The sequence below is a fragment of the Muntiacus reevesi genome, chromosome 18 (genome assembly GCF_963930625.1).
Source record: "Muntiacus reevesi chromosome 18, mMunRee1.1, whole genome shotgun sequence".
Lineage (NCBI taxonomy): Eukaryota > Metazoa > Chordata > Mammalia > Artiodactyla > Cervidae > Muntiacus > Muntiacus reevesi.
The window spans coordinates 24,887,218-25,002,319 of NC_089266.1; the positions used below are offsets into that span (position 1 = coordinate 24,887,218).

Consider the following 115,102-nt stretch of genomic DNA (forward strand, 5'->3'; position numbering starts at 1 on the left):
CCTCTTCCCTGCAGCCTGCCCTGCTCTCACCTGCCATATCTTATTGGACCAGAGGGGGAGGAGAGGATAGGCCTGTCTTCTACCAGAGGGGGGCAGCCTCCTGTCTTCTACCAGAGGAGGCTGCCAGGAGGTGAGATGTGGGGCCTGGCCTGGGACCCGCCACTCAGCCCCACAGCCAGGAAGCCTGGGGAAGCCGGAGCTAAGACTTCTTCAACAGGGTTTCTTTGAGATTCTCCACCTCCTCTACCCCTTCCCAATCTTCACAGGGACGGTGGGCTCTGGAGAGGTGGAGCAGGATCCCTTATCCTGAGAGGCCGAGGACCTGGTCCTCTGCTCCTCAGGAGCCTTTGTAGTCGGGGAGTTCCACTGGGCGATCCCAGCCCCTCCCCACCCTCTAATGGACCTCCTCATAGAAGCCCCATTTCACTTTTGTTTTATCTACCTCTTAGCAAGACAATAGAGATAAATTAGGTAGTGGCAACTCCACTTGCTTAGATTAGGGGGGGAAAAAGATTTCTTTTTCCAAAGGAAAAAAAAAATATTACCTTAAAAATACTTTCCAAAAAATTAAAAAAAAAAAAAAAAAGCCAAAAAAAAAAAGTTCTTAAGAGGGAGACATTTTCCAGTGACTGCTGGATTGTTTAAATTCCCTAAACTTTTCTCTTTTTTTTTCCCCCACAAATAAGTTTCACTCTTCGGCAATTTTCTCCACCTGGTCTGAGATAATGTGCTATTCTAACAGGTACAGCTTTCGCAGTCTGCCCCCCTGGCTTGCCCCACCCTGCACCTCATTCCTGTCGGTGAGTTCCTATCTGTGCTCTCCCTGTTGCTTCTCAGCCCAGTGACTTCACTCAGCCCCACGGAATGAAGGCTTTGTGTGTGTGGCGGTGCTGAAGTCTGGACTCACCATTTCAACCTGTGGAGGTTGGGGGGGGGGGGCGGGGGGCACTTGTAACCCTTTTGTGTCAAATTTCTATAACCTACTGCAGTGTAAAGGTGTTCAAAATGAATTTCAGCAGATAATGAGTTAGCAGAAGGAATAAACATTCTCTACCACCACTTGAATCCTCCCCTTACTCCAACATGTTGATCCTGATCCCAGGAACCAGAATAAGAGAGTCCCTTCTGAGGCAAAGTGAATTGCGTTCAGTCCTGAGACATCACTTAGGAAAGTGGAAAATTATTTTTATGGATGCAAAACTTGGTGGGGACTGGAGGGGGGACTTGTGCCTGTGATTGTGTGACCCTGTTCTGTAACTGTGGCCACTTTGGAAGTTGTACTTTGCTGGGGATCGGCCAACCGTCACCACCAAATTTTGATTGTACCCTTTCTCCCACCCTTTAATCTGCTCTGTGCTTGGTCTGGGAAGATGGGGCGGCTGGCTCAGACTTTTGGAGTTTGTTCTTTTGCTGGATGAGCACTCCAGTTTTCTTTCCCATGAAAGTTGTTTCTGCTACAAATCACTTGATTCCGCTGTTTCAATTTCAAAATAAAAGGAAACTTATATTGAAAACTGTGAGAGAGTCTATGTCTCAGGGAGGGTTTGGGGGATCTGGTTGCTGAGATGGTCAGACTTCTGGGGTTGGAGCCTTGGTCTCCAGGGACCAGAGCCACTCAGGTTCAAAGTAGGCATTTTTCTTATATTTACAGGATAGTAAAAGAAGAGTGGCTTTTAAATGGTGCCTTGTTCTTAATTCCCTTGGCATATTGGTATAAGGCCTTCACTATTAAAAATGTCGGGTAATGTCTGCAAAGGAATTACAGCTGCTCTTCCTGATACCTACTGTAAGAAAAATGATGCCAATGGCCTTGATGGGGGAGCGTTCCTGGAAGGGAGCTCGGTCACCATCTACTGTGACCTTGCCCTCTCTTTTTTTCCTTTTTCAAGACTAGATGAGTGGAGGGACAGCCTTGTGCAAGACAACCTGGACCCTGACTTGGCTCTCCTGATTCTTGGTCCTGCCTTTTCCTTAAACAACTCCCCATTTAAAGCGTCATTCCAGGTTATCTTGGGCTTAAGGTAAAGAATCTGCCTGCAGTGCAGGAGACTGGGGTTCCATCCCTGGGTTGGAAAGATCCCTTGGAGAAGGGAATGGCTACTCATTCCAGTATTCTTGGCTGGAGAATACCATGGACTGAGGAGCTTGGTCGGCAACAGTCCACAGGGTCTCAAAGAGTCAGACATTACTGAGCGACTCAGCATGCACACAGGTTATCTTTTGAGTGGACAGATGTGGCTACCCTTAGAAGTCGGGTAGAATGAACACATTAAGAACTGTCCCTCCCACTGATGTAAACAGCCCCAGATACTGGGCACATCAGTGAGACCTTGACTTCCACAGGGGACAGTGGGAAATATTTATTAAGTACACTGACACCACACCTACCCTTGTCCCCTGCGCAGTGACTCTGGATGGGATGGGATAAGGTCGTTGGACTAGTTTTAGTATTGCTGTTATAGTGCTTTCCCAAATAATTGGGTAGATGTTGGGGCATGATCCTCAAGCCTTAGGGGAAGCTTTATATAGCAGTGAGTGACTGAAAGTCGCTAAGTTGTGTCCGACTCTTTGTGACCCCATGGACTGTACAGTCCATGGAATTCTCCAGGACATGGAATTCTCCAGGCCAGACTACTGGAGTGGGTAGCCTATCCCTTCTCCAGGGGATCTTCCTGACCCAGGATTTGAACCGGAGTCTCCTGCATTACAGGCGGATTCTTTGCCAACTGAGCTATGAGGGAAGCCCAAGCAGAGTAGTATTTATTTGTTCCCTGACTTGTTTCAGGAATAATTAAGGCAGGAAAGGGAAAAAGAAAAAACAGCTTTAGGGAATTCCCTGGCAGTTGAGTGGTTAGGACTTAATGCTTTCACTGCCTGGGCCCAGGTTCAATCCTTGGTTGTGGAACAAAGATTCTATAAGCCACATATAGCACAGTCCGCCCCCCCCCCCAAAAAAAAAAGAATAATTAAGGTGGTTTAACGTGGGAATGAAACCCTGTGGATATTTCCTAATGGTGGCTAATATTTGTTGTGATAAATATTGTGCTTGTTAAGGCATTAAAGTCTATATGAGGTATTATTTATTTAACCCTGACAATAATCCATGGGAAATAGATGGGGAAATGGTGTAAGCAGTGTCAGACTTTATTTTTTTGGGTTCCAAAATCACTGCAGATGGTGATTGCAGCCGTGAAATTAAGATGCTTACTCATTGGAAGGAAAGTTATGACCAACCTAGATAGCATATTAAAAAGCAGAGACATTACTTTGCCAACAAAGGTCCGTCTAGTACAGGCTATGGTTTTTCCAGTGGTCATGTATAGATGTGAGAATTGGACTGTGAGGAAAGCTGAGCACTGAAGAATTGTTGCTTTTGAACTTGTTGCTCTTGAGAGTCTCTTGGACTGCAAGGAGATCCAACCAGTCCATCCTAAAGGAGATCAGTCCTGGGTGTTCATTGGAAGGACTGATGCTGAAGCTGAAACTCCAATACTTTGGCCACCTCATGTGAAGAGTTGACTGATTGGAAAAGACCCTGATGCTGGGAGGGATTGGGGGCAGGAGGAGAAGGGGACGACAGAGGATGAGATGGCTGAATGGCATCACTGACTCGATGAACATGAGTTTGAGTAAACTCTGGGAGTTGGTGATGGACAGGGAGGCCTGGTGTGCTGTGATTCATGGGGTCACAAAGAGTTGGACACGACTGAGCGACTGAACTGAACTGACAACAATCCTAAAGTAAATGTTATTCCTTTCTTACAAATGAAGCAGTTGAAGTTTAGAGAGGTTATTAGAGTCACATAGACATTTTATTCGGGAAACTATCTTTCATAAGGCTCACTGGCACCTCTGCAAGAGAAGTCTTCATTGGTGAATATGAGACAAGATGAAAGTTTTACTGGAAAGCCTTTTTCTTCTTTTCACCATCCATGTAAGTAAGAAACTATACATTTCTTTCTGTCTTTTCTGGTCAGATCAGTCAGACCTTGGCCTCGCCCTGCTTTGTCATGGATACCTGAGTGTGACAAATTTGGTGCCCAGCGTGGGGCTCATAAAGTGCCCTTGAAAGAAGACTGGAGGGGGGTGGGAGGGAGGTTCAGGAGGAAGGGGCCATATGTATACTTACGGCTGACTCACGTTGTATGGCAGAAAGCAACAATACATTGTAAGGCAGTTACCTTCCAATTAAAAAAAAAGACTGGAGTATGTGTGGGCCAGAATCGAGAATAATATATCTGCCCCAAGATCTGGTAATTCAGTGGTGGGCAAGAGCGTAGAGGTCCTTCTATGCAAGGGCTGCATGCCTCATGGGACAGGACTTCCAGGGATCAGATAGCTATTGCCACTTGATACAACATTGGAGGTCAGGCAGCTAGAGGTAGGATTGGTGCTTTCAGGTGTTAAAAGTGAGTTTGAGGCTGAATTAATGGCTACTTAAAAGCCAAAGTAAGTGCAAAGCTGCTTACTGGTGCAAGTCGTTCACTCAGCTTTCAACTACTGCCGTACCTGTGTTTCCATGAGAAAGCACCTACTAGAGTTTGGGCAAAAAGCGAAGAGAGGAAAAAAAAAAAAAGTAGCTTTGCAGGTGAAGGGTCCAACCCATTCGTTGTATAAATGTGTAGTTGGTATTGAAATGTGTCACCTGTTTGAATTGTGACTGCATGAAATATTAGAAAATTCCTCTGGTGTCCAAAATTTTCATTCTGTATTGATGTCTTGTGTGGCAAGTTAAATGTCTCCTTCTGAGTGGCCTTGGATGCCTGCCAGTGGTGGCAACCACAACCCATGAGCCTCATTGAGATGCAGACATGCTTACCAAGTCAAGCGTCTTAAAACAATGATTTTCTCTGTCAAGAAAAATCTGTTTTTTTTTTTTTTAAGTGAAGCAAGAAACTCCATGTTCCTAATTCTAAACTTGTAACTCTTATCAAAAGTTGGTCAAAGTTGGCCTATTCACAGAGGTGGGGTAGTTGCTCTGGGTCTTCATTGCTGCATGCAAGGTTTTCTCTAGTCACAGTGTATAAGCTTCTTATTATGGAGCTCTAATGGTGTGATCACTCACCTAGAGTGATCACAGACATCCTGGAGTGTGAAGTCAAGTGGGCCTTAGGAAGCATCACTACAAATGGAAGCTAGTGGAGGTGATGGAATTCCAGCTGAAGTATTTCAAATCCTTTGCTGTTAAAGTACTCACTATGTCAGCAAATATGGAACACTCAGCAATGGACACAGGACTGGAAAAGGTCAGTTTTCATTCCAATCCCAAAGAAAGGCATTGCCAAAGAATATTCAAACTAGCACACAATTACACTCATCTCACACGCTAGCAAAGTAGTGCTCAAAATTCTCAAAATAGGTCTTCAACAGTATGTGAACCGAGAAGTTCCAGATTTTCAAGCTGGATTTAGAAAAGGCAGAGGAACCGGAGATCAAATTGCCACCATCCGTTGGATCATAGAAAATGTAAGACAATTCCAGAAAAGCATCTACTTCTGTTTCATTGACTACACTAAAGCCTTTGACTGTGTGGATGGATCACAACGAGCTGTGGAATATTCTTCAAGAGATGGGAATACCAGACCATCTTACCTGCCTCCTGAAAAATCTGTATGCAGGTCAAGAAGCAACAGTTAGAACTGGACATGGAACAATGGAACGTGGAACAACAATTTGGTTCCAAATTGGGAAAGGAGTTCGTCAAGGCTGTATACTGTCACATTGCTTATTTAACTTATATGCAGAGTACATCATGTGAAACACTGAACTGGATGAAGCATGAGCTGGAATCAAGATTGCAGGGAGAAATATAAATAACCTCAGACATGCAGATGACACCACCGTTATGGCAGAAAGTGAAGAGGAACTAAAGAGCCTCTTGATGAAAGAGGAGAGGGAAAAAGCTGGGTTAAAACTCAACATTCAAAAAACGAAGATCATGGCATCTGATCCCATCACTTCATGGCAAATAGATGGGGAAACAATGGAAACAGTGACAGACTTTCTTTTCTTGGGCTCCAAACTCACTGCAGATGGTGATTGCAGCCATGAAATTAAAAGATGCTTGCTCCTTAGAAGAAAAGCTATGACCAACCTAGATAGCATATTAAAAAACAGAGACATTATTTTGCCAACAAAAGTCCTCTAGTCAAAGCAATGGTTTTTCCAGTAGTCATGTATGGATGTGAGAGGTGAACCATGAAGAAAGCTGAGCATTAAAGAATTGATGCTCTTGAACTGTGGTGTTGGAGAAGACTCTTGAAAGTCCCTTGGACTGCAAGGAGATCCAACTAGTCCATCCTAAAGGAAATCAGTCCTGAATGTTCATTGGAAGGACTGATGCTGAAGCTGAAGTTCCAACACTTTGGCCACCTGATGGGAAGAACTGACTCATTGGAAAAGACCCTGATGCTGGGAAAGATTGAAGACAGGAGGAGAAGGGGACAACAGAGAATGTGATGGCATCACCGACTCGATGGACACGAGTTTGAGCAAGCTCTGGGAGTTGGTGATGGACAGGGAAGCCTGGCGTGCTGCAGTCCATGGGGTCGCAAAGAGTCAGACACAACTGAGTGATCTGACTGCTGACTGAGGGCATGTAGGCTTCAGTAGTTGCAGCTCCCGGTTTCTAGAGGATAGTCTGGGTAGTTGGGGCACATGGGCTTAGTTTCCCTGCAGCGTGTGGAATCTTCCTGGACCAGGGATCCAACTTGTGTCCCGTGCTTTTGCAGGTGAATTCATAACCACTGGTACACCAGAGAAGTCCTGGCCTATTCATCTTGCTGTAAACGAGGCCATATTAGTTTCCTTGGATAACTGTAACAAGTTACCCCAGAACTGACAGCTTAAAAGAAGTCAGATCAGGCTGTCACCAGGTCTGTTTCTTCCAGAGGCCCTTAGGGACATCTATCTCATGTCCCTCTTCCAGCTTCTCGTGGTTAATAGCAATCATTGACCCTCCTTGGCTTGAAGACAGATCCCTCCAATTTCTGCCAGCATGGTCTTCTCTGTGTCTTGTTTTTGTGCCTCATAAAGATAATCTTCCCTGGATTTAGGGACCCCCCCTCATCTAGGATGATCTCATGATCCTCTTCAAAGATACTTATTTAAGTTAAGATCACATTCTAAGGTTTGGGGTCGGCATATCTTTTGTAGGGACATGATGCAACTGACTATAGAAGCCATACCACTTGGGGCTTGGGCCCATCTTGTCACTGTAGCCAGTGACAGGCTGGCTACATGGAATTTTTTAATCCTTCTTCCCCTGGAGGTTGACAAGACCACAATGCCCTTTTGGAAAAAGGCAGCTATGGATCAGGATTCTCAGATGGTGGCACCCTGGTTACTGAAGCATTTGGTGACAGGAGAAAAGTGGCACTTGACTGTTGCCCGTGGTTAGAGGATCCTATAACACTAAGAAAAATATAGTATGGTTGCTCTTCACCCGTCTGCTCCCTGGGGAAGCAAAACTGCTTCCTCCCACCTATAGGGGTGACCTGATATAAAATACTCCCTGGTGGTCAGGTGCAGTCGGTTTTGCAGAACTGTCCTGTGGTCTGCTCTTACAGAGTGGGAAAAGAGGAACATGAGGTTTGGACAAAAGCCCAGTGTCTTAGCTGGGGCTGCTATAACAGTTAAACACCATAGATTGTGTGCCTTGTAAACCACAGAAATTTTCTGTGGCTGGGAAGTCCAAGATCAAGTTGCCTACACATTTTGTGTCTGGTGAGGACTTGCTTTCTGGTTCGTAGATGGATGTCTTCCACTGTGTCCTCCTGTCAGAAGAGATGAAAGAATCTCTTTTATAGTGATCCTAATTGCACTCATGAGGACTTCTTTCCATGACCTAATCACTGCCCAAAGACTCCTCCTCCAAATACATCACTTGGGAATTAAGTTTCAATATATGGATTTTGGGGGGACACAAACATTCAATCTATAGCCCCCAGTGAAACTAGAGGGATTGGCGCTTTAGCTATAGTGAAGAAGGAAGCTATACCAGTTGTGTTGGATGAGAAAAAGTAGAAAACATTTGGTTGTCTAATAACTGTTGTGGAAGCCTGCCTGGCTGATGTTGTGAACACGGAGGGAGGACTTGGATGAACATGGAGTGGTTTAGTGCAGTTAGTGGGTCTTTACCTCCACGATGAAACAGTGGCGAGCTTACCTTGTCTAGTAAGCATCCATGAGTAATAGAAGGGGAACCTATGCATTTCCTTAAGGTAACTGTAATTATATGGAAACCATGAGTACCCAGGTGATGAGATAGTCACTAAGGGTCTGACTGGCTTGTTCAGTTGGCACCAATTATTAGGGACAATTAAGTCCAGAAAACTCTTTAACAACTGGGCAGCCAGCTCCCCAGAATAGAGGCCTGACACAGGGCAAAGTAAATGCCCTTCAGACTAAGGAGAAAAACGGGTTGAAGATTCAGACTCTAGGACAATGTGGACATAGCATTTACGCCAGGGAGACAGGAGATTGATGACTTGCCCATGAGGGAAATCCTCACTCAGGCCAGTAGAAGGCCACATAAAGATCTGAACTGTGGCAGGTGAAGATGCCAAGCCAGCTGTGCTGTTTACTGTGGACAAATAGGAGGGCCAGGAGCGCTGGGAGACCCTGCTGAGGTCTGCGCTGTGCTTACCGGTGCAGTCTGGTGCCTTCACACCGTCTGTCTGCCCAGACGTCACCCCTTCAAGAACAAATAAGACTAGGGCAGAAGCCAAGTTCCTCTCTTCCCTAAGGAGGGCTGACCGTGCTGGTCAAGGTATGCTGGGGACTTGATGGCAACCAAGGTCACCAAATCTTTTCAGTCCTTTTGGGCACAGAAGTACAAGTCTATGATGCCAGGAAATACCCAGGGACATGGCTGGAAAACTACTGCCATTGAATTTAGGACAGACTCTCAGCTTGGACGGTGGACTACTGTAACTCGATGAGTGGGCCCTTTGGGACAATACACACTGGAGTGGTTGTCACTGATACTGCTTCTGACCACAAAGGAGGTTCCCAATGAGGAAATGCCACAGCTGGAAAAATGGTAGTGGAACAAGTCGGCAGTCTTGTTCCCAACAGGCTTCCCAGCCCGCTCTTATGACTGAACTAGCACAGGATGCTGGGGGGTGGGGGGTGGGGGGCAGGGAAGGACAGGATGTCACTAGACCAAGAAGCTAATGGAGGCAGAGATGTTTTAAAAGTGTTATCACCGTATAATAACCCTATGTGGCCAGTGAAAAAGTCATTGGTAACTGATGTCTTCCTGTGGATCCCTACAAACTGAATGTGGCCTAATGCCCTGTTGTGCAGACTGGAGCAGCTTCATACACTGTGGAGACCTCACTAACCCTGGCTCCAGCATCTCTCTGCATTCAGATGATCAGAGACGATTTGCCTTCATGTGACCTAGATTAGAATGTGTTACTAGGCTGCTGCAAGGCAACGTAATCTCTCCCATAACTTGTTCCTGGTGGGTCGACCGAGACCTGAAGAGGCTGACGTCTCACCAGCAGGGTCCGGCAGGGTCCGGTACCATTACCTGGAGACATTATTCTGACAGTAAGGGCTAAGGCAGCATACTGACTGCCTTAGGTAAGATGGTTCAGTTTCTGAGTGAACAGGGATGGAATATTAACCTCAGCATGAATTGGGACCAGTAACCTAACCAAAGTTCTTGGAAACTTATGGCCTGAACTGTGTCCCCTTAAAATTCATCTATCAAAACCCTAACTCCCAGAATTCCCTGGCAGTTCAGTGATTAGGATTCTGTGCTTTCATTGCTGGAGGCCAGGTACAATCCCCGGTCAGAACACTAAGATCCTGCAAGCCATGGGGTGCAGCCAAAACAAAACAAAACAAAAAACCCTAAGCCCTAGTACTCAGAATTAGATTGTGATTGGAGAGAGGGGCTTTAAAGAGGTGGTTAAGTTAAAATGAGGCTGTTAGAGTAGATACTAATCCAGTCTGTCTGGTATCCTTATAAGAGGAGAAATTTTTAGAAAACCAACAAGGACCTACTGTATAACATGGGGAACTCTGCTCCATAGTCTGTAATAACCTAAATGAGGAAAAGAATATATACAAATAAAACTTAAGTTATATATACATATATATAACTTAGTCACTTTGTTGTACATAAGAAACTAACACAGCATTGTAAATCAACTATAGTTCAATATAAAATAAAAACTTCAAAAAAAAAGTAAAAAAAAAAATAGAAGAGGAAATTTGGACACATAGAAATACCAGGAAAGTGCAACACAGGCCATATGGGGACACAATGAGAAGGTGGCCATCTGCATGCCAAGGACAGAGGCCTCAGAAGAAACCAAACTGACTGACACCTGATCTTGGACTTTTAGCCTCTAGAACTGCGGGAAAATAAATTTCTGTTGTTTAAGCCACCCAGTGTATGGTATTTTGTTGTCCATCCCTAGAAAATGGTTTCAGACTGCATGGGCAAAAGAATTGTGCACAGTGGTCAGAGTGCAGGCTGTGGTGCTTATCCTGAAAAGACTCCCCCAAATGGACCTTGAGATCTATTTATTAACACATGGGACTGACAGTGTGGTCTAATGCCTGGCCAGAGGCGACTGGATCATCAAGTCTCAGGCTCTGTGGGGATGAACATTATGGCAGCAAATTGTACAAGACCCACACCTCCTGTTCACAACCCAGGTAGAAAGAGACCGTCCAAAGATAAACATCAGTGGCATCAGTAAGTTGATCTACACTGCCCAGGTGAAGACTACAACTCCATGATTACACTGTCGCACAGGGTGTGGTCATCCATATACAGTTCAGAACTGGGCCTTAAATCTAGGCTTAATGATTCCAGCCTAGGAGGGTAAGGAAGCCTGGAAAATGTGCCCAGACTGCCAGCTTCATAGTGAAGTAGCAAAGGGAACTTTAGAGTGTACAGTTAGGGCTACCAGACCAGCCTGCCCCTAGCAAGTAGACTGTGTTGGCCCCTACTGTCTCTTGGGGGCGCTGCAGGGCAATGACTACAAGAGACAAGTGTTCTTTATTGCTGCTGTAATAAATTGCAACATGTTTAGAAGCTTGAGTCAGCAGACAGTTACTATCTTAGATTTGTAGTTTGGAAATTCAAAATAGGTCTTGCTGGGCTAACATCAAGGTGTTGACTGGACTGCATTCCTTCCTGGAGGCTCCAAAGGAGAACCCTTTTCCCTCCCTTGTCTAGTTTCTAGAGGTTGCTCCCACTCTTGACTCCTAGCCTCTTCCATCTTTAAAGCCAGCAGTGGCCGATCCAGTCTTTCTCACACACATTATTCTGATGCTGACCCTCCAGCCTCCCTCTTTCACTTACAAGAATCTTTGCAATTATATTGGGGCCACCTGGAAAGTCCAGGATAATCTCCCCATTTCAAACCATGTGCATGTGTGCTCAGTTGTGTCTGACTGTTTGCAGCCTCATTGACTGTAGCCTGCCAGGCTTCTCTGTCCATGGAATTTCCAGGCAAGAGTACTGGAATGGGTTGCCATTTCTTTCTCTAGGGTATCTACCCGACCCGTGGATCGAACCCACATCATCTCAAACTAAGCAACCTTAATTCCACCTGCAACTCTAATTCCTCTTCCCAGGTATCATATGTTCACAGTTTCCACATACAATTAGGGTGTGGGTACCTTTGGGGGTCCATGAATATGTTCTTGGGAGTAGCACAGGAGATGGGTGCTATCATACTATCCAAGGACTCTTAGATGAACTGGGTCATGTCTTTGGATTTCCTGAGCGCATGCAATCAGAGAGTGGCATTGCCTTTGCAGCAAAAAGTACCCAGCAGTGGGAAACCCTTGGAACATTCGCTGGATCTTTCATGCCCTGTATCATCCCCAGGCAGCAGGTGCCATCGACCTCTAGTATGGACTCAAAAGAAAAACTGGAAAAGACAACTAACCAGACAACTGATGTTCAGCTTCCACCAAAGCACACTTAAGAAAGGCAATTTGGTCTCTGAATATGGTAATTTTCTAGAAGGTGCCTCCCATTTAAATAAATTGCTTAATTACAAGATTGGGGATGAAGGGAAGAGATCTAGAATGGCTGTAAGAGATCCAAACCACATGATGAAGCCTTCTCACTTCACCTTTTTCCTTTCCCCATCTATACCTAGGAGACTGGACCACTGGAATTTGAGAGTGACAAAAAAGGTCCGGGGAGGGAGCTTGGCAACACCAACCCGGTGATTCTTTTGCCCCCTGCCCTCACCCCTACCCATGCTTGCTGGATTTGGGCAGTTATGGACACTGAATGAAGATAATGGTCAAGAATACAAATGACAACTCTGTGATCTGTGCAACTGGTCCTGGCATATATCACAGTGCATGACGCTCACACAGTAGGTAGGATGGGACAAAGTGTATAAGAAAGAAACTGCTGAGCCACCTAGGGATGAAGTTGAGTGTGTGATGCAGGCAAGACATGGGGAGGACCGGACAAAGGGTGGAATGATCCCTGCAGAGGCTGGTCATACAATCACATGGATGTGGAAGGAGAGGAAGAACCTGGGTTGGTAAGAGAAACAAACTTAGACCTGAAGAGGCCAGCAAATGAGGTTCAGTCAGGCAGTACAAGGCAGAGCTGTAAGCCCCGGGACAGGAACCCGTGAGGCTGGGTAGGCCTCCCAATTATTTATAATTGGGTCTTGCTGCTCTCTCGGTAAGGAGAGAGAAGGCCCCTAAGTGTGCAGATTCTACCTCCCATCTTTCTATCTGGTAGCCTAACCCATGCAGGTGTGTGATTCCAGGAGGTGCAGTATTTATCCCAAGTTGAACTCTGTCTTTCCTCTCTTGACCAATGTGGACAGCCCTACCTCTGCCCCACTCTGAAGGGAGATGGCAGGGTGAGGAGAGCCTGGGAATAGTGTCCCAAGTGTTCAGCAGGGACAGGGTGGATGAGGCAGGGAGCTGTGAGCAGATGTTCCTGCAGGAGGCTGGGAAGAACAAGGAAGCGGTAATGTTTGCAGCGGCAATGGTTTCCAGGGCAGAGATGGATCTATGAAGTCACTGAGGGCAAAGTCAACCTGAGTTTGGTCAGTCAGTTCAGTCGCTCAGTCATGTCCAACTCTTTCCAACCTCATGGACAGCAGCACGGCAGGCCTCCCTGTCCATCACCAACTCCCGGAGCTTGCTCAAACTCATGTCCATCAAGTTGGTGCTGCCATCCAGGAAGAGAAAATCAGGTGATATTTTCCTTATTTGGGGGCAGTTGAGTCGGGGGGACAAGACAGGCTAGAAAACTGGTCAAAGCTGGAAACCTAATCCAGAGAAGGGAGGAAAGAGAAGGGACTCGGAATGAGTGCAATAGTGTTTTCACTCTCCAGGAATAAGGAACAAGGACTCAGAGGGTCCTTGGTTTCTGGACATAGTCTGGAGACGAAATCATACACTAAAATGCAAATACCTATCTTATGTCTCTTCCCTGCTGAGATGGCTTTTGTGGCTGGTTTGCGAATTGTTTGAAGTCAAAAATTAACCATCTCAAGGCATGGCTTGGAAGGAGGGTCCAGAAACTGTCCAAGCAGCTGTCTTCTAGGCCCCTCTCTCCTGCGAGAGTGTCTGCAAACTCCCCTGGGACAAAACCAACCGTGCTGAGGGGGAAGAGCCCCTGCACCTCTGCACTTCGTTTCTTTCACTTCACAAAGTTTTACAGTTCAGAAGTCTTGTGGTTCAGACTGAAGAGTAGAAACTTCCCAGGGAGAGCCAGAGCTGGTGCGACACCCCACACCAACCCCAGGGGAAGAACTAAGATACCCTGGCACTGAGGGCTGAGGGCGGAGCCCATAGTGTTTACTCATTAGCACTGGGCATGGCCCTGAGGAGATTACTGAGTTTAGAGTAATTATCTCTGTCACCAGCCCCATTTTTCTTTTTCTTTTTTTTTTTTCATGTCCCAAAGCCAGGAACTACCTTCTTTTTCTTTCTTAAAGAAAATATATTTACTTATTTATTTTTGGCTATGCTGGGTCTTCGTTGCTACGTGGGCTCTCTCCAGTTGCAGCAACCCTGGGCTACTCTCTACGTGGCAGTGGGTTCTCATGGCAGAGTCTTCTCTTGTTGTGGAACTTGGGCTCTGGGGTGGGCTCAGAAGTTGAGGCACGTGGGCTTAGTTGCCCTGCCATGTGTGGGATCTTAGTTCCCAGACTAGGGATCCAACCTGTAGCCTTAGCACTGTCAGGCGGATTCTTTTTTTTTTTCTTTCTTATTTTTTTTAAATTTATTTTTTTAATATATTGTAGTGTTTTTTGCCATACATTGACATGAATCAGCCATGAATTTATATGTGTTCCCCTTCCCGATCCCCGCTCCCTGGCAGGTGGATTCTTAACCACTGGACCACTGGGTAAGTCCCCAGGAACTTACCTTCTTGATTAGCCTAGAAGAAATCAGCACCTGTGTAATTATCCTCCACCTGGACTCCCAGAGTCAAAATCAGCTCTACTTTCCTGTAGGCTCAGCCTTGACCTTGGCTCCTTCAGACCACAGTTCTTTCCTGCTATGCACTAACCCTGGGTTTGCAATCACTCATGCTCTTCTCAGGCAGAGTGCCGGAAGCATATGGACCTAACCTCAAACTCAGGAAAAGAGCTGTTTACTCATCTGCAAGACAGGGCTATTAATACTTAAGTTTCAGGGTTGCTTTGATAATGAAGAAAGCAAACTACTTTGCTTGGCTCAAGAGGGAGGGATCACATGTATAATGATGGCTTACTCATGTTGTTGTATGGCAGAAACCAGCACAACATTGTAAACCAATTATCCTTCAATTAAAAAATAAAAAAGAAAGCAAACTACCATATTTAATCAGTGCCAAGATAACATCAATTGTATTAATAAGATGTAGGATTAACCACCATGAAAGGAAAGTGCCCTCATTGCTTCTCTTTTTTGGTACCAATATAGTCCCATGTGCTGAGTCACTAAGTCATGTCCAACTCTTTGCAACCGCATGGACTGTAGCCTGCCACGCTCCTCTGTCCATGGGATTTTGCGGGCAAGAATACTGGAGTGGATTGCCATTTCCTTCTCCAGGGGATCTTCGAGATCCAGGGATCAAACTCACATCCCCTGCATTGGCAGGTGGATTCTTTACCACTGAGCCACCTGGGAAGCATATATCCATATAATTCCATAACATAAAATTCACCCATTTAAGTATTTCTGTGGTCAGAAATTCTGTTTGTATATTCATACAGTTGAGCATCTATTACCAGAATCTAATTTTAGAATGTTTTCCTCTCTCCCTCTAAAGAAACCACATTAAAAGTCACATCCTCCAGTCCCTGGCCACCACTAGTTTACTTCCTATCTGCATAGATTTGCCTATTTTGGATATTTCATAAAAATGGAATCATATAATATGCGGTCTTTATGACTGGTTTCTTTCACTTAACAAAATGTTTTCAAGTTTCATTCATGTTGTAGATTATTGCACTGTATGGACATGCCACATTTTGTTTATTAATAAGTTGATGGATGTTTGGGTTGTTTCTACTTGGTTATTATGAATAAGGCTGCTATAAATATTCCTGTGCTAGTTTTTATGCAATACTTCTTTCTTTGAGTATGTACCTATGAATAGAATTGCTGGGTTATGGTAACCTTCTTTTCTTTTTTTTTTTTTTAATGGTAACTTTCTATGTTTAACTTTTTGAGGAAGTGCCAAACTATTTTCTAAAGTAGCTGTATTGTTTTATTCTCCCACTAGTAATGTATGAGGCTTCCAATTTTTTTCACACCCTCAGCAATACTTGTTATTTTTGCCTGTCTTTTTGGTTATAGTCACCCTTGTTGTTGTTCAGTCACCATCATGTTTGATTCGTCGATCCCATGAACTGCAGCGTGCCAGGCCTCCCTGCCTTTCACTATCTCCGAGTTTGCTCTAATTCATGCCCAGTGAGTCAGTGATGCCATCCAACTATCACATCCTCTGTCACTCCCTTCTTCTCCTGCCCTCAATCTTTCACAGCATCAGCGTCTTTTCCAGTGAGTCGGCTCTTTGCATCAGGTGGCTAAAGTATTGGAGCCTCAGCTTCAGCATCAGTCCTTCCAGTAAATATTCAGGCTTGATTTCCTTTAGGATTGACTGGTTTGATCTACTTGTTGTCCAAGGAACTCCCAAGACTCCTCTCCCACCCCCCTATTCGAAAGCATTAATTTTTCGGCACTCAGGCTTCTTTATGTTCAACTCTCACATCCGTACATGATTACTGGAAAAACCATTGCCACTCTAGTGGATGTGAAGTGGTATCTCAGTGTGGTTTTGGTTTGTATTTCTGTGATGGCTGATGTTGAACATTTTGTCATCGCTTCTTTTCACTTAGAAATTTTATTTTGGGACTTCTCTAGTGGTCCAGTGACTAAGGCTCCTCTCTCCCAAGGTAAGGGACCAGGTTCCATCCCTGGTTGGGGAACTAGATCCTCCGTGCAAACTAAGAGTCCACATGCTGCAACTAAAGTACTCACATACAGCAAAGAATTGAAAGATTTGAGTGCCGCAAATAAGTTCGGGCACAGTCAAATAAAAACGAAACAATTCTCCCCAAAACCCTTCAGTGTTCTCTTTTTTTAAAAGAAATTTTATTTTATTAAAAGAATCTTTTGACATTAGACATTTTAAAAAATCATATTACTCTTATGCACACGTAAGAGTGAAAATATGCAGCTTTTCACTTAATGCTTTTAGCAGCTGCTTATAATCACTGCCTAGTTTCTTTATTTTATTAGCTATTTTCTAATTCTAAAATTCCTTCTTTGTTAACTGGAATATTTATGTCATTAAAAACTTTTCCCTCATCAATCATTTGCTTGCTCCTAGGAGCACTGCTACCCTGGTGGCTCAGAGGTTAAAGTGCCTGCTTGCAATTTGAGAGACCTGGGTTCAATCCCTGGGTTGGGAAGCTTTCCTGGAGAAGGAAATGGCAACCCACTCCAGTATTCTTGCCTGGAGAATCCCATGGATGGAGGAGCCTTGTGGGCTACAGTCCATGGGGTCCCAAAGAGTTGGACATGACTGGGTGACTTCACTTTCACTTTTTCAGGAACACTGCATACAGGAAAGACAGGATAAATGTTTGAAAGTTCCACCTCTGTTTACCTGTTTTCTGAATAACAACTTGGTTTCTAAGCATTCTCCGAAGCCAAAGTTTTTTTTCCTAAGAATTATGAATTCATGAATTTTACCATAATTGATATGTTTCAACTCATTGCTTCTGGTATTCCTTTTGCTGCTGGTTCAGTGAGGAGGTAGGAACCATATCAGTTATTTGAAAAGATATAATTTAATGTAATTGCTATTAAGAGTTGTTTTCATGCACTCTTACATTCACTACAGTATTATTTATAATAGCCAAGACATGGAAACAACCTAAGTGCCGATCAGTGGATGAAAGGATAGAGAAAATGTCACACACACAAACACACACACACACACACACACACACACACACACAAAGGGATATTATTCGGCCATCAAAAAGAAGGAAATCTTGCCATTTGTGACAACACGGATGGACATTGAGAGCATTATGCTAAGTGAAGTAAGACATAGAAAGGCAAATACAAATGATCTCACTTATATATAGAATCTTTAAAAAGCCAAAAAACAAAGAAACAAAAAACAAATTCGTAGATTCCGATTGGTGGTTGCCAGGTGGGGGATGGGCGGTGGTCAAAATAGGTGAAAGGAGTCAAAAGGTACAAACTTCCAGTTATAAAATGAATAAGTCATGGGGATGTAATGTACAGCATAGTGACTATGGTTAATAATATTGTATCACATACTTGAAAGTTGCTAAGAGTAAATTTTAAAGGTTCTGTGATTGTGTATGGTAACAGATATTAACTAGACTTATTGTGATCATTTTGCAATATATGTAAACACTGAATTGTGTTGCACATCTGAAACTAATATATCAACTATTATGTCAACACCTCATCTTGCTATATGTCAATTATACCTCAAATATGGAAAGAAAAGAATTGTAAACTAGGTTAGCTAGGGGTACAGTGGTTAAGGAGGTAACTCAAAGTGTAAAAAGAGGACTCTTGGGTATCATGGAGTGAGAAATTGTGTGAAGTAGCTACAAATAAAATGAAGACATTGCTTCAACTGACCATTTTAGCTGCAGCTTATTTATTTATTTATTTTAATATTTATGTACTTGGCTGCATTGGGTCTTAGTTGCAGCACTCGGGATCTTTAGTCATGGCTGGCAGGATCTTTTAGGTGCAGTGTGCAAATCCTTAGTTGTGGCATGTGGGAGCTAGTTCCCTGACTAGGGGTCAAACCCAAGCCCCCTGCATTGGGAGTGCAGAGTCTTAGTCATTGGACCACCATGGAGTTCCTAGTTGCAGGTTACTTATTTCCTTCTTCTCGTGTTCAGTAATTTTTTATTATGTAGTATTACATATGGTTTTGGCAAGCAGTTAGATTACCAATGGAGAAGGAAATGGCAGCCCACTCCAGTGTTCTTGCCTGGAGAATCCCAGGGACGGGGGAGCCTGGTGGGCTGCCGTCTATGGGGTCGCACAGAGTCGGACACGACTGAAGCGACTTAGCAGCAGCAGGAGCAGCAGTAAATTACCAACAGGCAACCTTAATAAGGCTTCTCTTGTAGCTCAACTGGTAAAGAATCTGCCTGCAGTGTAGGAGACCCGGTTTGATCCCTGAGTTGGGAAGATCCCCTGGAGAAGGGAACAGCTACCCACTCCAGTATTCTGGCCTGGAGAATCCCATGGACAGAGGAGCCTGGTAGGCTACAGTCCATGGGGTCTCAGAAGAGTCTGACATGACTGAACAACTCTCACTTTCACCCCTGTCTGGTTGATGTTTGGTTTTAGGCTTTATTAGAGTGAGTTTGGGCTTCCCAGGTGGCGCTAGTGGTAAAGAATCCACTTGCAAATGCAGGAGATACAAAAAACATGGGTTGGATCTCTGGGTTGGGATGATCCCCTTGGAGGAGGGCAAGGCAACCCAATCCAGTATTATTGCCTGGAGAATCCCATGGACAAGAATAGGACAAAGTATCCTGGTGGTCTACCATCTATAATGTCTCAAAGAGTCAGGCACAACTGAAGTGACTTAGCATGCATGCAGAGTGAGTTTAACTTTTTTACTTTATCCCTAGAATGTGTGTAGGTTTACTTCTAGGACATGGTTTGTCTGGGATTTCAAATTGTTCTCAGAACAGCTAAGATTGTTTGGCAAACTTTTTTCATTCTGAATGGGGAAATTTCGGCTGACCATAAGAAACCATATCTAAGAAGCATAAGGATAAAATTAGATTTTATGGGAAATTTTGCTGCCTTCAACTGGCCCTTCTAGAGAGAAATTTTATTTTCCAATTATATATTTCACTTTTCATTTCTCAGGGCTGGATTTTCTTCCTCAAACTTTGTGTAAGAATAGAAACAGCAGACAGAGCAGGCAGAGTTTGGGAGTTGAGTGTGCTAAAATTTCTGGAAGAAAGTGGGCCAGGATGTAGTCTACGGCAGAAGTTTTGAACCGTTTATATTTGAAAAAGCAGATGTTAGGAGAGTGGAAGAAGAAATGAAACAAGTAGAATGAAACAAGTAGGACAACAAAAGCTGTTTTCCCCTTTACTTCCTTTTTAATAAAAAAAACTGGATGAGTTGGTAGATTGTTCTAGGTATAAAGCATGTGCATCAGGCCTCCTGAGATCTATTCTCACTGTCTGCACTCTCATTAGGGACATTTATTTCAGCCATGTCTCTTAATTATTTATTTTATTAGGGAAGGCCTATGCATAATAAGACTTTTAAACCTTCACCCTAAGCAGTATCTTTACCTACTTCCTCTTCCTTTTAAATTCTTTATCAGAAGCACTTGCATGTAAGGGACAGCAAATTTGCAAAATCATGATTTGGAAGTCTCACTCATCCTCTTCCTGTTTTGTGGTGGAGATGCTGTGAGAAAGCAGTGGACTGGTTAATCTATAAGCAGAGAGCCTCACACTCTGGAATCCCTGAGAACCAGCTGCGTGCCTCACTCTCAGGGGCTCCGTTTTCTGTCTGGTCTCTGGGGGCTTTGAACAGACCGTCAAAGCACCTTGGAAGAGCGCTTGTCGGTGGTGGGGGTCCTGGAGTCCACAGTTCTCCTCCCCTAGGGAGGTGGTCCATTGAGTAGACACCTTCTGGTGCCCATGGGCTGTTTCCTACCCGAGGACAGTGATGTTCAGGAGCACTTTGGGCAGCTGAGGATTCTGGGCTGTGAACTCAGTTTGGACATGGAAGTGGAAGGGTGTTCTGCTGTCACCTTGTCTCTAGCTGCTAGAGCCATTCCTGGCCTCTTCTTCCAGTCGCCATGGCGGCTCTGCAGCAGCCCTGTCGAAGCAATTACAGTGCCTCATCTTGCTCTCACTCTCTCAATTAGACGCATCTGACCTTCGGGAAATTCACAGAAGCGGTGGAAGCCAAACAGGTGGCTCAGCAGGAAGAGGATGCAGCAATCACACACAATCAGATGATTAAAAGGCTCATGAGACTCAGCAAAATATACTTGAAACAACAAAGGGTACAATACAGTAGAAGAAAGAGAACTCAACCAAACATCAAAGAGGTCCAAGACACAGCTCTTTTTGCAGTCACCTAGGACAGGCTTTAGGGGGGATTCACAAACAGAAAAATAGATAACAAAAAAACCGCAGTGCTACGAACTGCTTCAATATCCTTGCCTCGAGAACCCCATGAACAGTATGAAAAGGCAAAACAGCATGACACAGAAGATGAGCCCCCCAGGTTGGCAGGTATCCAATATGCTACTGGAGAAGAGTGGAGAAACAGCTCCAGAGAGAATGAAGTGGCTGAGTCAAAGAAGAAACGACACTCAGTTGTGGATGTGGCTGGTGGTGAAAGTAAAGTCCTGAATATTCATTGGAAGGACTGCTGCAGAAGATGAAGCGCCAGTGTTTTGGCCACCTGATGTGAAGAGCTGACTCATTGGAAAGGACCCTGATGCTGGGGAAGGTTGAAGGCAGGAAGAGAAGCGAGCGACACAGGATGAGATGATTAGATGGCATTGCTGACTCAGAGGACATGAGTTAGAGCAAACTCTGAGAGATAGTGAATGACAGGGAAGCCTGAGTCAGACAAACTTAGTGACTGCACAGCAAGAACGATGGGAGAATTGTGTCCTCTCAAAATTCATGCACTGAACCCGGAGTGTAATGGTATTGGAGGTGAGTCCTTGGGGAGGTAATTAGCTTTAGATGAGTTCATGAGGACGGGGACCCTAAAGAATGAATTAGTGCTCTTACAAGAAGATACACAAGACTCCCCTGGCTGTCCAGGGAAGTGGTTAAGAATAGGAGCTTCCACTGCAGGAGGGATGGGTTTGATCCCTGGTTGGGAAACTAAGATCTCACATCACATGCCATGGGATGAGGGAAAAAAAAAAAAAGATACATAAGAGAACTTCTAGTCTCTCTCTCCTCCCTATGAGCACATAGCAAAAACGTGGCAGTCTGCAGGCCAGGCAGAAAGCTCTCACCAGAGCCTGACCATGCTGGTACCCTGATCCCAGATTTCCAGCCTCCGGAACAATGAGAAAAGAACTTCCTTTTGGTTAAACCATCCATTTTATGTTATTTTGTCACAGTGGCCCCAGCTGACTAACACATACAATCCAGTTGTTCCAGAACAAGGAAATGCAGGGCAAACTAGTTCAGCCTTCAGCTGAGTGGGAATAGCTCATCTAATTTCATTCCAAAACCTTCCACTATGTATCTCTTCATGTGGCTGGTCCTGATTTATATCCTTTATAATAAAACTGTATAGTAAGTATAACGTTTCCTGAGTTCTATGAGTCATTCCAGCAAATTATTGAATATGAAGGGGATGACACCTCCTGAATTTGTAGCCAGTTAGTCAGAAGTTTAGGTGGTCTGGACACCCCTAAACTTGGCATGTGAAGTAAGGGCAGTTGGGGGAGATTGTGCTCTTAAACCTGTAGTGTCTGTGCTAACTCTGAGTAGTTAGTGTCAGAACTGGATTGCAGTATTGCAGCGAGTCTGTATTTAAGAAAATGATAGATATACAGATTTAATAGTCATTGGCATGGGGTAGGTATCTAATGTCACGGTCCGAGTGAAATTTCCTAGGGATACTGTATAGTTGGGAGAAAGGACTCTCAGAAATGACCTTGGATTACTCCAACATTTTGAGTTTGAGCAGAGAGAGAGTCAGTAAAAGAGACTGGAAAGAAGCTGTCAGGATGTAGGAGGGAAACCTGAAAGATGTAGTAGGGTGGAAACCAAAAGAAGAATGGGTACCTAGAAAGAGGGAGTGGCCAACTGTGCTCACAGTTCCCAAGAAGACAAATAGTTTGAGTGTAGAGATGGGACCATCATAGCACCATGACGTTCTCAGTGGAGTGTTTACCACCTTAGCAGCCTTCTTGTTAAGATCTACCTCACTATTCACAAGGTCCTTCCTTTCTTATTCTTCTCCTTGGTCACTTTGGAAGCAGGCATTAAAAATATGCCCTCTGTGCTCACTTCGGCAGCACACATACTAAAAATATGCCCTCTGTGTTGGTGGAGAAGATTTGTTAATCTTCCTCTTGTCTTCAGTGTCAACTAAAATAATAATAATAATGCAGGAACTTCAAATAAGCAAAGAATTATTTTATTTATTTGGGATCTTAAGAATTGCAACCGGAGAGGCACAGATTTGAGTAACCCCAAAAGAAAGTTCCAAGCCACTGGGTTGTTACCTGGTAAGAATTGTGATGGACTCTGATGCAAATTGGAAAATATTTGTCCTCAAGGAATCACAAGTTATTTTAGGGTAAGGGCCTGATAATTATCTTGAGCTTCTGGCAGATGTTCAGGATGACTTCATCAGGTCAAAAGGTTAGATTCCATCCAGGCTGAGACGTGCATATGTCACACTTCCCTAGTGGCTTCCTGGCTCCATTGTGGAGAGTGCTCTTAGCAGTACAGAGTCCATTTTGATTTCCTTTCACAGTAGAAACTTCGGGGCATCAGAATCTTTTTACATCTCCTGTCTCTTTCAGGCCAAGTTGGGGGCACCTTGCCAACAATTCTACCACAAATGAATGTTTCCTATGTATTTTATTTCAGACAACTTCTTGGGCTAAAAGCCATGCAAACATGCTCTCTCTTTGTATCAAATATTTAAGATAAGACATATCAGGCTTCTGTTGGTTTGTAGTTAATCATTCCAGGAACACTTTTGTCTAGCTGAATGAATTTATAGGCACTGCCTTAATCTTCTCAAAGGTCTTTTGGGTGTGGTGATAGCCACACCCTTGATTTTTCTTTGGCCTAAAGCCCTGTGGTAGATTGTAATAATGGCCACAAATTGCTACATTCACACCTCTTTCATCATGACTGCCAATCTTTCCATCAAAACATAGATCCTATTTTTCAACCTTTTAATCTAGGTTGGGCCAGGTGGTTGGTTTGTGCAATGGTACATTAGCAAAAGTGATGAAAGCAGAGGCTTTTGAAGGGTCTGCCCTCTCACCGAACTTCCAAATGATAAAGAATAGCTTGGCTGGATGGTCTGGAAGGAGAAAATTTTGAAAGACTAGAGAGAGGAGGTCTAGAGATACGTGTGAACGGACATGGGAGTGGGCATCAATGTGCATATATTTATGTTTTCCATCAGTATCCCTAAAAGGGCATCCATCTCAGAGGTGCTCAACAACCAGGTGGATATGATAACTCATTCCATGGATGTCAACCAGCCTCTCCTCCACCCTCCAGCCCCGCCCAGTGCATGCCAATATGCCCATGAGCAGTGTAGCTATAATGGCAAGTGACGCTTAGCATGGCCCTGTGCGTGGCTCCCAACTTCAAGGCTGGTCTACCTTCTGCTGCTGTCTTTGAGTGTCTGACTGGTCAGCAGCAGAAACAAGGCTCTGCTGTCTCCCATTTCTAGGAGACCAACTTGCCACTCAGAGGCAGGTTGATTACAGCAGACACTGTCTGCTGTGGAAGGTCCTAACTAGGATCAATGTAAATAGCTGGCATGGGGTTGTTTTCCCTGCCTAGCCACCTTAGTGCTTGCTCAGTGGGCCCAGGTACAAAGCAGCCATAGTGGAGACATATTCTTCCCTTCCCAAGGGTGAATTGGCTCCTGCCGCCTGAGTGCCCAACCTGCCAAAGCAGACTATACTAACCTCCCCCAATTCCCTGGGAATCAGCTGGCCACCTAGAGGCAAGGTGGATGGACTTCATTCAACCCTTCCCCATAATGGAGGGCAGTGCTTTGTCCACATGGGGGTAAGATACATTTAGGTACAAATTTGCCTGCTTGCCCTCAGCACTCCTGCCAGAACCCCCTGCATAGAATGCATCATCCATTACCATGATGCCTTTCATAAAATGTGGAATGGCAATCAGGGGACACTTTTTGTGGTGAAGCAAGTATGATAATCTTTTTTTTTTTTTTTGGTGGGAACCAACATTCTCCGGTTGATGGTTGTTGAGCAATGAGTTGTAATTTTGGAGTTCTTGCAGGAGAAGACAAGTGCACGTCCTTCTACTCCATCATCTTGTCTGTTGGGAAATTGGGAAAGGAGTACATCAAGGCTGTATACTGTCACCCTGCTTATTTAACTTATATGCAGAGTAAATCATGTGAAATAACAGGTTGGATGAAGCACAAGCTGGAATCAAGACGGCTGGGAGAAATAGCAATAACCTCAGATATGCAAATAACACCACCCTTATGGCAGAAAGTGAAGAAGAACTAAAGAGTCTGTTGATGAAAGTGAAAGAGGAGAGTGAAAAAGTTGGCTTAAAACTCAACATTCAGAAAACTAAGATCATGGCATCTGGTCCCATCACTTCATGGCAGATAGATGGGGAAACAATGGAAACAGTGAGAGAATTTATATTTCGGGGCTCCAAAATCACTGCAGATGGTGACTGCAGTCATGAAATTAAAAGATGCTTGTCCCTTGGAAGGAAAGTTATGACCAACCTAGACAGCATATTAAAAAGCAAAGACGTTACTTTGCCAACAAAGGTCCATCTAGTCAAGGCTATGCTTTTTCCAGTAGTCATGTATGGATGTGAGAGTTGGACTACCAAGAAAGCTTGAGTGCTGAAGAATTGATGCTTTTGAACTGTAGTGTTGGAGAAGACTCTTAAGAGTCCCTTGGACTACAAGGAGATCCAACCAGTCAATCCTAAAGGAAATCAGTCCTGAATATTCATTGGAAGGACTGATGCTAAAGCTGAAACTCCAATACTTTGGCCACCTGGTGTGAAGAACCGACTCATTGGGAAAGACCTTGATGCTGGGAAAGATTGAAGACAGGAGGAGAAGGGGACGACAGAGAATGAGATGGTTGGATGGCATCACTGACTCAATGGACATGAGTTTGAGCAAGCTCCGGGAATTGGTGATGGACAGGGAAGCCTGGCGTGCTGCAGTCCATGGGGTCACAAAGAATTGGACATGACTGAGTGACTGAACGGACTAAGTATGACAATGAGCTCATGCTCACAGAATCCCTGGTCTTAACAAGTGGCCCTGTCACAGAAGCAATGACTTAACAGGACAGTAGAAAGGTTTGCTGAAGATGCAGTCACACACTAGCTGGGAGACAACACTTTTGCCTTTGGGGTTCTGTCCTGCACACAGTACATGGGCCCAACTGTGAGGCTGAGGCAAGAATATAAGTAGAGGCAGACGTATTTTAAGTTACAAATGAGGTTAATAGTCAAATATAATATGTTCTGCCTCCCTACCTTAACAAACACACCTTCATAATGAATTAGAAACTCAATTTTTTAGTGCATTGATTCTTTTTCCTCTATTTAGTACTATTTTTATTGAAATATGGTTAACATATAGCATTATATTAGTTTAAGGTATATAACATGGCAATTTGATATAAAGTTATTGCAAAGTATTGACTATATTGCTTGTGTTGTACATTACAGCACTAATATACTATTGGTGGGAATGTAAACTGGTACAGCTACCACTGGAAAACAGTATAGAAGTTCCTCAAAAAGGTTAAAAATAGGACGATCATATGATATAGCAGTTTCACCCCTGGGAAGTGGAAGAAGAAAGTGAAAGCAAACAAACAAACAAAAAAGAAAGTGAAAGCATCTCCACTCAAAGAAAGCAGAAACATTAATTCAAAAAGACATACGCATCCATATGTTAATTGTAGCATTATTTACAGCAGTCTAAATATGAAAGCAACCTAAGTACCTATCAACAGATGAATGGATAAAGAAGATGTGGTATATACATACAATGGAATTGTTGTTCAGTCACTAAGTTGTGTCTGATTCTTTGGGTCCCCATGGACTGTACCACGCCAGGCTCCTCTGTCCTCCACTGTCTCATGGAGTTTGCTCAGATTCATGTCCATTGAGTCCATGATGCTCTCCAACCATCTCATCCTCTGCTGCTCCATTCTCCTCCTCCTTTTGCTGTCAATCTTTCCCAGCATCAGAGTGTTTTCCAGTGAGTCGGCTCTTCACATCAGGTGGTCAAAGTATTGGAGCTTCAGCTTCAGCAACAGTTCTTCCAATGAATATTCAGAACTGATTTCCTTTAGGATTGACTGGTTGGATCTCCTTGCAATCCAAGGGACTCTCAAGAGTCTTCTCCAGCACCACAATTCAAAAGCATCAATTCTTCAGCAACTCAGCCTTCTCTATGGTCCAACTCTCACATCCATACATGACTACTGAAAAAACCATAGCTCTGACTATACAGTCCTTTGTCAACAAAGTGATGTCTCTGTTTTTAAATACGCTATCTAGGTTTGTCATAGCTTTCCTTCCAAGGAACAAGCATCTTTTAATTTCATGGCTGCACTCACCATCTGCAGTGATTTTGGAGCCCTGAAAATTAAAGTCTCTCACTGTTTCCATTGTTTCCCCATCTATTTGCCATGAAGTGATGGGACCGGATGCCATGATCTTAGTTTTCTGAATGTTGAGTTTTAAGCCAGTTTTTCACCCTCCTTTCCCACCCTTATCAAGAGACTCTTTAGTTCTTCTTCACTTTCTGCCATTAGGGTGTTATCATCTGCATGTCTGAGGTTGTTGATATTTCTCCTAGCAATCTTGATTCCAGCTTCTGATTCATCCAGTCTATCATTTCACATGATGTACTCTGCATATAAGTTAAATAAGCAGGGTGACCATATGCAGCCTTGTCGTACTGTTTTCCCAATTTTGAACCAGTCAGTTGTTTCATGTATGCTTATGTACATGGACATATATGCACATACACATATACTTAAAACCAAAAGGTAGAGAATACACGTTCTTTTTTTTTAATGTCACACACACAAAATGGATGCTTTATTGTACCCTCAAAAATCTCCAAAAGTCAGTATCTTATAGGCCACATTCTCTAACCACAGTGCAGTGCAGTTAGAATTATACACATACATACACAAGCCAGAAAATCTTATTAATTTGGAAACTGACACATACTTCTAAATGGTGCATGCCTTAAAGAGGAAATCTCAATGGAAATCTCTAAATATTTAGAAATGAACTATGGTGCAGTTCTGGTTTTTATCAGTAAGCTGAACTAACTGTGGAGGGAAGATACCATGAAATGGAAAGACTGTGAAAGAATCTAGGGGTTGGGGAGTGGGTGGAAGATATAGTAGTTTCAGCTCAAGGCTCGCTACTGTGGGTATATAAACTCACACCTATGGTGACTCAGAGCTTGTCCAGATGTCCTCAGAATAAAATCAGGGCAGCACAGGAAAGTGAAGGGCTAAGGAAAACAGGTCAAACAACCCGGATAGTTACTTCTCTCCCCAAGCCTCCAGGAGACTGGTTCAACTTGTAATTCAGTGAAGTCATGACTGTGCATTTCAGTGAGGGCATTCCTCCTTGTTCACTAGGACCTTCACATACCCAAAGGTCATGGGGGATGGGAAAAGGACTATTCAAGCAAATTATTATGTGTAATAGAGGGTTACTTCATCTGTGAAGCATGTTTCTCCAATCCATGCTTCCAGGCTAAGGGGAAGAAAATAGTATATACTGGCCACAGGTTTAAAGCATATGCTCATTAGACAGAGGCAAAAGGGGGCCCTGACTTGGGCCAAAAACTTCAGAGGCCCTGCTGTTTCTCCTGTGAGGGGTGTAGGGTCCTCATGAGAGGAGGAGTCTGGGCCAAGGGGATGTATTAACCCAGAGCCCACACATACCCAAGCCACTCTCTAGGTGCCCAGGACCCTGGAATTCCATGCCCACTTCCAGAATCTGCACAGCCTATCCCCCAGGCCTGTGTCACCAGTGTCACCAGTGTCAGCATATACATCCCTAGGCTTATGGAGTGGCCGAGAGTTAGCTCTTTGCAGAGTGAGCGGATAGCACGTGAGATGTGAAGGCTTGGTTCAGGCAAATTTATGGAAATCTAAGGAAAGATGAAGGAACTGGTTGGAAAGGGAAGGGGCTAGACCATGGGGTCAACTGGGAGCTGGCTTGCCTTGCAACACAGAGATCTCAAAACTCTAAGTTCAACGTTGAGTTTCCTCTGCTAGTTTGTACCTCTTAATCCTCTTTACCTATTTTCCCCTCCCCCATCCCTCTCCCTGTAGAAACCACTACTTTGTCTCAGTATCTGTGTCTGCTTTTGTTATAATAATATTTGTTTGTTTTGCTTTTTAGATTCAACATATATGTGAAAACATATAGTATTTCTCTTGCTCCATCTAATACCCACCAGGTCCATCCATGTTGTTGCAAATGGCAAGATTTCATTCATTTTTATCATTAGTATTTCAATGTATTACCATACAACTGGGCTCATTTCACATGCTAGTAAGGTTATACTCAAAATTCTTCAAACTAGGCTTTAGCAATAGGTGAACTGAGAACTTCCTGATGTACAAGCTGGGTTTAGAAAAGGCATAGGAACCAGAGATCAAATTGTCAACATTTGTTAGATCGTGGAGAAAGCAAGGGAATTCGAGAAAAGCATCTACTTCTGCTTCATTGACTACGCTAAATCCTATGACTGTGTGGATCACAACAAACTGTGGAAAATTCATAAAGAGATGGGGATACCAGACCAGCTTACCTGTCTCCTGAGAAAGCTGTATGTAGGTCAAGAAGCAACAGTTAGAACCAGACATGGAACTGACTGGTTCAAAATTGGGAAAGGAGTCCGTCATGGCTGTATATTGTCACCCTGCTTATTTAACTTATATGCAGAGTACATCATGTGAAATGATAGACTGGATGAATCAGAAGCTGGAATCAAGATTGCTAGGAGAAATATCAACAACCTCAGACATGCAGATGATAACACCCTAATACCAGAAAGTGAAGAGCACCTAAAGAGTCTCTTGATGAGGGTGGAAAAGGAGGCTGAAAAGCTGGCCTAAAACTCAACATTCAGAAAACTAAGATCATGGCATCCAGTCCCATCACTCTATGGCAAATAGAAGGGGAAAAGCGGAAGCAGTGACAGATTTTCTTTTCCTGGGCTCCAAAATTACTGCGGGTGGTGACTTCAGCCATGAAATTAAAAGATACTTGTTATTTGGAAGGAAAACTATGACAAACCTAGACAGAGTATTTAAAAACAGAGACATCACTTTGTTGACAAAGGACTGTATAGTCAGAGCTATGGTTTTTCCAGTATGTATGGATGTGAGAGTTGGACCATAGAGAAGGCTGAGTTGCTGAAGAATTGATGCTTTTGAATTGTGGTGCTGGAGAAGACTCTTGAGAGTCCCTTGGATTGCAAGGAGATCCAACCAGTCAATCCTAAAGGAAATCAGTTCTGAATATTCATTGGAAGGACTGTTGCTGAAGCTGAAGCTCCAATACTTTGACCTCCTGATGTGAAGTGCCGACTCACTGGAAAACACTCTGATGCTGAGAAAGATTGAAAGCAAAAGGAGAAGGAGAAGGGAGCAGCAGAGGATGAGATGGTTGGATAGCATCATGGACTCAATAGACATGATCTGAGCAAACTCCATGAGACAGTGGAGGACAGAGGAGCCTGGTGTGCTACAGTCCATGGGGACCCAAAGAGTCAGACACGACTTAGCAGCTGAACAGCAACATAACTGATTTACTTTGATGTTCAGCAGAAACGAACACAACATTGTAAATCATCTATACTCCAGTAAAAATAGAGAAAGAAACACTTGTTCTGAATCAGGTTTACATTAATTTGTCACCTGGGAGTTTCCACAGGTAAGCAGTACAAACTAGTCAGTGACAGCTATTAATCAAAGAAATTTACATAGTTGGTTTTATAGAAAAAGGATGAGATTCAATAAAGGGCTCAAATTCAAGCCCTGCCTTGAACTAAAAGTAGATATCTTCCATTAGGGGAATTAGGGTAGGCTCCTCTTCTTGGGTGTTGCATGCATATCCAAGTTCAAATGGCAGTCTTCTCTGGGTGTGATAGGAACTTCGGGGTGCTTTCCAATATCCATTCCACCCCTTTTTTCTTCATAGTAGAACCTCAGTTGTAGTCATGGTGTCAATAAGTTGGGCTGAAAAAAAAACTCCACATTTTCCAGCCTATCTTAAAGTTAGGAATGGTCATGTGACACAACTCTGGTCAATAAGATGTCAGTGGAAGACACTGGCTTATTACGGGAGGCAAACTCCACTGGTAGTTTCCGCTTTGTATACTTGGTCTTTTCTTCCCCACTCCCAGGAATATGGAATTGATGACTCCAAACTTAGCAGACATTATGTGAGCAGAAGGATGAAGACTCACCCTAGGAATAGCAGAGTGGGCACCAGAGGAATCTGAGTTCCTGGTGATATAAAGCCATCATTCCAATTATGGATTACCTTTCTCTGGATTTCTTATTATACAAGGTAAATAAAACTTTTATTTTGTTCAAGCCACACTTTTTGAGAGTCTCTATTTCTTGCAGAAGATTTCAATTCCCAACAGATTCAATGTATTTCCTGCCTGCTTCCTGGTATATGGACAGCTTGACTGGGGCTCCAGCAGCTTTCTTGTAAGTGATTGACTGCCAGAAGGGGCTTAAAATCTTGAGGATATGTGTGTAAGCTAAGAAAAAGTGTATAAAGCACTGAATAATTGGATAGCTGAGCCCTGGTTTGGTAATCGCTTACAGATAAAGGGGTATGGTCAGCAGTGCCCAGAACTCTTCCTATGCTTAGATTGGAAGACTAAGGCAAAGCTCCCCTCTGTCTTACTACCCCTGTTTGGTATTTCCACTGCTCCCTTAAAGAATCTGCCTGCAATGCAGGAGACCTGGGTTTGATCCCTGGGTTAGGAAGATCCCCTGGAGAAGGGCTTGGCAACCCACTCCAGCATTCTTGCCTGGAGAAACCCCATGAACAGAGATGCCTGGCAGGCTACAGTTCATGGGGTTGCAAAGAGTTGGACATGACTGAGCAACTAAGAACACACACACACACACACACACACACACACACACACACACACACACACACACACACACACACACTACTCCCAGGCCTGGGACCGCCACAAGGTACGCAACTAGACTCTATGGTAACCTGAGGCTTACACGATGCCATCTGGTTGAGTGAGGCAGCTTTGTAAAGTGCTCATAAAAACTGCAAACAATCTCCACCCACTCCTCACTTGGCCATTTGGGTCTCCATGGGCCTTCTGAGTTAACTGCAGGATGATGCAAATAAGCTGCTTTCCCAAGAATTACAGGTGGAAAATATCATCAGTTGTCTTTTGGAGTGGGAAGTCATTCTGTTCCTCGGCACAACTCTGGACAAGTTGAGAGCCTGTGGGGACACACAGAGCAACGAGTGCATGGTTCCAAGCATGGACAAAAGCCTGCTATGAAGCTTTGGTGGTAATCGTGACTGGTTCACCTAGTGCCATGTTCTCTGTATTTGCTCTAGAAAGAGAACGCTGGTTCCAGGTGATAAAAAACAGTATACCTAAAATATCTCTGCCCTTGCTCTCTGTCTGAGCTTGTGCATAGGACAGAACAGAGAACTTAAGTGAATCTCAGCTCTAAGAAATCAAGATATTTCCTTAACATGAAACCAAGATATTTCCTTAAAGTGTGTGGGTGATACAAGCAGAACATGGAGTCACTGATATGTGAAGAGTTAAGGATTTATGAATGATGTGGGTATTTAATAAACTTTCCAAATCTAGGCAATGGCCTGAAATTCGTGGGCATGATGGCATAAAGACTCTGTGGTCCCATAATATACCTGGAGGTGGGAGGGAGCTGTGGGGACTTGCTGAAGCGTCAGTTACAGTGAGTAATAGAGCCAAACAAAAGAGGGCACGGGGGTAACCCATCATAAGATTTGTGCAGCTTCTTACTACAGCTGGGGCATTATTATTGAGTTGTGTGTCAGGAAGAAGAGGAAAACACTGATATTGATGTGCGCTCATGGTCTCTAACACAAGGATTATACCCCAAGTTGGTTTTTAAATTCATCCAGCCAAGGCAGTCCACTTCAGAGCTGGACACTTCAAGTTCATGCCTAGAAAGGGTACCTGGAGTCAACTCAATTCTCCCTCACATTTTTTCATGGATGTGCCACACAGATTAGAGAAAGATCATTAAGAAACTACACTAGCTTGGCATTACAAATATAGAATAATATAGAAATAAAAAATTATAGATGACTTAGCTATGAAATATGACTAAAACTACTGCTGCTGATGTAACTTTAGGGCCAGTGTCAAAGAGATACATAACTCAGAATATAATAGAAATTGTTGGAAGGCATTTTAGAATTTAATAAAGAGCATTTTACTGTTTTTGGAAGTACCGGAAACTCTGTTAATATTTATGGCCATAAGCATTGAACATTAGGAATCTAAGATCATAAATCCCAACCAAAAAAAAAAGTGGATACCCATTCATACAAAATTGAAACAAAATTTTGTTACTTTAAGTTCCATGGCAGTTCCTGGACCAAAAAGCTTTGATAATATTTGAAGACCTCCCACAAGGTCCAAACTGACAGATCCCATCCCAAATTTTGACATGGAAATATGAGATCCTCACAAAAATTCCAAGAGCTGACATGTTGTCTACCTAGAACCTTTCATTCTTCTTTCACTTCAAAGACATAGAAAGAAGAGAAATGGAAGAAGTCTTAAGACAGCCTCTGGTGAACAGCTTTGATTTCTAGATTGACCAATTTGAGGCCCATGACTTTTTTGTGGGGAAGGCACAGCATTATCAAGCTGCAACTGCTGTAGCAGTGCTGTGTAACAAACAGCCCCAAACCCAGTGGCATGCAGCAGTGCATATTAGCCATCACACTCATGCTTATAGGTTGGTGGGTCACCTGGAAATGCTCTTCTCATGTATGTCTCATTTTTCTGGAACCAGGGCATTTCCCCCCCCCCCCCATAGTAATGGTAGCGGCACAGACGAAATGCAAAGTCACATTACAAAAGGCATAAGGAAGGGTGAATAATTGGTAATGATAATGCAATCTACTATATATGGATGTTCATCAGCAGTTGAAAAAAGGAGGTGTAAATAACTCAATTCTCTAGACTTAGAATTGTGAGGACACTGCTGGGAGATTGAGAAAGCTGAAAGCTGAAAAGCATACATTAGGCTTAGCAACATGAAGGCCACTGGTGATATTAACAAAAGTCAATTTTGTGATATTGGGGAATGGAATCCACAATGGGGAGATTGAGGCATGTGTGGCAGGTGAAAAATGGTGGTAATGAGTATAGACAACATTTCAGAGATCTAGCTGTGAAGGGAGGAAGAAGACTAGAAGCTGAAGAACAATCTGAGGAGGATTCTTCTTTTTTAATAAAAGAGGCACAAACATGTTAAACGTTGCCTATAAGGGTACAGTAGAGAGGGAGAAATTGGAGATATAAAAGGTAGAGGAGGTGATTGATAGGGCAAGGCCTGGAAAAGGGGGCATGGAGGGACCTGGGAAACAGGGGAGATTTGCATTAGAGGGAGGAGGAAGGACACCACCAGCTCCCACGCCTGACTCATAATGAACTTAGAGAAGAAACTGACTCCCCCATCTTTTCCACAGCTGGTGTAGTATGCTCTGAGTTCCTTTTCCTGCCATGGAGCATCAGTATTTTGGATCTGTGTGCCCCTCTGGATATTTAGTCCCATACATTTCCCCAGAATCAGCTCAGTCGTCACTAGATTCCCTCAACATTGCTGCTGTGAAAGCAAGCACCACCAGTTCTAGCCTTGAATCAGAAGGTCCAGAATTGTTTGGAGTCTGTACTGGTTGACTTCTTTGTGTCAGCATGACTAAGCCATGAGTTGCCCAGATATTTGGTTAAAGCATTATTCTGCATGTGTCTGTGGAGGTGTTTCTGTACAAGATTAACATCTGAGTCAGTAGGTTGAGAAAAACAGATTGCCCTCCCCAATGTAGGTGGGCCTCATCTGATCTGTTGAAGTCCAGAATAGAACAAAAAGGCTGAGTGAGAGAGAATTCTCTCTCTGACGATCTCCACACTTGGGGAATCCTTTTTCTTGGTCTTTCAGACTCAGTCACTGACCGGAACTATTCCATCAGCCCTCTTGGATCTCCAGCTTGCTGATTACAGATCTTGGGACATCCTAGTCTCCATAATCACACAATCCAGTCCCTCAAAATAAATCTATTTAGATATAGATATATAGATACCCTAGAGGTCTTTTGGTTTTGTTTCTCTGGAGAACTCTGACTAATACAAAATCCTTGGAACATCCCCTCTTAGGAAAAAGGCTTGGCCTGGGGCTGGGAAGAAACTTAGGGGGAGGATGCTGGGGTCTCTGGTACAAGAGTAATGTAAGTGGGGGAGCACCTGCTCCACTCTCCCCATTAGAGGAGCTGCTGGTTTAGTCTTTCCACCATGAAGACAATACTTGTAGGAACAGTGGAGGAGCATGAGTCTGGGACCTCTGTGACACTGGTGAGTCATTGAAAATTCTGAGAAGCAGGCTCTCCTGGCTTCTGGCAAAGAGATGACCAATGGCCTTGCTTCTTAAGCCCTTTTAGCCAGGTGTTATCTGAGGCTGAAAAAAAAGTCACAGTCTTAATCTTGATATGACCCTGGAGTTTGCCCCGCTGTTAGATTCACATCCTTACACCCTTTACTCCACACTAGATGTGGAGTAAAGGACAAAGAGGCACTTATAAGACTCCACAGTGATCACTGGGGCTGTCAGCATCAGCAGGGTGGAGGTGACAGAAACCTAATCCAAGATGCAAGAGATCCAATTCCGACTGAAGCGCCAGCCGTGCCCTTACCTGCGTGTCTTTGAGAAGGTCAGGTCACCTCTCTGGGTCTCAATTTCTACTCTCTTCTTTTGCCCCATCTTGTCCCTGTGATAGGTAGAGACTCTTCAATTCTCTGTCTTCTTCTACCAATACCCAGAATCAGGCTAAGGAAGAATATTATTTTGCAAGTGATTCAAAGATAAGCACATTCAGTCACTCAGTTGTGTCAGACTCTTTGCTACCCCATGGACTGCAGCCCGCCAGGCTTCTCTGTCCATGGGGATTCTCCAGGCAAGAATACTGGAGTGGGTTGCCATGCCCTCCTCCAGGGTATCTTCCCAACCCAGGGATCGAACCCAGGTCTCCTCCACTGCAAGTGGATTCTTTACCATCTGAGCCACCAGGGAAGCCCTCAAAGGTAACAGGTGTAGTTCATATGTTGTTGTTGGTGGTGTAGCTAGTCTACCAGATGACAGGCCCAGTTCACCACTTTGTTTGGGGCTTATGCTGCTCCCATGCCTGGGTCTGCTACCAGGTACCCAATAAACCCTGTGATTTTACAGGTAACCAAAGGCTTATGCAGTTTCACCCGGTTGAGTGAAGCACCTTTGTAAAGTGCTCATAAAAAACTGCAAACAAGCTCTACCCACTCTGGCCTGGCCATTTGGGTCTCCATGGGGCCTCTGAGTTAACTACAGGACTGATACAAATAAGCAGTTTTTCCAGGGGAGTCCAATTACAGGTGGATATCCTTTGGAGTGGGAGGTACTTCAGGTATCCCTCTTCCTACCTCATGCCCCTCAGCCTAAGTTGGTAACAATTTCTTGCTGCTGCCAACTGCCCAAGGATTTTACCATCTCCTTTTGATTTCCTTAACCCTACCCACATCTCTGTAAACAGTTCTCCCGTCAAACCCTTTGGACTGAGGCAACAGTGAAGCTGACATGGACTGATGCATGTGATTGTTTAAGGAAGTTTAAATAATTTTTATTTATTTATTTTTGACTGAGGAGCAGATTCCCCTGGCTTCTGGCAAAGAGATAACCAACGGCCTTACTTCTGGTCTTGTTGCTGCACGGGTAGGGTGGGGTGGCTTTCTCTAATTGTGGCAAGCAAGGGCTACTCTCTAGTTGCACTGCATGAACTTCTCACTGTGGTGGCTTTTCTTGTTGCAGAGCACAGGGTCTAGAGCGTGCAAGCTTCAGTAGTTGAGGCACCTGGGCTCTAGAGCGTGGGCTCTGTAGTTGTTGCACATGGGCTTAGTTGCCCCTTAGCATAAGGAAGTTTAAATATTAATCAGAGTTTTTCTTAAAGCTTAGGATTCAAATATACTGAATTTATTAATAAAAAATATCTTAGATGACTTTCGTTGCAATACTGCTGTGTAAAAGCCATCCCAGCAATGCTTACAAGCATTTATTCTCATGCTTGTGGGTCCAGAGATAAACTAGATTTCAGCAGACCTAGACTGGGCTCAGCAAGCTTTAGACTGCTTGCCAGCTGGGCTTGGCTCCTGGCCATGGGTTCAGTTTGAATCCCATTCCTGGGTTTTCTTCTGGAGTCAAGGCTGAAAGGCCACCCACTACCTGGGGGATGTTCTTCTAAGGAGAGCTTGCTGGAACTAGGGAGAAAAAGGCAATCCATGCATATTTCAACCTCTGTTAACATCCCCCAGGCTAAAGCAAATGTTTTGGCTGAACCCAAGTTTCAGCTTGCCTCACCTTGTGGCCATGGCAAGCATGTGATGTAAAACTCTAGTATAGGGGAGTAAAGTATTGGAACCCATAATTCATTTCACCACAAAAACTAAGATTTGTTCCTTGAATATGGAGCTTGCACTTGTGATTCCAGTAAATTCAATATTAACTTGTAAGTCAGAAAGAGAAAGACAAATACCATATGATATCACTTACATGTGCAAACTAAAATATGACACAAATGAATTTATCTGTGAAACAGAAACAGAATCAGAGAATAGACAGGTAGCTGCCAAGGGGGAAGAGGGTGGGAGAGGGTTGGATTGGGAGTCTGAGATTAGCAGATGCAAACTGGTATATATGGATATGTCAAGTTGCCTTCCCCCATGACTCAAAAACAATTGTAAGCTTTCCTGGATCTAACTGGGTTCGTAGAATCTGGATACCCAACTATGGCCTAATCACCCAGCCATTATATGAAAGCTTAAAGAGATGGTGTGATTCAATCCCATTGATGTGGGGATCTCCTCAAAAGGAGACAGAGACTACACTAAAACAATCCTTAACCCAAGCACTTGCCTTAAGGTTGCCAGACCCAGAAAAAGCATTCCAATTATATGTCCATGAAAAGGAAGGAATAGCCTTGGGAGTGTTAACTCAAAGGTTGAGACCTGTGCCCCAGTCAGTAAGTTACTTATCCAACAGGCTTGACCCAACTGCCCGAGGCTAGCCTTCCTGCCTTCGAAAATTTGCAGCTATTGCAGTCCGGATAGAAGATGCTTTAAGACTTTCTCTTGAGGACAAACTATTTTTACCAGTCACCAAGTGAAACAACTCCTGAATGGGAGAGGCCATTTATGGATGTCTGATCAAAGAATCCTCAGATATCAAGTCTGATCAAAGAATCCGCAAAAAATCCAGGCCTGACTGTATTCCCTTGTGAGCTTCTTAACCCAGCTACCCTCCTGCCTACACCAGAGGGCTCTTTCTCCTTTCACTCTTGCTTAGAAACTTTGGAACACTGGACAAAACCCGAAGAGGGATTGTCAGAGGATCCTTTGACCAATCCTGAGGAAATCTGGTACACTGATGGGAGCAGCTTTGTCTTAGATGGAAAAAGGAGAGCAGGATATGCAGTAGTCTCTAACTTCAAGACAGTAGTGTCTAAACCTTTACCACCAGGTACTTCAGCCCAATTAGCTGAGCTCATAACCATGACTTGAGCTTTACAGCTGGGAAAAGGAAAAAGAGTAGCCATTTACACTGACTCCAAGTATGCCTTTCTGGTAGTACACACACATGCTGCTATTTGGAAAGAAAGAGGCCACTTGACCGCCCGAGAGTTCCCAATTAAGTATGGTGATCAAATCCTTAGGCTCTTGGAGGCAGTCCATTTGCCTGCTGAGGTTTCAGTCTCTCACTGTAAAAGACAGCAAAAAGGGAGCATGGAAGTGGCATGAGGGAATCAGGCAGCTAAGAGAGCAACATTACAGAACAACGACCTAATAGGGTTACCACCCTAGTTCTGCAGACTAATTTGCCAGAAACTCCTTCATACATTGAAGGTGAGACTCTTAAAGCTAAGAGTGAGGGCTTTCAAGAAGATCACATGGGGAGGTTCCAAAAGGAGGGACTCCTTTTTCTGCCTGGGAACCACCAATGGAAGTTGGTTAGCTCCTTACATGCCACCACTCATTTAGGTGACAAGGACCTCCAAAGATTACTAGAAAGTTCCTTCAGAGGAACAGGCCTCCAAACGACTATAAGGCAAGTGGTCTCCTCTTCTCTCACTTGCCAATTAAACAACCCCAAGGAGCTTGAAGACCCCAGCTGGCCCAGCCCATCTAACAGAATGGGACCTATCCAGGAGAGGACTGGCAGTTGAACTTCACCCAGATGCCAGTTTCTCAAGGGTATAAATACCTACCCTTGATAGATACACAGAATGGACTGAAGGTTTTCCCACCCGAACTGAGAAGGTCAAGGAGGTGGTAAAAAAAACTGCTCCATGAAATCATTCCAAGATTTGGCCTGCCCAGGTCACTACAAAGTGATAATGAGACATCATTTACTTCTAAAGTCACCCACGGGGTCTCTAAAGCATTGGGCATTACTTATTAGCTCATTGTGGCTGGAGGCCTCAGTCTTCAGAAAAAGTAGAAAGAACCAACCAAATCTTAAAATCAGAGATAAAAAAGATAACCAAGGAGCTCTCCCTTTGGTGCAAGGAGGCTTCAACAATAGCTCTCCTCCACACTGTATTGCCCCTAAGGAACAGGTCAGCCTTAGCCATTATGAGATGCTATATAGGAGACCTTTTGTTTATGTCAATGACCTCTTCCTAGATCCAGAGGCTCAGAACCTCTGATTTTACACCAGGGCCATTGGGCAATTCCAAGAAGAAATATGTTTATGGGGTGTCAACAAGGATCCAAAAGAGTCTAAAGGGCCACCACTATATGCTCCAGGGACTCAAGTCCTAATTAAGGTCTGGAAAGACAGGTCCCCAAAGGTTCAACTCCAGCTCACATGTAATACTTTCTAACCCCACAGCAGTCAAGGTGCCAGGGCCTGACTCCTGGATTCACTACTCATGAGTCAAGCTGTGGAAGAAAGCAGATGAGGACACTCAACATACCTGTGAACCCCTGGGAGATCTCAGATGCCTACCCAGGACTACAGATAACTACACACACCATATGATCTCACTAATATCTAGAATCTAAAAAATAAAACAAACAGGCAAGGAAAACAAAAACAGATTCATAGATACAGAGAACAAATGGGTAATTGCCAGAGGGGAGAGTTTCGGGGGTGTGTGTGAAATAGGTGAACAGAAAATCTCCAGTTATAAATAAATAAGCCAGGGAATGTAATATACAGCAAAAGGAATGTGGTCACTAACACTGTAATATCCTTGTATGCAGGACAGATAATTTCTACACTTACTGCGGTGAGCATTTCATAATGTATGCAGATATCAAATCACTATGAAGTAGTGTACCTGAAACTAACATAATACTGTACATCAACTACATTTCAACTGGGAAAAAGAAATCATTTGACTTCTCCCCTGAGCACCCTTCCTCTTGGCTGACTCACTGGACCAGGAAGCAGAGTTGGTTTAATCAACCTTCCAAGAACACTTTTCAGGAGGCTTAGATATGGCACCAGGATCTTATGGCTGCATCCCAGACCCAAATAGATAAGAGCTCGATTGTCAAAGAGAAAGAGTTTGTGTATATAACCGTGTCAATTTTCTGTACAACAGTGATTATCACAAGATTATAAATCACCCACATTTCACTAAAAAAAAAAAAAAAAAAAAAGTTTGGCCTTTGGCCCAGTGACACCAGTGACGGTGGTGTGTAGATTGGGCACTGGAAGTGGCTGGAATAACCAAGCACAGAGGAGGTCCAAATGACTTAAGAACTTGCTAATTTATCAAAGTGACTGCCAGAAATGGGCCTACAGATAGGGAGAAGTGGAGGCCTTGTCATGGTGGTAAAATAGCAACCCCGGCCACCATGAGAAAGCCTTGTGTCATCCTGGAGAGGCTACCCTCAGGCTAGCCCACACAGCATGGAGTAAGATGTGCTCAGACCTGGTCACCCCTCAGGGCGCCAGGTAGACTGGAGGGGCTCTTTCTCCATCTCTCAGGGCAGCAGCAAACACTGCTTGGCTCTGGGTTGAGACACCCAAGGGACCACAGCCAGACTTTGCCACGGGGAACTGGTGTTTAAGCCCCTGGCTAAATTAAGCTGAAAAAGAGCAAACATCCTTACTTAGGTAACTTTCCCTTCCTGCCAACCGCAGAGAATGCACGCTGGAGCCAAAATCACAGGTCACAATGTTACTGAACAGAAGTTCTTGTGTCCAGTGCACAATGAGGCCAAACTGAGACTTTGGAGTTTGGAGAAAAAAGACATTTATTTCAGGGCCAAGCAAGGAGAAAGAGCAGCTCGTGCTCAAAGACCCTGAACTTCTCAAAGGCGTTCAGGAAAAAGTTTTTATAGGGAAAATTTAGAGTGAAGGCTGCAGAGTTTGTGACTTACTTCTGATTGGCTGGTGGTGAGGTAACAGGTTGGTGTTACAGGAATTGAGAGGCTGGGACTTGGGACCTGGGACCCTTTGCTGCAGGGCTTGCACCTGGGCAAATGTCTCAAGCAACAAAATACAAAGAAACTAAATTATAAGAAAATAAAACTATGGAGAAGGAAATGGCAACCCACTCCAGTACTCTTGCCTAGAAAATTCCATGGATGGAGGAGCCTGGTGGGCTACAGTCCATGGGGTTGCAAAGAGTCAGACGCGACTGAGTGACTTTTCACTTTCACTCTCACTTCCTAAATACAATTGGTGGTTCTGATTATTGCACTTAAAACTGGGATATTGGACTATATTTTCAGTATTCTGTTAAAGTACTGTGTAGATAAAATGACATTAAAAAATATTGTTACCAAAAAAAAAAATAAAATAAAATAAAACTAACATCATGCATGCTTGGGTGAGGTTATGGACAACAAGATACAAAAAGACAAAAAAAAAGGCAAACCAAAAAACCCAACTGCCACTTCTGAAGAACTGGAAACAAAAGTAGGGTAATGTGCATGCCCTGCACTCAACACTGCCAAAGGGGTGGGCAAACTGTCTAAGCCATCCCTCAGGCTTGACCCCCTAGACACACCCCTACCCTCGCCCCAAATAAGGAACCAGGTCGTTCCTTATATATAAGGAGCAAGGTAACTTGTTACTTGTTTTCGATTCTCCCCTACTGCAGCAGGGGCCCCAATAAAGCCTTGCCTGAATTTCTTGTCTGATCTTTTATCAATTTCTATTGATAGGAGAAGGTCAAGAACCCTGAAGGACATCAGAATCTTGGGTTCACTCTGAGGTTACCACCTTCACTTGTTCAGTTCAGTTCAGTTCAGTTGCTCAGCTATTGTAGCCACGGGTTCCGGGAAACAAACTCACTCAGAAGGACAATGCAGATAGTGGAGTGCAGTTTATTATACTGGCGGGCCCAAGTCTGAGTCTCCTCTTAGCCAAAGACCTCGACCAGCATTTGTGAAAATCTTTTATACCCCATGTGTACGTGTCCAAACCCACCAGCCCAAATTCCTTAATATTCACATAAACAAACGAAGGGTAAATACAATCACAATAACCCCATTATTCATGTGTTATGTGTTCAAACAGTTAATAATCAATAAGCCCATGGTTACATTCAAACCAGCTAATAAATGATAAGAGAAACCCAAGTAAGACGGTAGGTATTGCCAGAGGGCATCAGAGGACAGACCCACTGAAACCACAATCACAGAAAACTAGCCAATCTGATCACATGGACCACAGCCTTGTCTAACTCAATGAAACTATGAGCCATGCCGTGTGGGGCCACCCAAGATGGATGGGTCATGGTGGAGAGGTCTGGCAGAATGTGGTCCACTGGAGAAGGGAATGGCAAACCACTTCAGTATTCTTGCCTTGAGAACCCCATGAACGGTATGAAAAGGCAAAATGATAGGATACTGAAAGAGGAACTCCCCAGGTCGGTAGGTGCCCAATATGCTACTGGAGATCAGTGGAGAAATAACTCCAGAAAGAATGAAGGGATGGAGCCAAAACAAAAACAATACCCAGCTGTGGATGTGACTGGTGATAGAAGCAAGGTCCAATGCTGTAAAGAGCAATATTGCATAGGAACCTGGAATGTTAGGTCCATGAATCAAGGCAAATTGGAAGTGGTCAAACAGGAGATAGCAAGAGTGAATGTCGACATTCTTGGAATCAGCAAACTAAAATGGAATGGGTGAATTTAACTCAGATGACCACTATATCTACCACTGCAGGCAGGAATCCCTTAGAAGAAATGGAGTAGCCATCATGGTCAACAAAAGAGTCTGAAATGCAGTACTTGAATGCAATCTCAAAAATGACAGAATGATCTCTGTTCGTTTCCAAGGCAAACCATTCAATATCACGGTAATCCAAGCCTATGCCCCAACCCTAACACTGAAGAAGCTGCAGTTGAACGGTTCTATGAAGACCTAAAAGACCTTTTAGAACTAACACCCCAAAAAGATGTCCTTTTCATTATAGGGGACTGAAATGCAAAAGTAGGAAGTCAAGAAACACCTGGAGTAACAGGGAAATTTGGCCTTGGAGTACAGAATGAAGCAGGGCAAACGCTAATAGAGTTTTGCCAAGAGAACGCACTGGTCATAGCAAACACCCTCTTTCAACAACACAAGAGAAGACTCTATACATGGACATCACCAGATGGTCAACACCGAAATCAGGCTGATTATATTCTTTGCAGCCAAAGATGGAGAAGCTCGATACAGTCAGCAAAAACAAAACGGGGAGCTGACTGTGGCTCACATCATGAACTCTTTATTGCCAAATTCAGACTTAAATTGAAGAAAGTAGGGAAAACCACTAGACCATTCAGGTATGACCTAAATCATATCCCTTATGACTATATAGTGGAAGTGAGAAATAGATTTAAGGGACTAGATCTGATAGAGTGCCTGATGAACTATGGACAGAGGTTCGTGACACTGTACAGGAGACAGGGATCAAGACCATCCCCATGGAAAAGAAATGCAAAAAGGCAAAATAGTTGTCTGAGGAGGCCTTACAAATAGCTGTGAAAACAAGAAAAGCAAAAAGCAAAGGAGAAAGGGAAAGATATTCCCCTTTGAATGCAGAGTTCCAATGAATAGCCAGGAGAGATAAGAAAGCCTTCCTCAGCAATCAATGCAAAGAAATAGAGGAAAACAACAGAATGGGAAAGACTAGAGATCTCTTCAAGAAAATTAGAGATACCAAGGGAACATTTCATGCAAAGATGGGTTCAATAAAGGACAGAAATGGTATGGACCTAACAGAAGCAGAAGATATTAAGAAGAGGTGGCAAGAATACATAGAAGAACTGTACAAAAAAGATCTTCACAACCCAGATAATCACGATGGTGTGATCACTCACCTAGAGCCAGACATCCTGGAATGTGAAGTCAAATGGGCCTTAGAAAGCATCACTATTAACAAAACTAGTGGAGGTGATGGAATTCCAGTTGAGCTATTTCAAATCCTGAAAGATGATGCTGTGAAAGTGCTGCACTCAATATGTCAGCAAATTTGGAAAACTCAGCAGTGGCCACAGGACTGGGAAAGGTCAGTTTTCATTCCAATCCCTAAGAAAGGCAATCCCAAAGAATGCTCAAACTACCACACAATTGCACTCATCTCACATGCTAGTAAAGTAATGCTCAAAATTCTCCAAGCCAGGCTTCAGCAATATGTGAACCGAGAACTTCCAGATGTTCAGGTTGGTTTTAGAAAAGGCAGAGGAACCAGAAATCAAATTGCCAATATCCACTGGATCATCGAAAAAGCAAGAAAGTTCCAGAAAAACATCTATTTCTGCTCTATTGACTATGCCAAAGTCTTTGACTGTGTGGATCACAATAAACTGTGGAAAATTCTGAAAGAGATTGACATACCAGACCACCTGACCTGCCTCTTGAGAAACCTATATGCAGGTCAGGAAGCACAGTTAGAACTGGACATGGAACAACAGACTGGTTCCAAATAGGAAAAGGAGTACATCAAGGCTGTATACTGTCACCCTGCTTATTTAACTTATATGCAGAGTACATCATGAGAAACGCTGGGCTGGAGGAAGCACAAGCTGGAATTAAGATTGCCGGGAGAAATATCAATAACCTCAGATATGCAGATGACACCACCCTTATGGCAGAGAGTGAAGAGGAACTAAAGAGCCTCTTGATGAAAGTGAAAGGGGAGAGTGAAAAAGTTGGCTTAAAGCTCAGCATTCAGAAAACTAAGATCATGGCATCTGGTCCCATCACCTCATGGGAAATAGATGGGGAGACAGTGGAAACAGTGTCAGACTTTATTTTGGGGGGCTCCAAAATCACTGCAGATGGTGACTGCAGCCATGAAATTAAAAGACGCTTACTCCTTGGAAGGAAAGTTATGACCAACCTAGACAGCATGTTAAAAAGCAGAGACATTACTTTGCCAACACAGGTCCGTCTAGTCAAGGCTATGGTTTTTCCAGTGGTCATGTATGGATGTGAGAGTTGGACTGTGAAGAAAGCTGAGCGCCAAAGAATTGATGCTTTTGAACTGTGGTGTTGAAGACTCTTGAGAGTCCCTTGAACTGCAAGGAGATCCTACCAATCCATCCTAACAGAGATCAGTCCTGGTGTTCATTGGAAGGACTGATGCTGAAGCTGAAACTCCAATACTTTGGCCGCCTCATGCGAAGAGTTGACTCATTGGAAAAGACCCTGATGCTGGGAGGGATTGGGGGCAGTAGAAGGGGACGACAGAGGATGAGATGGCTGGATGGCATCACCGACTCGATGGATATGAGTTTGAGTAAACTCTGGGAGTTGGTGATGGACAAGGAAGCCTGGCGTGCTGAGATTCATGGGGTCGCAAAGAGTCGGACACTACTGAGCGACTGAACTGAATAACCGATAAGCCTGTGGTTACATTCCGATAGATACAGAAAAAATTTATGACCTGTCCGGAGGCGGGGGTGATTAGAGTATGTTTTCTCTTAGGCGATGAGTAACCTGGATATGATCTTCAACCTTCCCCGGTCCAGAGGGGTCTTATCCTTCTGTTGTAGTTTCCACAGGCAGTAAGCACAGAGTCCACTGGAGGCGGCCGAGCACAATCGGTGTGAACAGGCCTCAGAGGGAGTCCAAGCCCTGTGAATTCCTTCTTCACAGCGACCCCATGGACTGTAGCACGCCAGGCCTCCCTGTCCATCACCAACTCCCGGAGTTTACTCAAACCCATGTCCATCGAGTCGGTGATACCATCCAACCATCTCATCCTCTGTCATCCCCTTCTCCTCCTGTCTTCAATCTTTCCCAGCATCAGGGTCTTTTCAAATGAGTCAGTTCTTCCCATCAGGTGGCCAAAGTATTGGAGTTTCAGCTTCAGCATCAGTCCTTCCAATGAACGTTCAGGACTGATTTCCTTTAGGAAGGACTGGTTGGATTTCCTTGCAGTCCAAGGGACTCTCAAGAGTCTTCTCCAACACCACAGTTCAAAAGCATCAATTCTTTGGTGCTCAGCTTTCCTTCTTTCTTTCTTTTTTTAAAGTCTTTATTGAATTTGTTACAATATTGCTTCTTCTTTATGTTTTGGTTTTTTGACTGTGAGGCATGTGGGATCTTAGTTCCCTGACCAGGGATCGAACTCACGTCCCCTGGACTGGGAGGTGAGCTCTTAATAACTGGACCGCCTGGGAAGTCCCTCAGCTTTCTTTATAGTTCAACTCTCACATCCATATATGACTATAGGAAAAACCATAACCTTTACTAGATGGACCTTTGTTGGCAAAGTAATGTCTCTGCTTTTTAATATGCTGTTTAGTTGGTCAGAACTTTTCTTTCAAGGAGTGAGTGTCCTTTTATTTCATGGCTGCCATCACCATCTGCACCTTCACTTGGGTGGGGGCCTTTGTTCCGGTAGAACTCAATGGTAGTTATTATGTACATTCCCTGAGGAGGAACCAGGACCTTGCTCATCCAGCACTATAGTTTCTTGATTGTTCCTCCTTTGTTTTTGCATTCCCTATTTCCTTGTTTGAATCTGTCCTTTGGTACTAAGGGAAGATCAAGAGGCTGAAGACTTTATTCTACAAATAAGAAACAAGGGACCTGATGAACTATACTCCAATAAAATAAAATAATTAAAAATTAAAAAGAAAAGAAAGAAATGGGGGACCCAAAAAGGCTTTTGTGCTCAGGAGAATTCCACAGGGTCCTGCTCAGTTTCCACACCACTTCTGTGAGGCAAGAGTCACGCAAAATAAACCTGGTCCCCTCTCCAAGTCGGGCTTCTCTGGTGGCTTAGGTGGTAAAGAATCTGCCTGTAATGCAGGAGACCTGGGTTCGATCCCTAGGTTGGGAAGATCCCCTGGAGAAGGAAATGGCAACCCACTCCAGTATTCTTGCCTGGATAATTTCATGGACAGAGGAGCCCGGCAGACTATAGTCCATGGGCTCGCAAAAAGCCGGACATGACTCAGCAACTAACACTTTCATGTCTAAGTCAGAAGAGCTCCCTTCTTAGACAGAACTAGGGGGCAGGTGCGGTACAGTGCATTGACCTTAGAGATACAACTCCAGGGTGCAAGTCTTCACTCAGACGCTGGCAACACGAGTTTGAACAAGTCGTGAAATCTCTCCCAGGCTGAGTCTTCACAACTGCAAAGCGGTACATTATGAGAGCTGAGTAGAATTACGGAGTACAATGTATGTGAAAGCCCCCGGTAAACAATGGGGTGTTTTTACTCCATGTACCTGCACGTGTTACAATGTCTTGCTGATTACACTTGTCCAGGAAATCACGGCATCCGGTTTACAGCTATTTCTGCTAAGGGGAATCACACTGGCTGAAACCACCCACTCTAGCCACGCACCATAGTAACAATGTGCAAGTTATTTTAAGATAGTCCTAGAAAGGAGCGGGGAACTAATGAGCCCCCACCAACCAGAAGAGTTCCACAGAGGTCAAAAGGGGACACTACGTGCCCTACCACCTCCCAGAATCCTTCTCTCCGGCAGCCATCTTGGCTGAGCAATGCCTGCGCCAATAGGAAGGACTCTGAGTCAGAATGATTGGCCAAAGACAACCGGAAACTCACCCCCTTACCAAAAACCAAGACTGCAAGCTGAGCGACTGTGAGTTGAGCTGTCAGGCAGAGCGTATCTTTTGGGTTCCTTATCCTACTGCTCTCCGCCTGGGCGCCCCTTCCCAGTAAAATCTCTTGCTTTGTCAGCATGTACTGTCGCCTCTGACAATTCATTTCCGAGTGTTAGACAAGAACCCATTTTCGGGCCCTGGAAGGAGCCCCCTTCCTGCAACGTTGGTAGGAAAGTTATCTGCAAGAGCCACTCCAGAACTCCCTTCAGCAGGGTTTCTCTTTTTTGCTGGCTGCTGAGAAACTCTGAGCTGACTTTGGGACTCAGCTACACCAAGGCTGTAGATCTCTCTGGTAGTAGATCTCTTCCCAAACTTTTTGGGTTTCACTGATTGTCTGGGTTTGTTTGATTTTATGTCTGTCTTAAATTCCTTTTTGGAACTTATATGGACAGGAAATAGGTCATTTTGCAATGGCATTATTAATGCCATTGTTTGGTCTAGTTTAAAACAAGGTTATGTTCGTGATTTAAATACTGGATCTTACTAAAATACAATACAGTCACACTTGAGGTGAACCACAGGGAGCCTTTCAGCACCGCACCTGGCTGAAATGGGATGGGCAAATGCTAATTTCACCTGAAATCCACCAGACTCTTCCAGACACAGGCACTAAGTGGCTGTACAAGAGTGTGAGAGGGACTTGACCAACTGCCGCTTTCCTCCCCCGATCTTTCGCCAGAACAGTTCCGGTGGAGCGGGGGTGTGGAGTGCGGACCGCGGTGGAGGTGGGGCAAGACAGATTTCCGCGAACTCAAGTGTGAACTTCGCGGGAGGTTGTGAGGCTCGCGGACGAGTGGATGGCTACCGTTTCAACAGGGCGGAAAATGAGAGGCCGCGGGTCGTAGGGAGGCTAGAGACGGCCGCGGGGATTTTATTCTTTCTGGTGGAGAGGCAGCTCCGTTTACCCACCAAGAAGAAGTGTCACAGAGATTGGGAGAGACGCGATGCAAGGATGGGCTCCGGCAGCCCGGGGCAGGTGATCTTGGCAGGAGAAGGGAAGTGCGAGTGCCATGGGAAAAAACGTTGAGTCCACGCGGTTCTCCACGGAGAGGCTTTTTCTTTTCTTTTTTTTTTTAAATCGACTCGGGCCAACAAGATGAAGTCTGGCCGGCTTGGGGGCTCCGCGTCCAAGGGACGGGCTTCCGAGTCACCCAGACTCCGTTCAAATCCCAGCTCTTCCACTCAGCTGATCACCCTACTTTGCCTCAGCTTCCCCGTCCTAAAAGTGGGGCTAATAACTGCACTGGTCTCTTAGGGCTGTTGTGACGAATAAATGGTACCACGTAAATAAAGCGTTTGTGCCTAGTATGTATCATAGGCAGGGACTAGGTCATTACTGTCATCTCGGGAATTCCTTGGTGGTCCAGTGGTTAGGCGGAGAAGGCAATGGCATTCCACTCCAGTATTGTTTTGCCTGGAAAATCCCATGGACAGAGCAGCCTGGTAGGCTTCAGTCCATGGGGTCGCTAAGAGTTGGGCACGACTGAGCGACTTCACTTTCACTTTTCACTTTCGTTCACTGGAGAAGGAAATGGCAGCCCACTCCAGTGTTCTTGCCTGGAGAATCCCAGGGACGGGGGAGCCTGGTGGGCTGCCGTCTATGGGGTCGCACAGAGTCGGACACGACTGAAGCGACTTAGCAGCAGCAGCAGCAGCCAGTGGTTAGGACTTTGGAGCTTCCGTTGAAAAAGACATAGAGTTCCATCCCTGATCGGGGATCTAAGATCCTAAAAGGTTCAACTGTCTCCCAAAGACCACTAAGATGCTGGGACGCCCTGGCGCCAAGCTGTGCTCTGGACAAGACCCGAGAGATGGGCGGGGGTTGTGGTTAAGTGGGCGGGTTCGACCCAAGCTCTCGCGGCTTCCTCTACCCCGGGTTGGTGCCTAGGGCTGGACAATCGGCTGGGAGGCTTCCCGGCTCCACCAGCCCAGGGCGTCCGAGGCGGCGGGATTCGTGATGACTTCGTTCTGGTGAGTGTCTCTGGAGCAGAGGTCAGTCTTGGCCAACCTGACGCGCCTTCGTGGAGCGGCCAAGTGCCGGGTCCGCGGACGCCAGGGTCTTGGAAGCGGGCAGCCGGTCTCTAAATTAAGTCCACTCCGCCCTCTACCTAGGTGGGGCTGCTAGGAGACAGTGCCTGGGGACGCCGATGAGAACCCTTGCTTGTTCTCGACCGCTGCGCTCCGGGAAACACTGGTTTTAGAGGTGGAAATGGAAAATTTGACATGGAGGTTGCTTCTCGAGCCTGGAGTGCGTAGCACGGTGTTGCCGAGCGTACGTGGCGGCCTGGAACCCGGAGGCTCTGAACAGGGCTGGAGGTGTGGGTCCCCGGGGTGTGGGACCCCGGCGCGGCAACCGCCGGCTCTGGGCAGTCGGAAACTGCCGCTGCGTCCCTTACGCAGCTTCAGAAGACAGCCTGGGGTTTTGAAAAGTCGGTTCTCAGGTCCAGGCGACAGTCTCGAGGCAGTAGTAAATGTTTGTTTTGTGGTTCTGGAACTAAATCCTCTAAGGACGAGCGTAATAATTAACAGGGGAAAAATAGACTTGGAGGGCTCATTTAGTTTTTATAAACCTGGAAGAAGGATCAGAAATACAATTTGTGCCTTTTTATCCCCAAAGTTTACTTTCTTTGTATTTTTCTAAACTAAAACGATCATTTAATGCTAACAAGGAAGGCGTCTCCCAGCGATGCAAAAACGTGTTGGTGGGATGATGTTTTATGGGCATTAACATGAAGCGCAGTTTGTAAGGGCTTCCCTGGTGGCTCGGATGGTAAAGGATCCGCTTGCAATGCGGGAGACCCAGGTTCGATCTCTGGGTGTGGAAAATTCCCTGGAGAAGGGAATGGCTACCCACTCCAGTATTCTTGCCTGGGGAATCCCATGGACAGAGGAGCCTTGTCCATGGGGGTCACAAGAAGTCGGACACAACTGAGTGACTAACACTTTCACTTTCACTTTTGTGGCTGAGCGAGGGAAGGAGGTAGCCCTTTCGTCGCAGAAAGACCTCTCCCCTGCCTTAGCCAGAGACTTCCCTCATCCCACATTCCTTGGTGAGTGAGAAAGAACCCAGCCCCCAGGCTCCCAACTAGTGCCAAGGAATTTAAAGCTGGCAAGTCCTCAACAAACTTGACTTTCCGTTCACATACGGACCTCTGAATTGTGAACAAAAGGTCTGGGTTTTGCCTGATATTTTTGCTATGTTTATATCTCTGTGATAGTAAGGCTGCTGACTCGTGTGGCCTTGGGGAACTAAAGTTTCTTAAGAAAAAACTTTCCTTTAACCTTTTTTTTTGCCTTTTTAGTTTTCTTTTTATTAAAAAAAAATACCTGACTCTGAAATAGATATTTCTGATTTTTGTCCCTCTGTGATAGGATAGTTCACTCCAACACACCCTACCTACCCAAGAAACAATCACTATAGTAGCATGCAGTAAGTAAAACTCAGAAAATGTTGGTCGGTAAATTCCTTTCATCCACTGTGGAGCACTTATTTGTTATGAATAGGCCCTGCTCTAGATTGTACCACTAGAGTTCACCTCAGCACTCTTTGAAGTATCATGTCCAAGCTACAGCTGTGGAAATGGAGAATAAAGGTTGTCTAATGGCTACATTGAAAGGAGCAGGTTGGAATCTAACTCTGAGGATAGTAAGTACTTTTTTGATTGTGTGGGACATTTTATTCATAGCATTTCATTCCACAAAAGTTTGATAATCCTACTATGTGAGAGGCGTTATACCAGGTATGGGGAATACAACTGTCCTGACCTCTTGGAGAAGTTATGACTCTAGCATATTTGACATCATCAGTTGATCATTTTTTAATACCCTTCTCTACAGGACAGAATTATCTTCAGTAATAATATATTATACCAATGATAATTACTATTGTCTTGCCTTCTTTTCATTTGCATACAATTAAAAATAAACTGCAATCTTTAAAGATATTCTAATTGGGTAAAATAGTTTATATATGAATTAATTCATAATTGGTAAATTCATACCAAACAAAATATACTTGGCAGTTTGCACTGTTTTTACTATTTTAAATTTTAAACACAAATGAAAAGCTCAAGTGGTCACCACTAAAGATAGAAGTAACCAGATGTTTGGTTGCGTCTTTAAAATCATTGTGCTATTAGTGTCTATTTTACGTCTGTTGCTTAAATGAAGAAATGGGCTTGAGTAATTCTCAATACTTATTCTGATTGCATGTTTACTCCTGAAAGGAATCTATGTAGCTGAGCCAGGTATGTGTTGGGAACCAGCTGTGCCTGTGAGTTCTTCAGATTAACTTGCATATAGAATATAACTTTTATTAAAGGATAAGTAATGTGCTAATTTGAAGCTCATCTGTATTATTATTGTATTAAAATTTTTATTGAGATATAGTTGATGTACAATGAGTTTCAAGTGTGCACCATTTAGTTGTTCAGTTCCTCAGCGGTGTCTGACTCTTTCCCACCCCAGGGACGCAGCACGCCAGGCTTCCCTGTCCTTCACCACCTCCCAGAGTTTGCTGGACTCATGTCCATTGAGTCGGTGATGCCATCCAACCATCTCATCCTCTGTCATCTGCTTCTGCTCCTGCCTTCAATCTTCCCCAGTATCAGGGTCTTTTCTGTAGTGACTGATGGATTTTTAAGGTTATATTCCACTTATATTTATTATAAAATACTGGCTATATTCCCTGTATTGTACTATGCTAATGCTGCTGCTGCTAAGTCACTTCAGTCGTGTCTGACTCTGTGCGACCCCATAGACGGCAGCCCACCAGGCTCCTCCATCCCTGGGATTCTCCAGGCAAGAATACTGGAGTGGGTTGCCATTTCCTTCTCCAGTATTGTACTGTAAGTCCTTGTAAAAGCTCATCTATATTATCAAGAACCATAGTAGTTGCTTAGAACTTAGATTAGCAGTTCTCGGTCTTTTTGGTCTCAGGACCCTTTTAACTCTTAGAAATTATTGAGGACCCCAGAGAACTTTTGTTTAGGTGGATTGTTTCTATCACCACATTAAAAATTAAAGCTGTGAAAAATCTAAAAATACATAAAGTCACTAAAAATAATAATCATAAACCTATCCAGTGGAAACATAGCACATTTTAATGGAATTACTGTGATGAGTTGAAGACTCTACTGGGGTTGATGGCTGGATCCACTTGCTAGCTCACTCGAGTACCTGTTGGCTGGGGACTTTAGTTCCTCTCCACGTGGCTCTGCATGGGCAACTCACAGCATAGCAGTGGGCTTTTCCAGAGCAGATCCTCTGAGAATGTGTCACCAAGGTGATAGTCACAGAGCCTTTTATTAGCAGTATCAGAAGTGATCTATGTTGTTTTCATATTGGCCACCCAGACTCGTGTGGAAAGGGGCTTCTTCCACTCTGTGCTGTTATTGGCCAGGGTGGAAAGGGCTACACAAAGGTGTGACTACTTGGAGCTGAGACCATCCAAGGGCCACCCCGGAGACTGGCTGCCACGGGACTTTGGCATTTATTTCCGTGAATGAGACTGGCTGTGATTTTTTTCTTTTAAAAAAATTTTTTAATGTTTGTTTTTATTTATTAGGCTGCTCTGGGCCTTAGTTGTGACATTAGAGCTCTTAGTTGTGGCGTGTGGAATCTCATTCCCCCACCAGGGATCAGACTTGGGTCTCCTGCATTGGGAGCTTAGAGTGTTAGCCACGGGACCACCAGGAAAGTCCCTCTTTCTTTCTTATATCTTTGTAAGGTTTTGGTGAAATGTTTATGCTGTTTCGTAAGTTGTAGTTTTTTTCCTATTCTTTGAAAGAATAGGAAATCAACTGAAAATGAAAATTTGGCTTATAGAATTATTCAGAGTTTTCTGTTTTCCCTTGTGTCAGTTTTTTAAAGCTGTATTCTTCTCTAAAAACTTGCTTATTTCCTCTAAGTTTTCAAGTTTAGTGTCACAAAATTACTCATTTATATTCTCTTATTACTTCCTTAATAGCCTTAAGTTTCAAGTGATGCTCCCGACATTCCTGACTTTGGTGATTTGTGCCTGCTCTTGTTTTTATCTTAATTCCTTTCAATGAGCTTATTACTTTTTTTTTTTTTTTTTTTTTTTTATTTTTATTTTTATTTTTTTTATTTATTTATTTTTTTTAATATTATTTTATTAGTTGGAGGCCAATCACTTTACAACATTTCAGTGGGTTTTGTCATACATTGACATGAATCAGCCATATAGTTACACGTATTCCCCATCCCGATCCCCCCTCCCACCTCCCTCCCCACCCGACTCCTCAGGGTCCTCCCAGTGCACCAGGCCCGAGCACCTGACTCATGTATCCCACCTGGGCTGGTGGTCCGTTTCACCATAGATAATATACATGCTGTTCTTTCAAAACATCCCACCCTCACGTTCTCCCCCAGAGTTCAAAAGTCTGTTCTGTATTTCTGTGTCTCTTTTTCTGTTTTGCATATAGGGTTATCGCCACCATCTATCTAAATTCCGTATATATGTGTTAGTATACTGTAATGTTCTTTATCTTTCTGACTTACTTCACTCTGTTCACTACAGAGCTTATTACTTTTATAAGAGCTTCCCTGGTGGCTCAGATGGTAAAGAATCCACCTGCAGTGCAGGAAACCCAGGTTCGATCCAGGGAAGATCCCCTGGAGAAGGGAATGGCAACACACTCCACTATTCTTGCCTGGAGAATCCCATGGACAGAGGAGTCTGGTGGGCTACAGTCCATGGGGGTCACAAAGAGTAGAACTAACACTTCCCCTTTCACTTTTAAAGTAAAACAGCTTTTGGCTTCTATGATTCTTTAAAGTATATGTTTCCTATTTCATTATTTTCTGCTCTCATACTTATTATTTTCTTCTTCTACTTTATTTTGAGCCTAATTTACTGATCCTTTTCTAATTTCTGAGGTAGATGCTTGACTTCCTGACTCTCAGATTTTCTTCTTTTCTAATAGAGATATTCAAAGCCATAAATTTCTTTGTGAGTATTGCTTTTTAGCTGCTTTCCAGTGGTGTTGACTTGTGGTATTTTCACTGTCATGTAATTCAAACAAATGTTAATTTCCATCGTGATTTTTTTTCTTTGATCCATGGTTATTTAGAAGTGCATTTCTGAATTTTTAAAAGCAAGGATTTTCTAGTTATCTTTTTGTTATTCACTGCCAACTTAATTGCATTAGGATTGGAAAATATACTCTATATTACTGAAATTCTTTGAAATTTTGGACACTTGTTTTATGACTGAGCATATTTTCAGTTTTTGTAAATGTTCTGTGTATGTTTGGAATAAATTCATGTTCTGCAGTCATTACATGTAAGGCTTTATATAGTCCATTTATATTAAGTTTGCTGATTGTCTGCTTCAAATCATCTAAACGCTTATTAATTTTTTGATTGCTTTGTTGATCAGGTTAAAATCTCTCTCACCATGATTGTTAATATGTCTGTTTCTCCTTGTAATTCTTTCAGTATTTTGCCTCATATATTTTAAGGGTATGTTATTAGAATAAAGAATTGTTATCTCTTTCTGTGAGCTGAGTATTTTATAGCTTGAGGTATTCCTCTGTTTGTGGTTTTGCTTGATATCTCTATATTAATATCAAATGAAGTAGACTTCACTTGATATTAATTGAGTCAACTTTAATATTAATATAGAGATAGCAACTTTATCTTGGTTACATTTAGTATATTTATCTTCCTTTTTACTCAACATTTCTATATCATTTTGTTTTGATGTATCTCTTGCAAACCACATATATTTGGGTTTCTTTTTTCCATCTATTCTGATTACCTTATGTTTTAATTGGAACATTTAATCAATTTGTATAATTATTGGATGAGATGGTTAGATAGCATCTCTGATTCAATGAACATGAATTTGAGCAAACTTGGGGAGTAGTGGAGGACAGAGAAACCTGGAATGGTGCAGTCCATGGGGGTCACAAAGAGTTGAACCGATTTAGTGACTGAATAGTAACAATTATTGATATAGTTGGTTTAAATCTAACATCTCAGTGAGTGCTTTCTATTTGTTCTGCCTGGTCTATATTCTTCTTTTCTCTACACTTTTGGAATTGATTTTTTTCTTCTATTATCCCATTTTCCTGTCTATTAGCTTTACTATTTATATTTTATTTCTGCAGTAGTTATACTATAGATTATAAGGTTCTTGACCTATCAAAGTCTAAAATGTTGTTTTTAAAAATTATTTAATTCTTATTTTATTTATTTTCATTTTTTGGCTGTGCCACGTGGTATGTGGGATCTTAGTTCCCTAACCAGTGATCAAATTCATGCTGCCTGAATTGGAAGAGCAGAGTCTTAACTGCTGGACCACCGGGGAAGTCCTTACTTGGTTTTTTAAATCTTCTTCCCAGGGAAATGTAAAGACCTTGGAACACGTTTAGTCTGTTTATTCCTTTCCTGACTTACGTGTCATTACTTTACCCTTTTTTGGTTCTGTTGTGTTTTATGATTTTTTTATTGTTTCTTACTGTTACTAAACAAAGCAGTATTATTTTATATAGTCAGTAGTCATCTAGACTCATCCACTTTACAGTTTTATTTCTCTTCTTTATTTCTTTATGGTCTTCCTTCTGGAGTAATCTAGTAGTTATTTTCGTACAAGTATGCTGGTGATCAGTTCCCTCAAATGTTGCTTGTCTAGAAACACCTTTCTGGGCACCTTCATTTTTGAATAGTCCTGGTGATAGTAAAGATATTTCAGTATCTCTGGCTTCTCATATATTCTGTTGGAAAATTAACTAGCAACTTCTTTTAAAGGTAATCTTTTATGACTACTTTTAAGATTATCTTCTTGTATTTTATTTGTTTTTTGAAAAGCACTTGTTTAACTTTATGCATCTCCCACCACGTGGCTTCAAGCTACCACGACAAAAGCCCCACCCACACCTTAAATCTCCTCTGCTCTTCTACTGAAGAATGTGGTCTTCACGACAGGCTGCTTTGGGAACTTCCCCTTCCCCAGAACTTCCGATTAGCTCAATCGCACCGCACCCATGCTAGGATTCACCCCAGCCTTGTTCTTGGCAGCGTTGACCTGTGTCTCCTCACTGACTGAGACCCACGCTTTATCAAGGTTGACAGTTGGGCAGAAGCTCTGGTTCCTCTTTAAGTAGTAATGCCTCACCAATTTTGCGTGACTGGGGAGAGAAGGCAACCATTTTCATTACTTCACTATGATTAGAAAGCTATGTTTATCCTCTTCACAGTCCATCTGCCCCATTACAGTGTAAGTTGTTCACTCGTGCAAAAGAGTGACATAGCAGGGTCTCCACTTGTCAAATAAAACAAATCTTTAAAAAGCCACCAAATCGATCAAGTGGAAAAGACTAGTTTTTTCATGGAAACCGAGTCAGTCACTGAGAAGGTCAGAGGCAGTGCCAAGACTAGAATTCAAGTCCCTTGATAGCTTCTACGCTGTTACTCCTGTAACAGGTCCCCTAAACCAAACCTCCCCCTAATTTGTGGGCATGCATGGTCAGCCTGATGCCTGTCACTAGCTTGCTGACTGACTTATGTCGTGAGGGCCACAGCCAGTGACTAAGGTCAGCAGTTACTTTTGGAGGACTCCACTGCACTCAGGCAGTAGCTGATACCCAAACGTGACTCTAGCCCTGAATCTCCTTGTGTTTTAATTTTTACTATAATGCTTTTTGGTGTGCATTTATTTTTAATGTTCTTCCTTGTGGCTTAAATAGAACTTCACAAAAGCTCCTTCATTAGTTTTGGAAATTTTCAGTCATTTTTCTTCAAGTATTCCTCTGCCCCAGTCCCTCTTCTCTAGTACTTGAATATTCACTCAAATATCCTCTGTGTCTTTGATTCTTTTAGTAATTTGAGATATTTTGTTCCTCTGTTATCCATTTTGGCAGTTATTTTATTTTTTTTATTGAAATATAGTTGATTTACAATGTTTCAGCAAAGTGATTCAGTTATACATATACATACATAAAGAAGTAGAGCTGGAAAACCAATAAGGTAGACAAGTGAAGTGAAAGTTGCTCAGTCATGACCGACTCTTTGCAACCCCATGGACTATACAGTTCATGGAATTCTCTAGGTCAGCATACTGGAGTTGGGTAGCCTTTCCTTTTTCCAGGAGATCTTCTCAACCTAGGAATTGAACCCAGGTCTCCTGCATTGCAGGCAGATTCTTTACCAACTGAGCTATCAGAGAAAGCCCAAGGTAGATAAACTGGTATGCTACGAATGTCATAGCAGAGCTCTGTGAGAATGTTTGGAGGTAGTAGGTGCAGATTAGGTTAAAAATGGTAGCTTGGATATTAGGTTATGAAGGGCCTGTAATGGGCTTCCCAGTTGGCTCTAGTGGTAAAGAACACACCTGCTAATGCAGAAGACACAGGAGATGCGGTTCAATCCCTGGGTTGGGAAGATCCCCTGGAGCGAGAAATGGCAATCACTCCAGTATTCTTGCCTGGAGAATCTCATGGACAGAGGAGCCTGGAGGGCTATAGTCCATGGGGTTGCAAAGAGTTGGACACGACTGAAGCAGCTTAGCACTAGCACTAGCATACATATATATCTATTCTTTTTCAGATTCTTTTCCATTATAGGCTATTACAAGATACTGAATATAGTTCCTTGTGCTATACAGTAAATCCTTGTTGTTAACCTATTTTATATATAACAGTGTGTATCTATTAATCCCAGTTCCTAATTTATCTGTCCCCCTCCTTGGCAGTTATAGTCTGACCTATCTTCCAGTCTTGTCAAATTCCCTGTTAAATTCATCCACTTAAGTTTTCAGTGCTGTTATTTTTTTATTTCTAATTTCTGTGTCTTTTTATATTCTCCAATTTTATGTTTGGGAAGCAAAAGACAAAGGAGAAAGGGAAAGATATACCCAAGTGAATGCAGAGTTCCAGAGAACAGCAAAGAGATAAGAAAACATTCTTAAGTGAACGGTGCAAAGAAATAGAGAAAAACAATAGAATGGAAAAGACTGGAGCTATCTTTGAGAAAATTGGAGATAACAAGGGAACATTTCATGCAAAGATGGGCACAATAAAGGACAGAAACAACAAGGACCTAACAGAAGCAGAAGCGATTAAGAAGAGGTGGTAAGGATACACAGAAGCACTATACAAAAAGGTCTTAATGACCTGGATAATCATGATGGTCTGGTCACTCCCTAGAGCCAGACATCCTGGAGTGTGATGTCAAGTGGGCCTTAGAGAGCATTACTGTGAACAAAGCTAATGGAGGTGATGGAATTCCAGCTGAGCTATTTCAAATCCTAAAAGATGATGCTGTGAAAGTGCTGCACTCAATATGTCAGAAGATTTGGAAAACTCAGCAGTGGCCACAAGACTGGAAAAGGTCAGTTTTCATTCCAATCCCAAAGAAAGGCAATACCAAAGAATGTTCAGACTACCACACAGTTGCACTCATTTTACACGCTAGCAAGATAATGCTCAAAATCCTTCAAGCTAGGCTTCAGCAGTACGTGAACTGAGAACTTCCGGATGTACAAGCTGGGGTTAGAAAAGGCAAAGGAGGGACTTCCCTGGTGGTCCAGCGGCTAAGACTCTGTGCTCCCAATGCAGGAGGCCAGGGTTCAATCCCTGGTGGTCTGGTCACGTGATCCCACATGCTTCTGCGAAGGGCTGGGAACAGCCAAATAAATAAATAAAATAAATAAATATTGGAAAAAAAAGAAAAAAAAAGGCAAAGGAACTAAAGACCAATTGCAAACACCTGTTGGATCATAGAATAAAGGGGAATTAAAAAAATATATATACTTCTGCTTTATTGACTACCCTAAATTCTTTGACTGTGTGAATCACAACAAACTGTGAAAAGTTCTTAAAGAGATGGGAATACCAGGCCACATTACCTGCCTCCTGAGAAACCTGTATGCTGCTCAAGAAGCAACAGTTAGAACCATCCATGGAAGAGCGGACTGGTTCAAAATTGGGAAAAGAGTACATCAAGACAATATATTGTCATTGTGCTTATTTAACTTATATGTAGAGTACATCATGCAAAATGCTGGGCTGGGTGAAGCACAAGCTAGAATTAAGATTGCTGGGGGAAATAATCAAAATGTCAGATATGCAGATGATATCACTCTAACAGCAGAAAGTGAAGAGGAACTAAAGAGCCCCTTGATGGGGGTGAAAGAGAAAAGTGAAAAAGTTGGCTTAAAATTCAACATTCAGAAAACTAATATCATGGCACCTGGTTCTATCACTTCATGCAAATAGATGGGGGGGAAAAGTGGAAGCAGTGACAGATTTTATTTTCTTGGGCTCCAGAATCACTTCGGACTGTGACTGCAGTCATGAATCTAAAAGACACCTGCTCATTGGAAGAAAAACTGTGACCAACCTAGACAGCATTTTGAAAAGCAGAGACATCACTTTACCGACAAAGGTTCATATAGTCAAAGCTATTGTTACTGAAATGGCAAGTCCATATGCCTGATGCACAGTGAGGCCCATCAATATTCAACATTAGAGTTTGGAATAGAGAAAGATTTGTTACAGATTCATACAAGGAGATGAGTGGCTGATGCCCTAAGAACCCCAAAGTTACTGAAAGCTTTCAGCAAGTCCCTTTAAAAGCAAAAGGTGAGGGATGGGCATGGTTAGTTGTTGCAGACTTCGTGTCCGATCCTTTGTTCTTGAGGTCTGGTCATGGTCAGGTAGCCATGTTCCTGTAAATCTCTACCAGATAAATGTTATTCTCTATCCTGACAAGAAAGGGCAAAGTCCCAAGGCACAACTTTCACCCCAAAGCCCCAGTCCTGGCTAAGAGGAGGCAGATCTCAGCTGGCAGCTCTTTCAGGGCCAGGTTCCCACATCCTGCGCAGCTGTCATCCCTGAGGGAGCCAGGCATCCAACCCAACTGGCCCTCCGTTTGCTCAGGCCACCCACATGGGGAGACCAGGGGTCTCAGACTGCAACTCACACAGATGGCCACTGCTGTTAGGTTGCAGAGACAGAGATGGGGGGAGGTTCACTGCTGCCTCAAGGGCTGAGCCAAGGCTAGTGGAAGGGGCCTTAGTGAGAGCTCTGGAGCCCTACAGGACGTAGTCCCCAGTGTTCCCTGGGCTGTCCAGCTCACCTTCTGGCCCAAGTCTGGGTAAGCTGGCGGGCCTCCAGGAGAAGGCCTGAATCTGCCTCTTATGTCACTCTCCACCAGATGGCCACCATCGCCACCGCCTGTTGACTCAGTCACCTCCCCAGTGGTCCCTCATTGACAGGTACCAGTGGGCGGGGCACACTGCGGCCCTGACCAATAGCCGAGCAAGACAACTAATGGTCACTCATTGATGGTTGGTTGCTTGTGGGCAGGGCCCACTGAGGCTCGGAGCAATGGCTGAGCAAGCCCTGATGCCTAGTAACAGGGGACAGAGTAATTAGGCACAGCAATGACCACCTGCTAAGGGTTGTGCTCTTCCTGCTCTGTTACAGGAACATCAAGAGCTTCTAAACTCAGGGAGAGAAAGCCCTGACATCCCTGTAGAAGAAAAGGCTAGAGCAGGGCTTCTTCAGTTGTGGGCCATAGACTCCTGAGGGCCCCAGTGACCTCCTCAGGGAGTCTGTAAGGTCAGAACTATTTCATGATAGTATTAAGATGCTAGTTGCCTTTTTCACTCTGCTGACTTTGACACTGATGATGCAGGGGCAATGATGGAAAACTGCTGCTGGTACCTTCACTTGAACTGGTGGGAGTTGCGTTCTTCCCACACACTCAGGGGAAACTTCAGAATATCCTTGATGAAATGGTTAAATCAATTGATTTTTTTTTTTTTTAATACCAATTTTGGACTTCCCTGGAAGTCCAGTGGTTAAGGCTTTGTAGTTCCATTGCAGGGGGCGAGGGTTCAGTCCCTGGTGGGGGAATGAAGAAAAAACATGTGGCATGAAGAAAAAGCAAACAATTTTAAATATATCTTTTGATGAACAGTAAAACGTTCCTACTACAGACTGAAGTGCAGTTATTGCCTCAAGAAAAAGTGCTTGTGCAATTTGAGCAGGAAGCTGAACTAACTGCTTTTTTTCTTATAACCGCTTTTTAAAAATTTATTTTTTAATTGAAGGATAATTGCTTTACAGAATTTTGTTGTTTTCTGCCAAATATCAATATGAATCAGCCACAGGTATATATATGTCCTCTCCCTATTGAGCCTCCCTCCCCATCCCACCCTCTAAGTTGTTACAGAGCCCCTGTTTGAGTTCCGAATATACAGCAAATTCCCATTGCTTCTCTGTTTTACATATGGTAATGTCAGTTTCCATGTTACACTCTCTATATATCTCATCCACTCCCTCCTCCCCATCCCCGCCATGTCCATAAGTCTGTTCTCTCTTTCTCCATTGCTGCCCTTCTAATAAATTCATCAGTACCTTTTTTCTAGATTCCACATATATGTGTTAGTATACAATATTTATCTTTCTCTTTCTGACGTACTTCACTCTATAAATAGGCTCTAGGTTCATCCACCTCATTAGAACTGACTCTAATGCATTCCTTTTTATGGCTGAGGAATATTCCATTGCATATATGTACCATAGCTTCTTTATCCATTCATCTGTTGATGGACATCTATGTTGCTTCCATGTTCTAGCTGTTGTAAATAACGTTGCAATGAACATTGGGGTACATTGTCTTTTTCAGTTTTGGTTTCCTCAGGGTATGTGCCTAGTGGTGGTGGAATTGCTGGGTCAAATGGTGGTTTTATTCCTAGATTTTTAAAGTAACCTCCACACCGTCTTCCATGGTGGCTGTATCAGTTTACATTCCCACCAACAGCGCAAGAGAATTCCCTTTTCTCCACATCCTCTCCCTCATTTATTGTTTGTAGACTTTTTGATTATAACTGTTCTGACTGATGTGAGGTGATATCTCATTGTAGTTTTGATTTGCATTTCTCTAATAATGAGCAACGTTGAGCATCTTTTCATGTGTTTGTTAGCCATCTGTATGTCTTTGGAGAAATGTCTCTTTGGTCTTTTCCCCACTTTTTGATTGGGTTGTTTGTTTTTCTGGTATTGACTTGTATGGCCTGCTTGTATATTTTGAAAATTAATCCCTTGTCAGTTGTTTCATTTGCTGTTATTTTCTCCCATTCTGAGAGTTGTCTTCACCTTGTTTATACTTTCCTTTGCTGTGCAAAAGCTTTTAAGTTTAATTAGGTCCCACTTGTTTATTTTTGGTTTTACTTCCACTACTCTAGGAGGTAGATCATAGAGGATCTTGCTTTATGTCATCAAGTTGAACTAGCTGCTTTTTAATTGAAATATTTTTTGTTTAAAGAATGAATAAAAATGAAGAATAAGCTGGTTATTCAGACTTCTGTTTTTGATAGATATCTTTTTAAAAAAATGAACCAAGTGATCTTGTCCATTTGAAGAAAACAACTGGTAGTATTTGTTACCAATCATAAAACTCAAGCTTTCCAAAAAATTAGAACTTTGTAAAACTTATTTCTACTGCAATGAGTTTGAGAGTCTTATTATTTAGAGACCTTTCTGATGAGACTGGTGTCGATATTAATGAATGAATTCTCTGTATTGCATTAAAAATGCATTTGGGGGATCAGCATAGCTCAGTGAACCAGTATTTTCCATATGAATGATGCATGGTGTTATAAAATCAAGTGTAGGTAAAAGATCCATTCAAAGTCCAAATCATACCAATGAAAAAAGTTCATTGATATAATTTCAGATTCCATGTTGCTGCTAACCTTTTAACTACGACTTCTTGATTTTTGGCATGGTATCAAAGATGAATATCCACAATTATCTTTGTTCCACTTGTATATCTGTGTGGGGCTATATTTTCCTCACAAGTTTCAACCAAACAACGTAACAGATTGAACGCAGAAACAATATAAGGGTTCATTTTTATCTATTAAACTAAATATTACAGAGATAGGCAAAAATGTAAAATGATGCCATTTTCTCACTAATTTTTGTTTGGAAAAATGTAATTATTTTTAATAAAAACATGTTATTTGTGTTAGCTTTTAATGGGCTTATTATGTTATTTCTAAATTAATACATACTTTTAAAAACTCCTCAAATTTAATTTCCAAAATGGTAAATATTGACAGATATAATCCACAAAAACAAAAGCCCTTTGGGAGTCCTCAGTAATTTTTAAGATTATAAAGAGGTCCAAGGACTTCCCTGACAGTACAGTGGTTAAGATTTTGCCCTTCAGTGCAGGGCGTGTGATCCCTGGTGGAGGCTTTAAGATCCCACATGCTTCAGGGCTTAAAAACCCAAAACATAAAGCAGAAGAAATATTGTAACAAATTCAATAAAAACTTTAAAAATGGTTCACATCAAAAACAATTTTTTTAAAGAATAGAGATCATGAGCCCCAGAATACGCAGAACCAGTGATCTGGACAGTCATCAAATGCCTACTAACATTCCGCAAAAGAGAGATGCTGTGCCTAGCCTCTCTGATGGAGGGGCGCACACCATCACCTATGAAGGGATTTTCTCAGAAATCAAACCTGGATCTGATCAAGCCTCTTGATCTAACTACAAATTTATAGAAATTTCAGGGAACAAAGGAACTTAGCCGGGTAGGGGGGCGGGGTGGGGGGGGCTGGAAATCAGCACAGTCCAGATGTGGAAAATCCAAATAATGTAGGATAAACACCATGGTTCCTTAAACAAGTAAGTTGCTAGGAAGAGATACAGAGGAATCTATATATTAAAAGGAACTGATGAAATATATCAACCAATGTGTGGATCTTATTTAGATTCTGCTTTGATTCTATTTTTCATTGGAGTATAATTGATTTACAGTATCATCAGTTTCTGTGTACAGCAACGTGAATCAGCTCCATGTATACACGTACCCCTCCTTCTTCAGCCTGACCCCCCATCCCACCACACCCCCACTCCACCCCTCTAGCTTGTCACAGAGCGCCAAGCTGAACTCCCTGTGCTATATACCCACTAGCTATTTTTTTTATGCATGGTTGTCTCTACATGTCAAATGCTACTGTCTCAGTTTGTCCCACCCTCTTCTTCCGCTCTGTATCCACAAGTCTGTTTTCTATGTCTGAGTCTCTTCCTGCCCTGCGAATAAGTTCATCAGTACCATTTTTCTAGGTTCCATATATATGCCTTAATATACGATGTTTGTTTTTCTCTTTCCTACTTACTTCAGTCTGTACAAAAAAGAAAAAAGACAGAAGGGAACTCTGCACATTTGATGGTAATAAAGACTGATTGTTAGGTTTTTAGCTGATAATGGTGTCTGTGTGTGTGTGTAAGAACCTTTATCTGAATCCCCCAAGCTTTAAGCAAAGAAGCAGAACTTTAATGAGGATTGCACAATAAGAAATTTATTATAGGAATTAACACAGTTTTGGGACGAGTTCCAAAAAAAAATTAGAGAAAAGTCACCAATCATCATAGGTGAATGAGCTGGACCTGGGAAGAATTCAGAAACATCTGTTTTCTGGAGTACAGCCACAAAGAGATTTGCTGGAAAAGTATATGAAAGGTTGTTTGTTCCTCATGGTTACCACTACTGTGAGTTCTCAGAAAAAGTTCTTGTAGTGAACTTGAGGTAGTTGGTCACCAGGGCCAGCTGTTGGGAAGGAGGGCTGGACACAGAGTTGAGGGAAAGAGGACCAAGTGGATGGAACTTGCCAGCGTCTGCCCTGCCTCTGAATCTCATGCAAACCTCTGTGGTCATCCCTAACCTGGCATTACACAGGGAAGGGAATTCCAGCTTGGTTCATCTGAGTACAAAACTGCCCCATTACCCTTCAAAAATAGAATATTTACTGATGAAATGATGTGATGTCAAGATTTTCTTCAAAATGATTTGAGAAGTGAGGGAATAGGTGAAGAAACAGATTTTGTCCAGGAGTAGAAGGTAGGTAATAGGTATAGTAAAATTCATGTTATTGCTTTTTTAATTTTTTGTATGTATTTGGGATTTTTTTCTATAATTAAAAAGTTTTTTTTAAGTACCCTGATCACCCCTTGCATTTTTCCCTTGGAGTATCGTTAACTTTATGGGTTTTATTTTATTTAATATGTTGTAGTTAATTATAGTTATTGTTCTTGTTGATGTATCAACTATCTCAAATATGGCTGGTAGAAGACCCTTTAAACTGGCTCCTCTTTCTTGGATATAGCTGTAGTCTTCTTAGGTAGCCCCCTTCCCTTCTGGCGTCACAGGATATTCTAGACTTGCTTTGAATTTTCCTTACCCAAAGCCAGAATCAGCTATTTCTGCAAGGGGCTCTGATTTTCTTTAGAGGGGAATGCTATGTGTAAACCAAGATCCAGATGTTACATGTGCTCATAATTATTAGTGTGGTATCATTTCTTCCAGGTTCTTCCCTTTAAAAAAAAATTTATTGGAGCATGGTTGATTTACTATGTGTCAGTTTCTAGTGTGCAGCGGCGTGATTCAGTTATACATATTTTTATATATACTTTTTCATATTTTTTTCCATTATGGGTTGTCACAAGATATGGACTAGAGTTCCCAGTGTTGTAGGGTAGGACCTTGTTGTTTATCCATTCTAATAGTGTATATCTGTTAATCCCAGACTCCCAGTTCTTCCCTCCCTTACCCTCCCTCCCTTGGCAACCACGTCTGTTCTCTGTGCCTGTTTCTGTTTTGTAGATATGTTCATTTGTGTTGTATTTTAGACTATACATATAAGTGATATAATACGGTGTTTGTCTTTCTCTTTTTGACTTTGCTTAATATGATAATCTCTATAACGTGTCGTTGCTCAGTCATGTCTGACTCTTTGCAACCCCAAGGACTGTAGCCTCCGAGGCTCCTCCATCTATGGGATTTTCCAGGCAAGAGTACTAGAGTGGGTTGCCATTTCCTTCTCCAGGAGATCTTCCCGACCCAGGGATTGAACCCGGGTCTCCTGCATTGCAGGGAGACGCTTTACCCTCTAAGCCACCAGGGAAGCCCTATGATAATCTCTAGGTCCATCCAATTTGCTGCAAATGGCATTATTTTCTTTTCATGGCTGAGTAATATTTCGTTGTATAAAGGTGTACCAGACCTTTATCCATTCATGGACAGTTAGGTTGCTTCCATGTCTTGGCTGTTGTAAATAATGCTATTGTGAACACAGGGGTGCATATATATTTTTGAATTATAGTTTTGTGTAGATAAATGCCCAGGAGTGGGATTGCTGGATCATATGGTAGCTATATTTTTAGTTTCTCTCTCTTTTTTCACTTTTGACTGTACTGGGTCTTTGTTGCAGCATGTGGGCTTTCTCTAGTTGTGTCGTGCAGGCTCAGGAGTTGTGTTGCATGGGCTTAGTTAAGCCCAGCACTATGTGGGATCTTAATTCCCCGACCAGGGATCAAACTGAGTCCGCTGCATTGGAAACTGGGTTCTTTTTTTTTTTTTTTTTTTTTTGGAAACTGGGTTCTTAACCACCGGATCACTAGGGAAGTCCCTATTTTTAGTTTCTTAAGGAACCTCCATACAGTTCTGTCTAGTAACTGCACCAATTTACATTCCCGCCAACAGTGTAGGAGGGTTCCCTTTTCTCTACACCCTCTCCAACATTTAGTATTTGTAGACTTTTTAGTGATGGCCCCTCTGACTGGTGTGAGGTGTTATCTCATTGCAGTTTTGATTTGCATTTCTCTAATAATTAGCATTGGTGAGCATCTTTTCATGTGCCTCTTGGCCATCTGTATGTCTTTTGCAGAAACGTCTGTTTAGCTCTTCTGCCCATTTTTTGATTGTTCTTTTTTGTTTGTTTTGCTTTTTTGTTGTCTTGGTTTTGTTGTTGTTATTGAATTGTATGAGCTGTTTTTATATTTTGGAAATTAAGCTCTTGTAGGTCACATGATTTGCAAATATTTCTCCTAGTCTGTAGGTTGTCTTTCTGTTTTGTTTATGGTTTCCTTTGTTGTGCAAAAGCTTGTAAGTTTGATTAGGTTCCGTTTGTTTACTTTTGTTTTTATTTCTGTTGCCTTTGGAGGCTGTTTTAGGTCCTTTCTTAAATAAGGGATGTTTAATAAATTAAGAATGGATGTTGGGGGCCTTCCCTGGTTGTCCAGAGGGTGTGACTCCATGCTTCCAGTGCAGGGGGCCCTGGTCAGGGAACTAGATCCCACATGCTGCAACTAAGAGTCCACATGCTATAACTAAGCTTGCATGTTGCAACTAAATATTCTGTGTGCAACTAAGACCCAGTACAGCAAAATAAATAAATAAATTTAAAAAAAAGAACGGAGGGAGTTCAAGAGGGAGAGGACATATGTATACCTATAGCTGATTCATGTTGATGTTTGGCAGAAACCAACAAAATTCTGTAAATCAATTATCCTTCAGTGAAAAAGTAAATAAATTTTAAAAGAGAATGGATAATTTTATTAAATGATTTTAAAATCATCTGTCAATAAAGTCATATTGGGAGTTCTCCTGACCTGAATTTCCACTTGGTGAAATTTATTAATAAATTGTATAATTATTGGAAGGCGAAGATATTGAATAATATCCTCCTAACTGAGAAGGAACTTTGAGACCCAAAACCAAAGCAGGCAACTACATGAAGAGCAATTATGAAGTTTATTGTGGGTGACTTACACATGGGCAGGAGCTGGCAGACGATCCAGAGGCATTCAAAGATGCAGAAAAGGGCACAGGGGATTTAAAAGACCAAAGCTGAAAATAAAATCTGACTACTAGGGAGAATCTCATCCATGTTGATGGGAAAGGGATGTTTTTCACTCCCTTTGTGTGTGGGGGGGGGAGTGCGGTTCTCATGACCATTAACCATTCACATCAGCAAAAGGCAGTCTTCCAGTTTTCATGTCAGATGAAGGCCAGGGGAAAAGTTAATAGGAAACTCCCCTGGCTTAAGCACACTTCTTGTGAGTAGGCTAGAGCTCAGTCTTGCCGAAAGGGAAACAGGTAATAGTTTAAGGAGAAAAAATTATATGGAATACCATAAAAGTCATTTACCCAGAGAATTTTTTCTCCTCATTTTTGTTTTGTTTTTATTCAATGACACACAGTTTCATTTCCTGCTAGCCGAAGGAAAAGAAACAAACCCTCAAAAAGGGCAAGACTACATCCCCCTATTCTTCCTGATTTGTTTCCTTCTGTTAGGTTGAAAATTGTGTAATGGACTTATGACATTGTTATTCTTTAAAAAAAAAAGAAAAGAGAGAGGACTGTGGGCCTAGGACGAAGTTGGAGTGGTTTAGCCACACTATAAGATTGAATCATCCTTGCTCTCCTAGAAGAGCTTCATTTATTAGTGATGAATCTTTCATTTAGGATACCATTATACTCTGTTTGCTAATATTTGTTCAGCATACTTACCGCATTATTCTTCAGTACTTATACTTGCATCACTGTAAAACTGGCTTTTGTAAAATTGGCGTGGAATTGCTTACTTATGAAATATGGATTTCTGATTTTGTTGAGGCCTTTGACAACTTCCTGTTTTTGTTGTTTTTTTTTTTTCACTTAATGGATCTGTTTAGTTCATCTCTTTCATCTAGGTATTCAAGATCTAGTCTTCTCCTTGTGTCTCTTACCTATTCTATCTTCTCTTCCTTCTCTCCTTTTCTCTGTTCTCAGTTTAGGGGGCCAGATTTAGCTGATACCTGCTTACCAATTCCTGGAAAAGAAATTCTGGCTGATTGGCCCAGCTCTAATGTGTTTGCCTTTGATCCAACCAGTCAATGGTCAGGGGAGAATCATGTGATACAACTAGCTCATAGGTAGTGACCTCTGTGGGTCAGGCAGGAAAAGAGTCTTAGAGCAGGGAGGTTATTAAGTAGGCAGATATCTCAAAAGTTGTCTCCTCCGGGCTTGGGTTTAATAATTATTCCATTTTAAATGTTTTCTAATTTCCCACTTTCCATTTGCATTGTTCTTAGATTCTTGTTTCTACTTTGTTAGATTCATTTTGTTATCCATTTTCAAACTTATTTGATTGTTTAATTTATTAATTTTATGTCTTGTGATCAGAAATTTGTATTTAAATTCAAAATTTCCACTCAGCATAATTTTAGTGTATTCCATAGTTTTGTATGTAGTATCTTCATTATCCTTATATTTTTGTTCTGATGCTGTCCTTGACTCAAACTGTTGCTTTGGCAAGCTTAAAGATTTTTTTTCCATGTTGTGGAAGAGGGGGCTTACTATTATTATAGGTTATATTTAAATTATATATTTATTTATTTGTATTTGGCTGTGCTGAGTCTTCTTCGCTGCACAGGCTTTTCTCTAGTTGCAGTGAGCAGGGGCTACCGTTCCTTGCAGTGTGTGGGCTTCTCACTGTGGTGGCTTCTCTTATTGCAGAGCACAGGCTCTAGGGCATGCAGGCTTCAGTAGTTGTGGCTCTTGGACTGTAGGGCGTAGACTCACTAGATGTGGTGCACGGGCTTAATTACTTCACGGCATGTGGGATCTTCCCTGACCAGGGATCGAACCTGTATCTCCTGCGTTGGCAGGCAGAGTCTTTACCTCTGAGCCACCCGGGAACCCTATCGGTTACATTTTGATTGCACTTGTCAGTGTGTGGAGTGTATAATCTAAATGATTTCTACTTTATTGTGGTTTTCTTTGTATTCAAATAAGTGGCCAACTTTTGTAAATGTCCTAAAAGCTCTTTAACAGAATATGAGATCTAAAATGCAGCTGCAGACTTTCCTGGTGGTACAGTGGATAGGAATCTGCCTGCCAATGCAGAGAATGTGTTTTCAGTCCCTGGTCCGGGAAGATTCCACATGCCGCAAAGCGACTAAGCCCGTGCACCATAACTGTTGGTTCTGTACTGTAGAGTCCAGGACCCGCAACTACTGAGCCCTAGCTCTAGAGCCCATGCCCTGAAACAAGAGAAGCTACCGCGATGAGAAACTCACACACTGCAATGAAGAGTAGCCCTCACTCCTCACTAACCCGCAACTAGAGAAAGTTGTCCTGCAGCAATGGAGACCTAGTGGTAACCCAAAATAAATAAAATACATAAATTAAAAAAAAATTAGTTGCTTTCTTGCTTTATATATTTCTGAGACTTGATTTGGTAGGGAATGAGATGCTAGAGTGTTAGACATGAGAATGTTAGAATCCATGACCATTTGGATTTGTAATCTTTCTCCTCCCATATTCTGCCATTCTTTGTGTAAATAATGCTATTATCTAGTGGATACAGTTCATGACCACTACATGATCTGTATCTTTTTTTGTAGATCACTCATGTGATCACAGTAAGTGATCTTTTTGGCCCATTTGATTTTTTTTTTTTTTGCCTCAAATTCAACTATGTTGACATTAATACTGCAAGCCTTACTCTTCCCCTCCCCCCCACCTTGGGCTTTGGCACATTCTTTTATTTGTGATTTTTCTGAGTGTCTGTTGCAACTTGATTCTTTCCTCTTCTGTTTATCAGAAATCATTCTTGGTAAGTAGTAGAAGATATAGGTTTAATTGACCTCCAGTTACTGTTCCCATCTATATATAATCAGGTCCTTTTATGTTTCTTGTAATCAAGGAAAAAAGATTTACACATCATTTGCTCTTTTGTGTCCTAACAGCTCTAGATGTCTGTGGATCCTCAAGATGTCGGTCTTATTCTTGGCCCTGGGCATTGTGTTATTTATGTTCAGAAGTGTGTACTTGTATCCAGAATCCAGCAGCAACAAAGCACCACTCCCTCAGCCTAGTCTGGCTGCCGGAATGCTGAAGCTTCTCCCTGAGGAACATATCAAGAGCCTGTTTACCCACGATGGAATCTGGTGAGATAGCCAGTTATTCCCCCTTGGTCTGACCTCTCGCTCCCTCCTCCTGTGGCTGACAGTGTCCTATTGTGCCTACCTTACAGCCAGTTTCCTACCTTCCTGCACCTGTGCTGATTGTGAATGTGATTCCAAACTACAGGTCCAGAAAAGATCTTGGTCTGCAGAGCACAGACTCTGTTCCCTACAACACCCAGCAAAGCCCCTTGTGATTTTGGAGGGCCCATTTAACCCAAACTACAGGAAAGGCGAGGTCTTTCTGTCCCTTTGGCTTCCTCTTCAGATGGGTGGGGCTGAGATGCCATTGCAACTCTCACGTTTAAAGCAGTTTGGAGAGGGCTTCCCTGGTGGCTCAGTGGTAAAGAATCCGCTTGCTGATGCAGGAGACAAGGGTTTGATCTCTGGTTCTAGGAAGATCCCACATGCCGCTGAGCAACTAAGCCTATGCCACAATTACTGAGCCAGTGCTCTAGAGCCCGTGCTCCACAGCAGGAGAAGACACCGCAGTGAGAAGCCCCTGCACCGCAACTAGAGAAAGCCTGCACAGCAGTGAAGACCCAGCAAGAACCAAAAGTAAATAAATGAAAATTATTTAAAAAAAAAATAAGTTTAGGGAATTCCCTGCCAGCCCAGTGGTTAGGACTTGGAGTTTTCGCTGCTGAGCCTGGGTTCAATCCCTGGTCAGAGAACTAGCCATGGCTTATGGGATCTTAAGTAGAAGTTTGGTGCAGGAGATGATTCAAGAGAGGGTTTGGTTTTTTTTTTTTTTTGATTACAAAATTTATTTTTTATTATTTAAAACAATTTATTGGAGTATAATGACCGAAAATGATGTGTTAGTTTCAGGTGTGTAGCAAAGTGATTCAGTTATACATGTACATATATTCATTCTTTTTCAGATTCTTTACCCATGTGGGTTATTACAGAATATAGTGTAGATTTCCCTATGCTATCCAGTAGGTCTCTGTTGGTTATCTGTTTTATATACAGTAGTGTGTGTGTGTTAATCCCAAGTTCCTATCCATCCTCCTGCCACATGTCTGCTTTGGTCACTATAAGTTGGTTTTGAGAGGTGGCCTTCTTATCCCTTCTCCTCGCTGTGTCTTTGGGAATGGCTATTGCTGGGATTCTAGAGTTTCAACCCAACCTGGATGGTGGTTGTGAGAAAGGAGAGTCTGGGGGGAACAGCACACTGGGTTAGACTTCAGGCTCCCGGTTCACCCGCCAGCCCACCCAGTCTGTGATCTTAGTCCTCATCTTCTTTTAGGCTCTTCCCGAAAAACCAGTGCAAATGCGAAGCCTTGAAACATCAGGAAAGCTATAACTTTGAGAATGCCTATGCCCAGACTGACCTCCCTGCGGTGAAAATGAGGAGACAAGCTGAATTTGAACACTTTCAGAGGAGGTAATGCAGACCACGGGGGTTCTTGGGCCCTGAGGTGGTGTGGAAGCTCTCCCCACTCTCTCCTGAGGGTGTAGGGCCAGGGAGAGAAGAAAGGCAGTCCCGCTCTTGCAGGGTCCATGGAAAGAACTACTAAGAATAGACCAAGTAAACAGAACTGAGGAAATAGTCCTTCAGTGAAGATTTGCAAAACTTGGAAATTCCCTAGCAGTCTAGTGGTTAGTACTCAGCATTTTCCTTGCTGGGGCCTGGATTTGATCCCTGGTTGGGGAATGAAGAGGCTGCGAGCTACGTTGTGAGACCAATAACATGCACACAAACCAAAAAACCCCCCAAGACACTTGACATGTCTCAAGCATTTCATAATAAAGAAAGAGGAAAGGAGGGAAAAGACTGAGACATCAGCGCCGTGTTGGTGGCACAGCCTCCACGCACCCAGGCCATCAGAGCCTTTAGTCTCACCAGGTTGCACTGTCTGATTCATTTATATGTTGAGAATGTACTGTCCCTCTGCTGTTTGCAAAGCCCAGAGTTAACCTTTGGGATGTGTTGACCAGGATTGTTGGTTGAAAACAGAAGAAATGGATTCTGGCTGGCTTATGTTAAGAGGGAATGTGTAGGAAAGATGTTGGTACTTTCCCATAGCCATAAGTGGTAGGATGACCAGGTTGGGAAATCAAGAACCAGGGGAGCACAGAATGGCTGGACAGGTTTTCTCTGTTTTCCCCCTAGGAATCATTTATGAGTTACAATGGAAAGCTTGCTGTAATAAATAATACCATTTAAGGACTTGAACTCTGGAACAGGCTGGATGGCAAGTTGTTTAACGTCACAAACTTCCATATCTTCATATGAAAAACTATAACAGTTTATTACAGTAATAAGTTTATTACTGTAATAGGTTTTTTGTAAGGAACACTGTGTTCGCATGCAAAGAGCTAGCAACTCATAAAGGGCCTGACGTACAGAAGCACTGCAAAAATATTGCCTACTGTTTTGCTTGGTTGATTATTAACATTATCGTTCTTATAGTTCTTCATGGGCAGTACAGGATACAGTAAGAGGGACTTACTTGATGGTCCAGTGATTAAAACTCCACCCTTCCACTTTAAGGGGCAATGTGTGACCCCTGGTTTGGGAATTAAAACCACATCCTGCATGCCATGCAGTATAGCCAAAAAGAAACAACACATAAATAACCTAAATAGTAGATTGTTATAAGTGCTTTGGGAGGTAAATGAAAATATCATGGTCGATGGCATAAAGTTTAATGGGACAATGAAAGAAGGTTACATTGAACTCTGATCTGTGTTATCTTTTATCATGATCCCCCATAAAAGAGCATTCCAGAAGGAAGAATTAACAATGCCCAAAGCCAGGGTGGGTTACATGACAGGAAAACAGGCCTTTCCTGATGGCTGCATGACAGGAAAGCAGGCCCGGACCGTTTTGCCTAGTGTGTCAAGGGGAGGCTGGAGGTATGAGCCCAGAGAGGCCATTGGTGACAGCTGTGGTAAGCCAGCAGGTGGAGTGTGCATTTTGCTTTCTGGGTAATGCAAAGAATTGAACAGTTTTTGTTTATTTGTTTATGATTTATTTTGGTTGCACTGGGTCTTGCTTACTGCGTGTAGGCATTCTCTATTTTCGCTGAGCGGGTGCTATCTGTTGCAGTGCTCTGACTTCTCCTTGTGGTGCCTTCTCGTTGCGGAGCGCGGGCTCTAGGGCGCGTGGGCTTCAGTAGTTGCAGCTCGCAGGCTCAGTAGTTGTGTACAGGGTTAGTTGCCCTGCTGCGTGTGGAATCTTCCCAGACCAGAGATCCAACCCATGTCCCCTGCTTTGGCAGGTGGATTCCTAGCCACTGTACCACCAGGGAAATCCTTGAACAGTTTTTAAAGGTGGCAACTTATTCTGTGAGACAGGTGTATGCTAAGTTGCTGCAGTTGTTTCCGACTCTTTGCAACCCCATGGACTGTAGCCTGCTAGGCTCCTCTGTCCATGGGATCCTCCAGGCAAGAATACTGGAGTGGGTTGCCATGCCCTCCTCCAGGGGATCTTCCGGACCCAGGGATTGAACCTGTGTCTCTTACATCTCCTGTGCTGGTAGGTTCTTTACCACCACCAGCCCATTCTATGAGATACTTTCATATGTAAAATACCACTGTGGCTTTTCTGCAGAGGATAAGCTGGAGGGAAGGTAAAGGGAAGGCAGGGACATATGTTGAGGTGCTGGGACGAAGGTAAACATTTTCTCCTGCCGAGACAATTGTATGTGCTGCTTTGATGACCAGTCCCTAGGCTTTACTGCTCAGTTGCCTGAGCCTAAGTCTTGAATTAAGGAAGGGAAAAGGGGACTCTCGCCCTTGTGGGTTTGATTTCGAGAATGAGCCGCTACCCCAGACTCCATACAAGTGAAAGACTCCCTGGAAGACGGAGGAGCAGCAGAAGGGAGTGTTGGAGGTCAGGAAGCCAGTGCAGTGTGCAGGTGATCCTGGCTGGGGTTTGAGCCCTGGGCCCCTACGGCTGTGCGAGGAGCGTGGGGCTCAGTGGTTAACAGTGCTGCCAAGAGAGGCAGACCCGCTGCGTCTTCCATGTCTCAGATCGGCGACCTTGGAGAAGCAGTTTAGCTTCCTTTATGGGGGGCCAGAGGTACAGGGTGGAATGGCGATAGGGCCTCAGGTTGACATTTAGTAAGGTGATCCAGGAAAGGCCTTAACAACCTCAGTGAAATTATAGGGTAGTAGAGGAGATAAGAAGAAGATGTAAATAGACATATGACATGGTAAGCGCTCACGCACGCACAATGTGCGCCCTGGCCCTGGGCCCCCGGAACACCCTCTGCCTGCCTCCTGCCGGGAAAGCCTGCTGCTTGCCTCCTGGTCTCTATTTGTCGCTGTCTGAGGTCCCTGTGCTTAGGGACTGTTAGCTCCTAACAGTGGATGGTGGCAGGGGAAACGCGTGAGACGGCTCCATCTCTGTCTGGGACCGCACAGGGCTGCAGAGAGAGAAAGAGAAGTCACGGGGTCCTCAGGAGAGAGCCCCAGCTGTGCACCGTGCATGGTGGGGGGAGGGAGAGCAGGAAGGGAGCTTTGAAGAGATTGGAGCCGGCAAGATGGGGATGGGGAGGGATGAGAGGAGGTACTAGCTGGGAGTGGGGGCTCGTCCGGAGGAAGCTGGGCAGAAGGAGTTACAGAAGGAACAGATTCCAAACAGGAAGGGCCAAGGCCTGGCTGTGTTCTCACCTTCCCCTCCTTCACGTGTTTGAAATGCCCAGCTCTCTTGGGATTATACCTGGCAATCCAGGTATGAACAAAAACAGAGTCGGATACTGATAACTGACGCGAACCAGGTCTCAGGCCAGTAAGCAAGTTGCTGGTTAGGGAGACTCAGTGCAGGGCAAGGCTCTGAGTCAGGCACAAAGATCAGTCTGATCTAAATGACATCCCTCGATGAGCTTATAGTATTACAGAGGAGCACGGAGTGTGTCCTCCCCTGGGGTCAAGCGGCTGCTGAGTTACAGCCTCCCTGCACCGCCATTATCTGGGTGCATGGAACCCAGCGTTGAGTGCACGTGGGCAGTCTGTGGCCTGGGGTGTGTTTTCAGCAAATTGCATGGAACTCAAGAGTTCCGTCTCCAGGTCAATGATAATAGCAGTCAGAGGGAGGGATGTGGTAGGGTTTAGGAGGTATTAAAAAACATAATTAAAAAAAGAACATTCAGGAAGAAGGTGACACCCAAGCTGGCCTGACCTCTTTTACTGAACCAATCACTTTATATTCTAGTTATGGGAGTTTGGTTCTGGGTTCTCACCCTTCTCAGAAAGGGACTTTACTGATATCTTTGTTCTGGGTTTAGCACAAGGCTGGGCAAGTCAAGGAAGCAATGAATAAGAGGCAAGGGGTGATGTGTGACTCTAGACCGAGCTCTGGGTGTGGTTCACTCCTTGATGGAAGAAAAGTAGTTTGGAGGATGAAGCTTTAGGAATTAAAAAAGAAAGAGAAAAAGCTCCCTTCATTTATTTAGTCAAAAAAGCAAGATGCAGACGGTTTGTACAGTGTGTTACATTTGTGTTTAAATGAGGAGGGGGTGTTTCTCTGATTGTGTGTGTGCGGAGACATGTTTATATATGTTGAAGGGAGAAGGATGAACAGTGATGGTGTTTAACAGTGGGCTTTTGAAAGTAGCTTGTAGCATTTGCTAATTTCTGTGGTTCAACAGTCACACTGTGGCTGATTTCAAGCTATGCACAAGATTTCACTGGATTCCAGTTATAAAATATCTCCACCATTCAGATACAATAGATGAAAATAACCTCCAGAGCAGAGATAATAGGGAGATATAGTAAAATAATTAGGAAGTGGTAAGTTTTGACTGCTTTTCAGCTGTGTTCCCATAATTTAATTTTTGTTAATGACTGTGTTTTAAAAGCTGGCTTGCAAAATTCCTGAAAATTCAACAGTTGACTGCACTGTGTGGGTACAGGCCGGCTCTCCCACACCACTATTACCCATGAATATCAATGGCTCTGTGTCCCTTTGTGGTGGCAAGTGATTTTGCCTCACAAGCCCTTTGCATACACAGTGTCTGAGCTTCCTGATGGACACTGGACTGGGCCAAGTCACTGAGGCACCCTCATTCAGTGGCCAGTATGCTGGCTACCAATTTAGGGGTATCCAAGAGGCCAGCTCTGGGAAAAGTTTTCTGCTATTCAATCCCCTCAGAAAGAAAGATCCTGCTTGAGGTTAACAGTGTCCTTCTCCTCACCCAAGTCCTTCAAGGGCTCATTTCCCCCTCCAGTCTGAGGGATTCCCCACTCCGCCCCCCATCTCAGTTGTAATTACACTCTGGATAAACTACTCTCAGATGCACAAACTCCATCTGCTGTTTCACTCTTCCTTTCCACACTGCTGACAGTCCAGTGGCTTCCTGCTGGAATGAGGCAGGTCTGGAACTTGTGGGATGGATAGGACTCAGCCCTGGGTTTTTAATGTGTCAATACAGGTGTAAGCTAAACTATCAGAATTTGGGTAACGCATTCCAGTAGATATCAGCTGAGTGGGACCAGTCAACTCTCAGGCTGGGAGCCTGGACAAAGACCCTCTAAGGGCCTACCCAGATCCTCCTAGCCCTGTTCGTAGCAAAACACACCAGTTAAAAAAGATTGCTTCCTTATTCTCTGTTTCACACACTCTCCTCCTCTGAGTTTCATTTGGCATCTGCAGGCTAGAAACCTGTCTCTCTCAACTTAGCAAGTACAAATTTGTCTGGCCAAGGTCAGGTTACCCAAAGACTTTCTGTCCCAGCACACCGAGGGGAATAGGGGACTCTACAGCTCTTTGGTAACAGCAAGTGGAGATTTTTCTGGGGGTGTTGTGGGGAAGCTGGGTAATAGAAAAGATGTTATTCCATATAATTTTTATATTGTTACACAGATCAGCACACATAATCACATATTTATGCATGTGTATACATATATAAATATATACTACTGGGGTCTTGTGTATATATATTTATTTATCGTTGTACTGAATCTTCATTGCTTTGCGCGGGCTTTCTCTAGTTGCAGTTCAGTTCATTTCAGTTCAGTTGCTCAGTCCTGTCTGACTCTGCAACCACATGGACTGCAGCATGCCAGGCTTCCCTGTCCCATCACCAACTCCCGGAGCTTGCTCAAACTCCTGTCCATTGAGTCGGTGATGCCATCCAACCATCTCATCCTCTGTCATCTCCTTCTCCTTATGCCTTCAATCTCTCCCAGCATTAAGGTCTTTTCCAGTGAGTCAGTTCTTCGCATTAGGTGGCCAAAGTATTGGAGTTTCAGCTTCAGCATCAATCCGAATATTCAGGACTGATTTTCTTTAGGTTGGATTGGTTGGATCTCCTTGCAGTCCAAGGGACTCTCAAGAGTCTTCTCCAACACCACTGATCAAAGGCATCAGTTCTTTGGTGCTCAGCTTTTTTATGGTCCAATTCTTAACATGCATACATGACTACTGGAAGAACCATAGCTTTGACTAGATGGGCCTTTGTTGGCAAAGTAATGTCTCTGCTTTTTAATATGCTGTCTAGGTTGGTCATAGCTTTTCTTCCAAGGAGCAAGCATCTTTTAATTTCATGGCTGCAGTCACTATCTGCAGTGATTTTGGGGTCCGAGAAAAGAAAGTCTGTCACTGTTTCCATTGTTTCCCTATCTGTTTGCCATGAAGTGATGGGATCAGATGCCATGATCTTCGTTTTTTGAATGTAAAGTTTTAAGCCAACTTTTTCACTCTCCTCTTTCACTTTAAACAAGAGGCTCTTTAGTTCTTCTTTATTTCTGCCATAAGGGTGATGTCATCTGTGTACCTGATGTTATTGATATTTCTCCTGGAAATCTTGATTCCAGCTTGTCCTTCCAGCCCAGTGTTTCTCATGTTGTACTCTGCATATAAGTTAAATAAGCAGGGTGACAATATACATCCTTGATGTATTCTTTTCCCAATTTGGAACCAGTCCATTACAGGTCCGGTTCTAGCTATTGCTGCTTGACCTGCATACAGATTTCTCAGGAGGCTGATAAGGTGGTCTAATATTCCCATCTCTTGAAGAATTCTCCAGTTTGTTGTGATCCACACAGTCAAAGGCTTTGACATAGTCAATAAAGCAGAAGTAGATGTTTTTCTGGAACTCCTTTCTTTTTCTATGATCCAGCGGATGTTGGCAATTTAATCTCTGGTTCCTCTGCCTTTTCTAAACCTAGCTTGAACATCTGGTAGTTCTCTTTTCACATACTGTTGAAGCCTGGCTTGGAGAATTTTGAGCTTTACTCTGCTAACGTGTGAGATGAGTGCAATTGTGCTGTAGTTTGAACTTTCTTTGGCATTGCCTTTGGGATTGGAATGAAAACTGACCTTTTCCAGTCCTGTGGCCACTCCTGAGTTTTCCAGATTTGCTAGTAGCAATGAGTGAGGGCTACTCTTGGTTGAGGTGGGCAGGCTTCTCACTGCAGTGGGTTCTCTTGTTGCAAAGCACAGGCTCCAGGTGCCCGGACTTCATCAGTTGCAGCTCTAGGGCTTAGTTGTATATTTTTAATGTAATGAGTACCGTAAGAACAAATCATTCTGAAATTTTGCTTTTTCCTTCAATGATTTTTTTCCATTTTAAGCAGAAAGTTTACTTAAATGATAAGATTTTTGGACTTCCCTGATGGTCCAGTGGTTAAAAATCTGTCTGCCAATGCAGGGGGCATGCGTTCGATATCTGGTCTAGGAAGATTCCACATGCCATGGGGCAACTAAGCCTGGGAGCCACAATGCATCGAAGACCCAGCACAGCCATAAATAAGTAAAAACAGACAACAAGATGTTTGACTTGGTAGGAAACTATCCAAGATTAATTTCTTTTCTAGTAATTCATCCTTGCTTAAATACCGATTGCTCTACCTGTAACAGCTATATATAAAAGAATTATAAAATTATCCTTGGTTTTACGATGATAAATGAAAAACATTAAAATTCTCCAATAGGGGGACTTCCCTGGTGATCCAGCAGTTAAGAATCCACCTTGCAATGCAGGGGACATGAGTTTAATCCCTGGTCAAGGAACTAAGATCCTACATGCAGCAGAGAGGCTAAGCTCACTTGCTGCAGCTACTGAGCCCGTGGACCTCAACTGGAGAGTCCATGTCCACGTGCCACAACAGAGATCCTGCATGACACAACTAAGACCTGACCCAGCCAAATCAATAAAATTTTAAAAATAAAATTCTCCAATAGATCAAAGCATGCATTGACTTTTATCTTACTGAATATAAAGCAAAATAACTTAATGAATATAAAGACAAGAGCTGAGTGAGCCTACTGCTAATGACGAAAGGGATATTTTCTCATAACCAGTATTCCCCCATCCCATCTCCATTTGATGTTGATCAAAACATACTATTGGCTATTCAGTTTTTAAAAAATGCAACATGTGGGAATTCCTTGGGTGGTCCAGTAGTTAGGGTTTCATACTTCCACTAAAGTGCCCTAGGTGCCATCTAGTAGGGGGACTAAGATTCCACAGTCCCCTCATTTCAACAATAAACAAACAAGCAAACAAACAAATAAATATGCATGTGCACACACACCAGGAATGGGGAAGGGAAAATGAAAAAATAAAGAAAACAGTACTGTAGTGATCAGGAGGTGGTAGAACCAAACTGCAATTTTTCTGGTTTCTGCAGTGGCTCCTTGGTCTGGAGGAGCAAACCAGCAGGTTTCCTTTCTAGTAGACAGCCCCTGTCTGCTGCTGGGACGCTTCAGTGGTATCTCTAGCCTCTATATCCGGCTGTGTCTGTCTATCTCGTTGATTGGCTGCCCATGAAATCAATCTGATCTGCCGCGTGGATAAATCTTGCCAGTCACATAAACTTCCACTGGTTTGCTGAGTGGTGTGTGCCTCTTCATCTCAAACGGCCCGCCTCCTTCAAACCTCGTGATTGCCACTTCTCAGTTTTGAGTTCTCCTTTGGGATTTTTGTGGGTCAGCTCTGAGTCTCCTGTTGCTGCTTCACAAAAGAGGAAGTGAGAAGTACCAGGAGACTCTGGTAAGTTTTTAAGAGTTACCTATACATCTATTTTGTTCTTTTTAATTGCTATACAGCTATGAGTATGAATGCATTGAATTTTATTAAGCCATTCCCCTGTTAAAAGATACTCCGATTTTTAGAAAATTTTCATTATTACAATTTCATAATTTATAATATTACGTTGTACTTACATTCTTTCCTTCATTTATTAAGATGTGTATAAGAATGTTCATTTCAGACAGTGCTGAAACAAACCTTCTTATATGCATGTCCTACTGTTGACAACTGCAGGTTTCTCCCCCTTCCTATAGCGTATGAATTGCTCAACCACAAGATATGCTTATTTCTGCTTTTAGTAAATATGGCCAGATTGCCTTCAAGAGGACCTATATTAATTGACACTTTCATGAAGAGTCGGTAAATATAGTGCCTTGTTTATATACATGCTTGCGGGCAAAGTCGCTTCAGTCCTGCCTGACTCTTTGCGACCCTGTGGACTGTAGCCTGCTAGGCACCTCTGTCCATGGGATTCTCTAGGCAAGAATACTGGAGTGGGTTGCTGTGCCCTCCTTCAGGGGATATTCCCAGCCCAGGGATGGAGCCCATGTCTCTTAAGTCTCATGCATTGGCAGGCGGGTTCTTTACCACTAGCACCACCTGTGAAGCCCTGTTTATATATATACCTTCTACCTAATCAACACTCATTATTATCAAATTTTAAAACTTCAAGAAAAAGGTGCTGGTTTTTATTTATTCATTTGACTCACCATCTCCATAATGTGCCTGCTCAGTAGTTGCTGCTTTCGAGTTCAGTTACCCCACGGCATGGGTTCTTAGTTCCCTGACCAGGGATTGAACCCATATCCTCTGCAGATTCTTAACCACTGGACCATCAGGGAAGTCTTCTTTCTTAAAATTTTTTATTTATTTATTTAGGGCTGTGCTGGGACTTTGTTGCTCTGTGTGGGGCTTTCTCTAGTTACAGTTAGTGCGGGCTACTCTTTGTTGCAGTGCATGGGTGGCTGCTCTTGTTGGGTAGTCATGGCATACAGGTTCAGACAGGTTCAGTAGTTGCGACTCACAGGTTTAGTTGCCCCACAGCATGTGGAATCTTCCCGGACCAGGGGTGGAACTTCCATTCCCTGCATTGGTAGGCAGATTCTTATCTACTGCACCACCAGAGAAGTCTGCCTTGTTGCTTTCTTAAAGTTTCATTTCCATGACTTATATTGAAGCTGAATGTGTTTCATATATTTACTGGCCATTTGTATTTCCTCTTCTGTTAATTTCCTATTTCTGTCTCTTTCCTCTTTTAAATTTTGGCTTTTCCATGTTCTCATACTTAAGTAGTCTAATCTTTCTTCCAGGTAATCTCGATGATTTCCATGCTTAACCAGATCCCTGAAGCCTACATTTCAACTGTATTACCTTAGTCCCTCAAACAGTCAATATCACTGGGTTATGCTATATCCTTGACTGAGGGTTGTGTTATATCCTTGACAACAAGACCATCTGAAAATTGTCATTGTGTTTGCTCTGAACATATTGAGAATCATCAACTCCGAGATAAAGTTTGTTACATGTTTTATTTTTTAGTTCAGCACCAGGAAGTTTGACTCCCTTCAGCTGGTCTGCTTTGTCCTTTTAATAATAAATCCAGCACATTGATTGTCAATTACTTTGTACCCTGGCTACCAGGAAATTGGGTGTGACTTTGGTATTTCCAAAAAAAAACTGGCTTGACTGACATGACCTAATCATTTTTTTCTTTGTCATTGGTTGTGATTTTTTTTTTTTTTAGTTATACCACTTTATTGCTACCAAGCCATCTCCCTCCATCCTCGTGCATACATGCTCAGTCATATAATCCCATGGACTTCAGCCCGCCAGACTCCTCTGTCCATGGACTTTTCCAGGCAAGAATACTGGAGTGGGTTGCCCTTTCCTTCTCCATGGTTGTGATTTTTTTTAATTAAAAAAAATTATTTATTTTGGCTGTGCTGGGTCTTCGAGGCTGCATGTGGGCTTTCTCTAGTTGTGGAGAGCAGGGGATATGCTCGCTAGGCGTGTGGGCTCAGTAGTTGTGGCACAGGGGCTTAGTTGCTCCAAGGCATGTGGGATTTTTCAGGATCAAGGATGGAAGATGTGTCCCCCTGCATTGGCAGATGGTTTTTTTGGGACTGCATGGACTGTAGCCCACCAGGCTCCTCTGTCCATGAGGTTCTCCAGGCGTGGAGCAAGTTGCCATTTCCTCCTCCAGGGGATCTTCCCGACCCTGGGATCAAAAGGATAAGTAAATTTTCTTACTCTGGGTGTTGTTGTTGGAATTTATGCCTGGAACTGTTGTACTTGCCTGGCAGCCATGACAGAAGAAAGTCTTCAGGCAAAGCTGACACCATCAAGGGGTAACCAGCAGGTATTCAACCTAGAAATTTGGCTCTCTCACCAGAAGACTAATCAAAGAGAAAACTAACCAAACTGATCACACAGATCACAGCCTTGCTTAATTCAGTGAAACTATGAGCCATGCCATGCAGGGTCACCCAAGATGGATGGGTCATAGTGGAGAGTTCTGACAAAATGTGGTCCACTAGAGAAAGGAAAGGTAAGCCATTTTAGCGTTCGTGCTGTGAGAACCCCATGAACAGTATGAAAAGGCGAAAAGATATGACACTGAAAGATGAATCCCCTAGGTTGGTAGGTGTCCAATATGCTACTGGAAGAGAGCAGAGAAATAGCTCCAGAAGGAATAAAGAGGCTGAGCCAAAGCAGAAACAGTCCCAGTTGTGGATGTAACTGGTGGTGAAAGTAAAGTCCAATGCTCTAAAGAACAATTTTGCATAGGAACCTGGAATGTTAGGTCCATGAATCAAGGTAAATTGGACGTGGCCAAACAGGAGATAGCGAGAGTGAGCATCGACATTTTAGCAATCAGTGAACTAAAATGGACAGGAATGGGCGAATTTAATTCAGATGACCATTATGTCTACTACTATGGGCAAGAATCCCTTAGAAGAAATGGAGTACCCATCATAGTCAACAAAAGAGAAATGTAGTACTTGGTTGCCACCTCAAAAATGACAGAATGATCTCTGTTTCCAAGGCAAACCATTCAGTATCACAGCAATCCAAGTCTATGTCCCAACCACTAATGCTGAATAAGCTGAAGTTAAACAGTACTATGAAGACCTACAAGACCTTCTAGAACTAACACCCCCCAAAAATGTCCTTTTCATCATAGGGGACTGGAATTCAAAAGTAGGATACCTGGATAACAGGCAAGGTCAACAGATATCTAGAATAACAGGCAGGTTTGGCCTTGGAGTACAAAATGAACCAGGGCAAGCAAAGGCTAACAGAATTGAAGATGTAGCTCAGATCATGAACTCCTTATTGCAAAATTCGGACTTCAATAGAAGAAAGTAGGGAAAACCACTAGAACATTCAGGTATGACCTAAGTCAAATCCCTTACGATTATGCAGTGGAAATGACAAACAGATTCAAGGGATTAGATCTGACAGGGTGCCTGAAGAACTATGGATGGAGTTTCTTAACATTGTACAGGAGGCAGTGATCAAAACCATCTCCAAGAAAAAAGAAATGCAAAAAGGCAAAATGGTTGTCTGAGGAGGACTTACAAATAGCTAAGAAAAGATGAGAAGTGAAAGGCAAGGAGAAAAGAAAAGACACACCCATCTGAATGCAGAGTTCCAAAGAATAGCAAGGAGAGATAAGAAAGCCTTCTTAAGTGAACAATGCAAAGAAATAGAGGAAAACTATTTATAGAATAGGAAAGACTAGAGATCTCTTCAAGAAAATTAGAGATACCAAGGGAACATTTCATGCAAAGATGAGCACAGTAAAGGACAGAAACTGTATGGACCTAATGGAACCAGAAGATAACAAAAAGAGGTGGCAAGAATACACAGAAGAACTATACAAAAAATACCTTAATGACCCAGATAACCACAGTCGTGTGATTGCTTACTTAGAGTTAGACATCATGGGAGTGTGAGGTCAAGTGGGCCTTAGGAAGCATCACTACAAACAAAGCTAGTGGAGGTGATGGAATTCCAGTTGAGCTATTTCAAATCCTAAAAGATGATGCTGTGAAAGTGCTGCACTCAATATGCCAGCAAATTTTGAAAACTCAGCAGTGGCCACAGGGCTGGTAAATGTCAGTTTTCATTCCAGTTCCAAAGAAGGGCAATGTCAAAGAATGTTCAAATTACTGCACAACTGCACTCATTTCACATGCTAGCAAAGTAGTGCTCAAAATTCTTCAAGCTAGGCTTCAACAGTATGTGAACTGAGACCTACCAGATGTACAAGCTGAATTTAGAAAAGGTAGGAGAACCAGAGATCAAATTGCCAACATCCGTTGGATCATAGAAAAAGCAAGAGAATTTCAGCAAAACATCTACTTCTGCTTCATTGATTATACTAAAGCCTTTCACTGTGTGGATCACAACAAACTGTGGAAAATTGAGATGGGCATACCAGACCACCTTGCCTCCCTCCCAAGAAACTTGTAAGCAGGCCAAGAAGCAATAATCAGAACCGGACATGGAACAACGGACTGGTTCCAAATTGGGGAAGGAGTATGTCAAAGCTGTATATTATCACCCTGCTTATTTAACTTATAGGCAGAGTACATCATGCAAAATGCCATGCTGGATGAAGCACAAGCTGAAATCAAGATTGCTGAGAGAAATACCAATAACCTCAGATAGGCATATGACAGCACCCTAATGGCAGAAATCCAGGAGGAATTAAAGAGCCTCTTGATGAAGGTGAAAGAGGAAAGTGAAAAAGTTGCTTTGAAACTCAACATTCAAAAACCTAAGATCATGCCATCTGTTCCCATCACTTCATGGCAAATAGATGGGGAAACAATGGAAACAATGATAGACTTTCTTTTCTTGGGCTCCAAAATCACTGCAGATGGTGACTGCAACCATTAAATTAAAAGATGCTTGCTCCTTGGAAGAAAAGTTATGACCAGCCTAGATAGCATATTAAAAAGCAGAGACATCACTTTGCCAACAAAGGTCTGTTTAGTCAAAGCTATGTTTTTTCCAGCAGTCATGTATGCATTTGAGAGTTGGACTATAAAGAAAGCTGAGTGCCAAAGAATTGATGCTTTTGAACTGAGGTGTTGGATAAGACTCTTGAGAGTCCCTTGGACTGCAAGGAGATCCAACCAATCCATCCTAAAGGAAATCAGTCCTGAATATTCATTGGAAGGACTGATGCTGAAGCTGAAGCGCCAATACTTTGGCTGCCTGATGGAAGAACTGACTCATTGGCAAAGACCTTGATACTGGGAGAGATTGAAGGCAGGAGGAGAAGGGGACGACAGAGGATGAGATGGTTGGATGGCATCACCGACTCAATGGACATGAGTTTGAGCAAGCTCTGGGAAATGATGAAGCACAAGGAAGCGTGGCATGCTGCAGTCAATGGGGTTGCAAAGAGTCAGACACAACTGAGTGACTGAAACAGCAGCAACAGAAGAGCCCTGTCTGCTGGTGGTCCTGTCTTCACTTCATGAAACACACACCAGGCAACAATGGATAAAGGAGCCTGAAAGAGCAGCAGAGTGTGGGAAAAAACAAGCAGTAGTTCTATCTACATGCTCCCTCATACCATACAAAGCAAGAGTCTTCCCATCCTAGGCCTTAGAAGGGAGGGTGTTTATTCATTTATTTATTTATTTTAATGAGTTACAAAGAATTTGCTTTAATGTTTAAAAAAGTAAAATTCACAAATTGTCTGTATTTAAATTGATAAATTTTTACCATGTACTTTTTTTTTCAATTTCTATATCTTGGGAGGGTGTTTAATGTGGATGGTCCCTCTCACTCAGCTTCCTCTGTCCCCTCAATTCTCTCCCCTTTTCCCTCTTAGAGGACACACAGTGCAATGCATCCCAGCCCTTTTTTGAGAAACTTCAGTCCTGGACAAAGGAAAAGCAGGTTCCACTCCTTTCAGTCCTGAGACAGACAGCATCATCACTCCTCCTGTATCCCCTTCACATCCACTCTGCCCTCATGGACCTTCCCTTCCACACTGGCCCTTCTTTACCTCACACACCTGCAACCTCCCACCTGAGACCCGCTCTGCTGTGGAAGCATGCTGGCCTCCTTGGGGTGGGCCAAAAACGGGGCAGCGGTTGGGAATGAACAGCTCTGGGGGTGGCCATCAGTTGATGGTGGGTAAGAATTAGTGGATAAATACCCCGGCTGTCTCATTCGTGGTTAGGAGAACTCTGAGATGGGTTCTGTTCAGGCCTGAGCCCAACTGCCCGCAGCAGCCCCATCGGCTCATAACTCACCCTTGCTGGCTTCCTCCCCTCACTCTGCCTCTGCCCCTGTTCCCTGGAATCGTCACCCAATAACACTATGTCCTCAAACGCTGCTCGGCGTCTGCTTCCCGGAGAACCCAACTTAAGTTTTTTGTTCTGCTTTATTTATTTTTATTTTATTTTTAATATTTATATTTATTTATTTGGCTGCGAGGGGTCTTAGTTGCCACATGTGGGATTCTTTTTTTTTTTTTTTTTCAGTTGCAGCATTCCCTGACCAGGGATCAAGCCCAGACCCCTTGCCTGTACTGGGAATGAGGAGTCTTAGCCATTGGACCACCAGGGAAGTCCCTGTTCTTTTTTTAAAAAAAGACCCAAACATTTCAGGATGTGGCCAAATAATTTCCAGTAATATTCCCCTCTGTGCAGTCTTTGATGAAATTAGGGGCATAGAATGTGGTTTGACAAAAGTGACAACAGAAGTGGGCTCCCCAATTTTCTTCACACTCTACTACCTTTTACTGCTAGTGTGATGTCTTCTGTTCTTTTTTCTTTTTGAATTTAAAAGCATTTTTAAGAAGTCAGATAATATGTGTATACTGTTTGAAAGCAAATGATACTAAAAGGCCTAACCCCTCTCCCTGCTTCCCAGTGCTACTCCTCAGAGGCCACTATTCTCATCTAACATTTAGAGCTGTTTCCTCTGGAATTACCACCATATTTCTAAGTAAAATACTAATAACGTTAACTCCAGATTTCTCAACCTTAGACATTATCCATGTTACTTACTATAGTAGATGAACATAGAGCCCCCTTCAGTTCTTGATTTCTCCTCTTGTACACTTCCACACTCCACATAATTTTTGGTTAATTCAACATTTAATATTTCCATTTTATGACTGAATGACTATGACTCCCAGTTAAGCCATATGTTGTTGTAGTTTGTTGTTCAACCACTAAGTCATGTCAGACTCTCTGTGACCCCGTGTGGACTGCAGCATGCCAGGCTCTCCTGTCCTTCACTATCTCCTAGAGTTTGCTTAGATTTGTGTCCATCAAATCAGTGATGCTATCTAATCATCTCATCCTCTGTCGTCGCCTTCTCCTCCTGCCTTCAATCTTTCCCAGCATCAAGGTCTTTTCCAGTGAGTCAGCTCCTCACATCAGATGACCAAAGTATTGGAGCTTCAGCATCAGTCCTTCTAACGAATATTCATGGTTGATTTCCTTTAGGATGGACTGGTTTGATTTCATCCTTGCAGTCCAAGAGATTCTCAACAGTCTTCTCCAGCACTACAGTTTGAAAGAATCAATTCTTCAGCTCTCAGCCTTCTTTATGGACCAACTCTCACATTTGTACATGACTACAGGAAAAACTCTGTGTGTGTGTGTGTGTGTGTGTGTGCGCACGCGCGCGCACGCTTAGTCACTTAGTCGTGTCCAACTCTTTGTGACCCCATGAACTGTAGCCCACCCAGCTCCTCTGTCCGTGGGGACTCTCTAGGCAAGAATACTGGAGTGAGTTGCCATGCCCTCCTTCAAGGGATTGAAATGTTAAGCTTTAAGCCAGCTTTTTCACTCTTCTGATCTTTCACCTTCATCAAGAGACTCTGTAGTTTCTCTTCACTTTCTGCCATTAGAGTGGTATCATCTGCTTATCTGAGGTTGTTGTACTATAATTACATTTCCTTTCTTACATTTCCTTTTGTATGTAATGTTTTGGTTTGCCTGGAATTAACTGTTTCATTCTTTGATTTGTTTAGTTTTCTTTCTATTTACTACTAATTCTTCTCTCCTCCTTTCTTAATCTTATTTGTGGTTGAGAATATTTCTTTTATACCAAAGGTAACATTCCATATGGGCTGCCCTGGTTCCTCAGGAGTCTTCCCTGGTGGCTCAGATGGTAAAGAATCAGCCTGCAATGCAGGAGATCAGGGTTTGATCCTTGGGTTGGGAAGATCCCCTGGAGTAGGAAATGGGAAGCCATTCCAGTATTCTTGCATGGAGAATGCCATGGACAGAGGAGCTTGGCTGGCTATAGTCCTTGGGGTCACAAAAAGTCAGACACAACTGAAGAACTAACACACACACACACACACACACAGCCCTCTATACAGATGGGTTTCCCTGCTGGCTCAGCGATAAAGAATCCTCATGCAATGCAGGAGACCCGGGTTCTATCCATGGATTGGGAACATCCCCTGGAGAAGGAAATGGCAACCCACTGCAGTATTCTTGCTTGGGAAATCCCATGGAGAGAGGAGCCTGGTGGGCTACAGTCCATGAAGTCACAAAGGAGTCAGACACAACTTAGGGGCTAAACAACAACAATAGCCTTCTATACATATACAAGTTTTCCTTGTTATCTGAATGTAGACAGTTTCTATGAAATTTTTCATAAAATGAAATGGTGTAAAGTGAAGAAACAATTATCTCTGGATGCATCTTGCTAATGGAATGCATAAGATAAATTGAGATAAAGCACAAATGCCAAAGCTACAGTAGCTTGATGCTGAGATGCTGTGTGTAGTTCCAAGGAAAGAGCCTGGTGGTGCCACTCTTACTGCCTGGGATGCCTGCTGCCTCAGTAATTTTTGTTGTTCAGTCACACAGTCGTGTCCTACTCTTTGCGACCCCATGGACTGCAGCACGCCAGGCCTCCCTGTCCCTCACCATCTCCTGAAGTTTGCCCAAGTTCATGTTCAAGTTCATGTTCATTGCATCGGTGATGAGCTGCAAACGCTGAGTGCTATCATATTATTATTATGCCGTTCTTGGTGGCATGTGGAATTTTAGTTCCCCAAGTAGGGGTTGAACCTGGACCATCGGCAGTTTGAGAGTGCTAACCAGTGGACCACCAGGGAATTCCCTTTCACCTTTTTTTGTTTTTGTTTTGGCTGTGTTGGTTCTTCGTTGCTCCACGGGGTTTTCTCTAGTTGCAGTGAGCGGGGGCTACTCTCTACATGCGGTGCGCGGGGTTCTTATTGCGGAGGCACGGGCTCTAGGGAATGCAAACTCAGTAGTTGGGGCACTAGCTGGGGCTTAGTTGCCCTGTGGCATGTGGAATCTTTCTGGACCAGGTGTTGAATCCGAGTCCCCTGCACTGACAGGCAGATTCTTTACCCCCAGGAAAGTCCTGCTAGTCGTGGTTTTGAATTTGAATGTGCTTTGTTGTAATCTGCTTCAGTTATTTGTGGAGTTAGAGGTTGGAGAGAGGAGCAGGAATAAAGGAGGAGAGAGAATGGAGGGCAGATTAGGACCATCTATGAATGACTCCTCCCCACTGGCAGCGCAAAGCTCTGGGTACAGACATCACTTTAAGAACTAATCAGAGACAGGTGTCAAGGCAGCTGCTAATGGTTTTGTTTCCCTACAGAGAAGGGCTGCCTCGCCCACCGCCCCTGCTGGCTCAGGCCAACCTCCCCTTTGGGTACCCAGTCCACGGGGTGGAGGTGATGCCCCTGCACACAATTCCCATCCCAGGTAGGTACCTCTCCATTCAGAAGACTGAAACAACTTTCTTCTTATTCCTTCTTAAGCAAAAGGTGGGAGCAGAAGGAAACAGTCATTCATGCTGGATACCAGCACAGTGCACAAAGCTTGACATGATTTCATTTAATGTCCCGGGAATCACCCTTAGTAGCTGTGACCTCCATGGGGATCTGAGATAACATAGAAGAGGACAGAAATCTAGGTGCCTTGAGGAATCTTAGGGACATAACAGACTACTTGGTGTCTTCCAGCATCAAAGCATGAACCCGTCTTCATGGAGTGCATGGGAAAAGAATGTCTATGCCAGTTAAAACTCCCCTCCATGAGTGTTTTTTACACACTCTTCTAGTTAGTTCAGCATCACTTCCCTGTGAGGTAAATATTATTTTGCCAACTTCACAGATGAGTTTAGTAAGTTATCTAAGAGTACGTAGGGAGGATATGTTTGAATTAGAACTTGAATTAGTCATGTTATAAGAACAGAGATAGACGCTAAAGTAAAAAACATTTGGGATAAATTGCTAGTGTTTTTGAATAGTCATTTAAAATGATTTGCCATTTTGCATAGTTCTTTTTTTTTTTTATTGTGGGTAAACACACACAACATAAAATTTACCATTTTACCCATTTTTAAGTGTCCAGTTCTGTGGCATTAAGTATATTTACATTGTTCTACAAACAGCATCCATCTCTAGAACTTTTCACCTTCCCAACTGAAACTCTGTATCCATTTAACATTAACTCCTTTTCCCCCCTCAGCCCCTGGCAACCACCATTCTATTTTCTGTCTTTCTGAATTTGACTGTTTAGGGAAACTCATATATTGATGATTCATTATTTATCTATTGCTTTCTTCCCTTCAGTATCAGAGATATCTGGAAGGGACTGGATTAATTGACATCACTCATCCAAAACTGATGGCGGGCAGCAGAGGCTTTAGAACCACCAGAGTTTGAGGAGGGCCATGGGACACCATCTAATGGAGCCCTGGGAAGGGGGAGTGGTCAGCAAACACCCTGGGCAGGTGACACTTGGGGTGACTCTAGAGGGACATGAAGGAGTCGGACAGGAAGGTGAGAGCATCAGGAAGCCCGAGACATCCTCTCAAATGGTGCTGATTGTCTTTTCCTTGTGTCCTCCAGGTCTCCAGTTTGAAGGACCAGACGCTCCCATCTATAAGGCAAGAGTCCCCTTCCCAGCTTCCTTTAGCTCTTGGCATCCTGTCCTTGGCTCACTACCTATGCTTTCTTCTCCCGGTGGTGGCTGGTCTCAGATTTTGACAGAACCTCTATCCTGATTAAATATCAGACATGAGTCTGTGGTGGGGTGTGGGGGAAGTGTACCTATAGAAGTCATGAATTTTCCAGCCGTAGGGTGGCTGAGGTTCCAGGGAAGACCTCCAAAGAAGTGACTACCAAGTCTCCTGCTGGCTTCAGCTCAAGGGGAAGCTGCTGCCACAGCTGGGCTGTGTTGCCTTTGTTTGGGTCAGCACCAGCAAGGTGGATGCTCTGTGGCCTGTCCTTCTTTCGCCACTTAACATAGCTCCAAATTAAGGTCTCTGCAAGTATGTCTGAGGGGTGGGATGCAAATTGCATCCAGAACCCTAACTGAAAAGGAGTCTGGGCAGTGTAGTTTTAGTTTTTCTGAGACAGAGGCCGGAATGGACAGTGATGGAGCTGCTCTGTTCTCCAGAGGACGCCTCTGCCCACCTCGCTCCCGAGTACCCTCACCTCCCTCTTCCCTCCCCCACCTTTGTCACTTTCTACTGTGTTACCTTCTTCTTGGCTCTTATCATACCCGCAGTACTTTATATGTGTCATGATATGCTTATTGCCACTCTTCCCCACTAGAACGTAAGCTTTTTGAAGGCAGGAAGTCTGTCTACTCTTTCCCCAGTACCTGTAGTTTGGATCTCAGAAAGTATCTGTTCATTGACTAAAGTATTTTCAGCACGAATGACATTATCCAGGTTGTTGTTCTTCAGTGGCTCAGTCATGTCCAACTCTTTGTGACCCCATGGACTGCAGCATGCCAGGCTCCCCTGTTCTTCACTATCTCCCAGAGTTTGCTCGAACTCATGTCTATTGAGTTGATGATGCAGTCCAACCATCTCATCCTCTATTACCCCCTTCTCTTCCTGCCCTCAATCTTTCCCAGCATCAGGGTCTTTTCCAATGACTCGGCACTTCGTTTCAGGTGGCCAAAGTATTGGAGCGTCACCTTCAGCATCAGTCCTTCCAGTGAATATTCAGGACTGATTTCTTTTCTTTTAGGATTGACAGGTTTTATCTCCTTGGAGTCCAAGGGACACTTAAGGGTCTTCTCCAACACCACAGTTCAAAAGCATCAGTTCTTTAGCTTTCACAGTCCAACTCTCACATCCATACATGACTATGGAAAAATCATAGCTTTGAAAATATGGACCTTTGTAGGCAAAGTGATGTCTCTGCCTTTTAATATGCTATTTAGATCCGTCATATCTTTTCTTCCAAGGAGCAGGCATCTTTTAATTTAATGGCTGCAGTCACCATCTGCAGTTATTTTGGAGCACAAGAAAATAAAATCTGTCACTGTTTCCATTATTTCCCCCTCTATTTGCTGTGAAGGGATGGGACTGGATGCCATGATCTTAGTTTTCTGAATGTTGAGCCTTAAGCCAGCTTTTTCACTCTCCTCTTTCACCTTCATCAAGAGGCTCTCTAGTTCCTCTTCACTCTCTGCCATAAGGGTGGTGTCACCTGCATATCTGAGGTTATTGATATTTCTCCCAGCAATCTTAATTCCAGCCTGTGCTTCTTCCAGCCCAGTGTTTCTCATGATGTACTCTGCATATAAGTTAAATAAGCAGGTGACAGTATACAGCCTTGACATACTTTTTTTCCTATTTGGAACCAGTCTGTTGTTCCATGTCTAGTTCTAACTGTTGCTTCCTGACCTGCATACAGTTTTCTCAAGAGGCGGGTCAGGTGGTGTGGTATTCCCATCTCTTTCAGAATTTTCCACAGTTTATTGTGATCCACACAGTCAAAGGCTTTGACATAGTCAATGAAGCAGTAATAGATGTTTTTCTGGAACTCTTCTTGCTTTTTCGATGATCCAGAGGATGTTGGCAATTTGATTTCTGGTTCCTCTGCCTTTTCTAAAACCAACTTGAACATCTGGAAGTTCACAGTTCACGTACTGTTGAAGCCTGGCTTGGAGAATTTTGAGTACTACTTTACTAGCGTGTGAGATGAGTGCAATTGTGTGGTAGTTTGAGCATTCTTTGGCATTGCCTTTCTTAGGGATTGGAATGAAAACTGACCTTTTCCAGTCCTGTGGCCACTGCTGAGTTTTCCAAATTTGCTGGCATATTGAGTGCAGCACTTTCACAGCATCCTCTTTTAGGATTTGAAATAGCTCAACTGGAATGAGAAAGGTTAAGAAGGGAAAAGATAAAGAAGGGAAAAGGACTCAGAACCAAGCCCTGAAGAACTCTCTTTGGAGGTCTGATGGATGAGAAGGAATTAGCAAATGGAATTCAAGGAGCCGCCAGCAGGGGTAGGAAGAAATCTTTAAGGATGGTATCCTGAGGCTTCCCTGGTGGCCCAGTGGTTAAGAATCTGCCTTGCAATACTGGGGACACTGGTTTGATCCCTGGTCTGGGAAGATCCCACATGCCTCGGGGCAGCTAAGCCCTGTGCACAACTATTGAGCCTGTGCTCCATAACAAGAGAAGCCACTGCAGTGAAGCGCCCACCCACAGCAACAAAGAGTAGCCCCCACTTGCTGCACCTGGAGAAAGCCCACGCACAGCAACAAAGACAGCACAGGCAAAAATAATTAATTACAATAAAAATAAACTAGTAAAAAAAAATGGTATCCTGCATGGCAAGAGTTAAAGAATGTTTCAGAAGTGTCGCTTGAACACACCAGATCTTAGGACTAGATTCTTCCTTACTGAAGGTGAGGCAGTAACTCCTGCAGAGACCAACCCTAAATTTCAGGGGCACGATCTATCCTCTCATCCTCATGTGCTCTGCCCCCTGTTGGCCATCCTGGGTATGTGCTATTCTTTGCATTTAGTCTTGCTGTCTCATCCACCCTAGGTCACCCTGAAAGCTTCTCTGGGGACACTGAACACCCTCGCTGACACCCCAGACAATGTGGTGCAGGGCAGAGGCCAGAAGCAGCTGACCATTTTGACCGGTAGCCGGAAGGTTTTGAATTTCATCCTCCAGCACGTGACATATACCAGCACAGAGTACCAGCACCACAGGGTGGATGTGGGTGAGAGCCTCTTCTTGGATGACAAAACGCTTAGGGACCCAGAAAAACACCACCAGCCCTCAAAGTCTTCCTCCTCCCAGAAGGAAGACTTCTATTTCTAACTGGCTCCTATTTCTAACTCTAAACACTGGACTTTCCAATTACTGTGTCCAGTAATATCCCCCCATTGCCACTGACCCCACAGGACGGGCAGAATGCCCGCTCGTGTCTCCATGAAGGCAGATCACTCGTGCTGCATACCCAGCTCTGTTCCTCATTCTCGGCAGCGAGCAGAGCTGACGATTCCAGCTGCAGCAGAGAGGATGCAGTCTGTGCACCAGGGTCTTGTCCTGGTCACTAACCGGAAAGTGGGGTATGAGGAAACCTGCAGCCGGGAGGGCAGGCGCTTTGTCTTCCTCCTCCCATCCCAGCCCGAGAATTGCTGGGAGAATAATTGCTGACTCTAAGGGCAGCCCCAGTTTCTTTCTGGATGAATTAAGGCACTCTTTCCCATTTTGAGCAGCTCCACAGGATGCATTCCCAGGACACCCACACACACCAAAAAATGAACTGTGGGACAGATTTCCCATGAACACAAACTAGGGAGAGCGTTCCCTCCACCTTCAGGTTTTCAAATGCTTCTTCTCACAGAATGACCCTGAGAGGTCAAATGAGGCAGGTAGGGTTTTCCTGGTTTTGTAGATGGTGAAGGAGATGAATGATTTACGCAAGCTATTTCAGATAATAAATAACAAAGTCAAACTTAACCCACCCCTCTGATTCCAAGTCCACTTCACCCTACAGAGCCTCACGGGGAAGAAATGTGAGTTTCAGAGGCAGTCAGCGGGTTGCCCCAGGGACACACAGTGAGTCAGGAGCTCCAATGCCATAGACTCTATGCCGTCCTCCATCTCCTTCCACCAATCTTCCATTGCCCCATCTCTTTGGCTTCCTGGGCAGCATGGGGAGTGACCCAGACACAGTACACAACTCTGACCTTATTTCTCCCTCCAGTGAGTCTGGAGTCCAACTCCTCAGTGGCCAAGTTTCCAGTGAACATCCGCTTTCCTGTTATGCCCAAGTTATATGACCCTGGACCAGGTAAGGCCCTTGTCCCTGGGGCTCCATAGTGGGTCCTATAGATTACTGATGAGATTCAGAAGGGATCCCCTCTGAGACAGAGTAGGAGAGTAATTGTAAAAACAGAGTGGTACTAGAGGAGGAATAGATATATCAATAGCATCAAATTAGAAATCTAGAAATAGACAAGTTGAAATTTTACCATATGGTAAAGGTAACTTTTCAAATTAAAGGGGGAAAAGATGGATTATTCAAGAAATCATGTGGGATAGCTGTGTAGCTATGTGGAGAATGACAAGTTGAGTATATCTCACAGCTCACATCAAGATAAATTCCCAATAGAGTAAATCCTAATTTTTTATAAGTATTCAAAAAAGGGTTCCCCTGGTGGCTCAGAATCACCTGTCAAGTGGGAGACCCTGGTTTGAGCTCTGGGTTGGGAAGATCCCCTGGAGAAGGAAATGACAACCCACTCCAGTATTCTTGTCTGGGAAATCCCATGGACAGAGGAGCCTGGCAGGCTATAGTTCATGGGGTCCCAAAGAGTCAGATACAAGTTAGCAACTAAACAAAAACTAGAAAACAACAACAACATGGAATTTAAAAGTAACTTTGGAATATAAGATTTTTCTAAATGTGACACAAAACCCAAAGGCCATAAAAGACTGGAAATATAAAATACATAACAATTTTTAATTGTTTTTCTTTTTTATGGCCACTGACACGGCCTGTGGGATTTCAGTTCTTTGATCAGGGATCGAATCTGGTCCCTCAGCAGTGACAGCATGAAATCCTAACCCCTGGACGCCAGGGAATTCCCAATTTTTAATAACTTTTTTGGACAGAAATCTACCATATGCAAAGTCAGAGGACAAACTGGGGGAAAAATACCTTCAACACAAAGTCAAAGATCTAATTTTACTTAGGAGCACTTGTGAGGACTTCCTGGTGGTCCAGCAGCTAAGACTCCATGCTCCCAGTGCAGGGGGTACTGGTTTGACCCCTGGTCAGGGAACTAAGGTCCCACATGCTGCACAGTGTGGCCAAATAAATAAATAAATTCTCACTATAGTCCCATAAAGTAGGTTGTTGTTGTTTAGTCGTTGTGTCATGTCCGACTCTTTGTGACCCCACGAACTGCCACATGCCAGGCTTTTCTGTTCACTATCTCCTGGAGATTGCTCACTCATGTTCACTGAGTCAGTGATGTTGTGAATCAATAAGAAAAGAACAAATAAGAATAAGTCAGTTCACAAACAGTTAAATTCAAGAATACTATCAGTCATTAAAATACATGTTCAGTCTCACACTAAGTGCAAATGAAAACTACATCCATATCAAAAAGTATTGGAGGAGGAGTGGGGAAACATTCTTTTAAATTGCCAGTAGGAATGTAAATTGGCACAAGCCTTCTGGAGCAACTTAGCAATGTCTGTCAACATTTTAAATGTATGTGCACGTTGGGTCAGCGATTCCACTTGTATGAGTTACCCTATAGATGCTTACATCTGTGTGAAAAGACATTTGTTTGAGGGTGTTTATTGCAGCATTGTTTGCAATGACAAAAACCTTAAAAATGGTTGTGTGTGTTAGTCGCTCAGGCATGTCTGACTCTTTGCGACCCTGTGGGATTCTCCAGGCAAGAGTGCTGGAGTGAGTTGCCATTCCCTTCTCCAGGGGATCTTCCCGACCCAGGGATTGAACTTGAGTCTCCCTTATTGCAAGCAGATTCTTTACCATCTGAGTCAACAGGGGTTAAATCAAGTGAGGTCCATGGGTATAATGAAATGCCACGCAATGACATTCAGAAGGACAGAGGAGGAAAACATGAGCTGGAAGTGTTTTTTATACTGATACAAAATGCTTTCCAAGATGTAAGCAAAGTACAGAAAAGAGGGGAAATTAAGCTACTATTTCTGTAAAAAGAAAGGGGTAAAGAAGATGTAACTGCTTGATTATAGAAAAATAAACAAGAAGTTAGTAATACCTGGTAAACTCCTGGGGAGGGACCAAAATGTTGGGGACAGAGATGGGAAGAAGTATTTTCATGATATAACTTTCAGTATATTTGGAATTTTGAGCTAGTTGGCATTTTTGACGATATTTCCTATATATTCAAAATGTAACGTTTTCAAAAAAGAAAATAACATATTCAGATAGATTCTATTAAAAATATCCTATTCAATAGGATTAAGTCGATATGGAGAGGAATTTACAGTATGTGCTTAACATCATCATAACTATCTCAAAAATAAAAGAAATCACAACAAGTTCACAAAAAAGCTTTTGGCTTCAGATTTGTCTTAAAGGTGAAGTATTACCCATAAAATGGAAATCTCCACAGTCCTATTTCCCTCCCTTCTTCCAACAGTCATGGTCTTTCTTTTCCTGGTTTCTGTACATTTTAATATGTAGATTTCTATTCCAACACACAGGTGCACACACAGAGCATACAATGTGGTATAATGCATTTTTGAACTTTTCATAAAACTTATCACATTATATGGCATAGAATTCTAGTTTCTGGCCTTTTATCAATCCATGGCTTGTCTTTTGGTTTTGCTTCTAGGGTCTTTTGTGTTACAAAACTTTATCCTTTAATAAAATTGATTCATTGTTTTTTTCTAGCTTTTGCTTTTTTGCCTTAATTCAAGAAGTTCTTCCAACATTGAAGCCTTAAAGATATTCTCCTGTGTTTTTTTTCAAAAGTCACATATGCTTGTTTCTCACATTTAGATATTTAATCCACCTAGAAGTTATGTTTATGCGTGGCATGTGATAGGGACCTAATATTTTATACATGGAGAGCCTATTGTCCCACCACCATGGACCAAGTGGTCCAGCCTTGTCCTCAGCCCCTCACACACACAGCTTCATGCACGTAAGGGTTTGAACCAGCCTTTGTTGGGTCACATTGATCTGTATCCTGGGGCTCATTTTACAACATTTCCGTATGCTTTATAACAGGTTTTCTATCTAGTGCAGATAAATTCTGTATTGCAGGATGACTGTACTTCATTTAGTGAAATTTTCTTAGCTCTTCTTGGTCATTAACTTTTTCATTAAGAGTTTTAGCATCAGCTCATCAAGATCACCCAAAATGCCTTGAGATTTTGATTAGAATTTTCTAAAATTTGTTGATTAGAGATGAATTGACAGTTTTATGAAGTTGAATATTCACAATCATGAATCTGCTATATCTCTCCATGTGATACTCTCCATGTCATAGTCTCTTCATAGGTTCTTCAGTAATTTATTTTGTAGTTTTATTTGTAAAGGAATTGTACATTTTATTGGATTTGGTCTTAGGTAGTTTATATATATATTTTTACTTTTATAAATTGGATTTTGTTCTACATTTTAATTGATGTTAGTATATAGGACATTAGTGATTTTTGAATGTTGGACTTAATAGGCATCCTTCTTGCACACATATTAGTGATTTTTTTTTAACATATAGAGTCTCTTTAAACAAATAATGATTTTTATTTCTTCCTTTACAATTCTTATCATTTGTTTCTTTTTCTTGTCTTAATGCATTTTGCTAAAATCTTCAGTACAGTGTTGAATAATAGCAGTGGTAGCACACATTTTGCTTGCTCCTGACTTTAAAAACCTTCTAATGTTATACCACTGTTCTTGTTTGCTGGGTAGGAGTGTGGTAGATGTGCCAGGGTAAGAAAGTTTCCTTCTTTCCTTCTGTTTCTAAGAATTTTTCTATTTCTACTTTCTATTTCCTTGTTGAGAGTTTTCATATTTATATGAATAAGTATTGAATTTTATCAAAGAAATTATCTGCACCCACTGAAATAATTTTTCTCCTTTAACTGGGTTCATGAAGTGACTTACATTGATTTTTTGCTCTTGAAATTGTTCTTGCATTTTTGGGATAAACCCATCTTGATTGCAGTGCATTATTTGATTGAATGCTCAATTAAATTTGTTGCTATTTTATATAGGATTCTTACATCTGTATTCAAAACTGAGACTGTCTTTTTCTGTAATGTCCTTGCTCAGTTTTGTTATCAATATTATACAAGTCTCATAAGACAAGTTAGATACCTTTCCTTTTTTCACTGTTTGCTGAAATGAATTGAATTGTAATAAAATAGGAATAATATGTCTCTTGGGGTTTTATTAAAACTTGTCTGTCTTTTTGTCTTTTTTTTTTTTCCTGTCCAAGTTTTGGGGAAAGTGGTTGGGGTGTGAATGTGAACTGGAAAGAGTGAGAGAAAGCGAAGAAATTTAAAACTAACATCTCTACTGCTTTAATGGTTATTGATCTATATGTACATGAGTCAATTTTTAAAATGTTTCTATAAAGTTGTCTTAAAGTTAGCATAAATTGTCTATTTTTTTTTGCCATAGAGTTGTTCATAGAATTCTCTTATGCTTGTTAAAAATTTTTTTAATATCTTAAGTCATGTCTCCCTTTTGATTCTTTGTATATATCTTAAATAATTTTAAGTTGGTTTCATATCTAAATATTATCATTTCTTTTATGCCTGTTTTGTTTCATATTTTCTTTTTCATATATGTGATTCTATGATTTATCACTTTAAAGGTTTTAAACATTCTCACTTTGAGTCCCTTTCAGATTCGTCTATTGTTTTGTCTATCTAGAGTGGATACTTCTAGCACAGGGTGGATTTGCTGGCTATTGTTCTTTCAAACTAGTTTTCTTTGAATGTCTTGGGATTTTTGCTGGTGGCTCATCTTGAATATGAGGCTTTACAAGCTTGTTTTGTTTTCTCCTCTCTCCCCCTTTCTCTCTCCTGATTCCTTCCCATCTCACAGCTTTATAGTTGCCCCAGATTCTCAGTCTATCATCATATACTACAGTCTTGGGGTCCCTGTCCCCTAGTGATATGGGCATCAGCGAAGAGCCAGTTGCTGGGCCTCAGGGTGGCTTGGCACAGGACATGGCTGGGTGAGATGCTGTCATCTCTGAACCCAGAGGTGTATCTGGGGATGATGGCTCTTTGAGGTTCCTTGCCCAGCGGGTAGTATGTCGTGAGAGCTGGAGGGAGTGCAGCCTGGCTCCAGTCCATGGTTTCTAGCAAAAAACCTGGTTGTGGACCCACATACTTCATGAGACACTTTTTTATTCCATTAACACTCAAACTCTGCCTCCCAGCCTCTGCTGTTCTGACCCCAGATTGCAGCAGACCCAGCTCCAGCTCTGCTCACTGCTTTTGATTCCTGTTCCTTGGAAGAAATGTCGTCTGTTTTTGAAAATGGCTCTGTCTTTGCATATTTCTTTATCATTGCTCTGTGTTTAGAACAATAAACATTCTCAAAGCAGGATGCTATACTGCCCACCTGGCCGTGAGTCTCCCACCTTGACTACCTCTGTGGTAACTCAGGCTCCTGATTCTCTCTTTACTGTAATGAAAGAACCAAATTTGTCACGTGGCCTGAGAAGAGAAAAGGTAGGAGAGCTTTCATGTGACACGCTCTCGAACATGATTTACGTGACTCTTTCTGTTACTGAGCCCTTTCCAGATTGTCGGACCATACCATACAATAGAAATGAATATCACTTCCATAAGACTCTTCAGCATGCAAAGCCTTTTATTCACAGAGATAGTTTGTGCATAGGAGAGAAGGCAGGGAAAATGCCAGCTCACCAGGTAAAATGGGGTGAGTTGCTTTTATAGCAAAAGGGATGGTTTGTCTCATGATCACTGATAATTTCCAGAAATCATCAAATTTCTTGGATCAGCTGCAGGTGGCTGCATGATGGCTGTCAGGAATAGAGAGTGTTTCTGTGCGGGGGAAGAAATGCATGAGAATTTTCTGCAAGAAAGCCCAAGAACAGATATGGTTAAAATTTACAGTTGAATTTCTTGTCTTGTAGCAACTAGGTATACTCTGTAGTGGACCAGAGGTAACATTATTCTTTTATTTCTGTGATCCTGGTTTCTCCCCACCGTGACTTGGACCCCAAGGGCCTTTGTTCTTTAGTTTGCAAGGCTTATTCTGCCCAAGGCCAGTCTTTTTCTGAAGTGACTGTACTATTGTCTTCCTGTCTTACTTCCACTCACTCCCAAAGACTCAGAAGGAGCTTGGTAATGGTGTAACATGTATTAAAAAAAGGAGATCTGGAATGACCTCTGACTTCTGTCATTCTGAGAAAGTGACTCAGCAGTGGGGTTCTGTTGCACTCACGCACAAACAGTTGGTGGGGTGTGACTTTCAGCATGTGTTGACTCCAGTTGATCCCACCCCACCAGACGACCCACCTGCCTATCAGCTGGCATGGCTCCATTCTGTGGCTAGATCTCCTAAACACACCAGCAGCTATGGTTGTTTGACCCAAGGGTCTTTTCCATAGAAAGGCTGTCCTTTCTCCAACTGTTTCTATAAATCACACAACCTGGTCTACCCCCTTCCCATCGCCAAGTGGACCTGTTTCCACTTACATCTTCCAGAGGATAAAGATCAGGCAAGTTTCTCTATAGGAGTGCAGCTGATGACAGGGCAAGTCTCAAGTCCTTTAGAGCTTTTCTCCTCTTCCTGGGCCCTGTGACACTACATAGAAAATCCCTTGATGGGCAAGGCTCTATGCATCTCAACTCCTAGCATGAAAGCAGGATATAAGCCCAGTACAGACAGGCAAGCATAAAATGAAACTTCCAGGTAAATAGTAGGAAACAGCAGAATGGAACCAACAGAACCAGGAAAGAGACTTTAGAATAGAACACAGACAAAATTTAAACAAATCATTATGGTTGTTTTTCAGTCGCTAAGTCATGTTTGACACTTTGCAACCCCATGAACTGCAACACGCCAGGCTTCCCCATCGTTTACCATTTCCTGGAGCTTGCTCAAACTCACGTGCATTGAGTCAGTGATGCTATCCAACCCTCTCATCCTGTCACCCCCTTCTCCTTCTGCCCTCAATCGTTCCCAGCATCAGGGTTTTTTCCAATGACTTGGCTCTTAGCATCACGTTGCCAAAGTTTTAGAGCTTCAGCATCAGTCCTTCCAATGAATATTCAGGGTTGATTTCTTTTAGGATTGATTGGTTTGATCTCCTTATAGTCCAAGGGAGGACTCTTCGAGTCTTCTCCAACACCACAATTTGAAAGCATCAATTCTTCGGTGCTCAACCTTCTTTATGGTCCAACTCTCACATCTGTACATGACTACTGGAAAAACCACAGCTGTGACTATACAGATCTTTGTTGGCAAAGTGAAGTCTCTGCTTTTTATTTTATTTTATTTTTTTTGAAGTCTCTGCTTTTTAATACACTGTCTATGTTTGTCATAGCTTTTCTTCCAAGGAGCAAGTGTCTTTTAATTTCATGCAGTCACTGTCTGCAGTGATTTTGGAGCCCAAGTCTGTTTACACTTTTCTCTCATCTGTTTGCCATGAAGTAATGGAACCAGATGCCATGAAAAACAAATAGGGTATGTTTAAATATATTTTTCTAATCCAACTAATGAACTTTTATTAAGCACTGACTGTATACAAGAGGCCTGAGGTCCACAAACACTTGAGAGGTCGTGATATAGAGAAACCCTCAGAATGACACAAGTCAAGACAGTGAGGCTTCCCAAAGACAGAACTCTGATATCTACCCTTTCTTGCTCAGAGAGGAAGCTCAGAAACCTGGTATCCATTGCCACCAAAACTTTCCTCCGTCCCCACAAGCTCATGACCATGCTCCAGAGCATTCGTGAGTATTACCCAGACTTGACCGTGATTGTGGCTGATGACAGCAAGGAGCCCCTGAAAATTAACGACAGCCATGTGGAGTATTACACCATGCCCTACGGCAAGGTATGTTCCTCCCGGGTGGGGAGACACCTGAATCCTGGGACAAGAGGGCCTCAGTCAGAGTCAGGTCCTTACCCAGGAGGGGCCAGCTTCAGTAGACTTCGCAAGGCAGCAAGATCCTGGCATGGGAGGGTGTGGGATTCTCCTCTGAGTCCTTTTACTGACTTCAAAGTCACGGAGAAATCAGGTCACTTTCCCTTTTCTGCATTAACAGGGTGGTTAATCCACCTTTTCTCATGCATGGTTTAGAAATTGTGATCCTTCTAAGTGACTTGTAGCATCTGACAGTCTAGTTTCCTGGCTTGCAGGTCCAAGAGCAGAGAAACCACTCACCCCTACCATTTCACCCTCGCTGATGCGTCTCCTCCACTCACTTTCCTTCAATCAAAGGAGGAGGTGGACATGATACACACCAGAGTGCCCCTCCCATCCGCAACAGCTTCCAGGCTACATGAGGGGAAAGGGCTTGAGAGCCCAGAGACTCTGTCCTGTGAAAAGAGACTCCCATCAGTCCATATTGGCCACAGGGCCAAGGAAGGACTCTCCCCTTTCTTGGTCTCAGTGTTTGACCCAGAGAGCCCCTGTCCTTCTCCCAGTGTCTCTGACGCATGGACTCCCTTTAACCTAGAGGTTCCCGACCACTGTTTGGGGTGCAGTGCAGCGTGGCTCTTGGGAACTGAGAAAGCTGCCAGGTGATGCTGTTAGGTATCAGGGCAGGCCACCACCATCTAACCTCACTCTGCTCACAGGGTTGGTTTGCTGGTAGGAACCTGGCCATATCTCAGGTCACCACCAAATACGTTCTCTGGGTGGACGACGACTTTCTCTTCAGTGACAAGACCAAGATTGAGGTGCTGGTGGATGTCCTAGAGAGGACCGAACTGGATGTGGTAAGGGAGAGCTGCTCGATCTACCTCCTCTGTGTGACAGAGGGGAAGGGAGGGAGAAGGGCAGAGAGGGAAGTGTTCAGGGGAGGAGGAGAGGGAGAGAGGTGGGGGGAGCCAGTGCAGGAGGAGATGAGGGGCTGAGACCTGCACGTGGGAGTCAGATGTGCGAGTTCTGCTTCTGCCTCCATTCTTAATTTTCTTTGAGCGAATTACACCAACCCCCATCCCCCAAACGCACCATTGTTGTCTTTGAAATGTCGTGTTTACGCATCACTTCTAACTTCCTCCCTGCAGTGGTGGGAGAAGGCAAGCAGGGCTCTGGTTCTGTCACACACCCTTACACACAGCAAATGGCACAAAGCTGCGAAAGCACGTGTAGCCTTAATGAGATTAAAAAAGATAACAAAAACATCAAAAACCCATTCACATGCAGGAAAGAGAAGAAAAATGTGACAATAATTAATAATACTGTATTGTATCTTGAAATTTGCCGAGATGACTATACTGTGTAGAGATGATGGATCTGTTAATTAGTTTGAGTGCGGTGATCTTTTCGCAATGTACACATCTATCAAAACATGTATAACCTCAAAATATGCAATTTTAATATGTCAAAGAAAAAGCTGTTAAAAAGAAAGAAAATGGATAAGAAGCAGCACAGTGACCATGGTTATCTCTTACTCCAAGCGGACAGTCCCCAAAGTGTCTGGCTTGACTTAGATGTCTCTAGAGACCCAATCACAGTAGCGTAAATGACATAGAAGGTACAGTTCCTGCCCTTGTAATGAGAGCTGGTGCTGGACTCTCCTTCCAGAGGCATCCTGGACCAGCTCCGTTCCCCGTTGTTCGTCCATTTTTGTTGTCCTCGGCTGTATGGTCAGAAGAAATGGGGAAAGAGGGAAATTGAAAGACAAGCAGTTTTCTTTTAAGAGTGTGATATTTATAAAAGTAGCAAGCATCTGTTTTAAACTACATCCTTTCAGCCAGGACTTAGACACATGGTCAAAACTTGCAAGGGAAGCGGGAAGTTTTCAACTTTCGTGGGATAGTAGCTAGACCTTAATTTCGTTCATCAAAACTCAGTCCATTTACTAAGAGGAGGAGAGAAAGAATAGGGGACAGCAGACAGCACACTGCTGTGTCCCTCTGAGTGGTTATGATGGTTCAGGAACAGATATACTTGCCTGTCCTATTTTGCTTAGACTCCAATATAGAGATGTACTCATCTCCCATGAGTGCAGGGGCAGGCATCGCAGAGAGGTGAGCCAAGAACAGAGAATGGGAGGAAGGAGCCTGAGACAGATGGCTGGCTGCAGAGAGTCCACATAGGGACCCTTGGATATGCAGGCTGCCTCTCGCCTGCACCAACACTGCTTCTCCTACCAGAAGGGAGTGAGCCACCTGGAAAGAGTGAGCTTGGTGTAGGCCTAATATGAAGGGTAGATAAAGGGTGTGATTCTTGTCATAACAGGTTCAATCCAGTAAGGCTTCCTGGCAGGGGCTACATGGATATCGTCTGTTCTCTAATGCAGATTTCTCTGCCCACTGGCTAGGTAGGTGGCAGTGTGCTTGGAAATATGTTCCAGTTTAAGCTGTTCCTGGAGCACAGTAAGAACGGGGACTGTCTCCATCGGCGGACAGGATTTTTCCGGCCCCTGGACGGCTTCCCCAACTGCGTGGTGACCAGCGGCGTCGTTAACTTCTTCCTGGCCCACACAGAGCGGCTCCAAAGAGTTGGCTTTGACCCCCGCCTGCAGCGAGTGGCTCACTCAGGTGGGAAGCCTCGGGGGGAGAGGAGGGAGCTGGGCTGTGGACTGACCTCAGAAGTCTGCTCTCCCCCAGAGAGGGAGGGAGGGAGGGCCGTGTGCCACAGATTCAGGCAGCTTACCCGTTCTCCCCAAACTGGGGAGCCCACAGTTTCCCCTGCCTCCCTCCACTCTCTCTGCCTTCTTGCCTCCCACAGGCTGTTCCTCCTTCTCTGAGATACCCTTCCCCTTCCTCTCCCTACAGCTCTGGCCCCTACCTGCTGCTGCACCTCTATCTCCAGACTTCCTTTTCTCTGTAACTGCAGCTGGTGAACTTCCTGTCTTAAATTGCCTTCAGTCCTGGAGTCCACAGTTCCATCCAGTTGGAGCTAATCTGTGTCTCTCTATCCATATCACTGTCTGTCCTTCTAATTCATTAGCCTGGGCAGGTGGTTCCACATGGGTGGAACCACCCCAAGGGTGTAAACCGTGTCCCCTCCCCCGACTCTCCTTCCGGACCTGCAATAGGGCCCTGGGTCTGTGGCTTGAAGGTCACATTTCCTTCTCTTGCTTCCCCTCTCTTGGCAGAGTTCTTTATTGATGGGCTCGGGAGCCTGCTCGTGGGGTCCTGCTCAGATGTGATTATAGGTCACCAGCCCCATTCTCCAACGGAGGACCCAGACCTGGCAGCTCTGGAGAAGACCTACAGCATATACCGTGCCAACACCAACAATGAGATCCAGTTCAAGCTAGCTCTCCAGTACTTCAAGAACCGTCTCCAATGTGCCACATAAAGATGCCTGGGCATTGGCAAAGTGCTGTGTCAACCAGTTGCAAGTATCTAAAACAGAGGAACTGGAGGATGAGCTAAGAAAAATGTGAACTCCTGATAAGATGAATAGGGCAGATGGGTCTGGCTCAGTTACTGTAGGTCATTAGAAATGGACCAATCAAAGATCAGGGTAATGGAGATTGTATTAATAATAGTTATTATTGATCACCATTTGTGAATCACTTGTACACACCTGATGCGAAGACCTGACTCATTTGAAAAGACCCTAATGTTGGGAAAGATTGAAGGCAGGAGGAGAAGGGGACAACAGAGGATGAGATGGTTAGATGGCATCACCGACTCAATGGACATGAGTTTGGGTAGACTTCGGGAGTTGGTGATGGACAGGGAGGCCTGGCGTGCTGCGGTTCATGGGGTCGCAAAGAGTCGGACACGACTGAGCGACTGAACTGAACTGAACTGTGCATATAGTGGTGGTGGTGGTGGTTTAGGCACCAAGTCGTGTCCAACTCTTTTCTCACATCATCTCATGCAAAAGAGCACACGATGGGCTGGTATCCTTGATCAAAAGGATTGGTATCCTTCTGGGTCCTTGAGGGTTATTTGGTGGGTATTACATCACAGATCATCTCCAGCATCAACTATCATCCACAAATTTTTATTTGGTCCTACTTTGTGAACTCAAATAATGTGAATAACCCAGAGTCCTTAACCTTGAGGAAGTGGCAGCCTGGTTCAGTTCATTCCATTAGTAGCATTCGGCAGCCAGGCTCAGAGGATCAGAGGAGGGAGAATTCACAAGGGCAGGTGAGGAGGGCTCTGTGGAGTCAGCTTACCTGGAGTCCAGCACATGGATGGGATGCAGGAAGGTGGAGGGTAGAAATCACTGGGGTAGTCCACTCACTGCTGGAATAAAGCTTTCCCTGGCATCAGATACATACCATAAAGACACACTCCAGAATGCCTGGGATTGAACTTGGAACTTGTGCCGAGTTACTTTGTAAGCACAGTGGCCAAGCCACTAAATTCCAGGGCCTTAAGATCAGTTGCTTACTACTCAAGATTGACGTCATCTGCAGAATGGAGCCACCATGACGACGCGGGTTTTCTCTGTTATCTTGGGAGTCAGCGGATTCTCCCACTGCTGCACTGCTTTTTTCTACTCTTTCCTACTGAAGACAGCCACGGTATCTCAAAATCTATGAAAAATGTGTGAGATGTTAATTCATGAAAGATGTTTTGGTATTATTAAATTATTAAAAATAATTTTTAAAAATACTGCATGCTCTATCTCTTTGACAGCCACAATTCCTATTAGTATATTCAAGGCTCTGAGAAGTCCTGCTGTGAAGAAATTGATTTAGCATTTCTCAGATATGGATATAGACCGGCCATCATTTTTTTGTTCTCCCAAACACAAATAAAGCACATACCTCATTCCATTGTATATATCATAATGATTCTGTTGCAAAAGTTTCATAACTTTTAACTAGTGTGCATAACCATTTAGTACAGTAGTATATGTATTTTATGTATAATACCATAGCTATAAAGGGAGACGATGTTGGCCTGCTCCATTCAGTACTGTCCTTAGACCCATGCAAGATGAGACCCTACCTGTGCTTTAGAGAACTCTGCATATCACAGACATGTGTATTTATTTTAAAAACCAAACAAACTCACAGAAGAAGAGATCAGATTTGCGGTTACCAGAGGCAGGTGGTGGAGGAAGGGAAGATTGGATGAAGGTGGTCAGAAGATATAGACTTCCAGTTATAAGATAAATAAGTACGAGGGCTGTAGTGTACAGCATGATAAATATAAGTAATGCCAAAAAAAAATATATATATATATAAGTAACGCTACTGTGTTATATATGAAAATGGTTAAGAGAGTAAATCCTAAGAGTTCTCATCACAAGAAAAAATATTATTTTTCTATTTCTTTAATTTTGTATCTATATGAGATGGTATATATTCACTAAACTTATGGTGATAATCATTTTATGATATCTGGAAGTCCAATCATTATACTCTACATTTTAAACTTAAACAGTTGTAGTTGATGTTTTTGTTCAGTCACTCAGTTACGTTTGACTTCTTGCCACCCCATAAATTGCAGCACGCCAGTCCTTTACCATCTCCCGGAGTTTGCACAAATTCATGTCCATGATGCAATCCAACCATCTCATCCTCTATTGTCCCCTTCTCCTCCTGCCTACAATCTTTTCCAGAATCAGAGTCTTTTCCAATGACTTTGGCTCTTTACATCAGGTGGCCAAAGTATTGGAGCTTCAGCTTCAGCATCAGTCCTTCAGTGAATTTTCAAGGTTGATTTCCTTTAGGATTGATTGGTTTGGTCTCCTTGCAGTCTAAGGGACTCTCAAGAGTCTTTTCCAGCACCACAATTCAAAAGCATTAATTCTTCAGCACTCAGCCTTCTTTATGGTCCAACTCTCACATCCATACATGACTAGAGGAAAAACCGTAGCTTTGACTATGGGGGTCTTTGTCAGCAAAGTAATGTCTCTGCTTTTTAATATGCCTGTCTATGTTTGTCATAACTTTTCTTCCAAGGGGCAAGTGTCTATTTTCATGGCTACAGTCACCATCTGCAGTGATTTTGGAGCCCAAGAAAATAAAGACTGTCACTGTTTCCATTGTTTCCCTGTCTGTTTGCCATGAAGTGATGGGACCAGATGCCATGAATGTTGAGTTTTAAGCCAGCTTTTTCACTCCTCTTTCACCTTCATCAAGAGGCTCTTTAGTTCCTCTTTACTTTCTGCCATAAGGGTAGTGTCATCTGCCTATCTGAGGTTATTGATATTTCTCTCGGCAATCTGGATTTCAGTTTGTGCTTCATCCAGCCCGGCATTTTGCATGATGTACTCTGCTTGTAAGTTAAGTAAGCAGGGTGACAATGTACAGCCTTCACAGATTCCTTTCCCAATTTGGAACCAGTACGTTCTTCCATGTCCGATTCTAACTGTTGCTTCTTGTCCTGCATACAGGTTTCTCAGGAGGCAGGTAAGGTGGTCTGGTATTTCCATCTCTATAAGAATCTTCCACAGTTAGCTGTGATCCACACAAAGGCTTTAGTGTAGTCAGTGAAACAAAAGTAGATGTTTTGCTGGCGTTCTCTTGCTTTTTCTGTGATTCAACGGATTTTGGTAATTTGATCTCCAGTTCCTTTGACTTTTCTAAATCCAGCTTGTACATCTGGAAGTTCTGGGTTCAGACTGCTGAAGCCTAGCTTGAAGGATTTTGAGCAATACCTTATTAACATGTGAAATGAGTGTAATTGTGCAGTAGTTTGAACATTTTTTGGCATTGTCCTTCTTGGGGATTGGAATGAAAACTGACCTTTTCCAGTCCCGTAGCCACTGCTGAGTTTTCCAAATTTGCTGGCATGTTGAGTGTAGCACTTTAACAGCATCATCTTTTAGGATTTGAGACAGTTCAGGTAGAATTCCATCACCTCCACTAGCTTTGATCATAGTGATGCTTCCTAAGGCCCACTTGACTTCATACTCTAGGATGTCTGTTTCTAGGTGCATGATCATACCTTCGTGGTTATCCGGGTCATTAAGAGATCTTAATGAACTTGTATAGTTCCTCTGTGTATTCTTGCCACCTCCTTTTATTATCTTCTGGTTCTGTTAGGTCCATATCGTTTCTCTCCTTTATTGTGCCCATCTTTGCATGAAATGTTCTCTTGGTATCTCTAATTTTCTTGAAGATATCTCTAGTCTTTCCCATTCTATTGTTTTCCTCTATTTATTTGCGTTGTTCACTGAGGAAAGCTTTCTTATCTCTCTTTGCTATTCTTTGGAACTCTGCATTCAAATGGGTATATCTTTCCTTTTCTCCTTTGCCTTTCGCCTCTCTTCTTTTCACAGCTATTTGTAAGTCCTCCTCAGACAACCATTTTGCCTTTTTGCATTTCTTTTTTCTTGGAGATGGTTTTGATCACTGCCTCCTATACAATGTCATGAACCTCCATCCATAGTTCTTCATGCACTCACATCTAATCCCTTGAATATATTTGTCACTTCCACTGTATAATTGTAGGGGATTTGGTTTAGGTCATACCTGAATGACCTAGTGGTTTTCCCTGATTTCTTAAATTTATACAGTGCTGTTGGTCAATTACATCTCAATAAAACTGAAGGAAAAGACCAAACACATGTGTTTACTTACGCTGGACATCTCTTGTCACTCAGGATCTAGTGCTCAGCACCAGGACAGCATAATGTTTCCCTAAATATCTGCTCTGAGACTAGACACTGTTCAGGCCCCAGAGAAATGCTTCTCTATTCCTCTTGCTCTGTGTTCTCAAAACAAAAGACGGTTGCATCCAAATGCACTGAAAGTCTGAGGACAGTGCTTTGAAATGTAGGTAAGATTTGAGCAGCAAAGTGCTTAGGGAAAAGAAAAAGACACATTTTTTAATTTGTCAAATTCTTCCTCTCAAATAACAATAAAGTCTTGCTCACTACCTAGTGTGTATTTTCTTGCCTTTTAATGCATGGTTACAAAAGTGCTAGAAAATTAGTGTGCTGTTCACAATTGCATGTGTGGCTTAAGAACATTTAAAAATAGTAAGCCATTTTTATTCTTTAATTTTTATACATGTGGTTCTAGTTGTATCATGCTTAAGTTTTCAAAACTTAAATCTAACTATAAAAACAACAGCTTTACAATATTTTGGATTTTGCCTTTTAAAGATAAATTTGTCAAGGTAAGAGGATAGTGAAAGTCATTATTCAGTCATGTCCGACTCTTTGCAACCCCATGAACTATATAGTCTATGAAATTCTCCAGGTCAGAATACTGGAGTTATGGTTTTCCCTTCTCCAGGAGATCTTCCCAACCCAGGGATCAAACCCAGGTCTCCCACATTGCAGGCAGATTCTTTACCAGCTGAACCACAAGGGAAGACAAGAATACCTAGTGGGTAGCCTATCCCTTCTCCAGCAGATCTCGAGCCAGGAATCAAGCCAGGGTCTCCTGCATTGCAGGCAGATTCTTTACCAACTGAGCTATCTGGGGAAAATTTACTTTAACAGTTTGCTAGCTTTAGTTATTATAGCTTTTACATGTATAAAAATAATTAAAATATACTTTAAATATTGAGACATTTAATTTGTCCCAGGCCTGGTTCCCCACTCCCCCCAAAAAAGCTCTGTCTTCCTCGTGAATTGCTTGCAGCATGGCATGTGGGGCCTTAGTTCCCTGATAAGGGATCAAAATTTTGTCCCCTGCAGTGGAAGCATGGACCACCAGGTAGGTCTCCTGCATTCTTGATACAGGGAGATGGAGGTCATGGCAACTGTAGCATCTTTGAACATCCTCCAGCAGGGACTGTTGTGATGTGCTGCAGTTACCGCTCCAGGAAAATCTTCCTTGTTCCCAAGATCTGGAACCTTCTACTCCAGCCAAGACTCCAAGAAGAGTTCTTAAAATGGAGGATGTTTGCTTAAACCATGAGCCAGTTCTCCAAGAAAATTTCTCTAGGAATAGATCAAATTCCCAGAGAGTGTGTGACTCCACATCCTGGTCTTACTATATTGGATCAAGAGAAGCTGAACCACTAACCAAGCCAATTGTTTCTCTTGGAATGTGAATTGGATCTGAAAACATCAAGTGGGTGACTGCACAGCGGAGTGCTCCCAATATGCTATTTAGACTGGGGAACAGAAAAGTTTGCTAGACTGCAGTGAGAAAAGGAATTCAACATAAGCACAAAGAGAAGCTGAAATGAGAGACTTCTGGCAGCCTTCTGGTTCTTCTTGAGGTCTGGCTATGGTCCTGCCCTGGGGTTTTGTGAAACACTATATCCTTATAATTCTTCTTTTTTTCTTAACTTAATTTGAGTTGCTTCCTGTGACTTACAAGCAAAGTGTCCTAAATAATACAACTATTCTGTGTATCAGTGTGTTTTCAAAACAGGCATAAATAAAATGTTTTCTCTTTGGGTAGTTTGGAAGCCAAAATCAGATCGTAGAGAATAACCCCTGCATGGGCCTCCCTCCAGTCTTGAATGTCAGACACAATCTGATCCAAGAGCAGCCTGGATCAAACCAATAAAGTTATCCTTCCAGGACAGTGAAGGGTCTCTGCTACTTCCTGCTAAACAACAAATTCCTGGACTGATGGACATGCCTGCGTGCTAAGTTGCTTCAGTCGTATCTGACGCTTTGCGACGCTGTGGACTGTTGCGCCTCTGTCCATGGGATTCTCCAGTCAATAATACTAGAGTGGGTTGCCATGTCCTCCTCCAGGAGATCTTCCTGAGCCAGAGACTGAACTTGCGTCTCAGGTCTCCTGCATTGGCAGAGGTGAGTTCTTCACCACTAGCGCCACCTGCAAAGCCTGAGACAAATTGGTGCAAATAATTGTGTGGGCCTCCAGGGGGAGCTCAGGCCCCGTCCGTTTCCCCTCTACTAAGTCCAACTCCCCAGCTCTGGAAAGGAAAATTTCTATGAGTTTCAGAAAGAGGAATCCTGTTGGCTACTGGGCTATTGGTCTTTTTCTTGAATACATGAGGTGTGTCCATTTCATGTGACTGAAGTAGAAATGGGACGGGAGTTTGCCTCCTTTTGGATACTCTCCCTGACTCAGGAAGGTATCTCCCCAACTGTTTTTTGATTATCAATTGACCAACAATATGTACAAGCCACTATAAAGGGGATCTATGAGAATGCATTTGTCTGCATGTACCAGAAGCTTGACCCAAACTGTCTTAAACTGTCTCATATATAGTTTGAAGCCCAGAGGTGGAGCAGACCACAGGTTTCCTGTCATTGACAGGAATAGGCGTTAGGGATTCCAAGCCCTGGCAGTGGAGGGGGCACCTTGCTTAGCCCATCTAGCACCGCCCAGAACAATCCAGGTTCTTCTAAGAGGAGTCACCTTGTCCGTTACATTCCTGTTCCCCATCTGAGTGAGCATTGGGCAGGGTGACCTTTCTGAGGCCTCCACAGCCATAACTGCCTACTTCCTGCTAGTGCTGTTCACAAGTCCGGGATTGGCCACAGGAGTTAAAACACATTAGCTGTTATCAGTCAGGTTTTTTTTTTTTTTTTTTTTAATCAGTCAGATTTTAAGGAAACGATTGCCAATGAGATCTCATTGGAAATTCCTTTCTTTTATTTCAGTCCAGACATCTTGTCTAGACAGTCTTGGAAACTAGGAAATCCATTCTGGCAACCACAGGTCTCCACACCTGGCCTGTGCCGTGATACTATCATCTAAGTTACAGTCCTCTAAGGTACAGAGAGACCATCAATAATCTCTTCGCCCCCAGGTTCTTCCTCTTCATGGGTAGAAAATGTTTAAAGCACTGCAGTGTAATAGGCTAGGCTTTTGCTCCA

At 43.2% G+C, this 115,102-nt stretch overlaps 1 protein-coding gene and 1 non-coding gene across 2 annotated transcripts; one reads left to right on the forward strand and one right to left on the reverse strand.

The window, feature by feature from the left end:
* Nucleotides 1-49,517: 49,517 nt before the first annotated feature.
* B4GALNT2 (beta-1,4-N-acetyl-galactosaminyltransferase 2 (SID blood group)) lies at nt 49,518-110,250 on the forward strand. The gene is made up of 11 exons (XM_065909031.1): nt 49,518-49,648; nt 71,241-71,441; nt 72,709-72,846; nt 91,073-91,179; nt 92,331-92,368; nt 95,277-95,457; nt 96,451-96,537; nt 104,118-104,305; nt 105,052-105,192; nt 106,743-106,962; nt 107,523-110,250. Exons 1-11 carry the CDS (start codon nt 49,635-49,637, stop codon nt 107,726-107,728), a joined length of 1,521 nt encoding a protein of 506 aa, XP_065765103.1. The 5' UTR covers nt 49,518-49,634; the 3' UTR covers nt 107,729-110,250.
* LOC136150433 (small nucleolar RNA SNORA3/SNORA45 family) lies at nt 57,181-57,311 on the reverse strand. The gene has a single exon (XR_010659858.1). It is a non-coding gene; the product is annotated as a small nucleolar RNA SNORA3/SNORA45 family (small nucleolar RNA).
* Nucleotides 110,251-115,102: the final 4,852 nt, after the last annotated feature.

Excerpts from the sequence above, each read along its gene's own strand:
- B4GALNT2 (XM_065909031.1), top strand. Across the intron at positions 72,847-91,072 it reads TTTGAACACTTTCAGAGGAG|AGAAGGGCTGCCTCGCCCAC; the intron begins GTAATGCAGACC and ends GTTTCCCTACAG. Across the intron at positions 96,538-104,117 it reads GTTATATGACCCTGGACCAG|AGAGGAAGCTCAGAAACCTG; the intron begins GTAAGGCCCTTG and ends TTTCTTGCTCAG.